The sequence below is a fragment of the Drosophila biarmipes genome, chromosome 3L (genome assembly GCF_025231255.1).
Source record: "Drosophila biarmipes strain raj3 chromosome 3L, RU_DBia_V1.1, whole genome shotgun sequence".
Lineage (NCBI taxonomy): Eukaryota > Metazoa > Arthropoda > Insecta > Diptera > Drosophilidae > Drosophila > Drosophila biarmipes.
In genome coordinates this window covers 25,929,090-26,050,985 of record NC_066613.1, presented here as the reverse complement: position 1 = coordinate 26,050,985, position 121,896 = coordinate 25,929,090, and the positions used below count along the sequence as shown (strand labels likewise).

At 45.7% G+C, this 121,896-nt stretch overlaps 23 protein-coding genes across 33 annotated transcripts; 10 read left to right on the top strand and 13 right to left on the bottom strand.

The window, feature by feature from the left end:
• Positions 1 to 16,641: 16,641 nt before the first annotated feature.
• LOC108028386 (uncharacterized) lies at positions 16,642 to 17,526 on the bottom strand. Its single transcript, XM_017100202.2, has 2 exons — positions 16,975 to 17,526; positions 16,642 to 16,897 (listed from the first exon to the last, which is right to left on the bottom strand). Exons 1-2 carry the CDS (start codon positions 17,502 to 17,504, stop codon positions 16,732 to 16,734), a joined length of 696 nt encoding a protein of 231 aa, XP_016955691.1. The 5' UTR covers positions 17,505 to 17,526; the 3' UTR covers positions 16,642 to 16,731.
• A 230-nt stretch (positions 17,527 to 17,756) lies between these two features.
• Positions 17,757 to 18,534, bottom strand: LOC108027871 (uncharacterized). Its single transcript, XM_044095021.2, has 2 exons — positions 18,022 to 18,534; positions 17,757 to 17,960 (listed from the first exon to the last, which is right to left on the bottom strand). Exons 1-2 carry the CDS (start codon positions 18,480 to 18,482, stop codon positions 17,810 to 17,812), a joined length of 612 nt encoding a protein of 203 aa, XP_043950956.1. The 5' UTR covers positions 18,483 to 18,534; the 3' UTR covers positions 17,757 to 17,809.
• Positions 18,535 to 18,788: 254 nt separating this feature from the next.
• On the bottom strand, positions 18,789 to 19,551 carry LOC108027716 (uncharacterized). The gene is made up of 2 exons (XM_017099271.1): positions 19,007 to 19,551; positions 18,789 to 18,945 (listed from the first exon to the last, which is right to left on the bottom strand). Exons 1-2 carry the CDS (start codon positions 19,549 to 19,551, stop codon positions 18,789 to 18,791), a joined length of 702 nt encoding a protein of 233 aa, XP_016954760.1.
• A 290-nt stretch (positions 19,552 to 19,841) lies between these two features.
• LOC122819009 (uncharacterized) lies at positions 19,842 to 20,634 on the bottom strand. The gene is made up of 2 exons (XM_044094904.2): positions 20,117 to 20,634; positions 19,842 to 20,064 (listed from the first exon to the last, which is right to left on the bottom strand). The coding sequence occupies exons 1-2, from the start codon at positions 20,626 to 20,628 to the stop codon at positions 19,938 to 19,940; spliced, it is 639 nt and encodes a 212-aa protein (XP_043950839.1). The 5' UTR covers positions 20,629 to 20,634; the 3' UTR covers positions 19,842 to 19,937.
• Positions 20,635 to 21,115: 481 nt separating this feature from the next.
• On the top strand, positions 21,116 to 22,539 carry LOC108028514 (uncharacterized). Its single transcript, XM_017100399.1, has 2 exons — positions 21,116 to 21,565; positions 21,955 to 22,539. Exons 1-2 carry the CDS (start codon positions 21,125 to 21,127, stop codon positions 22,537 to 22,539), a joined length of 1,026 nt encoding a protein of 341 aa, XP_016955888.1. The 5' UTR covers positions 21,116 to 21,124.
• Positions 22,540 to 22,585: 46 nt separating this feature from the next.
• LOC108027881 (serine-rich adhesin for platelets) lies at positions 22,586 to 23,805 on the bottom strand. Its single transcript, XM_017099502.3, has 5 exons — positions 23,741 to 23,805; positions 23,586 to 23,649; positions 23,424 to 23,529; positions 22,791 to 23,364; positions 22,586 to 22,724 (listed from the first exon to the last, which is right to left on the bottom strand). The coding sequence occupies exons 1-5, from the start codon at positions 23,803 to 23,805 to the stop codon at positions 22,592 to 22,594; spliced, it is 942 nt and encodes a 313-aa protein (XP_016954991.2). The 3' UTR covers positions 22,586 to 22,591.
• Positions 23,806 to 24,268: 463 nt separating this feature from the next.
• LOC108028149 (uncharacterized) lies at positions 24,269 to 24,919 on the top strand. The gene is made up of 2 exons (XM_017099810.3): positions 24,269 to 24,342; positions 24,398 to 24,919. Exons 1-2 carry the CDS (start codon positions 24,313 to 24,315, stop codon positions 24,842 to 24,844), a joined length of 477 nt encoding a protein of 158 aa, XP_016955299.1. The 5' UTR covers positions 24,269 to 24,312; the 3' UTR covers positions 24,845 to 24,919.
• Positions 24,920 to 24,930: 11 nt separating this feature from the next.
• On the bottom strand, positions 24,931 to 25,992 carry LOC108028139 (uncharacterized). The gene is made up of 3 exons (XM_017099799.3): positions 25,863 to 25,992; positions 25,190 to 25,805; positions 24,931 to 25,129 (listed from the first exon to the last, which is right to left on the bottom strand). The coding sequence occupies exons 1-3, from the start codon at positions 25,990 to 25,992 to the stop codon at positions 24,988 to 24,990; spliced, it is 888 nt and encodes a 295-aa protein (XP_016955288.1). The 3' UTR covers positions 24,931 to 24,987.
• Positions 25,993 to 26,291: 299 nt separating this feature from the next.
• LOC108028447 (uncharacterized) lies at positions 26,292 to 26,907 on the top strand. The gene is made up of 2 exons (XM_017100288.2): positions 26,292 to 26,343; positions 26,401 to 26,907. The coding sequence occupies exons 1-2, from the start codon at positions 26,314 to 26,316 to the stop codon at positions 26,833 to 26,835; spliced, it is 465 nt and encodes a 154-aa protein (XP_016955777.1). The 5' UTR covers positions 26,292 to 26,313; the 3' UTR covers positions 26,836 to 26,907.
• Positions 26,908 to 28,163: 1,256 nt separating this feature from the next.
• On the top strand, positions 28,164 to 30,532 carry LOC108029357 (uncharacterized). The gene is made up of 5 exons (XM_017101584.3): positions 28,164 to 28,311; positions 28,382 to 28,534; positions 28,596 to 28,859; positions 29,260 to 29,781; positions 30,036 to 30,532. Exons 1-5 carry the CDS (start codon positions 28,164 to 28,166, stop codon positions 30,152 to 30,154), a joined length of 1,206 nt encoding a protein of 401 aa, XP_016957073.1. The 3' UTR covers positions 30,155 to 30,532.
• LOC108029333 (FH1/FH2 domain-containing protein 3) lies at positions 30,283 to 71,664 on the bottom strand. 8 transcript variants are annotated; one of them, XR_001768437.3, is made up of 20 exons: positions 70,811 to 71,662; positions 65,106 to 65,156; positions 61,597 to 65,048; positions 61,120 to 61,189; positions 41,373 to 41,482; positions 38,666 to 38,724; positions 38,416 to 38,600; positions 38,101 to 38,324; positions 37,805 to 38,026; positions 37,487 to 37,746; positions 37,287 to 37,424; positions 36,345 to 37,106; positions 35,966 to 36,167; positions 34,265 to 34,631; positions 34,061 to 34,207; positions 33,092 to 33,430; positions 32,316 to 33,031; positions 31,730 to 31,956; positions 31,123 to 31,270; positions 30,283 to 30,831 (listed from the first exon to the last, which is right to left on the bottom strand). XR_001768437.3 is itself a non-coding variant. In XM_017101529.3 (19 exons), the coding sequence occupies exons 1-19, from the start codon at positions 70,829 to 70,831 to the stop codon at positions 30,758 to 30,760; spliced, it is 7,626 nt and encodes a 2,541-aa protein (XP_016957018.1). In that variant the 5' UTR covers positions 70,832 to 71,662; the 3' UTR covers positions 30,283 to 30,757. The 8 variants fall into 8 exon arrangements, 6 of the variants coding, with proteins under 6 accessions (XP_016957018.1, XP_016957032.1, XP_016957042.1 ...); XM_017101529.3 differs by lacking the exon at positions 31,123 to 31,270; XM_050886760.1 differs by lacking the exon at positions 30,283 to 30,831 and having other exon boundaries at positions 31,134 to 31,609; positions 33,092 to 33,432; positions 34,060 to 34,207; positions 70,811 to 71,664.
• LOC108029376 (acyl-CoA-binding protein) lies at positions 35,065 to 35,485 on the top strand. The gene is made up of 2 exons (XM_017101607.2): positions 35,065 to 35,124; positions 35,188 to 35,485. The coding sequence occupies exons 1-2, from the start codon at positions 35,116 to 35,118 to the stop codon at positions 35,425 to 35,427; spliced, it is 249 nt and encodes an 82-aa protein (XP_016957096.1). The 5' UTR covers positions 35,065 to 35,115; the 3' UTR covers positions 35,428 to 35,485.
• LOC108029365 (uncharacterized) lies at positions 67,302 to 68,496 on the bottom strand. The gene has a single exon (XM_017101596.3). The coding sequence runs from the start codon at positions 68,254 to 68,256 to the stop codon at positions 67,465 to 67,467; it is 792 nt and encodes a 263-aa protein (XP_016957085.1). The 5' UTR covers positions 68,257 to 68,496; the 3' UTR covers positions 67,302 to 67,464.
• Positions 71,665 to 75,778: 4,114 nt separating the features above from the next.
• Positions 75,779 to 76,349, top strand: LOC108028626 (uncharacterized). 3 transcript variants are annotated; one of them, XM_044094989.1, is made up of 2 exons: positions 75,779 to 75,892; positions 75,948 to 76,349. In XM_044094989.1, the coding sequence occupies exon 2, from the start codon at positions 75,966 to 75,968 to the stop codon at positions 76,248 to 76,250; it is 285 nt and encodes a 94-aa protein (XP_043950924.1). In that variant the 5' UTR covers positions 75,779 to 75,892; positions 75,948 to 75,965; the 3' UTR covers positions 76,251 to 76,349. The 3 variants fall into 3 exon arrangements, with proteins under 3 accessions (XP_043950924.1, XP_043950925.1, XP_043950926.1); XM_044094990.1 differs by having other exon boundaries at positions 75,945 to 76,349; XM_044094991.1 differs by having other exon boundaries at positions 75,879 to 75,892; positions 75,935 to 76,349.
• A 3,945-nt stretch (positions 76,350 to 80,294) lies between these two features.
• LOC122818985 (paramyosin, long form) lies at positions 80,295 to 92,750 on the top strand. 2 transcript variants are annotated; one of them, XM_044094768.2, is made up of 9 exons: positions 80,295 to 80,651; positions 81,260 to 81,316; positions 83,134 to 83,220; positions 83,285 to 83,451; positions 85,121 to 85,992; positions 86,202 to 86,329; positions 86,400 to 86,512; positions 90,733 to 91,348; positions 91,539 to 92,750. In XM_044094768.2, exons 1-9 carry the CDS (start codon positions 80,529 to 80,531, stop codon positions 92,013 to 92,015), a joined length of 2,640 nt encoding a protein of 879 aa, XP_043950703.1. In that variant the 5' UTR covers positions 80,295 to 80,528; the 3' UTR covers positions 92,016 to 92,750. The 2 variants fall into 2 exon arrangements, with proteins under 2 accessions (XP_043950703.1, XP_043950704.1); XM_044094769.2 differs by lacking the exons at positions 80,295 to 80,651; positions 81,260 to 81,316; positions 83,134 to 83,220; ... (2 more) ...; positions 86,202 to 86,329; positions 86,400 to 86,512 and adding exons at positions 86,735 to 86,857; positions 86,926 to 87,033; positions 87,643 to 88,708.
• Positions 92,751 to 93,046: 296 nt separating this feature from the next.
• LOC122818986 (chorion protein S16) lies at positions 93,047 to 93,763 on the bottom strand. The gene is made up of 2 exons (XM_044094770.2): positions 93,332 to 93,763; positions 93,047 to 93,188 (listed from the first exon to the last, which is right to left on the bottom strand). Exons 1-2 carry the CDS (start codon positions 93,678 to 93,680, stop codon positions 93,103 to 93,105), a joined length of 435 nt encoding a protein of 144 aa, XP_043950705.1. The 5' UTR covers positions 93,681 to 93,763; the 3' UTR covers positions 93,047 to 93,102.
• A 1,440-nt stretch (positions 93,764 to 95,203) lies between these two features.
• LOC122819033 (chorion protein S19) lies at positions 95,204 to 96,078 on the bottom strand. The gene is made up of 2 exons (XM_044095057.2): positions 95,913 to 96,078; positions 95,204 to 95,819 (listed from the first exon to the last, which is right to left on the bottom strand). Exons 1-2 carry the CDS (start codon positions 95,925 to 95,927, stop codon positions 95,295 to 95,297), a joined length of 540 nt encoding a protein of 179 aa, XP_043950992.1. The 5' UTR covers positions 95,928 to 96,078; the 3' UTR covers positions 95,204 to 95,294.
• Positions 96,079 to 96,776: 698 nt separating this feature from the next.
• Positions 96,777 to 97,465, bottom strand: LOC122819032 (chorion protein S15). Its single transcript, XM_044095049.2, has 2 exons — positions 97,304 to 97,465; positions 96,777 to 97,235 (listed from the first exon to the last, which is right to left on the bottom strand). Exons 1-2 carry the CDS (start codon positions 97,313 to 97,315, stop codon positions 96,891 to 96,893), a joined length of 357 nt encoding a protein of 118 aa, XP_043950984.1. The 5' UTR covers positions 97,316 to 97,465; the 3' UTR covers positions 96,777 to 96,890.
• A 761-nt stretch (positions 97,466 to 98,226) lies between these two features.
• On the bottom strand, positions 98,227 to 99,106 carry LOC122818998 (chorion protein S18). Its single transcript, XM_044094824.2, has 2 exons — positions 98,946 to 99,106; positions 98,227 to 98,829 (listed from the first exon to the last, which is right to left on the bottom strand). The coding sequence occupies exons 1-2, from the start codon at positions 98,958 to 98,960 to the stop codon at positions 98,311 to 98,313; spliced, it is 534 nt and encodes a 177-aa protein (XP_043950759.1). The 5' UTR covers positions 98,961 to 99,106; the 3' UTR covers positions 98,227 to 98,310.
• An 845-nt stretch (positions 99,107 to 99,951) lies between these two features.
• Positions 99,952 to 100,275, top strand: LOC122818999 (uncharacterized). Its single transcript, XM_044094825.2, has 2 exons — positions 99,952 to 100,077; positions 100,140 to 100,275. Exons 1-2 carry the CDS (start codon positions 100,057 to 100,059, stop codon positions 100,233 to 100,235), a joined length of 117 nt encoding a protein of 38 aa, XP_043950760.1. The 5' UTR covers positions 99,952 to 100,056; the 3' UTR covers positions 100,236 to 100,275.
• Positions 100,269 to 104,483, bottom strand: LOC122818997 (erythroid differentiation-related factor 1). The gene is made up of 6 exons (XM_044094823.2): positions 104,219 to 104,483; positions 101,704 to 104,167; positions 101,394 to 101,643; positions 101,021 to 101,332; positions 100,765 to 100,958; positions 100,269 to 100,700 (listed from the first exon to the last, which is right to left on the bottom strand). Exons 1-6 carry the CDS (start codon positions 104,237 to 104,239, stop codon positions 100,333 to 100,335), a joined length of 3,609 nt encoding a protein of 1,202 aa, XP_043950758.1. The 5' UTR covers positions 104,240 to 104,483; the 3' UTR covers positions 100,269 to 100,332.
• A 69-nt stretch (positions 104,484 to 104,552) lies between these two features.
• Positions 104,553 to 105,433, top strand: LOC108035592 (guided entry of tail-anchored proteins factor 1). Its single transcript, XM_017111263.3, has 2 exons — positions 104,553 to 104,735; positions 104,791 to 105,433. Exons 1-2 carry the CDS (start codon positions 104,664 to 104,666, stop codon positions 105,253 to 105,255), a joined length of 537 nt encoding a protein of 178 aa, XP_016966752.1. The 5' UTR covers positions 104,553 to 104,663; the 3' UTR covers positions 105,256 to 105,433.
• Positions 105,434 to 105,501: 68 nt separating this feature from the next.
• Positions 105,502 to 106,873, top strand: LOC108035591 (signal recognition particle receptor subunit beta). Its single transcript, XM_017111261.3, has 3 exons — positions 105,502 to 105,679; positions 105,759 to 106,065; positions 106,123 to 106,873. The coding sequence occupies exons 1-3, from the start codon at positions 105,574 to 105,576 to the stop codon at positions 106,442 to 106,444; spliced, it is 735 nt and encodes a 244-aa protein (XP_016966750.1). The 5' UTR covers positions 105,502 to 105,573; the 3' UTR covers positions 106,445 to 106,873.
• The last annotated feature ends 15,023 nt before the right edge of the window (positions 106,874 to 121,896 follow it).

Here is a 121,896-nt window from a genome sequence, read left to right as displayed (position 1 = left end):
TGTATCTTCTCCCCGAGATACTTTTCCCTTTTTGCAATTTGCGAAAACGAAGCGATTGTCTGAGGCTGCAGCGGTGAGGCAGACAATGCACGACCCGGCGACTCTCTTCTGACTTTCACTCGTCACCCCCGCGGGCACCGACCTCGATCTTAAATACCTCGGCGTCTCGGGGCGTCTGTGCTCGGTATCTATTTCTTCATTAACAAGATACCATGTACCATGTACCATGCACCATGTACCCTATAGCCTATAGCCTATAGCCGAGGAGCGGACTTCATGGTGGTCAGTGTGCCGGGCGTCCAGCTGGGCGCAAACGCCCTCCCACCCCCCATGGTTGGGTTCCGTTCCCAGTGATATGTTCATCACGAAATGGAATCCTATTCAAATTAGTGTGCGATAAAGACGGACCTCCCAAAAAAGTACAAGACAAGAGGGAAAAAATAAGGGGCCGCGGGCCAACGGCGAGAAGTGAGTCATGCGAGGCGGAAACAGTTCTCCAATGAAACGAATCCACATCAGAAACCACCAAGAAGATGACGATGATGACGCTGGGCTGGCGAAACGGCAACAAAAAACAAGACGAGCTGGAAAAGGTGAGGTCGAAAATTAAACACCACCACATCGTTTAGATAAAGTTATAAATTATAATGTGCGCTACGGAACGATCGATGAGAGCGAAGGTCCCAAGGAAACCGAAACCGAACCGAAACCCTTTTACCTCTCGCTCCCTGGGTGTATCTTTGTTTTTTACCTGTACCAACGCATGGGCATGTGTGTTATTTAGGTGCATGGGTGGGGTCGGGGGGGAATTAAACGAATTTAGTCAAACGGCATCTATAAATTATGGGGCTTCTTTTTGGCGATTTGGCGATCGGGAAAATATGAGCGCTCTGCTCTGCTCCGCTCGAATTTCGTTTAAACGCTTGATTTAGTGCAGCGCAGTACGGCCAAATGCTGGGCTATCTATGCAGTTGTATCTGTGTGTGCGCATTCCACAAGCGACAGCGTTTTACACTTGAAATCCTCCGGAGCGGGCCGAAAAGAGATGGGCATACGTGGTACGACCCGGCCGCCTTTTATCCTGGCCCAAACACGTTGGTGGCATTCTGTGTGTGTCTGTGTGCGACTGGTCCAACAGGTTCCACGGAGATTCTACTCCAGCACCGCTCCCTGCTTCCCGAAGGGGCTGGCATGCAGCATTTCTCGTTCTCGGTCTCGTTTTGCACATTTTTGAATTTTATTTTAATTTCTTTTTATTATATTTTAGCCGCGAAGCCAAACCGTCCCGTCCCGGCCCCTTCCTTGGGTCCAGGCTGCCTAGCCAAGCCCCAGCCCCCTGGTTTTCTTGTACTTCGCTTCGGGTTTCTTCAGCTTCTCTCGGAGCTGTGTGTGCAACTTTTGGGTTTGTTGATTTTCATTCACCAAAAACTGGTTCGACGTTTGAGTTCTTCGCCACTTGGCCTGGGCAGGGGTTTTCAAGGAAGTTCTTCTGCCTCTCTCGCTGAGGAATGTGTGAAGTCATCGAGCTGGGGGCAGAGATTTGAATGCCAGCCTTGTCTTCTTACACTTTTAAAGACCTGGGCGGCACTTGCCCCCGCGCCAGGGCCTCGAATTCCACATGGACCCGCACACCAACGCATTATGCTCGACACACAGATACTCTCACTTACACAGATACTCACGCACACACCTGCCGGCGCTCGAGGGCTGCTCGTTTTTCCATCGAATCTGGGAATCAGTCAAACGAAACAGACATCGATAGCACTTCATCATGTAACAATCAATGCAGGGCCTACACTGCGAGAAAAGTCACGCAGCACGCCTGGCACGGTCACCGCTTCAGTCGCTGACTCGCGTCAATTATTTTGGCAAGCCAAAATTATTAGTAGCTTTGGCCGGCGCCAAATCGAGTTGTGTGCACCGTGTAATTGTATTTCATTGCAGGATATTGGATTTTTGTGCTTGATTTGGCACATTGTGATGCGAACGCCCCCTGGGCGTGGCAAGGGGTTCCAGCCCAGTTACTTGTGTCAAAAAGTGGTCCTGATGCTCGCAGGTTCGTTCAGCTCGCTCGTGTTTCCCCCTTGACCCTTCCGCCTGACAGCTACTTGTCAATGGCCGTGATGAGTGTGCGCCAGCCTCCCCTGCCACCCACCACCGCAGCACTCCCCCAGCAGCCGGAAGCCTACACAGAAAAAAATAATTTCCAATTCCAAAGCTTTCTATAAGTTCCAAATTCCAGACGTTTAAAAAGCTTGCAAGATAATACTATACAACATTTAATTTTAAAGATCAATTTTATTGAATAATTTTTTTATAGATTTTTAAAATATTAAAAAAAACATATATAAAATAAATAAAATATATATATATATATGAGATCTTAACAAAATGTCTACAATCTTCTATTACTAAAGCGCAGTTCGACAGTGTGCAATAAAGTTTCTTAAACTATTTTATTTATTAATATAAGAAACATTATGTTTTTGTTCTATTAAAAGAGCAATATGATTCCCCAAACTTCTTTTTCTCAGTGCATAGTCCCCTGTACAGGTGCTAGTAGTTCGAATGGCACAGCTTTGGGCCAGGGTCTGTCAGTGGCAGGGATATTGCTAGAGGAACCGAAGCGGGCAGAGTGGATCTGGGGGCTTGGTGGATCTCCCCTCCGGAATGGGGTGAAGCGAAGGTGCAGGGGTGGCAGGCGAGCATCGAGAACGTGTCATTGACAGATTTCAACGCAATTGCGTATGAATGAAATCGATTTTTTTGCCTTTGTTCTTGCTCTTGGTGATTGGGTCTAGGTTGCCGATAGCTCTAGTCCACGTTGATGATGATGATTGCTGCGATGATAGTAATGACATGGCTTTGGAAGAGGTGCACGGGTGGCAGTAATATGAGTCGGTCGTTGAAGTCTGCGTTGGGTAATATTCTGAATGTCTGGGATATGTATAAATAATTATAGCTTTGATGAGTGAGAACTTCATTAAGTAAGAAAATTACTAGGTATTCATTGACTAAGGATAAGCTGTGAAAATGAAAAAATCGGATTATCCTGGAGACTGAAAGTTTACATTATATAGTTTTTAGTTGTATTTCTCATCTCCTCGTTAAACTTATTTTCAAATTTCCCTTCTGTATATTTGGTAATGCCCGTTTGAGCCCACTTACAGCTATAAATAGAACGTTTACCAACCCTTTTTTCGTATGCACCCACTCCCACTGAAGTCACGAAGTGCAGAGCCCCGAGAACCCCAGACACTTTCCCACCGATGGCCCACTCACTTTTTATGGTCCCATCATATTTGTATTATCACTTTCGCATCTCGACCGGCGGCTGTGGAGTTCCCACTGCACTCAACGGCCCCAGTCTCCTGACCGGGCCCATAAACTAGCCCTCGGCGGCCGATATCACATCGGATGGACGGACGGACGGGCGGACGGACCGGTGGACTGACTGCACTTGGCAACAGTGCAGCAGTGCCGGGGCCTCAAGAACTCTGCCATAAATAAATACAAGTATATACAGATGCGGCGTATAAATACGGGCAAAGGGATATTTATATTTGCCCTACCCATGGCGAGTCGAACCCAATGCCCATTCCGAGCCCCCTCCGCCATACCATCCCCCGACCATCCCGATCCGGGGCCTTGGCCAAGGTAGGAATTAAGCGTCCCACCGCGAGTTTACACATCATCATCATTATAGTTGCCATTGCCTTTGAGACCGGGTCGCGTTGCTGCTGCTGCTGTTGCTCATGTGTTGCTGCTGCTGCTGTTGCTGTTGCTGCTGCAGTTGCAGTCGTGCCTCGCAGTAAGGCATCTCGAAGCGGGGCTCGCAACGTGTGCGAATGTGTTGCACAATAAATAAAAATATTTATACATGAAACCTTAAATAAAGCATGAGCGACAAAGATGCGAACCAAGTCATCGCTTTGCGGCTCTGGCTGCTGCACGGTGGATGGGATGGCGGAGCGGCTCCCATCGGCCAAGTGGCAAAAATAATGTCGTGGCATCTGCATTTGTGCAGCCAGCAACAACTGCAGGCAGCAGCCAGCAGCCAGCAGCTTTTGCCTACACGAATCTTCAAATTGTTCTTGCCGTGCCCCAATGCCGCGCGGCTTTCCCTGCCTCTTCCCCGGTCTTTGTACTCCTCCGATATTTTTTGGGGGTTGATGTTTTCTTTAAAAAGCCTGAGAAGGTACTTTAATAATAAAATTCTATTAAAATATTGTATTAAATGTAAATAAGCTTACATTGCTTCAATGCTAGGACATTGCTTATTAAATTGGTCAAGTTGTATTGATTATACTAGTCTGTCTATCCATAGAAGTCAAAGTGCTTTGTAGGTGCTAATTTTATGTATTTTATAGAATAATATATCTTTTTTATAAACCTGAAACACTTTAAATTGCTTAATGAAATTAAATTTCATTATAAATATAAAGGGTATTTCTGTATTCTTCGAGCCGGCGAGGATTTCCCTCTCTGCCTTTCTGGACTTCTTTTTGTCTTGCCTGTTGTATTGACTGAGGCTGGCAGATGTAGATGGTGATGATGCTGGTGGCGGGGGGAAAGGGTTAGCGGAGCAGGATCGGGGGCTGTGCCTCGTCATCGTTGTCAGGCGTCGCAGGCCAGCATCAAGATCAAAGCGAAGCCAAGCGAGCCCACTAACTACATCGGTCGAGGAGAACCGACTGAGTAGTGGATCTGACACCGAAGCTGCAGATGCACAGCGAACAAAAAGCATCCAAATTGGTTAACATTTAAGTTTTTGATGCATTTTAAGAAATTTCAAAAAGATTTTAATTGATTTATATAAACAAAGTTATAGTACTTACGAACTAACTATTCTTTTTTTAAAAAACAATTATTTTATGGCCTTTGAGTCTCAGATAGATTTATTATCGAGTTCAGTTTATAGAGATTTTGAGCTAAGGAACTTGAACAGTGTTTTCAAATTTCATTCGATTTTTAAGCTCGAAACTTTACCTTATTTTCCGAAAAATTTGTTTCAGAGTATCTTAACAAAATAAAACCCCCCGAAACTGTTTCATGAGTATTTCCCCCAGTGTAGTCCTGAACGCGAAGCCCAGTTCGAGGCTCAGAAGCCGCTGCCGTGACTGCCTCCGTTGTGGTCTCTGCTGCTGCTGCTGCTGCTGCTGCTGCATAGTCAAAGTAAAATAAGAAATAAATCAGTAAATTGGATTGCTTTCTGCTTTTTGCCCGGCTCGCAGTGTGCAGCTTGCAGTTCGCAGTTCGCCACTCGCCGTCCGATTTCGCAATGCCAACTCGAGTCGCAACTGCAGTCGAGCTTCCTTCGGCCGGGGCCTTATTTTGCTTTGGCTGGTCCCGCTTTTTGTTGGTCGGCGGACCGTGTGTGTGCGGGTATGCTGGAATTTCTATGCTTATCATCGGCCCGATCTCACCTGTTCAATTCATTATTTTCTATAAATAAACGACAGGCGTCCGGGCAATTTACATTGCTGCCCGGCTCGCCCGTAATTAAGTTGAGCAGCCTGCGCTCGCATTCGCTTCGGTTGTTTAATAACTCAGCGGGCTCAGCGAACTCAGCGAACCCGGCGATCTGGGGGCAAAGGGTTTCGTTTTTGGGGAAAGGTCAGCCCCTGGCCATGGCAATCCATGAAATTCAATATGTATCCCGAGATCCGTGGCTCCCGGTGAATCTGCTGCGGCTGCTGCTGCTGCGGTGGCCAATTTCGCGAATTCGTGCAACTTCTGCCTGCGCGTCTGCGCTTGAAGAGCTGCCCCAACACAGTCGCATCCGCATCTGTATCTGTGGCTGGGGCTGTGCGAATGTATCTGAGCCTGGGCGGCGGCCTCTTTGGCCTGGAATTTCTGTGGCTCGTTTTCTTTCATTTTGGTACCTAAACATTTTTCCCCCCCGGCTTTTTTTAAATACGAGTTTTGCGTTCTTCTTGCGCGGCATCGCAGCTCCTGCCCTCGGGATCCTGCACAAATATGGGCCTATGATAACATTGTCTTCGAGGGGAACGCGTGAAAGTTGATGTGGCCGAAAAGGGTTCCAGCCAAAAGTCCTCACTTTCCACTCTCTGTGTGTGTAGTAGCTCAAACCTTATCCGCAAGACACAAATCTTTGGGGCTTTATTTATGCCGATTCGGAGTCCTGGCATTGCCATTGTCGTGTGTCGCTGGCTCTTATCGCGGAACCCATCGTCTTTGACTTCGCAGGAGGCTGGCCTGCTCAAAATTTGTTGAACCACATTATGTTGATGGAATATTTGTACACCCGATCGGAATCTTATCCCCCCAAAGTGTTGTTGCCGAAGATAAAGGCTGGTATGTCATACAAATTTATAAATCGCTTTTATCGGATGCCACATATCATTGTTTGGTCGCTGACAATAGCCACAGGAAAAATATGATCATATATTGAGCTCAAAACAACAGTTTATTGAGGCAAATATAAGGCAACTCCGTTATTGTCCTACTACCCCAAAAACTGTACCAAACTTTGGATTAACTTTCGCTTAGAAAAAGCGAAAATCCTTCAGAGTTTTCACTACGTCTGTCGAAGCTGCCGAAAAAGATACGAATAACTTTCAGCTGTAACTTTGCTGGTAAAGTTTGTGATCCCTTCGAAGAGAGAGCCATAAATTCTATGAAATTCCTCGTCTGCCCCAGCTCTTTTTTGCAGAAAAAGCAGGAAACAAGTTTAATAGTTGCCATCATCGGTGGCAGCCAAAGGGGGCTCTGGGCTTAACAAGATTTTTGCGTACTGGGCTCCAGCTGGGGGAAGAATGCCGAGCTGATAATGGCCAGTGAAGTTTGTCACGAAGAGATTGGCATGCGTGGCTGGAAAATGCGAAAAGTTTTCGGGGCCGGCCAACTGGCTAACGACCCTAGCCTGATTACGTATACGCCCCGTTGTTCTAGCTTTTTCCTGCGGCGTGGGAATCCGCGAGATTCGCGACACTGAAAAGCCGAGGCCAAAGTAAAATAAAGCGAGGCAAAACAAAGACGGCCAAATCGGACGCTGTTGAGTCTGGTGGTTGGTGCATGAATCACCGCGCCTGCATCGAAATGGAAGTCGGGGATTGGGGAGAGGATGTGGCCGAGGCCGAGGATGAGGATGAGGAGGGCAAACTGGTTCTGCTGGAATGCAGATAACTTCTGGCCCAGCTCGGCTACAGACTCCTAACTCCAGCGACCAGCCCAGGCAGCCTCAAGTGCGGCAATTTCATGCCCGTCCGCATCGGAGCTCTGCATATTAAATATTTAAGGCAATGGCAAACGGCAACGGCATCGGCATCGGCCACAGTCAGATCCCAAAACCAGAACCAAAAGCCGAGCCAAGTCCGCACTAATTTAGTGAAATTCGCACACCCAGCCAACGGCATGCATGCGGCAACCACAAATTTTAATTAACCGAAACAATGGCGGTGTTGTAACATCAAAGGCAACAACATAATCAGAACGCAAATGCCGAAGCCGATGCCGATTCCCACTGCCCTCCTCAGATGCGGGGGATGCAACCGCAATCCTCTGGCGGTCCATCGAACACCAGCTAAATGACCACGAAATTACAGATCCAGATGAACAGGGCCAGTAAAGGAATCCGATTTGCCGGGCAGCTCCGGCAGCCCACAGAGGAACGGAATTTTGACATTATTCCGGACGGTTTCACAGGGTACCTTTGGTGGCACTTGCAGATCTAGGGTTCCTTAATAGAAGTCATCTAAAGAAAATAGATAATCAATGAGACTATCTTGTAAATTTTTCGGGTATATCACATATCAAATGCGTAATCATCTTAAATAATGGATATTTTAATGTATTCTAATAACGATTCATTGTTTCAATCATTCTTTCATTTTTAAAACCATTTAAAAGACAGAGGTTCTATCATATTTTATAGGAGGTTCTATACATATTTATTTAATACTTCATGAAGTTAGGAAATTTAAAGAAAATTAAATGTTTTCCTTCCCTATTCCAATGATTTCCTCATGAAGTGAGTCACCCGAACCGACGACCTTGATCCGCTTTAGCTTTGGGCCACAGTCACCTAGGAGATTGGTGCCCTGAAAAATGCATTACGCAGCTTCAATCGATATTTGGCACTGTCGCCCAGTTTGCTGCCGCTCGGGGCAAGGTCGTCTAAACGGGGGCTGACAAATGGGTGGCGGTGGCGGTGCAGCCCGAAAACGGTGACCAAATGGCTGGCGCACAACCTTGGGACTCCACTGGCGCCGACCGAGTGCAACTGCAGCTGCGTCACTGCGAAAGAGGATTCCCAAATGCTGGCCATGACGTCAGTCACTGCGATTGAGTCGACAAACGGCGACAATCAACTGCCTCAATCCCAATGGGGGACATAGACATATAGCAGCGATGCAAGGCAAGTGATAAATGATTGAGGCCAAGTGGAAAGCATCCCAGATACTTGGATGCTTAATTTATGACCTGGCAGATGAGTCGCGCTACAAATTGCATTTAATTGCCTCACGTTATGCAAAGCGAATGCTGTTCATGACTGGCGTTTGTAAGCCTGACAGGTGTTGTACTCTTGTAAACTATTAAAGCCCTAGAATCGTAATATTAATTTCAGATGCAACAGCATAATAGAAACTTAAAACAACATAACCTAGTTATAGGTGTACTTATTTATTATATAATATTCCTCTCAATTACGAATAACAGCGTCCAATAAAGCGGTTAAAATTATGATTTCCTCTCTTTAAATAACCAAATAAACAAATGACGAATTCATTAAATTAAAACAACAGTCCATTAAAATATGCCGCATGATGCCGAAAATCTTTTTTACTCCACATATTCGCATAAAAAAGCGAATATTACATTTTAAATTAATTGCCATACGAGGACTGTTTGCTCTCCCACTTCGGCGCAAATATTAACCTGCACCAGTGTATTTATTACGTATGCCCCACGACAATAATAGTCATTAAACGAGGCGCCACCGCCATCAGAGGAGGCGACAGTCGGTCGATTGAGTGGAAATGGCGGGGAGGCGGGGCAAATGCCATTTACATTGATTAAATATTTTGCCGGCCAATAGGTATTTGACCGTCTCTGATTGAGTGCTCGGAAAACAAACAAATGCTGATCAAAAATGGAGAGAAGCGAAACAAATTATATATATTTGCGGTGCGACGGCGTTTTAATTTAATTCGTGCTCATTGCATTGCAATTTTCGCAGCAAATTGCAATTAGCGGCAATTTAAGCGTATTTCCTACGCACGCAGCATAAAATTAAATGGGAGTCCGCATCGGCGGATGGAGAGGTTACCGACTGGGTGACCGAGTAACCGGGTAACAGAGCTTCCGAGTAACTGAGTATCTGAGTAACTGAGTGACCCACTGGCCAGCAGGCGGAACTCCGAGCAGGCCAATTGGCCGCCCTCAAGAGCGTCTGAGTGCCCGGCTAATTGACTAATGAAAGTATCGCAGTGAACGGCGAAAGTAGCCCACTCTCACAGGCCACTTAATGGCTCTATTTGCCGGCGGCAAGTGACCCACCCCGCCCACTTGCCGACCAGCCGCCACCCCAGAAAGGCGGTGGTGCAATGGAAAGCTGCAGAGCTGCGAATTATTGCAGTGGGGACACCAGCGAACGCTGCCCACTCTCAGCCATTGCCACATGATTTATCAACTGAAATCCACTCGCGAATAGAATTTATGTAAACTGCTTGGGATACACGGAGAACAGTCTTCTACAAGATGTTTCATTGATCATGTTTAATTCCTTAATACAATGAGTCCAATCGAGAAATTTAGTTAGGTCTTTCAAAAGATGGAAAACCGAACATGAAAAAGTGTTAAAATATTAACCCTGGCTTAAAATATAAATTTGAATATAGAATATCAGAGAATTCAACCACAAGTTCATGGTGGTATTCCACATTTAAATCGGGATCAAATTACGCAAGTTATGGAATCTAGAAGTCCAGTTTTGGGCTCCCACTACGAAAGCCATTGGATTTACAGAAAAACCGAGCATGAAAGTGGGCTAAAATTTTGACCCTCGTTAAAAAGGAAAATTTAAATGCAGAATATCAGAGAATTCAACCACAAATTTATAGAGGTATCCCACGTCCAAATCGGAATCCAACTACGTAAGTTATGGAATCTAGAAGTCCAGTTTTGGGCTCCCACTTCGAAAAATCGAACATGAAAATGGGCTAAAATTTTGACCCTCGTAAAAAGGAGAAAGTTAAATGCAGAATATCAGAGAATTTCACCACAAAATCATAGAGGTATCCCACATTTAAATCGGGATCAAATTACGCAAGTTATGGAATCTGGAGTCCAGTTTTTGGGCTCCCATTATGAAAATCGATGGAATTACGGAAAAATCTAACATGAAAATGGGTTAAAATTTCGACCTTAAATAAAAATAAAAATTTAAATCCAGAATATCAGAGAATTCAACCACAAATTCATAGAGGTATCCCACGTCCAAATCGGAATCCAATTACGCAAGTTATGGAATCTTGAAGTCCAGTTTTTGGGCTCCCATTATGAAAGCCATTCGAATTACAGGAAAATCGAACATGAAAATGGGCTAAAATTTTGACCTTTAATAAAAATAAAAATTTAAATGCAGAATATCAGAGAATTCAACCACAAATTCATAGAGGTATCCCACGTCCAAATCGGGACCCAACTACTCAAGTTATAGAACATAGAGGTCCAGTTTTGGGCTCCCACTATGAAGCCATTGGAATTACGGAAAAATCGAACATGAAAGTGGGCTAAAATTTTTACCCTCGTAAAAAGGAGAAAGTTAAATGCAGAGTATCAGAGAATTCAACCACAAATTCATAGAGGTATCCCACGTCCAAATCGGACTCCAATTACGCAAGTTATGGAATCTTGAAGTCCGGTTTTTGGGCTCCCATTATGAAAGCCATTGGAATTACAGAAAAATCGAACATGAAAATGGGCTAAAATTTTGACCTTTAATAAAAATAAAAATTTAAATGCAAAATATCAGAGAATTCAACCACAAATTCATAGAGGTATCCCACGTCCAAATCGGGACCCAACTACTCAAGTTATAGAACATAGAAGTCCAGTTTTTGGCTCTATTCTAAAAGCCATTGGAAATGGAACACCAATAATGGTTTAACTACACACATATTTTTTTTCTCTGCACAAAAAGTTAGAAGTGGCAAAAGGGGTTATAGATAGACCCACGTTTCTGCCACAGATTTGGCGTTGTGTGGGCCCAGCCGAGTCGGCCCAACAGATAAGACTTATATATCGGATAAGTGCTCGCTTCGATAGCGGCCGTCACAATGTTTGACTTTTATAAAATAATTTACTTACAATTTGCACATGTCAATCGGCAATTGGCTGCGACAATTGTCGTTGCCGGCGGCAATTAGCGATGGATGAGCATCCATTTTGTTCCCACACCGCTCGGCTGATTTATGGATACTCATAGGCTCTGTCGGCCATCTGGGTTCCGCATTCTTCAAACGACTATCGTGCGTTATTAATGCCCGCCTGCCATTGAGCTTTGACTGGTTGGAAGGCCATGCAAGGAGGAGACTCTATCGGCTGGAGCAGCCAACTCCGCCGGGTAAATTACAGTCATTTGCATGGGCCACTGCAATCTATTTTAATTGATGTTGGGATGGATGTTTCGGTGGAAGAGAAGATCACTTACAATGTGCACTTTACTCAAATGAATGCTTGTTAAATGCTTTCTACGTGAAAATGAGTACGATTGGGCTATTCAATTAATTTGTTTAAATTTATAGTTTTCCCTATCAGGAAACTAATTAACTGTTGCTCAGGTGAGGTTTCACTAGAAAATTCAAATTATTCAACATGGCAACTATGAAAAACTTTGAATGGCCACCAAATCTGTTCATAAAAAGCAACACAAATTGCAAGCAAATGAATTTGCATCAAACAACACATTAAAGGCATAAAGAACTAATGGACTTGAATAATTAAGAGCTGACCTGCATTTGTTGGCTAATCACAGCCACGCGCATTTTATTTGGTCATTTGTGACAATCACCAAAAAAGAACTAAATAACGATATTGCTAATGGCGATTAACACAAGCACTTTAATGATATCATACAAGTAGGTTTGCAAATTAGGTTTTTTACAAATACTCCCAGTTGTCTTTAAAGAACCACATGTGAGTAAAAAACGCACATATATTGAACATGTCGCGGATTATAAAATTACACTTCAACCAGCTACTTTTATGTGGCTAAGATATCTTAATTCCAACCCTCAGTTAAATTACGCAAATGTTTCGATTAACCGTTGACAATATTTTAAAACGCTTTTAAAGCAGATTAAAGTTTTTCGCCACCATAAACAGAATATGCTGCTTACCGCTGACAATCAAACTTAACATCGGCTGTATTTACATTTCATTTGCAAAGTGAAAATCCATCAGTTAAACGTATTTCAATAAAGCCATTTTTAAGGGATTTACTGAAATTTGCATTAAATGTTTATGAATGTGTTGGCAAGTTCATAAATGAAGGCCCACACGGTGGGGGCCCTGACAGTTCGGGACAGGTCAAAAGAGACGACTCTGGCCGTCTGTCATCCTGGCTGCTGACAGTTCCTTTTGCCGGCACATAGTTCACAGCTCACGGCATGTGACGCATTTGCCACTGCGCTTCATTATGCAGGTCTTCCGCCGCCCACCTCCCCGAGTCCCGGGCTTGCCCTACACCTATCCTACCAATCCATCCTTCCTGCACAACGCCACATGCCAGGCATTCTGGCAGGCGTCCTTCGCAGCACCAGTGTTGCCACACCAGGTTGTGTACTTGGTAGGTACTAACCTCTGGTTAAAATTAGAGATGGCTTTTTACTGGACCTTCTTCCCTATTTAGTAGTTTGATAAACATATTTTTGTTAGGATTAAATATATGGCATGATGTGATACAAGTTTTAAAGGGAATAAATATAATCTTCCCATTAAAACTGAAGAAAGATACATATTATCTAATCCTTTTAACCAAAACGACTCCATCATTCATAGTTTATTAAACATTAGAAATTTCTTTTATGGGATCCTATTGTGACCTGAATTTTGCCATCATCTCGTCCCTTGCCATCACTGATTTCCACCCAACACCGCCCGTTCATCTAGTTCTCCGGCATTGTTGTGGGTGGCAACATCTGCGGTCGGGTCGCTGCAGTGCCGCATTATATAATAATGCACGGGCGTGTGGGCTGCGGCCCTGTTGACCTCATCGCATGGCTGTGTCAAAATTGTTCGACAAGCCCGTGTACTTGAACTGTCAACCTGTGTGGGCTGTATGGGTTGGGGGGCCCGACATGTTGTTGTTTTCGTGTTTACGTGCTCTTGTTATTCCTGTTTTCGGCGGGACAGGATTAACTATCGAGCGGTTTTGCGCACTTTTGCATATTTATAATTGCGAGTCACGTTTAGGGGCCAAGTTTGGTGCGGTTTTAACGGTTCTGTGAACTTGAAGCGATTTTAAAATAATTTGGGGGAACTTAATCTGCAGGTGATACCGAAAAAGTTTTATGAAGTTTGAACATAAGAAATTTAGGGGGTAACTACTTAAAGGCATTGCTGGGTTTTCTCATACTTTAAAGTACAGGCAGTGAAGGTCTGAAATTAAACATAGATTAGACGGGAAAATGTTATAAAAATCATTCGTTGTTTTTAGGGAAGATATATTATTAAAACAAGAAGCCTTCAAGGCTACCTATTACCAAGAATTCTTTTTTTAGAACTAGCATAATTTCAGAGAGAACCAATACTGCCGGGAGCTTTCCAAAAACATTACATTTTTCTAGAGTTTCTCATCCGTCGAAGGCAAAATAAACAAAACTAGAGTTCGATGTATTTGGCAGTAGAGCCAATTAACCCGAAATTAATGGATAAACAAGTAATAGGCAAGCTGCTCAGCAGAACTGAGAAACGAAATAAATTAATTGCAGTCGCCAGCGGCATCGCCGCAGGTGGGCGGTACTATCTGTGGGCTGGGTGGTGCTTGGGTGGCGTTTGGGTGGTGCTTGGCTGGTGGTGGGGTGGTGCCTGGCGCTCGGCGGTTGGCAGGGGGCATAGGCCTCAGAGGCGCCATGCTGCAGTTTCGGCCGACGAGCCGAAACAACAGATGGAAATAGAACTTTAATTAAAAGCCCAGAGAGCCAGCGGCAGCAGCAGAAACAGCGCTGCGAGGGAAATATAAAATAAGCCAACATTCTAATAAGGAAAATAGTTGTTCAAACGCACACACAGAGGCTCACAAGATGAAATACAAATACGTGAACACTCAGAGAAAATGGGGCAATAGATACCTTAAGAAAATATATTTAAAGTCCGGCCATAAAAATTAGAAATTTAAAAACTCTTTTGAAAATGATATGATTTAGTCACATATTCTAAAAAATTTAAAATTGAAATAAAATGTTTTATTCTGTTATAAATTTTCACAAAACAATGAATATTTATGAATATGAAATGGTGCCCTTAAATATTTATTATTTATATTTTCCCGTGTAAACTTTTTTCAGTGCCCTCGCAGATATGAGCACGAACAGGGCAAACAGCGGGTGCTCTCTGCTATTTAAAGCCCATTTGCAGTTGGCCTTATTTCTGGATGGTGGATGGCTCTGTGGTACAGGACGTATCTGCGTATCTGGCGCTTTAAGCCGTACGGGGAACCGCATTCAGATGCGGTGATATGTCGCCGTCGCCTAAGCACGCTCCAGATGCCTCGAAGGCGGTTCGAGGCCTCGCTTCGCCAACTTGGCTGCATTAAAGCCCGCTTTTGAACCCGGCTAAAACCGAATCGCGGCGAGCTGCGGCATCGGGCTGCTTGGCAAACACAAAGCCGGCGACAGGTGAAAGGACGCCTCGAGTGGCTGCCACTCAAGACTTACCCAACAGGGCTTTAAGTTCGAGCCGTGCATTCAGCGCAATTCGGCGCACCACGGTTTCAGGGCCTTGTCCGTCCTCCGCCCATACAATTTAATTAGTCTAGTAAGACTTCCTCGTTTTCTCGTTCTATTAGGGAAAATAATTAATGAATTCATCTGGCCTAAGTGCAGTTCCATTATACTTGACGCCGGCGTGGATAGCCATGAGCAGATGGGCAGGGGCGATGGTGACGTCGCCGGGTCTGTGGACTCCTGACGTTGACGAGTCGCAAGAACAACAAAAGTTATCTCGCGGTTGGAAAATATGGGCTCTGCTTGATGTGGCACATATGCCAACGGAAAGTGAGCACTATGATTACATAGCTGTTGAAATATGCATTATCTGAGGTTCTGGGGCAAACGTTTTCGGCGAAAATAAAAGTTGGTACCTAACTGAAAGCCCCCGAAACCCTGTATTTGCCTAGGAAAGTTTTAAGGGGCTTAGAGGAGGTTGAATAAACGAATAATGAAGCAAACTATTTATTTTAAAAGATCTTTCTTAGAATGGTATAAGACATCAGTTACTATTAATTTTAATTTTTCTCTTCGTGAAACAAGTGATGATCGCATACAAAAATAATACCGTGCCCATTTGAGGTCCACCAATTCCGCAGAAAAATATTGTTTTCCAAAGCTATTCATAATCTCAAGTCATCGCGGCTTTTGCTTAAGTGATTCTATAATTTGCGTATGTATCTAGGCACATATATGCGCCCTAGCGTCATAAATCTAAATGAAAGCGTTTAGCAGCGAAAATCCAACGCCTACAGCGAGATTATCACCCTGGCCAGAGATATATGGCAGATATAGCTGCGCGGCTAGGCCTAAAATAAAATACACCTCTCGAAATTTCACTAAGTGTGCGGTTTTGCTTCTGAGGAACCCCAGGGAAGTGCCTTAGTGGACCGCAGAAATTTGCGGCCACCGTGTCCATCAAAGTGGCAAGTCACCTCCACATATGGCCCCGGAATTCCTGCACATCTCCCGGCAATCAATTGCACATTGTGCACGTAGCCACAGCAGGAGCTATGTGCGTGTTTTGGTTGAATTTCGGGCTGGGGAAAGGGAAAGGACAGGGTCGGGATGGGATGGGGGCCGGGCTTAGGGCATGTGAAATCGAAACCATTGAAACCGAAAACACTGAATGAAAACTTTTGTGGCCCAGCCTTGGGATCGAATTGAATTTTCGGTGGCATGCCACCAGGCCACAAACTTTTGCGACCCATGTGGCCCTGTAACTGACCCACATCAAACCGTCGGAAACGTGGAGGGACGGGGACCGAAAAAATTCAGCGAATGTCTAGCAAAGATTTTTTATGGCATGAGCTGTGGGAAAAACTCTGAAAAGTTTCGACGTTAGAGCTACTGGGCACACTTCATAATTGTATGCGAGCTCTCTGCAAAACCCGTGACGCAGGCCAGGAAAAGTTTCAAGGTGCAAGTGCCAACGTGGCGTATACGTCATGAAAGCCACAGACCACCGTGTGCCCCGTGTATGGGGATTGGATGTGAAGGGTCGGCAGGAAAAAATACGCGCAAATTGAATGGCGGGAAAAATCGATTTAAGTTGCACTTTGTTCATTAGGCCACCTCCTGTTGATGAAGTGCAAATGGGGGGATTTTATAGTGGATTTTGCTAGTCTGCAGTTTGTGGTTTTCATTTAGGTAGTCTAGATAGTATTTTAAATAATAATATTTACCATTTGCTTTTGTAATGCACCTCTTTTATTTGTAGGTTCCCTCCCCCCTGTGACAATATAACAAAGATAATCTATCCCTTAACATCTTAGCTTTAGATCAACAATCTGCTGTTCAGAGACAAACAAGATACAGTATCCGAGCACCTGGCCTGCGTTTGGGTGGTGCAAAGGTGGGAGGTACTGTCAAAGTAAGTGTGTCCAGGGCAGGTGTACACGTTTCCATAATATATGCCAGCGGAAATATAACAGTTTACATACCTGGGAAGAAAAGTATAAAGTATAAAGTATAAGGAATATTAAAGGTATAAAAAGTCATATGTATATGCAGTACTCACTGCCTGCAGGTGGTGGAGGTAACCCTGCCGTAGGGAAATTTCCCCGTCTGCTTGATGGATTCACAAAATTCGGTGGCATTTGAAATGGTCGTGGATCCACAGGTTCCCGAATCCGATCCGGAACAGGTCACTGTATTTGTGGCGGGACTGCCGCATATGTTTGCGTTGCTCAAGCTGCACACCAAATCCGTACCGCAACTTCCTCCGATCGATGTGCTGGGGGTGGGTTGCCCCAGACACAAGGCGAAAGTATTTCGGCTGGTGCAGGCAAAGCGGTTGTCAGTGCTACAAGTATTGCAACCTGGACAAGTTACAGAGGACTCCAAGGAGCTGCAAACAGGTGTGCCCGCTGAGCAGTAGTATCCGGAGGGGCAGGTGTACACGTCTCCGATGGGCAGCGGAGTGGTTCCGGTGGAGCAGAACTGGAACTCGGTCCGCGAGATGCAGGACACATAGTTCGAATTGCAGGTATTGCACTCTGTCCGGCAGCCCAGGATACTCACTGCCAGGAAGATCAGCAGACGCAGCATCTTTAAACGGAACTGAGGGAGCAGAAAGCCTGCATCCGCATTTATCCAGTCGGTCTTATCTTATCCCAGTGCAGTTCTGTCTGATTGCTAATCTGGCGAAAGTACATTCTAAAAAAGTTTCCAGCTCTCTATGCACGTGATCAAGATACAGGTTATCAAAATAAGGTAGTAATTCTATCTACCTGTAAGGTCTAAGAAAAGTTTTGTTTTCCTTGAAATATAATTTCCTTATGACAGTAGTTGTAAGGTATATAATTTTCCAAATAACGCAACTACTTTATTTTATATATATAACATCTTCCTGTTCACAGTAGTAATTTGTCGTTTAAAATAGCATATGATGTGGGATCCTTTTGGGTGGTGCAAGATTGGGTAGAGCTATCGAAGAAGGTCGATCCGGGGCATGAGTATACCTTGCCGTAGTATTGCTTTCCGGAAAAATAACAATAAACATATCTGAGAAGAAAGCGTAAGTTTAATATTTAGCTATATATTTTTAAAATTTTCTTTATCATACCTTTTAAGGGAGACAGATGACTCCTCCACATAAGGATACCTCCCAGATCGTCTTATAGAGCGACAATATTCCGTTGAACTATCGACAGTTGCACAGGTTTCTGTATCCCCTCCATTGCAGGATGCTTTCCACAACCAAGGACTTCCGCAAATATTTGGGTTTTCAAGATTACACACGTAATCACCAAAACAAGTTCCGCAAATCGAGGAAATAGGAGTTTCGCTTTCCATGCACACGGAGTAAGTATTTCGACTGGTGCAGGCGAAGCGATGGTCAGAGCTGCACCTATTGCATCCTGTACATGCGGCAAAGGTTGCATTTTTGCTACAAGTAACGGGGTTGGCTGTGCAGTAGTATCCCTTGGGACAGGAGAACACAGATCCCATGGGCACGGCTGCGGAGGAGCAGAATCGGAACTCTCTCAGGGACTCGTAGGCCACTCCGGAGAACGTGGAGCACATTTTACAGTCCGCATGGCAGCCGAGGACTCCGATTCCCAGAAAGATCAGTAAACGGAGCATTTTTGAATGACACTGAGTTAAGTGCATCCCTGCAACCAAACTTATCGGGTCTGGCTTATCTTATCCAAATGCAGTATCTACATTAAGCTATTTGCCAATCTCTTGAAATTAGGGTTTATTTAAGGCTATTAAAGTAATGTAAGGCATATTACGGATAGTGGGATAGGAGATACCTATTGAAATCATAAAAATTCTGTTAAAATTAGCTCTTTTATTTATGTGAATTGCTAATGTGAATTGCTGAATCTATGGAAGACTCAGTCTCAAAGTGGTTACTCCATAAGTGCACCTGGCCGGAACTTCAGTGCCACAGTACTGCGTTGAGCTGTCGAAATACGTTTGACCAGGACAGTAGTAGAGGCCTCCCCTCCATAAAGTTGCGTTTAGAAAGCAGTAAATGTATCTGCACATTGTTAATATATTTCTAGAATGTAGAAAATGTATAGATAGTAAAAGACACTTACTGCCTACAGGTAGTGTTGAGATCGATGCCGTAGGGAAATCTTCCGCGCTGCTGGACGAGGGAGCAGTAGGTGGTGGGTGTCATCCCCGTGGGATCCAACCCAGTTCCACTAGTATCACCCGGACAAGTGGCCTGGGACCCCAGCGACACATTGCCACAGATATTCGGGTTGTTGAAATCGCAAACGTAACTCAATCCACAACTTCCCACTATCTGGGAGGGGGTGGTTGTCCCCAGGCACAAGGCAAATGTCCTTGCGGTGAGGCAGGCGAAGGTGTTATCACTATTACAGGTGCCGCAATCCACGCAGGATCTAAAATCAACGTTTGTATTGCAAGTAACTGCATTGGCCGTGCAATAATATCCCGTGGGGCAAGTGTAAACTGGGCCAAAAGGCAGTGCGCTTGTCGAGCAGAACTGGTAGGAAGTGTTCGAAACGCAGGCCACATTGCTCTCGGAGGAGCACACATTGCAGTCCGCCTGGGTACCCAGAATGTAGATCCCCAGCAGAACTCCGGTGGCCAGCAAGATCAGAAAGCGCAGCATCTTGAACAGAAACTGGAGCTATTGGTGTCAAGTGTCTGGCTTTATGCCCTCGGAGTTATCTTATCACTCGCAGAAACTAGAACTTCCAACACGGAGTTTTAGCTGCAAGGGGATTAGATCTTGCGGGCGAATTCAGGTCGGTTTGTCTAATGGATGGGGAGATACATGAATATAAAATGCCATTCGGATTTGCTAGACTCTGAAAAATAAATGGGGGAGCAGGGATCCTGTTTTCAACCAGTTGTTATTTTTATATAATCCTCATCTTAAAAGATCAAAGATATTCTAGGTATTTTCAAATGATTGATCAAAATATTTGATCAAAATATAACTAAACTAAAAATAATTTTAATAATCAAATGAATATTCTTTCTCTGACAGAGATATTATACACAAGTTGAAGGTTTTGTTTTGACACAGGTAAAAGTTGCTGCACTGAAATAAGGTTTTGATGAGGGGCACGGCCAGGTATTTCCAGTCCAAGTTGAGTTCTTACGGAAGCAATAAATGTATCTAAAGTACAAAATATTTTAAGCATAAGATCGTAAGTATTTGAATAACTCACGTAAGACAGCTGGAATCATCAGGATACGGATAGCGACCTGTAGAGGCCTTCAGAGTGCAGAGGTCCCCGATCACATTGGTGGCATTATAGTATGAGCAAGTGGCTCCAGTTCCATTTAAAGACGGCGCACAAGGACTCCCGATGTTGGCAATACACACCTCCCCTGTTGCACAGGGGTACTCTACCTTTCCAACTATATTTGCACCATCGCACAGCCCGAAAGTGCTGGGACCTGTGCAGGTGTAAGATGCAGTTCCGTCACACTTGTTGCAATCATTACAGGAGGCCAAGGCCGGATTAGCAGTGCAGCCACCCGTCGATCCCGTACAGTTGGTATAGGTTGGGCAGGTGTAGACTGGTCCACTCGGAATCCCATCCGCCGTGCAGTTTTGGTACTGATTGTTGGAAACGCAGGCTGCGTTATTCTCCACTGAGCAGACATTGCACTCGGCCTGGCCAAATCCCACCAGGATGGCCAACAATATTCCGAAACAGAGCAGCTGGCGTAGCATCTTCGAGAGCAACTGGAATTGTGAAAAGAACTGCATGCGGCTATAGGTGTTAGCCTTATCCGGAAAGCTAGCGGAGATTAAGGTATTTGTTGAACAAAACAGGTAAGTTAAATAATTTTCATTGCCATCAAAGTTGCACTCGCATTTTTTTTTAGGTCGCATTTTAATGAAATGTTGTTTACTATTTCTATAAAAATTATATATAATTTTCTAATTTTTTTATAATTAATAATAACTTAAAATGAGTAAGTAAAACATAGCTTTCCCTGCCCTGCTAAACAGTCAGTCGCCGAAAAGTATGCTAGCCTTTTCATTTCCTTGAAAACCCTATGAGCTTATCTAAATTGGAGCAGTAGCCCCAAGGTCCCGCCACCCGAGGTCTTTGCGGATTAAGAGCAATCTGCACGCTCTGGAAATAGCTGCCAAAAAACGGCGCTCTATTTAAGCCCTCCGTCTGCTGGCCACAGCACCAGTTGAAAAACAATTGCAGCCAGAAATGTCGCCCCACCGTATTTGCTCGCCTCTTAGCCCGGTGATCCGGCTGCTCCTGCTCGTCGGCTGTCTGGCGGCCTCGACCCGCGGCACCTGCAACGTCTGCAACGCCGTCAACAACCTGACCTGCTACTCCTCGACCCAGATGCAGGCCTGCCAGGCGGACGTAGTGTCCACGGCCACGCCCGCCGACTGCCCCAGCGGCTATGTCTGCGTCAGCGGAGCGAGCGGAGTGCTCTGCCAGGAGGCGGCTTCCGGCAGCCAGGCGGCGGACTGCCAGGAGTGCAACAAGTGCGACGCCAGTCACACATTCGCCTGCACCGGCACCCAGAGTTTCGCCCTCTGCCTGGGCACGGACTCCGTCCAGGACTCAATCGGAACCTGTGCCTCCGGCTATGTGTGCAACATCAACGACACCCAGATATGCGGTCTGCCGGCGGATGGGGTGAGTTTGCCTTGTCTCGAAGTTTTGGCTTCGGTTGTCTGGGAGAAGGCGGATGTTTGAAAGGGAGGAGGTGCATCAGGAAGTTGGGACACGTCAAAAAGGAAATTAAACTAGCAAGAAATTATATTCACTTAGATATCAAGCACAATGGCGGCGGTATAGAAAGCATTTTGCTGGTTAGTTGATATACGATTTTCTCGAAGAGACTGCCTGTATAATTTATAATGATGATGATATATAAGTGTGTACTTTAATTAAACACCTTTAATGAGGTTGTCTGACACAAAGAATTCAGTTAAGAAATATTTTGAAAGGTTTTTGCAAAAAACACTCGGAATAAAATATTTTCCTTGGCTGAAAGAGTAAAATAAATGTGCTCCTCCCACCAGGTGATGCCGACCTGTTCCTATGCCGATGACACCACCAGCACCACCAGCAGCACCACCACCCCCACCACGGCGGCGACACCTTCCACGGCCGACGCAGCCACCTACTGTGCGGCGGTCCAGTCGCAGGGAAAATACGCCGTGGGCTACAACTCGCTTACGACCTGTCGCCAGTACATCTACTGCACGCTGAATGGCGGCAGCTGGGTGGGGCAGAAGTACACATGCCCGGGATCCACGTACTTCGACAGCTCCTCCAAGATGTGTGTGGTCAACATGCCGTCCACCTGCTCCTCCAGCGCCCCCACCCCGACCACCACGACTGCTGCGCCCACGACCAGTAACCCGCAGGCATACTGCCAGGCGATGCAATCCGCGGGATACTATCCGGTGGGCACGGATGCCAGCACCACGTGTCACCAGTACATCGACTGCTTCCTAAACGGCGGCTCCTGGTATGGCAATATGTACACCTGCCCCGGAAGCCTCTACTACGACAGTGCCGCCAAGACCTGTGTTTCCTCCCTACCGTCCACCTGCTCCACCACCGTGGCCAGTTTAAGCCTCAAGGGAGTCACTTTGGATTAAAAGATACATCTCTGCTTGAAGAGTATTTGAGGGTTTATTAATTTGGGTGGGCTTAACTTGAAAGACAGTTGCCTGGATTGTAGTAGTCACAGCTCTGGAGCTGGGAAACGAAGTAGGAATCCGAAGAACATTTGTATTCCGCTGATTTGATAAGCACGTTGTTCTTGAAGTAGCAACTAATGTAGCTGTAAAGATAAGGGTTTAAATAGCATGAATGATGTGGAAAATTTGGCGGATTTCAGAGCACGCACCGCTGACAATAGGGATCCTCGGGAATGGTGGTGAAAAGTCCGGTGGCATTTTTCTGACTGCACATCTGCGCGGGTGTTAGAGGACTCACTGTAGTGGTTGCTTCAGTGGTGCTACTGACCACTGTGGTTTCAGTGGTGCTTTCAGTGGTGCTTTCAGTGGTGCTTTCAGTGGTGGTCTCAGTGGTGCTTTGAGTGGTGCTTTCAGTGGTGCTCTCAGAGGTAGTAACTGACGCTGCCGTGGTGGTGTCCACGAGCTCATCATTTAAGTCACAGGTCAGAGTCTGTCCCTCGACCTCGGGCACGCAGATGGAAGTGCTGGTGGCATCGCAAACGGTTCCCGAGGGGCAGTAGCCGAATTTTCCCGTGGGTCTAGTGGCCCCGTAGCACATCTGGAAAATTCCCCGACTCTGGCAGGCAAACAGATAGTTGCGATTGGCATTGCACTGGCCACATTGCGAGGTGTCCCCACAACTTGGAGGACGCTGGCTGCTCTTCTGAACACAAATCGCCGTGAGATTGGTGCAGTCGAAGCCTTCTAGGCAGTGGTACAGCTGGTCACGATGAGGGGTTCCATCTGAGGGTCGGTCAGGGGATGATTTTTGAATATTTCACAAGGTTTATCCTCGAACTTACCGCCAAAGCACAAATAAAATGAGGAAGAGTTGACACAAGCCACTTGATTCGATTGACAGACATTGCAATCCGAAAGGGTTTGAGCTACCAGAAAGGCCAGAAAGACCTGGGAGGAATTTCTAGGGTAAGTTTTGATAATTAAATTTCACAAAACACTATTACCACCACTAGTCCTTTGACTAAGTTTACGTGCGACATTTTTCGTTCCCCAAACTGCTTCCGCTCACTGTCAAGGTTCTGCCTGTACTAAAGCTGGCTTATTATAGCCACTCGTCTGGTCGGCTATGTCTGGTCTCCAATGTTTATCTACTCTTTACTTTTCTCCGCTAATTGTTTTATTTGGCTTGGCTTTCCACATGATTGCGGTCTTATGTGCCCTCATGATTCTTATGATGGGAATGTTCCTAGTGGTTCTGATTGATATGTGGGTGCGGACGGTGAGCAAAAGCTGAGAACCTCCTAATGCCAGGCTCCAAATAGGTGGAACGGCTCGCGCGAAGAAAGTGTTTACTAATTAGTTAGTATGTTTCTGACTCTTATTATTGCGATTTGCTATTAAGGCATACCAGAACCAAAAAAATCTGCTTAAGCTGATAAATATTTATTCCCAGGTTATTGACCGCCATCTGTATAAGACCTTTAATTGAGCTTCTGAACTTATAGTGTCGTTTTTAAAAACAAATAAAGCTTATCTTCGCAAGAAAAATGAGTATCTTTATCTACAGTGTGATGTCATTTAGTGCACTTACCAGATACTGCATAATGATGGTCATATATTTAGTAATAAGACCCCATAAAAGCAACTGCAACTATTTGCATGATGCACTTACTTAAGAAGCGCATGAGACTAAGCGTAGTTAGTCTGTGGGGAATATTCAGAAGCCCAGTAATGCAGTCCCACGGGTCCCTAAAAAATTTGGTAACTTATTATCCAACTCGCAAAGGATCCTTTTATAACACAAATTTTTCCGTAGTGCTTCGTCGCGATTATATCCTCCGTGGCAGTTTTCGTCCTTGGTGAAACATTCTGCAATAAGTGCCAATCAACTGATGTCAAGTGTTTGAACGAGACCCACTTTAGTCTCTGCACGGAAAGTGTGGCTCCAGATCAGGTGATTTCCTGCCCCGATGGCCAGATCTGCACCGGTCTCAAGAAGATCTGTATGCCCAGAGGATCGACAGAACCTTCCTGCCCCACGGATGCTGACGTTACTTGCCCCTCCTGCAATGGATCAACCTTGTTCGTCTGTACAAGCCGCACAACCTTCCAAATGTGCAACGGGGATAAGCTCACCAGCCAAGTTACCAAGTGCAAGGATAACACCTACTGTGCCATAAGTGGTAAGAAGTTCTGTGTGGACCGCTGTGAAGCGTTAAAGAGCGGCATTCAGTGCAACAGGGAGTCACCTTTGGAATTATAATTCATATAAAGTTATCCACAAAATTTATTCACTGCATTTTAAAAAAAAATATATAATTGTTGCCAAAATAAAGTATCGATTTTGCATTTTTCTTCATTAAATAAGAATATGATTTTATTAGAAAGGTAGTATATAATATGGATTTAGACTAAATTGGTGCATCCCGCATAGGCTGGCTTTACTGTGCCACAATTGTAGATATCAGCGTCGAAATAGGGCTTCGTCGTGGGGCAATTGTAGAGCAATCCCGTCCAGCTGCCACTCCTGAGAACGCAGTAGATAAAGCTGGAAAACAGAAACCATTAGCTTTTGGCTCTTTATGAATGGCGATATCTGGGAGTATACCTTGTACAAACTGTATCACTGGGTATGGGATAGCGACCCGTTGAGTTGATTCCCTGGCAGTATTCGATTTCGTTGAAGGCTGGAGTGGTTCCAGTGCTCGCGGTGGTGCTATCACTGCCTGTCACAGTGCCCTCCGTGGTGACATCCGACGAGGTCTCCGAGGAGGTTGCGGAAGAAGACCCAGTGGAGCTATCACCAGCAGTGGTTCCGGTGGAAGACTCCGTGCTTACCGATGAAGAATCGGTAGAAGGGCTAGCAGTGGTTCCGGTTGAAGGAGTGGTGCTCACTACATCATCGGTTTCCAAAACCCTGTCGCAGATATCCGATTCCGTCGAGTCGCATCGGGAAACGCAGGGACTTCCACTGGCGGCACCCTTCACACTGCAGACGTTGTCGTCGGCACAGGTGAGCTGGTTGCCGGAGACCGCTCCATTGTCGCAAATGGCAAATGTGGTCAGAGAAGTGCAGGCAAAGGTTCCGGTGCAAACATCGCAGCTCGAGACATCCCCACAGGCACGCTGAGTGTCCGTTCCATTGGCCAGGCAAATGATATCGTAGACCGTGCAAATGGGTCGGTCTTCAGGGCAGGTGTAGTTGACGGTCTGATCCCGGACACCTGGTAGGAATCATCCATAAAGTTCTGTTTCTTCCAAGTCATGCTATAGCAGCTTACCATCGTAGCATATCTGGAAGACTGATTCTCCGATGCAGCTGTGCGAGTCCGTGCACGTGCCACATGAGGCATTCACAATAGATGGCCCCAGTAGAGCCACCAGCACTACGATCAGTATGAACACTTTCATTTTAGGTCTACGAATAATTCCCAAAGGAGCCACCTCCCAGCTTTATAAGCCCCGGACCGGGGACATATCTTTACGATGGTCTCGGGGCCATAACATTTATCTTTCAATGCCGAGCGCGGCCATAAAGCTGCTCTTCCTAGTAAGGTAATCTCCGAGTAGCACGGGAGCCCTTCTTTGCAAACAGCATCATATATTTTTAGATCTTTAGCATAGCTAATCCTGAGTGTAAATCGCCGGAGCTATCTGCTGTCTGTTCTTATAAAAGGCAAGTACTGGTGGGCTGCTTCAGTTAGTCCGTTAGCCACAGTCAAAAACAGCATAATGCAACCATCCCAGGTCCTGAGAAGTTTGGTAATTACTTGTGGCTTAAGCTTGGGGAAACATCTTTTAATCACTCCCCATGTTTAGTGCCTCTTTGCGGCTCTCAGCTCCATGGCAGTTGTGGTCCTTGGACTGTGCGATAGCTGCCAGACGAACAATGTGGCCTGCCTGAATGAGACGCACTACAGGTTCTGCGCCGACAACGTGGCGCCCAACCAGGTGGCCGAGTGTCCCACCGGTCAGGTCTGCACCAACCTGGCCATCATCTGCATGGACAAGGGCTCCTATGACGCCTCCTGCTCGGCCGACGCTGCGGATGGATCCTGCCCCAGCTGCGACGGCACCAGCATGTTCGTCTGCACCAGCCGCACCACCTTCCAGCAGTGCAATGGCACCAGTCTGCTGAGCCAGGTCACCAAGTGCAAGGACAACAAGATCTGCTCGATCAGCTCTGGCAAATACTGCGTGGACCTCTGCGAGGCGGGAGACTCCATTGAGTGTGACAGGGAGGCCCCTCTATAATCACATACCTACACTTGTCCTTGAAAAAATTAATCTTTAAAATAAAAACATATTTTTTAATTTAAATCTTAATGATACTGTGTTATTCTGTTTTTGTCCAGTAATATACGATTTCTCTCTTCAAAAAATAACTTAAAATTTGTAGAAGTGAAAGCGCTGGGATAACAATTGTTTATCTTATCTTTTAAGTCTTATCTGCTACATCTAAATTCTTATATCTTCAAACAACATTTACAAAAAGCAATTCAAATTATTTAATATAAAGTTTTATTTTAGACATTCTTTCAGTAGGTTGTTTTTAGAAATATTTAAAGTGTTCACTATTGAAGTAGAATTTTTTGTTGATAAATATTAAGTTATCCCACATCAGTTTAATAATTAAAATTTGACGGAACGTACTATTTTTTTCCTAATTAAATCTCTTATATTTTTTTTTTTAATCATAAAGGCAACTATCTAAATATTTACTTTTCAAATAGAGTTCATAAACTTTTGTTGGCCCTCAACGTTATGTTATCCTGATTTATTGCTTGTATATAGTTGAATAAAAACATAATTCCCAAGAATTCCTACCGTAAAACACTTTTACCAGCCTTCAACTAAAAGCTTATCGTTGTTTTGGCCATCTCGGGTTGTCAGGGCCAAAAGCATCGCAAATTCTGTTGCGAAGGTCAGTTCCTTGGCCACAAAAAATAAAAATAAACTGTGGGTAGCCCACAAAAATACTTTTATTTACCTCAAATGTTATCTAATTGAATTAAGCAATTTAATTGACATTGACCCAATTGCGCTGGTGTTCCGCAATGCGTAATCAAATTAGACATATGAAGCAATGACGTCAAAGTAGTGTAAAATTGCTATATACTATAACATTTGCCTATAATGAGTGTGGGGCCGTAAACAAATTGTTCGGCACTTTCATGCTCCGATTTTCGGCCTGCGGTGCAGTTGCTCCACATTTAATTGGGCGCCCAGAGGTGTGGAAAACAAATTCGCAACAGGAAACAAACGGTGGAAAGCGAGAGCACAGAGATGGGACCACCTCCCATGGAAGCCGTCGAAAACCATCCAAAGCCCCCGACATTCCGGCGTTGGTGGCGCATCTAATTGTTGTGACTGTTGCGTTTTGTTATTGTAATTAATATTCAGCTAAACTCAGCTGGGTTTGACTAAAACTAAAAAGCGAAAAGCGCTGAACAAATTGCGGTCATTAAACTTTTTGCCGCGCCGAAAGAAATAAATTGTCGCCCCGCCATGGCTGGCTTTCATAACAAAGTCACAAATCAACGCGAGCGGATCTCCGATTTTCCACTGGATTACTATCAACCATGTTGCACCTGCAACTCGCCGTGGTCTCCTGCCTCTTGGTCCTGGCCACCTGTAAGGTGCACAAACAGTCGCCCTCGAACAGTTGGCGGGACATGCTCTTCGGCAGCAAGTGGCTAACTCCCGCTCCCCGTTGGCGGGAGTCCAAATGTGGGTTCCACAGAGCTGTAAGCAGTGTCGCAGGAAAAACTAAATTGAATCTCGTGTGATTTCCCACCAGTTTTGCCCATCTTTGCCCTGGTTCCCATCGGCCCTGGCAGCTGTTCAGCGCCCTCCGGCGAACAGGGAAACTGCATTCCCAGCAAGGACTGTGTGCTGAGGAATGGCATTCCAGCGGGTCCCTGTGGCGGTGGCTACGGCGTCTGCTGCATCTGTGAGTGCTCACCTGGGAGTGGCGAACCGGGAGAAATGTGTTACCTAATCCCTTCGTTCAGTTCTCCAGACCTGCGGCGGTGTGATACGCGAGAACTCCACCTACTTTGTGAACCCCAATCATCCGGATGTGTACGATGGCACCGGAAGCTGCCAGGTGACCGTCCAGAAACTCCATCCGGACATTTGCCAGCTGCGCCTGGACCTGGACATGTTTTCGATAGCCCCTCCGGAGGCAGCCAATCACCTGTGCAACCAGGATCAGCTGCTCATATCGGGCGGCAGTCCCACGCCCACCATTTGTGGCAGTTCAACCGGAGATCACAGTGAGTTTTCACAATAGTTTCTGGAAAATACTATATTTCCTGAAAAATAATAGAGAAAATGCATTCCGTTTCAAAGATACTAATAATTTACAAATACTGAAGGGCCTTTACAAAGGGTATTTCATTATTTTCTATTTTAAAGTATGCCCTTATTTCAACTTTCAACGTTTATTCTAAAATATAAACTTTTATTTAAGTATGTATTAAAGATAAAACACGGCCTTGAAAAATACTGGCTCGTGATTTAATTCAGAATCCCAAGTATTTACCTATGTTTAATACAACATAGCACTTCCAAAACGAGTCTAGAACTAGTAAATACAATGACTACGCACAATACGATTAGCAGTGTAAACACCGCACCGTCTGACATCTCAATGCCAACCGTGTGTTTTCGCAGTGTACATTGACGCGGGTCTGGGCCAGAGCAACCCGATTGTTCTATCGGTCATCACCAGCGGCAGTTTCCCGCGTCTGTGGCGCATCCGCGTCACCCAGATCCACTGTGGCAGCATTAGTCGCGCGGACCAGGGCTGCCTGCAGTACTACACGGCCATCAGTGGGCGCGTGCGCAGCTTCAACTACAACACGATGGCCGGCAGGCAGCTGTCCAACCAGGACTACAGCATCTGCATCCGGAACGAGCGCAACTTCTGCGGCATCCAGTACAACGCCTGTCCGGACCTGGAGAACAACAGATCCAGGGCATTCACCCTCACGGGAAACTCCAACAATCCGGTGCCCACAATGGTGGGTGGCGGCGGTTCCGCGCTGCCCAATGCCAACGGCTGTGTCAGCGATTGGCTGCTCATTGGGTGTATAAGGTCGGCGGACAGGATTCCCCCGCTGCCAGGATGCGAGGATCGCGTTTGTGGAGGGACCTTCAGCGCAGAGGCGGGCATGCTGGCCAAAACAGTGCAGTGTGAGTATAAACTCTTAATTGCTCTAGATAAGTTTAAATTCATTTGCGTAAACAACTGCTGAATTTTATATCCCATTTTCAAAACTTGATACAAAATTTTAGATGTTCAGATCCTTTAAAAACTTTGATTGATTACCATCTATATATTAACAATTATTATAGTATTGGCCCAATGACTGTAGGCTTAGTTTGTTAGTTAATGTATCTCTTTTGGAGTCCCTTGAATTTCTAATATTTTGAAAATATTCTTGCAGCTAGCGTTCGTCCTTTCCGGCTGTATTTCCACACGGACGGAGTAGAGGCCCCGAATGACATAGACAATAGAGGCTTTTGCCTTGATTACGTTCAGCAGCCATGCACAAATGGTTTTTAGCCAACCCAAAATGTATGCAATACTCTCCAACCAAAGCCACCCCAGACACCCAAGACACGAACCACGCGACTAAAATCGCTGGGAAATTGTGATCGGCGCTGCAAAAGTCGCACGCAAATCGCGCTCCGTTTTCGTATGTAATAAATATGTTTTATTTATTGATTTTCGTAATTAAGTTAGGACATAACATTAAGATTTAATTTAGAAAGCACAATTCGTGTCGTATTTTGGTACAAATTTTAATGACGTGGCTAGGGATGTCGAAATTTCATAAAATCGTTTCCAACTACTAATACAGGTTTATTGAATTACGTTTAATTAATAATACTTAGCTGAAGCAAAAACAAAAATTAAATAACAGAAAAACACGATGAAAAACGCTTTTGTTTAAGGACATTTTCTCGTTGCAGCCGTGGCATAAATTAAAAGATTAATCCAGTACTGATGATGCGCACGTTGTCGTATAGAAGGGTTTTCTGGGTTCGCTTGCTCGCCTGAGATCGCCAATTTCAGTCTGTGCGCGTAGTGCCCGACTTGTGACGTCACTGGGGATGGGAGTATCTCGGATGTGATGCGGGTATCTACGATAGTGGTATGCTAATCCTAATAGGTTTGTATCAAGGCAGCCACGTGCTGTTTCTCCTCCTCGGTCAGACCGTTTTTCAGCGTGCGACGTACTGTAAAATATTTATACAAGCCATTAAAAAACAAAAGAATAAATTTTATTTTATGTTTTAGTTATGCGACGGCTGTCATGCTGGGTTAGTCTATATGTCATGCTGGTTAGTGGCCTGTGTTTTTGAAAATCCGTTAAGCCACATGCAAATGCATTTCATATTTACAAATTGGTTATCAGGCCGGGGCGTATATAGCCCAGATCTTCAACAAAAAACAAAGCTGAATTCAAGTTTCAGCCATAAAAATCTTAAGAAAACGGTGTAAAACTCAACGCAATTCAATTCACTAACCAAAAAGGTAAAACCTAAAAAACAGTGGGCTGTTCTTTGGGCAACGGTTACGGAATCGGTTAACAGTAACGGTTCGGTATCGGTTTCGGTTTCTACGGCGATGGTGCTCTTTCAACTGTGAATCCTTCGCGCGTGCGGCTGCGCTTCACTTCGATAGTCAATATTTCAGATTGGTTGGGTTCGGTTTTGTTTATTTTATTTTTTATTGATTTGTTGGATTGGTGCGTTAATGGTGAAAGAACGAAAAGGAAAAAAATTAAAACCCAATATAGGCAACAGATTCGTAAGCTGGCAAAACTAAGGGGATAAAGAAGCTGCGAAATGGGGATATTATGTTGTAAATGGGGTACAAAACTGCAGAGAATTTTGTGTGAATTTGGAATTTTGTGTAGGAATTATAAATATATAGTTTCTCTTTGGAATTGCTGGTGGTTTGGTATGTGTATCTGGTAGGAAGTATCCAGCTAGAGGTTATAGACATAGCGCGCTGTGTGTGATTCGAAAAGATATAGACCAACACCTTTTCATTAAAACGTGTTCTCACTGTCGGAGTTTTGAACGTAGGTCCGGATCGTATAAAATTTGGGAGTGGAAGCGGTCAACTTACATGATTTGCGATCCGCGTGTCGCGTGCGCTTCCGTTCCCTGGGCGTTGTCCGGGTTCCTGGCGCCTTGGTGGCGGTCTTGACCAGGGATTCCAGGATCTCATCATCCCCGTCGGTGAACTGCTCCTCACTCTGGCGGGCTATTGGCGACCGGAGCTGCTCCGCCCGTCTTCTTCGCCAGGTGAGCGTGCCATCGGCCTGGTCGGCACTGGAGGTGTCCAGCAGTTTTCTGGAATAATAAAATAAGTAAGTCTTAAGAAAAAGCATTGACTCCAAGTATTTTAAAATCTGTAGCTGTAGTATCAGCATGATATTCAAATAATTGAAATCATATTTTTAGGGCCAACGAACTGGGGAAACCTTAACAGCCCTGATAAACTACTTCGTATCTTACAACTGTAAATCACTTTCTCATAAAATTCTCAGAAATTCAGGTCACTTCCACAGCGATAAGCTTTCCTCGCTGTTTGATTTATCATTTCACGGGTGCTTAACACATATCAAAATGCGTACTACAGTCATGTTACTATTAGTAGATAAATCTTTTCAAGATAAGAAGGCACTACTCAAACTCAAACCGAAACTCACTTCAGCTCGTCATCGGCCACGTCATCTTTGGTCTTGAACTTGGCCATGTCGATGATCAGCTTGCCGCGCGTCTTGTTCCGCTCGCGGTGGTTGGCCTTCTTCTCCAGCTGCTGGAGCACCCGTTCCCGGGTGGTGCGGTACTCCAGGGCGAACTCGGAGAGCGTCCTGCAGAACTCATTGGGCCGCGACTCCGCCACACTGTGCTGCGGCATCCCGAGCCACAGGAGGAACTTCCGGTAGCGGTTCATCACCCGCCGGTGGACGATCTGCAGGATGATGATGCGCTCCGCGCAGTCCGCGAGGAAGTCCACCAGCTTCTGCTTCAACGGCGGTGGGCAATCGTGTTTGGCAATTAGCTTCAGGCGATCCCAACAGGCCTTGCACTCCGCCTCCAGCTGATTGAGATTGTGGGCCAAGTCCGTGAAGTCCGCCTTGGAGGCCCGGGTGATGGGTCCAATCTCGGAGTAGAGATCACTCGTGTCGCTGCTCGACTCCATGACCATGTGGCAGAGGTGGTGCAGCAGCGAGTGCTTGTGCACCGTGTCCTTGACCTCCGGCACCTTGGCCAGGTACTCGATCTGGAATCCCTTGACGGGAGCTCCGTTCAGGAAGATGCCCACGGACAGCAGCGTTGAGAGGATGCTGCGGAAGGTGCGATTCTGACGCAGGATCTCAATGCCTTGCTTGAGGTCCATCAGGGGTTCCGCAATCTCTTTCTGTGGGTTAATAGGGGTAGATGAATATTTTCATACTGCTTCTAAGGAGTGGCAGCTTACCTCGCTGTTGTCAAAGTCCAGACGAAAGGCCCAGAGCTTCAGGCGCGCCTCCAGCTCCGAAATGGAGGCCAGGGTCAGCAGGAACTGCTCGGCACTGCCCAGGGGCAGCTCCGGGTTAGACAGCTGGGCCTCCTGGATCTTGCCCCGCTCCTCGTCGGTGGGCAGCATGTTCAGCAGCTTGTCGATGCCCTCCCGCGTGACCACCGTGGCGTCCATCTTGAGGATGGCCGTCTTGATGGCCCTCGGCGGAGGCAGCTTGGTGATCGCAATGTTGATGGCATTGGAGCGCTTGTGGTCGAGCACGATGATCTCTTTGCTCTTGTTCAGCTCTTGTTGTTTCTGCAAGGTCAGCGGAAGAGTTAATACCTTTCGATCAGACGGCGATCGGTCAGAGATAAAAACACAGTGGTGCAAAGAGAAAACGAGAGTGTGGAGGGTGCAAAGTTCTAAGTGCGGACTTGGACAGGAGTTTCTGTGCTGTTCTGATCGTTTCTTCGAGTGTACGTTAGAGTGTAGAGAAAGAGTGATATTAACCAACACCAAAACACAAAACAAAATGGTCAACAGATCGTGAGTTATGGTAGATATTTTCATAGAGAGTGATAGAGAGACAAAGAGACAAACAAATTTAATAACATTTCGATTGGCACTCACCTCCTAGAGACATTGGAAAACATTTGAATATTTGAGAATTATTTGCATATTGGTTTTGAGTTTAGCACAACATTTATGTAGATATATCCGCAAACAGACCGTTCGACATTTAGGTATTAAGAGTTATACAAGATATCCATAAGTAGAGGGGAAAGAAGAATACAAAAATCATTCGCAATTGGTTATCGCAACATACACTTAAAGAAGAGCCTATGACTAATTTAATCACACTTATCGTCTAGAGTCGTTGAATTTCGAGAACCTTTGACCAATTGGGGTAATATGGGGTACTAAGGGCATGGCTTAGATACGAACCTTGGTCATCAAGTCTTTGGCCCGGGACTCAAAGAGATGTTCGAGCTTCTGGGTGTCGACATTGGCATCGGGCAACTCGTCCCAAATGGTCTTGCCCACCACCTGCGGTATCATGTCCTCGCGCACTTCCTTCCAGAAGAGCTTGACCTATGGAGGGATCAGGAATGTAACAATACGTATGACATGATGTGATCCCCAACTCACCGTCTTCTTGTTCTTTTTGATGGTGTTATTGCCGTTCACCAGCTCCCCGTTTATGGATCCATTCAGCGAGTTAACACTGTTGGTTAGGCTGCCGCCATATCCAAACATGGGCGGTGGTGCCAGGCTTGGCGGCATCATGGGGGGCGGGGCAATGGCACCTCCCAGGGGCGGAGGCGGCGGGGGTATGCCAGCACCCAGACTTCGCGGTGCCAACACATCCTTCTCGTCATCATCCCGCAGATCCGTGAAGTCCAAATCGCAGAGATTCAGGGGCCTGGTCATATTCCTCACCAGCTCCTCCCAGTGAAGCTCGTTTTCCGACTTCTTGGGCTCAGACTTCTTCAGCTCCTGATCCACACTAGAAGATCTGAGAACGATAGAAAGTTTTTTGTCATCGTTACTATATCGTTACTTTATCTTCCTTTCTCCGCGTCAAGAAATTCTAAAGGGGTCTCATAAATGATTGGACTGACCTTATCGTTGAGAGACGCACGCCTAGCAGCAGTACATATGATATATAGGTACGATAAGGAATCAGAAATCAGGCGACGAGGGGTGGGGCCCACCACTTTCTAGAGATCCGAGAAAGCCGATGACGAAGGGTGATAGGACCCTGAATTTTGGGCTCTGTAGACTGGTCAAAAACCTGAACTCTTACGAAACTCCCACATAAAGCTAATCTAGCAAAATTTGCACAATGGACTCTCTTACTATCGGCCTGCATTGGTAACTGTTATCGATTTCCAAAACACAGATTAGCTTTGTTCACTATAATTCCCCGATTTCTGGACGGTATAAAGGCGGTGCACTGGGAGGCACAAGCCACATTTGTCAAGCATACCCCAAGCAACATGGCTGATGTAAGTTGATCCTCGGTGAGATCTGTATATAGGACAATCTCTAACTTCCTCTGCCCTCTGCAGTTCAACGCAATCCTCGAGAAGACCAAGGCCTTCAGCAAGAAGCCCCCCACGGAGGTGTACCTGGAGTTCTACGGCCTGTACAAGCAGATCCACGAGGGCGACATCGCCATCGAGAAGCCCGCCGACGCCGAGGGAGCTGCCAAGTACGATGCCTGGCTGAGCCGCAAGGGACTGTCCGTCGATGACGCCAAGGCCGCCTACATCGCCCTGTACGAGAAGTACAACCCCATCTACGGATAAGCTATCTCTAAAGACTCTATGCGACACCCCAATAAATCTTGACCACCTGTGAACTAAACGATTGTCTTGTTGGTTTTGGGATTATGGTTGAAAGCCCTGGCCCACTTGCTTTTAAATGACCGGATGGCATGACACAGCTTATCGTATCTGGCTATGCCGGAACTCTTATCTTCAGCTATTGGCGCCATATATTCTCGTAAATCTTCGCCACAAACATTGTAAATAGAAAACTTATGACTCTCGAAAACTCAAGTCAACAAGTGAAAAGCTCAAAAGTGATTAAGGTTCAGTGGCAATCCACTGTGAGGTAAAGGTTTTTGAACTACTTATATTGATTGATTAATACTTTCCTGGATACTGTACTGTATGTCACTATAATAAGAAATATTCAAGATATATGGTCCTAAAGAAAACTTTAACCGAAATATCTTTAGATAAGCTAAGTGGTGTTCTTAGAAATTTGAAAAGGTAATATATGTGGTGCTGACACTCTAAGCAACTATAGGCTCACCCTATTAAATCTAAGCCCAAACCTTACCTGGATATCTCCCCCTTGCTCTTGCTCTTGGCCAGACCCTCCTTGGCCTTCGATATGAGGCCGGACATGTCGCCGACGAGGGCGCGGTTCGCGGGGTCCTGCGTGGGACTCATGGGCAGGTTGCTCAGCTTCTGGGTGAGATCCTTGACGGTGTGGTCCCTCTTCAGCTGCAGCAGCAGCTGCTTGTCCTCGCTGTCCACATCTGTGATATACATAAAGATCATAAAGTCAAACCCATACTCAAAGTATCTCAGCCCTCGAAAGTATGCAGTGGCAGGTGCGCAATGCAATGTGGATGTTTTGGCGGCGCTCGAGAGTATGCAACACAAAGGTGAGGGTTAAGGTTATGGTTTAGCCTGAGTTCGAGATCGAGACCCACCTGAAGGATCCACAGGATGCGGCAGCTCTGGGTTAGTACTGGTTAGGGTTCGAGGAGCTGGAGGAGCTGCGGCTGGCGGGCTGCTGTAGATGGGGGCGTGCCACCAGCCGGGGGGCGGCGGTGGCGGCGGCGGCGGAGGAGGCGGTGGTGGGTCTGCCACCGGTTTCCCAACCGGACGCAGTGGCTCCGCCTCCGGCTGGACATCACACTTAACCGGGGTGGAACTCGGGGGAGCGGGCGTAAAGTCAAACCCAGAGGCGTTCAGCGTTTTCTTGGGACTCAAAAGGACCTCCGGCGTGGGCTGAATGGGCTGGTGGATCTGGTTGATCTGATGGTTCTGGGGGATCTGGTGCTTGGGCGACTGGCTGTAGTAGTTGTTCAGCCGGTTCGCCTCGTTCTCGTACTTCTTGTAGGCACTATCGGTTTGCTGGATATTCTTCATAATACCACTGATCACAGTTGAATTGCGTTCCCGAAACAGATTCTTCTTGGTTAGGAACTCGCTCTGGTTGTTGTTGCTCGCCTTGTCGAAGCTGTTGTTGATGATGGAGATGCTGTGGCTGCCGGTAAGCAGTTGCTTGCTGGGACTCATCAGCAGCAGGCTGTTGTTCGGCGTGTCATTGCAGCTGAGGTTGCTCACATTGTTGTTGCTCAGGTTGCCGATGCCGCTGAGGTTGTTGCACGGCGGCAGCTCGTGCTGCAGCGACTCGGGCGGACTGTCGCCCACTTGGATGGTGGCGGGTATGGCGGTTACAATTTGCCCTGTTTGTGGCATGAATGGTGTTTTTTTTTGGTTGTGGTTAGCATGATCAGCGGGTGAACAGCGGGACAATAATACACACAGTGATTAGCGTTTCGGTGGGAGAGAGAATCACAAGTTAGTTAGTCGCTCGAGTCATAAGCAGCTTGTTTTGGTTAGGGATTTGGGGATCCAGAACTTACCCAGACCTTCGCGCTGCTCCAGGGCGGCAAAGATGCCGTTGGCCGCCGCCTCCTGCTGCTCCTTCAGGAAGCTCTTGTGCCGCTCCGCCCGCTCTCTTCGTCTCCGGAGGCCCGGGGTCACGCCTGCTCCATCGCGAGCTGAAGGATAATAATTTATATTTTCATTCAATTTTCTGGTAGTTTCACTTCTGAGCACTTACGTTTCTTTTCATTGAACAGTCCTCCGCTGAACTCCGTAGAGTTGGTGGATCCCGAACTATCCTCATCCACGGTGGCCTGGGTGGGCGTCATCCGGAGCACAGTGGTGGGCAGGACCTTTGTGAGGGGGGCGGGGCTGTTGTCCGTACTGTGTCTTCGGGACTTGCGTCTCTCCGCGGTGTTAGTCCCCGGACGATAACGCTGCGTCTTACGCATTGAATTCTGCGGTAGGCGCTGGCCATCCGACTCACCATCCTCAAACCTAATTAATAAGATGCATTAGTGATCCCTAATCACCATTTAAATGCCAGAAAACTCACTTCAGCACAGCCTCGTAGAGCTGCAGCTGATCGAGCAGGTCCAGGTCGGTGCCCGGCTTGGACATGTATCGCTGGATCACAGTCTCCATGCCCTGCTGCTCCAGGAGATCGCTCTCATCGTAGAAACTGTCCTGATCGTTGAGGCCCGCCAGGGTTTTGTTGATCAGCGAAGTGGCGTAGATGACCAGCTCGGCATCGGCATTGTCGTAGTCCTTAAGCAGTCTGGGTAATAAGATTCCAATATATATACAACTCTTTCTATAGCATTTCCCAGCTATCCCAAAAGTAGACTCTACCTCATGATATTCGACCAGGGCAGCGTGCCCTGGGAGGCGTCCACCGCGTGAATCGCACTGACCAGCACATAGCAGTTGGACTCGGCGTACTCCACGAAGACCAGCAACAGCTTGAGGGCGGTCTTCACCACGGACCGGTAATTGGAGGCAATCAGCGAGTAGAGCCACTGCATCGTCGGCTCATGCTTCATCACGCCGTTCATCCCGTCCACATAGAGCATGACCTGCCGCCGCCGCATCCAATGACATAATTAGCCCAGGGTTCGCAATGCCAGATTGCCATCCGTCCACGGATGGACGAGATGGAGGACTCACCTGACCGAGGGCCCGCAGAATGTAATTCTGATAGTTCTGATCCGCACAATTGCCCACGCGCACCAGGCAATTGAGGCCGCCGAGGGCCACGAAGGCGTGCACCAGATCCTTATCCTCCTGGAACACCTGCTTCAGCGAGAAGAGGGCGCGCCGCAGGTCACTGCCCTCCGCGGACAGCAGTTTCTCTGTAGAATCAAAATGGGTCGGTTGCACGGGGCGTATGCGCAATAATATCATTTCGTTGTCTTACCAATAATTGCGTGCACGCGCACATTTAGCTGCGTTCGCACCACCAGGGAGTTCTTGCGGCTGTGGGTTAAAAATACATATTAATTTAATGATGAAAAAAAAGTTTAAGGGTATAAAGAGAGATTTTGTTGTAATTGAAATATTTAGGGAATTCTCCTTAAAGACTTCAGCACGTTTCAAGACTTTAAAGCTTTATAGCGACCTTTTAGCAGTAAGGCTTTTTCTCTCTCTACGCTCTAATGAAATGTTAGTTAATAAAGGCCGCGCTGTGAACCACTTTGGCCCACCTGAAGTGCCAAAACACAAGATTAGGGCACAATGGGGCGCTGGCACCTACAGCCCCGACTCCTGACGAAGCCCAAGCCCGGTTCGTTGACCAGCTAAGAACATTGATTACCCGCTGGTGCTTCACCCCGGTGCCAGCTGGTCATAATAAAAGTAATAACAAACGACGCAGATAATTGAAAATGGACTATGGGGCGGCAGGCAGCACACCACACACCACACACCACATAGCACATATTCTTTATAGACAAGAGGTGAGTGTCTGAGCCAAGACCATGTGTCTCTCCCTTTCTGCAGATTGACGGGCACCTTCTGCGGAATTTTGATGCGAATTGAAGCGCATGATTTGCATGCGAACTCGCGCTGCCATGACTAATGCGATAAGCATGATTAGTGGCCATCGGACTGGGCCAGGTTCCCAGTCGGCAGTTACCAGTTCCCATTCCGGCCGTTCTGGGCATTTCTGCCTCGGCTAGAGGGAACCACTCCACTGCCTGTGGCGCCACACCACTCGTAAACAGAGTGGGGACGATTGTGAGCCGCAAAGTGGCGGCAATTTGCGCAGACGCGGCGACATTTGCGTTATAATTTCAAAGACTGCACTTACGGCTTAGATGGCCGCTCCAGCCCGCCCCGCCCCACTGATGACTGATGATCATGGGGCTGCATCTGTGCAGATGGAGAAGTGAAAGTCAGAAATAGACCAGAAATCCATCCATTTCGCCGGCCCAGGGTTAAGCAACTCCAGAACATTGACTTTGAACCTGGCTTCTGGGGCCTTCTTTGCGGCTCCCCTCTCTTTGACACTTGTGCCCCGTCGCGTACATCATTTTTCTTTGTGCCCTGAAGTTTTCTGTTGTGGAGCTGTCTTAGCGCCTGGCCAAGCCATGACATCACGTTCCTGGCCGCGAAAAATAAATAAAAACTACGAAGTGGAGAATCAAGAACTAGAAACGACTAAGGGGTACTTTTTAAGCCCCTTACTGTAGCGAATTTCAACCAAAACTAAAAATGTTCTTCGACCTGAAACCACATAATTCCTATAGTAGCTATATGATATCTTAAAAGATGGTTTACTTATGAAGTACATAGTTACGTGATATTGCTATAGATCCGCTATGGCTGTCATCACTACTGTAGCTTAGTTTTTATAAGTAAGCTTACAGTGTACAAATAAATAAATAAATATTGCTATAGATTTTATTTTGATAAAAAACATTTAAAATATTTCCCTACATATATATATTTTTGAAAACCACAGCTAGATTTTAGACCAATCTCCTTGAAGTACGCGAAAACCCATCCCATCTGTGGGGTATTTGGATGCACTTATGCATGAGTAACATGCCTGCCAGTTATGAGAATGGAGCACAAAAAATGTAAATATAACAACTGCAGAGCTGCGACAACGACGACTCAAAAGTGACGTGGCGAGCGTTTTTACTTTGTCTCTGGTTTTCTTTTTCTGCGGCTGTGCGGATTAAATGCAAATTAACTGCAGACTGCGGCGGCAGCAACAAGTTGCACGTAGCAATGTCGTGGCATGCAAATGTCTTCAAAAACCCGGTGAGTGCCGGCCAGAGTGGCAGGCGGCTAAGCAGGTGAGCAGCCAGCCAGGTAGGCAGATAGCCAACTCAGTTTCCTGTGCCACAGATAGCGACAGTTTTTTATGGCCCGGCCAAATAACTTTATTAGCGAGCGGAGATGGCGATACGACGCCGAGATGCCGGGATGCCGGGATGCCGATGCAGGCGGTCCGCCATGGCGTATGTGCAATATGTTGCATTTCGGTGAAAGGCTGACAGAGCCACCCACGATCGGCTGCCCCAATAACCCAGAGGGGATCGACTGGCCTGGGTTTTCCTGATTGCCGCGACTAACTGGAGATAAGGGGAGCGGCTTTATCGAGATCCAGTCCCCACATCTTAATCGATTATAATTAATAAAAAATATCACTTTCACTATAAATTTAAAATCTTATAAATATGTTAATATATATCTATTGGATCTATTAGATTTTTTTAAAATACATCTTTTCTAAAAACCTTTTCTTTATACTGTTTTTCTTTATACTTTAAAATCGTACTCTATTTTATAATGATATTTATTAAATATGAGAAATTAAGAAACTTGGTAGTTGTATTTATTAGCAACATCCTGAAGTATCTTTAAAATACCCGAACTGTCAACACCGTTCCCGAAAATGGGAAAATGGGTTCAAGGTAAGCAGCAGCACCAGCAGTAGCGCGAGTTGCAAAAGTGAAATCCCCTGACAAATGCTTGCGAGTGGGTGAAGTGCACCAGGTGTGCCGGCCCCATGTGGGCTGGCAATTCTTTTCTGTCCGAGCTCATTAGCCGGCGTTTCGGGTCAGGTGTTGGCGTGGGAGGTGCTCCCCCCAAATCGTTATCTCCGGCACACTCACCTGAGGTTGAGTCCCTCGATTTCCTCGCTCTGCTCGGCCAGCGACGACTCCAGATCCAGGTAGGCTCCGTAGTCGCCATCCTTGTACACCTGGATGGCCGCATCATCGATCTGCAAGGGAGGGGGGAGAGGAGAGGCTTAGTTTCGCTGGTAATTATAATTAAAGTCTGGCTAAAAGTAAATGGCAACGCCGATCTCGCCACTACCGCACTACGCAGTAAAAGTTGTTTATGGTCTCGGCTCAAGAAAAGAGAAAGATGCTGATGGAGCTGGAGATGGCGATGGGGTTTGAGGTTGAGGTTGAGCTGCAGTTGCGAGGTTGATGTGCTGCTGCGGCGTAGAACGTTTTGGTGCACTCAGAGAAATTTTGTTAATGTTTATTACATTTTAACGAAAAGAAATTACATTTTTTAAGGGAAATTATTACACGTAGCCATTATATTTAAAACTTAGCCCAAGGTAACTCCATAATTGGACAAATTTTTATGAAACCAGAGAGTCCTTCAGTTTCAAGCTTCTTCAAATTGCAAAAAGAAAATCCCCAAAAGGATGTAAACAATGGTAATTTCAGTAAAATATATATCCTTCAAGCTGATAACTTTCAAGCTCTCATGTTGGTAAATGGTAATGATATATAAAAGCAAAAAAAAAGGAAAATGTGACAGGCACTTGCGATATTTCTGTGCTAAAATTATGAGGCCTTTGTTTTTCTCAGTGCGCAGTGGCGGACGCTGCATTGAAAGTCCGCAGACGATTTCGTTTAGGCGCACATTGGGGCCGCCGCTTGATTGCTGGCCAAGACCAAGATGACGCGTCGTCGCCGGCTGGTCACCTACTTTTCTCCGCTTTCGGTTTTCGGTCTTCAGACTGCAGACGGCGGACTCCGGACTGCAGTTTTCCGTTTTCCAGCCGCTGATTGATCAGCCTCCTGCTGCGTGTGCACAAATGCGCTGATTGACGGCGGTCGCAGCCGTTGCTTGTGTTTTATTGGCGCATTGAAAGTAATTATTTCTGCATTTACAGAACAATTACCGGGCAGCATGGAATTATCTGTGTCGACGACGCTGGCTTAATGTGTGAAAAAATTTAAACAGAACGCTGGAGAAAAGAAATACTGCCCGTCATCCGGGTGGAGGATTACACATACGCCCCTTGGCACACGCCCCACCATTAGCAGAAAAAGCTAGAGTTTGGGTTTGGTAAGAGTCCTTTGTCTGGCTTCTGGCCAAGACACACCCCTAAAAAAGAATTTCTCGCACGTCCTGGGGGACTTCTTCCAGACAAGAGCATTTGCTAAATTAAAGTATTGACCGCCTGTTGGTCAGTGACTTTTCTAGGAACTATTAAATAACTTTTCCATAAACACTTCAACCAGCTCAGCTGTGTGATCAATTTATTACTGCATGACGACAAGCCAATTCAAGATTTCCTAGGTAAATGACTCGCCGACACTCCACTAAATAAAGCAGAAAAAATATTTTCCAAAGTACCACGCTGTCTGGCGAGTCACGATTTCTTATCAAAAAGAGAGCTCTCGACTTTCCGGGTCAAAACTTCCGCATGTTGATTCAGCATTTAGGCAGAGAAAAACTTTCTAGACCAAGTTGGTCCGTCATTTGGGCAAACAAGGCTGAAAATGCACATTCAAATTATGTGTCAAATGCGTGCTTAGTCGGTATTTATAAACCGCCTCTTTACATAAGCCAACGGGCAATTAAAATCAAAGCAAACATTGGCCAAAACCAAATCCATTCCGGCTCGCTTTTATGATTTATTTATGTTCCCCCTCGTGGCTCACACTCGTATTCATTCATTCATTCGCAGCTCTATGCAAATTCGGTATCGGTGGCTTTTTTGATTTTTTCCTCTTTGACTGAAGCATGACAAGATTTTTAATCAAAGTGATTTTTGCCAAACACATAAATGTGGCTATTGACACAGTTAAGGCGACGAGCATAAAATTCGACGAGGAGAAAATGCAAAAAAGCAAAGCAAAATCTAGCGAAAAATCAAATATGGTGGGGCGGAGAAATATATATTTTCAGATTATTGACAGCTGGCTAAGCGTCGCTGAAATAAATTATTGATGGACATGACAAATTCCAAATTAATTTTAATTAATTTATCACATTTCCACAACCACAAAAGGGGAGTCAAATTACACAGGAATTTTAATTGGATTCGCGAGCTAAGTATATAAAACGTATATAAAATAATGAAGGTAATTTATAATCAGCAATGACTGCCTGACACATTTTTACTATCTATATCTCCGGAGTTTATAACTATTTGATAAATTAATCAGCGTGTCATTTAGTTGATAGGATCAGGGGTCGCTGGCAATCTAAAAACAATTTAAGAGGGAACCACAAACGCCTGACCTTGTTTTGTGTGCTGATTCAGGTGACTAACACTCTTGCTTTCACATCAATCAAAGTTGATTGACCCTCGGCTGACCGCAAATCTGATGGACGGCTCTGCTAATTGAACTTAAAAACTTCACAGAAGAGCGGACGTCTTGTGCGAATTATATTTGCAAATAGCCAGAGATGCGTAAGTGTCAACGTGGCTCAAATATTTGATCAACGTGGGTAAATTGCAAAATGGATAGTGGAAAATTCCCCGGCTCAGCCAAGCGGACAAGCTGACCCCAGCTAATTTGATTGGCTCTGAATTTAGACATTGCCGGTCGTGTGAGTGACACATGTAAGTGACGCAATGCCGTAAACAAAACGATTACTACAATTAATTAAATTAGTTTTTGTTACAATTTCAATTTGATTGCTGTGGCTTTTCACTTTGCTTTTTTTTTAACTTTTATCTGCCTTTGTTTGGTTTCAATTGATTGGAAGTTCGCCCTGTATGCTTATCTAATTCAACGAGGATTGTGTTTTTTATTTTTATTTGGCTGAGGTGCCCCATGCGAAAGCAAAGCTACAAAAATAATTGGCAAAAAGAATAACATTCAAATGGAAATCAAAACAAAGTGGAGCAAAGTATCTGCTGGATTGCCGAACGGTTCATGCTCTACAACTGCAAATATTGTAAGTTAAGTACAGTAATCAAATATTTCCTAACAACAAACTAAGATATCTTCACATCAGACAGGATATCTTATGGATATATTATAAACACCAACTTAGGTGAATAAGATCTTATAAAAACACAACTTTGGGTCACTTTTTCTTCGCATAACTCGTATACCCTGTGGAGCTATATTGAGTCTCGCGTCGTTTTATTAGCCGGCAATGATTATTTATATTTTTAACTTGGCTGGCTCTCAATCTGCCTGGTCCGCTGGCCTGATGTCTGATGTCATCGAGACGTCGACGATTGGCATTGGAGATTAGTGATCGGCGCGGCGAAAATTTATGAATCTATTGTAATGCGCTAAATTTAACAAGTTGCAGGGGAGCAGAAGCCCAGTTCAGTGCGCTGACTAATTGGACAAATGGCATTTACAGCTGCCACTGGTCTGCGGCCTGGTCCGCCGGCCTGCCACATCTGCAACTGCCTGCCACATAAATCTGGCCTCGACGACAACATCCTGGGCCGGGGTAGAACTTCCTTTTGCGATTTGCTCATTAGAATTTATAGCCGCCGCTTGTCAAGATTTACGTATCCTTGCGGCTCCACCGACTGCGCACTCCCGACTCCCCACTTTCCACTCCCGACTGGATGACAGATGACAGGACAGGCAGGGAATGGGGCTGTTCGATGCTCCTTAGTGGCTCTTTGCTTTTTTGCAAATTAGTCAAAGTCAGGCCCAAACAATGGCAGGCTTAGATAATTGCTGGCTAGCCGACTAGCTGGCCCTGGCTTTCACAATGCGCTCCAAGAAGTTGCAGTTCTTCGCTCCAACTTCCTATTAGTTGCCACAGATTGTGCGATAGCAATAAGTTAGCCCGGCCCCGGGGCCAGAGCTCTTCCCCCAGAGTGGATCTAGTGGATCGAGTGGGGCCGGATCCCGGCTTAGCCCACCGAAGCCAAGCCCTCGCCAGAGCCCAGAGCCTCCGGTTCCGAGCTGCATCTGCCATTGTCTTCTGGCTGGACGCTCCCGGAGAGAGGAGCAGCAGAAGGGTCATTGCCTTGGCATGCATCATTTGCTCAAATCGCTTGGCAGACAATAAAATATTGTAATAGTACTATCTACTATGTGGAATGGCCAAGAACATGCTAAACACTCTGCTTTAGTTTCCTGGAAACTTTCCCCCCCATTATTGACCAATTACAATTTACCATCCGAAAACTTTCCATCTATTTGTTTCACTTGTGGCTTTTCCAACTCAACGCTCACTCAGCTGGCCGCAAATAAAACTTATTCCGTTTCAATTGACTTATTTCCTGCCCTTGCCAACCCTTTTGACCAATTTTTGGTTCTTTTTCCTCTCCGTTTTGTGGCAAAAGTTAAATCTTTGGCTTTCATGCGAAATTTTCTCAAATAAATCAATTGTGGATTCTGTTTACTTTTTCGTGTTTTTTGCCTGGGGAGAATGGCTCATTTTTGCTCGTGTTGAACGATTTGTGATTCTTTTATTCGTTTATTTTATGGGAAATGTGGAAGCGATATAGAACGATAAATGCGTCTAAACACGCTATGCAAATTGTTGAGTGGAGCCGCAAAAACCTCACTAAAATATGCGAAATTTAAATTATACTTTTGGTTTATATAGAATAAATATAAAATGAGCACTATAAAATTCGCCTAATTTTTAAGGGGAGAAACAGCAACAATATACAAAATATAAAATGTATTTATAAATACAAAAAACCTCTTTAATAATATAACAATACAGAATGCCAGTTAGCACTTTTTTAGCCAACTGTTAGCAGTTTGAACTAATCAAAAGTTGTATCAGTAGTTTGCTGATTGCCAAGAGTTGTCGTCATGACATAAAAATACATTTTTAATTTCGCAAAATCTTCAACATCTTTGTAGAATATAAAAACTACCTAAATACAAATCTTGATCGTGATAATGCTGCTATCCACCTCTTAATGTATACAAAAAGTATCTCGTTAATGCGCAGTAAAAGAGTTAATGCCTTTTCATATTTGTATGCGTATGGCTTGGTTAATTCTGCAAAACAAAAGATTTTTCGGCTGAAAGATTTAGTCAGTGATAAGCGGCCAAAAGATAAGCTAAGCCAGTTAATACCGAGAAAGAAAGGGGTTAAAAACGTTATTTGGTTGACCGGTTAATGTAGAAAGTCAAGAGTGGAAGATACATTGCCTTGCGGGATAAATGAGATAGTGTTTAATAATAAATTATACTACTTTAAGATTCTAATTTATAGTACCTAGAATACTTTTCTTTAAAAATTAGAGGCCACTCTTAGGATCCCAAATTAATTAATAATATTTATTATAGATGATATATATAGTAGAGCATATAGATATATTTTATACTTATTAGCTAACAGAATAAATTACTTATATTATTATGAACTATTTTTTCAGTGTACAAATGGAATGTCTTACGCTTTGGGGTGCATTGAGCAGCCGCAGGATGGTGCCCAGCTGGTTGGCCAGCGGCATGGTGGTGGCGAAGGCGTAGGTGGGCGCCCGCACCGGGATCGGGAAGGCAGTGCAGGCCGAGAGCGGATCGCTATCCACCAGATACTGCACACGGAACGTGATCAGCTCGTCGGGCTCCATTTTCACAATCATTTTGGACGCGGCTTTCAATCACTTTTGCACATTTGTCTCACTTAATTCGGGTCTATTTACTCTGCGCGATTTTCTCCAGCTTATTTATTTACATTTTCACTTGAGCCGAAAAACTGAAATGGATTTTTGGCATGTTGGATTTGGCTTGCGGTTTGTATTGCTCTTTCAGTTTGCTTGCAATTTGCCTTAATTTTGATTTTTATGGCTCCGCGGGCCAAGCCCCAGAGCGGATGAAAAAATTGTTGCATAATTGTACACACGCATGTTGCGCAACTTTATGCTAAATATTGCAAATTGTCGGCATGCCACGCCCACTGGTAACCCATTCCCCTGCCCCCTGTCCCCCAGATAGCGATAGCATAATTGCTATGCCGAACCGGATCGCATCGCCCGCTTTTCTCCTCATTTGTGTAAATATTTGTCTTTGGGTTTCTGGTTGGACGACAGAAAACAAGCCTTGGATATGACGGCTCTTTGGCGCGGGGCTGTTGTGTAACTTTCAATTCAATGTCAGTTGAAAAAGCCGAATCAACATGCAGGGCACTGCCTCGAATCGAAACGAAATCAAGCCACAAATATCAAGAAGGCGACGTCTTGGGCCCGCTATGCCTATTTCCCCGAGGTACCGCTAAATGCCAGACGTTATGTGCGCTGTTTATGCAAATATGCAGGGGAGCAGGGGCCCTGCGGTCTGGGTTTATGGTCGGGAGGGTCTGTTAACGAGGTTCTCGAGTGGTCGGTAGCCAGAGCCGTGGTTCTGCCCCCCAGCCCCCGCCGAAAGCAGCGCATAATTGCTCATAACGTGACTCAAATGGACTCCGTTGGCCGCCGGAGCTGCTCTTGAAGTCGGACTTGGACTTGGAACTTGGTCTTGAAGACTCGGCTCGAACACTTGTCGCACACTGACTGACATTGAACTCGCCGGAGGTCCGAAGAGCGCCGGGAAATGGCTCGAAACGAGATGAGATGGCCGCACTTTAGAAAGTACTTTAATGAGTGCGCGGAAGAGAAAAACAATTATCTCGCAATTAGTTGGATTCATAGCCTACTCATTAGATAAAGTTCAGTTTTTACACTCTTTGGAATACGAATGAATGCATTTTTATGGGGGAAAATACTACTCTTATAACCGCTAGAGAGGGCCTTTACCTAACACCATTTCATCTTTTAGGTTTCCTTTGCCCTGGGACCAATTAATAAATACCACTCCGATCATTTTTCACTTAACAGATTCTCGGGGGCTGCCATTTGGCAATAAGTTACTTTGCAATTTGTAGCACACAACATGTAATTATTTGGTATTTTAGCAACTAACTCAACACATTTTTCACAGATGCCCGAAGTGGCGGCTTTTAAAAAGCCACAAAAAGCGCGCTTAATTGCAATAATTCATTGCGAAGCCACGGCGAACGGCAATTCCAAGTGAATACAGAGAAGAAAAAAACCAAATAACAAAAACACAAAACGAAAGCCATAAAAAGGCTAATAAAAGCGGTTAACAAAGGGAAAACAAAAGGCCAGAATATTGTGTAAACGCAAACAGCTGTTCCAAAGACCGGGGCTCGAATGCCCGATTCTACGGAATGCGAGATGAAATGAAGTCGAGTCATTAAGCGTTCGAGCGAGGTGTTTTCAGGTGGGTTCCCGAAAGGAAGTTGCCAACAAAGAGCTGGGGCTTAATTGAAAGGCAGGGGCCTGGAAGAAAGACGGACCTTGCCGGGCTTCCTTTTTCGCCTCGGCAGCCGGCAGGTGTGTCGAAATACAGGAAAGAACCGGCCAAACCTGGGAACGAAAAGGAAAAAAGCCAAACTACCCATAATACCAACCAACCGGCAACAACTTGTTCTCAACATGCCAAAGTCCAGAGGTGGGCGCCTTTTGGTTTCATTTTTGAAACTTAAAATGAAGTGCGGCCGCCGGAGAAAAGATTTTACTTTCACGCATACGAAACGTATTCCTGTCGGCCAAAAAAGGGTTTCGGCCATGTCGAAAAGCTAAGCGGCCATCAGCTCGTCTATGGCTTCCTCATTGCCGGCGACGTGCAGAAAATTAATGAAATTAAATAAATATTATGGAAAACTAGGAGCCATTGTAAGCGCTGGCTGGCTGGCCAACAGCGGCATATTTAGTTACAAATTACGACAATGGCGCCCCGGACGGCCAATGTTGGCCATATTAACGTGTAAATAATTTATGCAAATGCTGCAGTCAGTCGCGCAATTTGGCAGCCGCGGCACCCCCAACGAAACACAAAGAAAACCAAAAAAACCAGGCAACAAAAGTCAGCTACAGTAACAACTGGCAGGTAATGAAACCCGCCCGCTGGCTCAAGGAAACTCTTTTAAGCTGGCGCGCTGGTCTCCTCTTTACTTTTTCTTGGTTTTTTTCTTGGCTCTACTCGCCTTGACTTGCTTAAATGAACTTTCACTTTTTACTGCCTTGTGGTCGTTTACTGGCTGCACCCCCACTGCCACCCCTCGGATGCCCCGACTGCCCATGCCCATGCTGCAACAGCTCGAGGAGCCGCTGCTTCTTCACTTTTTATTCCATCAATTATGCAAATTTTCCTTGCCACGATGGCTAATAACTTAACAATTTCCCAAAGACGCCTAATTGACAGCTACTGTGCAGTAGTCGAACCCACGGCAGTTTCCCCATGATCCACTAAATAGCGCCAGATGATCACGACGATCCCAGCGGAGCATTGACATTGATGCGGTGCAGGTCTTAAGGAAGCTAAAAAATAAAAATAGCTCTTAAAAATTGTAAGGTAGAACTATTGATTTCATTGTCAAGAAACACATACTATTGAATGTAAAGATGTATTATTGAGAACAAAATACTCTTAAATGCAATATATGTATATAATTCTTCTGTAAACGAGTCATTCGACTTCCTAATAAGAACTGGTCTGACTGGTCTGAAAAAACCCAAATATTTTCATTTCCTAAGAAATTATGAAATTGGCTCAACCATTTATCGTTAAATGTATCTTTTAAGAAGCTACCCTTCATGAGAAATTCAAGAAGTCGTTCTGTTTTTTCCAGACTTATTATTTAACCCTCTTAAATATTGCACTACCATCTAGATATGTTACACGTGACACTTGATCGATTTCAAGTTCACTCTTAGCCAAACAATTCAATTTAGTGAGCTTGTAGCTTTAGCGGTTAGTCAACTTATCAGCTAGTCAACATCGAACTGAACAATCCGAATGCCTGTTTCGGTCACCCCTGAAGTGCGTATCAACTAGGCACTCGCGATACTTATCGCTTACTTAATAAAGACATAAACCCAGATAGGTTCAATGGGTTCGCAGAATGCGCAAAAAAGAGGAAGCCAGCTGAAGAAGCTTCCCACTTTGGCGGTGGCCATGCCTCGCTGAGCAGCAAATATTTGGCCACACAAATTCAAGAAAATAAAGGAATACATGTGGTATATGCCCATGTGAGAATGGGCTTATGGAAACAGTTCCACATTCCAAGACGATTTGTCACGCCGGGAACGGAGTGCCGGAGAAAACGAATCCAAATGCGTTTTCCAAGACCCCAGAGCAAGTAAACAATTAATTTGAGCGTGGCTTCGGAAAGGTTGGGGTTCCCCGGCAATCATCAGAAAAGTTGTTTGACCCCTTGACTGAATGACTGAGTGACTGACAGGCGGACTGGCTAACAGACTGCAACACATAAAATTGTTAAGCGACTGCATTTAAAAATAATTTCAGCTGCCAATAAAAAACTCGGCAAACAACGAAGATTGGCCTGGGCACAGGGACTGAGACTGGGAATGGATTTCAAACTGAACTGCAGAGCTAAACTGAACACTGATCAGCACGAAATATCTAATAGTTAAAATTACTTATCAAGAACTTGTTTTAATATATTTTGTTGTACTCTTTTCCTTACCTAAAAGCCTCTTAACTTTCAAATAAATTATACTGTTGAAGAACAAAGTCTGTAGTTGTTGGGAAAATAATATGCATTTCTGTCATATGATTTTGCCTTAAGATAAATTTTGTTCAGCAAGCACCTTAAACTATAAAAACTCTGAAAAATTCCCTTAAAAATTCCTACAACCTTGTAGCCCAGTGTAATAGGTCCCGAAACAAGTTTGAGCCGCACAGAGACAGAAAATTGTGTCACGTTTGTGCTGGAAACGGTTAAATGTTTGAGGAAAACACTGGAGCACATTAGGAGGGTCGAGAAGAAAGACTGGCGGCCAGAACGAGCCCGAGATCGGGGGCTATGGTGCCCAATCCCAAATACCATAGATCGGCGGACGGCAGACTCACGTGCATACCGCGCTACAATGTGCGTGTGCGCTTGATTTATTGAATTCTTAGGCTGGACACTGGCCAGAAGCCCAGCTTATTTCGTATGCAACGGCTGGCCGCCGAGGCCCAAGTCGAAAGAATGCCAACTCATTATGGAAGGTGGTGCTTCACAGTTAATTATAACAATGCCGGCAAATCGCCTTTGGCCGCCTGTAATTGTCGTAAGCCCCGCAGAACGGAAATGGAGAGGCGACACTACTAAGACCAGGAAATCGCCCGTGGCGTGTTCATCTGGAAAATTCCCAGCTTACCATCTGGAGCCGTGCCATTCGTAAGTGTCAATATGTTAATTGCCCATGGCAAAGAGTTGGAAAAAGCCGGGATCGGGGTCAACTCAGAAGTGGTCGAGTGTGCTGGGAAAATGCACCGAAACGGTAGCCACTCGACGGAGGAAAGTGATTTAAGGAAAATAAATACAAGAAATTTAAATTATGCCTGTGCGCTGCGCAAGAGAAAAGAAGATGAAAGTGTCAGAGAAAGATTTATGGAAACGGGTCAGGCCCAATAATAGAGTGGAAGCCAAAGAATAAATTGGAAAAACATTCTCACAGATTGGAAAATGTTGTAGGTCATTTGTGGGATTATCTAGATCTACGTATTACTAACCAAAATCTGCATTTTATTAATTGGTCAAGCCTCCTGTACACATAACACCTGCCTCCAATTAACACTCCCTTTCTGGGGATCAGAAGAAAACATCTTAGAAATTAGCATTGTAAACTCCAGATAACTGCCTAGATAAAGGCCCCACTCCTGCGAACGTAATGTGAGCTGTTTTATAATTTATGTGCCTCATTTAGTCAGATAAGTGTTCCATGTGTTACGTGGGAAAGTCGCTGAGAGACCTCTCTTGCCCAAATTACGCGCTATCGAAGGCATCTTCTGATCTACCTGAAAGGAATGCATCTCGAACGTGAGTTTTCCCTGCGCTCTGACGCAACAAATGACAGAATCCTCGTGTTGAACATTCTGTCAGTTTGACAGATCACCCTTATCGGGTCCCTTACACGCGCATGTGTCATATAGCGATGTGGCCCGGTTCACAGGTCCATTTCCATCTTGCGGTTATTTTCGAAATGCAGGCGACATGAATTCTTACAAAATATCTGCAGACCGAAATACACACAATACTCCTCAGATATATTTATACAGATAGATCGTACATATATCTTTTATGTGGATTTTCATTTGCTCTACTAATTTGCTGGTCTGTGTGAGTGCGTGACTAATATTTTGAGTGCAGCGAAGCCACTTGGCCACGATTTTGATGGTTATGCAATGCGAATGACAACAAATGGCAACAACAATCATAATAATAATAAAGTTAAAATACTTTTTGGCCAAAAGGGAGAGAGGAACCGAGAGCTGTGCAGAGTGTAAGTGGCCCAGTTTCGGCGTCCTCTGCTCTCGGCTGCGACAATTTTCGGCTCGAATCCGGGTCAAACACTTAAAAAATTTCGATATTTCTATGTTATTTTTATGTTGACTTTAGAGTCGAAATGAATTTTTGGAATCTTTCGCTTCTACATTTGATTTAACACGAGCTAAAGCTGATGCATTGGAATTTTAAGAGAATTTCGATGGGTTTCGTAAGATGAGCTAATTAATTTGTTGGACCAGATAGGGTTCGGGGAATCGAAGGCCCAGTTCCAGAGATTTATGCCATGACAAAACCGAAGCCCCGCTGAAACGTTAATCATACGCCCCGTGCGACGGATGTTTGCCCTGATGTTCTGCCCAGCTGATGATGAATGGAGGCAAATAGCCGCGGCTGTGTGCCCAACGTGTTTAGTCATGGCTTGTGCCCAATTTTCTTTACGAGCGCTTTTCACTCAACAGCTCAGCCCATTTGAATAACAATATTAAAGCGACAGCTCCGGCTCCTATTTGATTTCTCGTCATTTCTCGGCCTAATGAGCGACGCCAAGCCTCGTCTCAGCCATCATTTTATAGTCTAATAAACAATGCGCTTTATCTCGGCATCTTCTTCTTCGTCTTCGGACGTGTTTTCACTTTAGCCATGATAAATTGCTTACACACAAATTTTTGTATTTGAACATACGTATTTTTTATTTTGGGTTTTTTCATTTGCTTGCCGATTGCATCTGCCAAGACAGGTAGACGAGGAGCCTTGCATTTTCCAGCGTAAATCACATTGACCACTCACGTTGCAGGCGAGTATAAATTTATCGAAAAGGAGGAGTGAAAAATCAACAGTCCCCGCATTAATTTTATGCAGATTTTATGCAGCCATCCCGTTTAAATGTTGCACACGCTTGATAAATGATGGTTTTTCGGTTATCTTGGGGTTTTGGGGGAGTGCCCGCCTGCCGTTCCAGGCCCAAACTTAGTTTGAGTGTTAAATTATGGGGCTTGTGGCGACGGGGCAAGGTCAAGTTGGGGTTGATTGATTCGAAATGCAATTTCAAATGCCGCCTTATTATGGTTTGGCTGGAATAAATGTACAAAGAGCTGAGGTCCGCCTCCCGCAACTTACAACACAATCTCCATCAAGGTCGTTATATTTCCCAATAACCTGAACGCGGTGCTGCAATCACTGTTTTATTTATAAACATTCTGCGAGATACAAAACCGCAAATTGCTTCCCCGCAACCTGCAGCCAAAGCAAATCAATTCAAGGCAAAACGATCCCTTACAAAAGACCCCTGATCCAGAGGCAGAAAATCGGACTTACACGAGTCCAGCTTGTTTCTGTTAATTGCTTTTATAGACATTTTTCTTGCCGTAAACTTTTTATGAGCGCACAATCAAACCACTTTGCATTTTATGAACCCTTCGGATGCCATGCCACACGGGTGCACCAGCCGCGAACGAACATTGGATTTTATGGGCACCATTCAGAGCCATTGAGATGGGTCTTGAGCCAGTGATAAAAATCACTGAAAATTTGTTGAACCTCGCTGATAAGCCCGCCCAACGAAAAGTTATCACTTCATTAGAGCTGGGGAAATGCTACGGGGGCGAAAAGCAATTGAGTTGGGTCCTAAAAGCAAAGGGAAAATGCAGTGTTTGATTTACATGGGAACGTTGGTTTAGTGCAGCTAAAACTGACAGCTTTTTAATGGAAAGAGAAGGTCTGATGGCTGCTAGCGATAGGTAACTCCTTAGTTTTATCTTCTCAATGTATTAAAAAATATTCAGTTGTAATTTGTGAAAAAAAGAAAATTTCGAAACCTTAAAAATAATGTTACCTATTTCATTTGCTATTTCTGTTACTTTAATGGTTTGTTACATGGCCTTTTATTCCTAGACAAAAGCATTGAAAAAACTTTGTTAGTAATGGGGCCTTTAATCATTTTTCGCTCTTCTTGTTCCCTAGAATTATCCATATAATGCCAATGTTTTGCAGCCCTTGACCCAGAAACGAGCCATCAAGTTTGAGTGCAAATATGTTGAGTGCAATATGTCAATGCTAGAGAACACTGGCTTTGCGAAGAATATTCAGTCGAAATCTATGTCAATGAAAGTGAGAAGAAAAACCGAGGCAGGGTGGCAAATAAATCAATAAAGTTTAGTTCGGCTCGGACCTTCGTGCTAATGGGTTGTTTATTTTCCAGGCTGAACGCGATGCGCATGTAACTGCGGAGGCCTGTGTGTTTGGCGAGTGCTTTGCCTTTGGTGGCGTGTACTAAGCAACTGACCTCAATAGCATTTAGCAAGAGCCAAAGAAACCGACAGCCAGCAACACTTTTTACCACTTTTCGGGGTGCGGTTGCAGCGGCAGCAACACTTTCCTTGTTTGGCCAACGCTTTATCGGCCAACCAAACAACACCCATCTATCGCACATATTCGTGTGCACAATGGAGGGGAAAATGCCAAAAATAAATGGGAATTACTCACTAATGCGCTTTGTCTGCAGACTCGATTGTTAGTTAATGAGCCGAAAGAGTTTTTCAACAGCCAGGGCTTTTTACATAAGCCCGCAGACCAGTTTCCCACGCAATTGGACGCTGGATGTCGGCCAAAGCCGATTACAGATCATATCTGCACGGCGCGTCATCCGACTTAATTTGGCATTAAGTTGAGAATCATAATTAGCTGTCAGTGGCTAAGACAGTGCTCAGGCTAGACACCCCCTCGCCGAGGCAGAAAGGGGCGGAAAACACACCTGAGCTCACCTTGACTTTGCATAGCCACAGCCAACGACTCCGCTCGGTAGCCAGATAAGCGCTGGGAGATAACGCATAAACTAAGCGAAATGCTGGAAAAATAAACCCAGAAGTGGCAGCCGGGCAGAGGGAAGACAGTGGGATATGTAGCTATGATGGCGGGCTTTTCCTGCTGCTTAGGATGGTCTCTTTTCCCTTTTCCCCTGTCTTCAAGACTAAGTGCTGGATGGTGTTCGCTCCCTGCCTCTTGCGGCAGCACAATTAAAAAAATTGGATTAGCGAATGCAGCGCGAAGGGGCGAAAAAAACCAGAGCAAAGAGTGAAAAGTCGCCGAAGATGGAGCAGAAAACCCTGGCTAAAATCTGAAGTGTCTCGCGGTTGGCACGTCAACAGGCGGTCGACTTCGGCTGGCAGATTACGCCGGCAGATAATTAAAATCGTAACTACGTTTACGACGGAGCCGGCACAGTGGGTGCGCCAAGTAAGCCACCGTTCTTGGCAGAAACTACCACTTTACTACCACTCGTATTGTAGAAGAATTCAAAGTGGAGGTTTTCATAGCGAAGCTAGTTTTGTGTATTAAAACAGCTAGGAATGGATGGTATCACCTGGGATAACTCTATAAAGAACATATTATTTTTTTAAAAAATTCATAAAGCATTAAAATATTCCCTGAAATCGCAGCAGTATGCCTTAAGCCCTACTCTACTTTCCTAGCTCTAATCTTCGTTCTAAATTCTCCCACTCCCGTTGCGAGTTTTCGCACGTCTGTTTGCCAAATCAGTCCGCAGAATTTCACAAGGCACTGTAATTTGCCCTGCCTGTGTCTCTAGCTAAGTAGAAGCTCTTGTGTTGTACTTCGTACTTAGCGCACTAACCGCGTTGAAATGGGGCTTGCTCGCCCCCGCCGCCCCTCGCACAGCTGCTCGTTTCCTTTATTTCAGTGTTTTTTGCACAGTAGATAGCTAACCGAATTAACCTATTCTGTTTCGCCATAATACATTCCGTAGCTCTCTTTATTTGCATATTAAAAAGTAAATAATGCTAAACAGAGGAAGGCAGACGTCGGAGCAGAAGAACTGGAGTATGTTTTAGTGCTGGCTGGGTTAGTTATAGTCGAGTTGGTCATGTGCCGGGTTCTACGAGTGTGCTGCACTATAAGGCAATCAGGTCTAGGGCCCTGGTATTTGGAGCACTACGAAGCTAATTTGCTGTCAATAACTTGGGGGTTACCAGGTGACAGATGGCAATGCATTTAATGGGAGTACTTGTGGAGCGTACTCATGGGAAAGGAGAAAGAAAGCTCGATCATTTATCGCCTGTGGGGGCAATTTCCGCTAATGGTCGAAAATAAACAATATTTCGCAGCTCGTAATTTGCCAAAATCTTCGCCGAAGATTTGCTTCCTTGCGGAGAACGAGCCCAGGCAGAAGAAAGAAGCCTGGGACCCCGACTTATATCGAGATTTATTTGCACAATTCCGGTTTTGGGCCCTCTCTCTCGGTATCTCTCTTTTCCTCGTACTTTTTGTTTATTTCAATTTTACTACCACTATTTGCTATGAGCCTGGCCCGTCTCTTCCTCTTGCTCGCAGGGACAGATCCCCAATAGGTGTGAGCTGGTGTTGTCCCTATCCAGGGCCCAGAGGAACCCCAAGGCAGAGGGAGACGGAGCCAAAAGTGTGTGCTATAGGGAGAGACAGCTGTTGGCCGAACTGAAGAACTTTGGCACTGAACCCAGAGCTCCGCCGCGAAGTGGCGCCCACAGTGGGGCCCCAATCAAGACGGATCTCTCGGATTGGGCTGTCCACTGACACTGACACAGTGACACGCCGAAAATCAATAGTCTTTAAGGCAAGCTGCAATCATAGGTGGGCTAGTTGGCTGGCTGGCTGGCTAGCTGGCTGGCTGGCGTATTACTAACGATGTTTCCGCCTCTTTCACAATTCGCTTCGCACAATTATCGCCGCTTCGTTTTCGCTTGGCCTAATCACCGCGGATTTGTTTAGCATTTCCAATTACCGATTGTTGTAGCAACTGCGGCAGTTTAATATTATAAGCGTTGCCCACAACAACAACAGCACAAGCACAGGGAAGCGCGACGCGCGCAGCTGAGCGAAGTTTGCTTTGTATCTCGACGGTGGATTTCACCCGCGGCCAGTTCGAGGCGACTGAACTTGAGCGCGTTCGCAGGGCAACTGAAAAGCCCCAGAAAAGACGGCGGAGCCAGAAGAAGGCAGCGCCAAAGTGCAAGAAGAAGCGGTCGCGCGAGAGAGGGAGACGCGTAAGACCACGCGAGAGAGAGAGCGACTGCTACGTAAGACTAGACGCTCAGGTACAAAAAGCCTAAGCACAGTGGGCCACTCATGGGCTAACTATCTACAAGGGATCCACAATAGGTACTTAGAAGTTATAGTTATAGTAGTAGTTATAGTAAATATACTGAACCAATAGTTTTTCTGGCCAACATGGCGGATGAAAATATTTTAAAACCATATAAACAGGTTCTTAAAATCATACATTGGTGAGATATATATATTACTTAGTCGCATACATTTCCATTAAATAGTCGTAGACATATCCATTAAAATGCCCAGTTCTGAACAAAAAGTTCCTAAGGCCAACATGGCGGATGAAAATGTTTATATTAAGTATATTACTGCTAGACCAGACTATACTTAAGAGGCTTCAAAATAGATTAACAAGATTAGTTTTGTATGTATATATGTAAAATTAAATAAGCTTATTTTATTATTGAATGTGAAATAAATCTTCCTGTCCTGCTAACAGGTATTAAGCAACTCTAAAAAAATATAATATACATAGTTTCTATATTTTTTGTTCTTTCTACTTTTACCACAAACACGAGATCTCGCCCACTGTGGGTTATCTTACTATATCGCGTTGGGGTCTTACGTATCGACTCGTAAGTCACCAAAACGTAAGGCACTTGGGGCAGGTTGCGAGCGTGGTGAGTTTGGTTGTTTTCAGCGGTTACTCGCGTGTGTGAGTGTGGTCAGGTAAGTGTCTGCAACATTGTGGCTACTAGGTGTTTGCCTCTCTAATTGAACATGCACTACAAAAAAAGTGCATGAAGTCCGTTGAGAAAATAGTTTTTCAAACATTCTAGCATGAGGCTAATGGGAAAAGGTCCTCCACAAACACTTTTATTTTAATAGAAAATCTTCAGCTATTCACTCAAACCCTTTTTTTCAGTGCGCCCTGCCACTTGCAAGTGCTCCCCATGCGAGGTCCAAAAATAGCTCGGCGGGCAGCGCGTGTGCCACAATTTGGCGTTATCGTCGATGGAGCGTTAGCCTATCATTAGTGCAGCTCTCCCGCTGCTCCATGGGCGCTGACTTTTGGCGGTGGGTGTGTGGTTGCAAGGCTCCGATTACGGGCAATGAGTTTTGGGTGCAGGCAGCAGATTTACAAGTGCCATTGCGAGGGAATGCGGTGGGGGCGGCGGCCCACTAATAGTGGTACTTAATGGCAAATCGATTGCGGCAAGGAAGTACTAAATATCATAGTTAATAGTTTACTAAATTATTATACTCAAAATTATTGCAGGTAGATATTTAGCGGAGAGTTTAATAGTAATTTACTACTTTGCTGGAAATAATATAAGATATTTTATGATAGGAATTTGGTAAAACACAAAATCACACAATACTTAGGTAGTTTGCGTCCCCAAAATGGAACCCAACCCATATTATTCCTCCACAGCTCCGAATTTCCCCAAGTCCCATAAAAATCGTCAGTCCCTTAGACAATTCCCCTCATTATCAAACGGCGGTTCGAGCTTAAAAGTGAGTAAGCCCCATAAAAACAGTACAAGAACTGATAGTATAGTTGTCTCTGGTCGAAGACACCACGGCTGCCTTGAGAAAAAACCAAGACAGCATCCGGCGGAGGAGGGGTCTTCGAAAACCTGAGTCATCCACAGATCGTCGCAATGTTTTGATGTGTTCATTTGTTTGCTTTTTCGCAGCTGCGATAAATGAAACTAAATGTCTCTTATACTGTAATTTGGGTAATTTCTGCTTGCGCTTTTGCTTTGGTTTCACGCACCATTGCCATTCGCTATTTTTGGTTAGCGACTCATTCGGGTTCAGAGGTGAGAACACACAGCTTTTCTAGGGAATCAGCGTAGGCATTTTTTATGGCGAGTTGAACGGACTTTCGATTTTTAATGTTCGGCGACGCTTTTTACGGCCACATTTGGCAGCACAAAGTCAACAATTGCTTTAATGTACTCTGTACATAAGCAGCGAGATGAGTAAACAAATATTTGCAATCGAAATTTGCCCCTCGCTCGAACATATATGTTTACAGTTATCACTCTGGCAGCGACTTCTTTCCGCCCCGATTTTGGCTTTATGTTCGTGTTAATTGCATTATGACCCATTTAGCCGGGAGTTGTTCTCGTCCCCCGGCCCTTGTTGGTGTTAATACGCGTTGTTACTTTGTTGGCCATCAAACTGGAGCGCGACTCGGGATCTGAGTCTGGATCCGAGTCCGGGGAAGGAAGCCCCAAAGCCGTCGTCTGAATGTAATTAAGATAAAATTTGTGTGCCCATGTTTTTATTCCCCTGGCTGTTCCGCGTTTTCCCCTGACATGGCTGCGCTTTGTCGTATTTGCATTTAGACTCGGTTTACAGGGGTGTTACAGGGGTTTTTTGGGTCTACGGGTAGCACCTGTTACCAACAAATGACTGACTACTAACGAATTTTCTCTAGAAGATACTTTAAATTTAGGCTTACCTAAATTATAACAATTTTTAGATAGAGAAATTTGGTTTACGGAACACGTACTATTTGGTATTTAAAGATCCTTAGTCACATGAAATTTTGAACTATTATATGCATTTAAAAGTCTAGACACTATGGGTATCGCTTAGTCGACTACTCGCAGAAAAAGTTCTTATTGCTTGAGTTTTTTTCTTATTGTCAGAATGCCACAGAGCCTGCGAACCGCGGCTGAGTCACAGACCGGCGACCCCTCGACTGCCCCAACCACTTGAGGGCTGTCACTCAGGACCGAATCTGGCTGGCGATGCCGGAGGTGATAGCTGCACCACCGCACCACCGCGCTCAGGTGGGTGTGGGTGCGCCCCTCGGCTCGCCCTGCCTGGCCCTCTGTCACTCCAGGTATTTAAATCGAACGCCCAGCTGCAGGTAAGCGATACGGGGCGGTGAGTGTTACTTGCTCTGCGATAAGTGAAAGGGCCGAGGGGAGTGGGTCCTTCGGCCTTATCAATGGATCTGCCGATAAGCGAGGTCGCTGGGTAACTGAATCTTGGGGACATACAGTATTTCCTGTAGGAAATGATGGTGTCGCTTTCAGAGAAAGTTTGCTGAGTGATCAAATATAATCTGAATAAGAATCAATAATTAAATACCACTTAATAAGTACCTACTGCCTGGAAAACTAATATGCCCTAAAGAATATATACTCCTCCAACAGAGGGTATCTGTATAAATAAACATAAGAGTGGGCGGCAGTCGATATAACGCAACAAGACGGGCAGGCTGCCAAAACGCTTGCAGTCTATTCTGAAATTAGGGGATTCCAAGGGGCTGGTGGTGGGGTGTTTGGGTGGTTGGACACTTACCCTGCGTTGTTGTTGTTGTTGCTTGGGTGGCTCGTAAAAGCTGCTACCATTCTCCAACCACTCGACGTCGCTGCAAGATCAGAAGACAGAGATTAACAACCACATGTTGAGCAAATTCACCACACAACAAACGGAAAAGCTCTCTCTGAAAGCTGTTTTTCGGCATTAGTTTCCCGATGATGGGATTTTCTAGCTCTAAGCATTCCTCTCAGAAATGAGTGCCAAAAATCTCACCTTAGGGAATGAGTATCTATTTACTTTTGTACAAGGTTAATGATTAAAGATACTTTATATAGATTGACATTTAATTGAATTAAGTTTTCCCATTTACTGAAAACCTATTTCCTTTGCGTGTTTTGGGTGATAATTATTTTACGAATATTATCAGAATACCAATATAACCAATAAGAAATGAAAATTTCATATATGTGTTGTTTATAAATCCGATTCGGATTATCCGATCATATAGGAACCTACCGTTGCATTCGTTGGATTACCGGCAGTTGGGCAGTGCTGTCGTGGATTCGCACCTGGTCGGGGGTCACCTCCTCGAGCAGGAACATGTTCTTGCTGGCCAGGGGGGTCAACTCAGCCTCTGCGGGACCGGAGTTCCCGTAGAAGAGCGGACTGAGGGGACGACAAGCCCCTCCCAGGAGCTCGTCGATGTTCTGGTGCCGCGAGATGAAGAGCTTTTCGCCGGACCGCCGAGTTTGCGGTGAGAAACGCGGCTGCAGGGCAGTCAAAGTGGGAGTGGGTTGTTGCTGGGGAGGTGGCTCCTGCACTTGCGACCTTGGAATGTTGTCGTAGGGCGAGGGGCAGCGCACTGGACTGGCACACTGACCCAGGGGCGGCGGACGCTCGGAGTAGGCATCGAAGTTGAAGGAGGTGCTCAGCTCCTGGGATGCCAGTGTGGATGGTGGTGCCAGTCGCAGATCCACTTCATCCCTGGAGCACACCACCGGCTGCTCCTCGTCCTCACTGCTGGGCTGCTGAGCTGGAGCCTGAGGGCCCTCCGTATCCTCCTGTAGCCACCAGGCCCGCTCTCCGGACTCCCAGTGCTTGATGATTCGTGGTGGTGGAGTGGGTGGCTTCACCGGCGGTGGTTCGTTCTCCTTCTCCTCCGGAGGTGGCTCCTCGGGGGCGTCCTCCTGCCACCAGGCTCTTTCGCCGGACTCCACGCGCTGCACATTGAACATCTTTCTGGCGGGTCCGGATAGCCACCAGGGGTTGGAGCCACCACTCTTGGAATTTGCTGCACTTCTGGAAGCGCTACCCTTGGAACTCCGTTGACTGCCATTGGAGGGCAGTCTCAGGGTCACCTCCACGTGGGGCTCACTATTGTTGTTATTCAGATCGCCATTCTCCCTGGGGGATTCCTGAGCCTCATCCTCTTCCTGCAGCCACCAGGCATCCTTTTCCGGCGTTATCCTGCTCCTTGGCATCAGCTTCACATGGCTGCTGGAGTCCTCCTGATCCTCCTGACTCCACCAGGTGCCCTTGCTCGGCTCCTGGGCATCGTCATCTAGGGTGTTAAGGGTCTCCTCCGCCAGCGTGTCATCATCATCGCCATTCTCATTCTGGCGCAGCCACCAGGCCTGCTCCTCCCCAGAATCGATGTGTCTCAGCCTGTATGAAGGCATCTCTCCTCGATTATTTTGATCCAAAGCAGAGGCCGTGTTTATCTGCAGGCTGGTATCCTGCCACCAACTGGGATCGTCCTGCTCGGAGGTGGTCAAACTGGCGGTGGTGGTGGTGAGACTCGTGTCCTGGGTGGTGCTAACCGTGCTGGTGGGTAATCTAGTTCCCGTTCCCGTGCCCGTTCCCGTAGAGCTTTCTCGTGGACACCGTGTGCTCGAACTCTGGGAATTCGTTTGGGGTGAGGGTTTCGCTTCGCTCGTTGGCGTCGTTCGCGGTTCGTTCGTTCGCAAATCTGTAGTCAGACTGATCCCCGAGATTTTCGAGATCTTCGAGATGGCCGACATGCCCGAGATCACGGGCAGCGAAAGAGCCTCCGGTTCGCCCGAGCTCTCGGAGCTTTCGAGGAAGATCGGCTCGTTATTTGCGTCTTGCTGACGGCTAGCGAAAAAATTTGATACTGCCGATAGCTTCTTCAGTCTTGTCTGTGTCGCTGGCACCACTTCAGCCTCGGCGGAGGGTGATTCAGTGGTGCTGTTTGGCTTGTGGGCGGTGGTGGCGACCTTGCCTGCACCGCCCTCTTTGGTGGTCTTCTTTTTGGCCTGCTTTTTCACGGTCTTGACCCTCTGCTCGCTGTCCGATGCGGAGGCGGTGGATGAGCTGCCAGTGGTGGTCTCACTGCAGGATTTGTGACTCTTTGGCTTCGGACTTCCTGGCACCTTGCCATTGCTCAGCTTGCTAGATTTCTTTGAGGAAGCAGAACCAGATCCAGAGGCCAGACTTCCTTCGGAGCCCGCACTTGGTGATCTCTCGAGGCTGCTGCCATTGGGCAGATCCTCGGACTCCCCACCACTGCTAGGAGTTCGGGATTTCCTAGGTCTATCCGTAGGACCCACATTCAAGGAGGACTTGCGAAAGTCCTTGTTGGGCCACTTGACCGCCGAGCTGCCCGAACTGGAACTGCAGGTCTTGGTGGGTGAGTCCGCCTTGCTGGGTGGTGCAGGTGGTTTGTTCACCAGGTTCTCCACCGACGATTGCCTGGAGTTCAAGCGTATTGCCTTCGGCGGTGATAGCTTGGACTTTGCAGACTTCGAGGAGGATCCATTTGTTCTGGGCGGGGATACGGCTTCTGGGGACTTTGATGATGAGTTTGCAGACCCATTACTTCTGGCTGGAGAGAGAGCCTCACTGGATTTCCCGGAACTCACAGTTCCATTCGACCTTGGCGGTGATAGAGCTTCTGAGGATTTGGCTGAGCTCACAGAGCCAATAGTCCTGGCTGGAGATACAATCTCTGGGATTGACTGAATCTGTTTTCCTTCGCCCAGCGAACTGGACTTTCCCGATCCCGAACTGTTCCAGGGACTGGCACTGTATCGCAGACTACTGATCCTATCCCTATGAGGACTATAAGTGGAGCTTATGCTACTGCCTGCACTATAGCGAAGATACCGTGTAGAGTCATCCAATCGGTCTGATTGAATCTCCTGGTCTGTTGTCTCGCGTCTTTTTGTGGACCTTTGGATGGTCTTCTCAATGGTTTTGGCTGGATCAATGCGACGGGTTCGCTGTACGGTGGTGCTGCCGGGTAAAGTGGGTGAAGTGGCTCTGGTCACCACGGAAATGGTGATGAATGATTCATTGGCTTCTTCATCGTTTGCTGGTTCATCCTCCGCCTGCTTCTCCGGAGTTTTATCCTTGTTATTGGTAACCTCTTTGGGCTTCTCCTCTTCCTGCTCCTTTTCCTTCTCCTTTTCCCGCTCCCTTTCCCTACTCGCTTTGGCTCTGCTGGCAGTTCTGGCATGAAAATCACTGGTGGTCAGGTAGGACAGGGCACTGCCATTTCCCGATATCCGAGAAGCCGCTCCATAGCGACTATTGTAGGCGTTCCTGGTGGCCGAGGAGGATGAACTGGAGGTGGTGGTGTTACCTCCACGGTAGGTGGATCCAAGTTTACTCCTGGTACTATCGATCACGGGACTCGGGTCGCGGGATTTGTTGCGATTCGTGTGCTCCAAGGCCACCGGACTGGGGTCTCGAGATCGACCATACTTCCCCAGGGAACTGGTGGTGGTACCTGTGTACCTCTTCACGGGACTGCTCCTCTCACTCGGAGCTGCTTCCTTGGGCTCTGTCTTTGCATAGCGACTAACGTAGCTCGAAGCTGGAGTTGTGGTAGCTGGTGGTGGAGGATCCCTTTTGAGGCGGTACGTTCCTCCGGAAAACGAGGGTCTGTAGGAGCTTGGCGTGGCCAGTGAGGTGTAGCGCGATGTGGTGTCTCCAGAGGTGCCATACTAAGGGTAAAATATACAAATTAGTCAAGTAATGGGGAAAATATTTGAGGTACCCACCGAAGAGCTGCCCGGCTTATAGGAACTTCCCAAGCTCGTTTTCCAGGGTGTCTAAAAAATATATAGAGTAACAGAACATTTATAAATTGCGAATTTATTGAAAAGCAAACAAAATACATCTAAACCTACATCTAAAATAAGACCAAAATGATTTGGATGATTTAGCAAATCTAAATTTATCTAAAACCCATTCTCTCAGTGAGTCCTACCAACAAATAGTGAGTGAGTGATTTCTTTATAGCTCATTGGGGTCCGTGATGTTTCTGGCAAGACCTGCATGCACTCATTCAAAAGAAATTGAAACTGATGGGCAATCACATGGCTTTGATTGATTGGCGCTCTAAGAGTCCGAAGGCAATTGACTCCAGCAAAACGAGACGAAAACAAAGTGCTGCCCCACATTCCGCCCCCTGCACCGCCTGGTGCAGCACCACCTTCTCCATTTTCTAGGGGAATTTTCTCAATGAGCTGTGCACTCGACAATTATTCGCACGCATTTCATCATCGTCATCGCCAGCCGCAGAGGAACATCATCGCCAGCCTCGGCACATCAGCAGACCCAACAGCACCACCACCGTCGGATGCCAAAGAATCCCAGGGCCCCCGATTCCCCGATGGACTATTTGTGGCCGGGACCGCTGCCTCTTTGAACTCGCCCATTGCATTTTACTCCGATTCGGCTTGGGATTTCTGCTGCGGCTGCTTCTATTTCATTTTCAATTAAATGGCGCTGCTGCACGCGCTTTTCAATTAATTTGGACGTGTAAACAGATTCATTTCGATTATTTCAACATCTGCCTTCTAATCTCGGCCGCGGCGCATTAGACGATTGCCCTCGGCCATCGAGACACGTTGAGTTTTCCCCGGCCATAAAGAAAATTGCGGGGGCCCCGACCACTTTGCCCTATCTCAATTGAGGACCGCAGGGTGGTTCGTGGGGCTGTGGCTGACGGCCTTACCCACCATATCTTTCGGATCCGACACCCATTTGGCGTTGCAAAATTTGTGTCGCCGGCTTAGAGATTTTTGGCAACACCAACGATTTTGGCTAATTATTGCAAATTATCTGTAATGAACAGATGAAATGCTGTTGAACCCGACATTTGTATACCTATCTGCCAAATACTTTTGAGGACATAAACACCTTAAAAATAGTGTTTTAAATATTCTGAATATATAATAATACCTTATATATTGTAAGTAACAATATCGGAATTTAGGTACCATTAAATATTAAAGATCATTGATTGAGTATACAAATATCTTCAACACCTAAACATCTTTGTGACCTTTTGTGAACCCAAATGAGGAATTCACCCTTCAAAATTCCCCTGAGGAATTTCTCTATCTGAAACACTTAAGCGGCGGCCTGTTCCGAGTGGCGCCAATCCCGGGGAACGACAACTATCCGGGAATAAAAATAATATTATTACATTTCCCAGCGCCCGCCCATTGTGAAGAATTGGCGAGCGAGCGAGAGGGAGTGCGGAAGAAAGACAGACAGTCTCGGCTAATTGTTTTCGCTCAGTGAAATGGAATGCCAAACACACAAATAGCCAACAATGTGCAAAGCAAGCAAGCGGAGACACTCAGCCGGAGGAGACTGGATGATCGTGTGGCTGGGTCTATGGGCCTGTGGATCTTCTCTGGAATGGAGTCGCCATGTGTACTTTGTTCGCCGCCGATTCCAGAAAAGTGCTGCTCTTCTGACAGCGTTATTATGCCGACTCAATTAGGAAAGTACGGGGACTGGAGATCGGGCGGCTCGGCGGGATCAGGAGCAGGATGCGCTGTAATGCGCCCGTCTGTCAGTGGCCACGGCCCATAAAGCACGGCCAGGAGAGCCATCCACTCGCAGAGTATTTAGACTGTGACCCCAGATGATTTGAAGTGGCGACTGAACATTCGCGTGCCAGACAAGTGATTTATTTTTAAACGTTTCTCTAGTTTGCTCTGCTCAAAGTGTCGAATAATGCTTTCGCCAAACTAAACTGCACAAAAATCAAAGTTTCTCATTTGCAAGGCAAAATTAATGTGGCATACACAAAAGTTAAAAGTACAATACATTACAAACTTAAAAGAAATATTAAGGCCCCATTTAATAATTTTAAATTATGTTAAGAGGGGGGAACAACCAGTTCCTACTTTATAAGCTTTAAAATAAATCACCTTTTCCCAAATAAGAAATACTTATACTCCTAAGCCGATTCTATATTTAAAGCCAAACGTGTTCTCATATGGAAGGGCTACCAATTCACGAAGATAAACAATTTTACCAAGTCTTAATGGGCCTAACCAACTGCCGCTGCTATCCTAATTGGCCTGGTCCCTTTCATCCTCGGCGTCGCTTCGTATTTCGTTAGCTTTCGTGGTTACTTCCTTGGCTTGCATCCGGATCCTCAGCTTGATCGGTAGGGTTCTGAGGTTCCGTTTTCCTATCCGGTTCGGACTTGAAGCTGCCATCCTGGCCACCCACCAGACCTAGGTCATGGGTTTCTGGCACGAATGGATCCCAGCTCGGGGCCTTGGCCGGATACTTGTCTATCGCATCTCGCATGGCCCGCATGCCCAGCTCGAGGGCGCAGTTCATGGAGTTCCTCTCGGGTGGTTCGCGGGTTAGGGGTCCGTTGAAGTGCACATAGATATCCCCCTGGGCGGTCAAGTCCAGTCCGTAGGTGGTCAGATCCTCGCCGAAGACCAGCTGCGTGGCTGCCGGATCCGTGTGGGTGGTCCTCATGGCCGATAGGAGTCCTATGATCCCAAACCGATCGCTCAGCATGGTGGCCGGTATATTGGTGAATTTCCCATCGGCTGTACTCCGGATTCCTGCTGCATGTGACGTTCTCGGAGAACTGCTCGAATCCGGTCCTTGTAACACCAGACCGTAAGAGGGTTGGCCAAAAATATCCGAAAACGTGGGCACCGGCGGCTGGCGATCATAGAGTTCCGGGAAGAGTTTGTAATCTGACTCGGTTCCAGAATCTGTGCTCGAAGTGGAGGCGATTTCCGGTGGCTCCTCGCTGGGCGGTTCCGGCGGGGGCGGTGGGCGTGGCGGCTCCACTTTCGGCCGATTGGACGTGTTCTCCTGGTTCTTCTTCCTTATCGCTATCGAGGGATTCACCTTGCAACGGGGACGTCGACGCCGCGGCATCTTCAATTTTTTATTTAAAAATATCCTTTCCTTGTGAGTGCTTGAGTGTGGGGGGATGTTGGAGGGCAGTTGGATGTGTATTGTGCTTTTTGAGTGACTGTGGGTGGGTAATCTCAGACTCAGATAACCTGAATTAAAAATCCTGATCTCGGAATCTTTTAAGAAGCGCCTAGCACCGCCTTCCTTTCTGCTACACTACAAAAATTTGGATATACTTTGATAAGTGATTCAACAAAAACTTGATTGTGAAATCAACAGCAAATCGAAAGTGCGTTAAAAATGCTTAAATTAAATGAGACATTAAAACTGGATTTCTAGATTTCATACCTTGAGTGTTTGGATCCCGATTCAAAAGTGGGATACTTCTATGAATTTGTTGTTGAAATCTCGGATATTCTACATCCAAACTTTCCTTTTTGACGAGGGTCAAAATTTTAACCCTTTTTCATGTTCGATTTTTCCGTAATTCCAATACCTTTCATTGTGGGAGCCCGAAACTGGACTTCTAGATTCCATAACTTGAGTAATTGGATTCCGATTTAGACGTGGGATACCTCTATGAATTTGTAGTTGAATTCTCTGATATTCTGCATTTAAATTTTTATTTTTATTGAAGGTCAAAATTTTAACCCATTTTCATGTTCGATTTTTTGCGTAAGTCTATAGCTTTCAGAATGGGAGCCCAAAAATGGACTTCTAGATTCCATAACTTCCGTAATTGGACTCCGATTCAGTAGTGGGATACCTCTATGAATTTGTGGTTGAATTCTCTGATATTCTGCATTTAATTTTTTCCTTTTTACGAGGGTCAAAATTTTAGCCCATTTCCATGTTTAAATTTTTCCGTAATTCCAATGGCTTTCAGAATGGGAGCCCAAAACTGGACTTCTAGATTCCATAACTTCCGTTATTGAGTTCCGATTTAGACGTGGGATACCTCTATGAATTTGTGGTTGAATTCTCTGATATTCTGCATTTAAATTTTCCTTTTTAACGAGGGTCAAAATTTTAACCCTTTTTCATGTTCGATTTTTCCGTAATTCCAATACCTTTCATTGTGGGAGCCCAAAAATGGACTTCTAGATTCCATAACTTGAGTAATTTGATCCCCATTTAGACATGTGATAGCTCTATAAATTGGTGGTTGAATCATCCAAGATTATATTTAAGAACTGTTATTTATTTTATTCATGTATTATTATTATTAATGAACACCCAAGTAATATATTATATTTTTTGTGGATGAAAGATTTATTTAGCTTGATCCTTTTCATAACTCCTGTTTCCTATCCCTTTACTACCCCCCCACTTTCTTCGTCTAAAACAAATTGCATGAAGATTCACACTTTGTTAATTAATTAGGTGGTGCGTGCTCCGCGGCTCTCACCGAAGAACTTTCAACTTTATGCGTGTCATAAATATTTACAACTTCCTCCTGGCCATAAAAATCCTCAACAAAGTACCAACTCCAACGAGAAAACGAAGACTGCGTCAACGTAGAAGAAACAGAAATCATTCCGCTTTACTCCCAACATTTTTAGAAGCATTCTAAATATAATTGTAGAAATGAGTGGGGAGAAGGTGCAGTAGAAAAGTGGTGGGGAGGGGAAACTTGTTGTTTGCCGGCCATAAATTGATCAGTTTATTAGATTCCGAGACCCGAAAAATATTTAATTGATTTATGCCCAATGAGTCAGAAGTCAGGCTGAAGTCATAAACTTGATGACTGGGTACAAAAGGATATAATGGGATGAACACGAAGGAGATTGGGTGAAAAGCGATATAAAGAAGGGGAGTGACAACCAAAATTAGTTGGTTGCCTTGGGTTTATAAGCTGGAAATTAAGTTCCAATAAATTATTATACAACCTGGGGCGTTTATCCCAAAAATTAATATAAATAAATGACTCTGATAAATGCAACAAATAAATCAAAAGATACACATCTTATGGAGTGAATGCCAATATTCAGTAGCAACCATAAAAAATGACAACAAATTTGTCAAATATCTCAAAAAAGATCCTTCAACAATTGTGCATACGCAAGTACCAACATAAATCAAATTAAATACGTATAAAATTCGCCATTTAGTCTGCTTTGCCAAAATAAAAGCCATTTATTCATGCAATTGCTTGCTATTCAAACACTAAATCATTCGTTCATTCAGTAGCCACACCTCAACCATAATTTGAGCACTTTGTATGCATAGGAAAGTAGAACAATCAACTAAGCGAAAATCCAGACCAAAAACCAGACAATGAGCAAATTTGTATTGAAAATGTTTATCAATGGAACTGGAGCTCGCCCAAACGAGAGCAAACTTTCAGATACATTTTATCTGCCATCTAGTGTTGTGTATCTGCATGTATCCGCCAAATACTCGTGCATGAGGTAAGGCAACAAATTAGAAATAAACAAAATCTGTGGATGCGAAGAATTGCGAAAAAGACACACAGCGAAGATACACAGATCGAGATACACACTTGACTCGTATAGTACGAGTACGTGAGTAGATACAGATACGGATAGTTGGCGCTGCATTAACTAGTACTTACATAACTGCGGTAGGACGACATTACGTTGCTTTTGGCAAGCGGTCCTCGTAGAACGTAGACTCAAAATTCGGTCACAATATGTTTTGGCCCCTTCAAAAATAGTGTGTAGGTACAATTTATTTTGGGCCCGGCTGGGTAACCCTATCCGGCAGAGAACCGCGCGAGATCGAAGCGGAGCAACTCGAACCACTGACGACAATTACGAAAACGTATCTGGCGGATGCACTCGGCGAACGCCTCTCAATTGCAATAGATGCAAAATAAATTAGATGCACTTACTGAAATCGCGCGCGTGCGACAAATTTCTACGGATCCCCAACGACACTCTCTGCATTCCCCTATTTTATTTTCATTTTATTCATTTCTTTGGTAAACTTTCATTCCGTTCCCTTTGTTTTTTTCGCGCTCGGCGGTATTCCGAGATCGGGATCGGCCGTGTGCCACTTTACATAATCCGCCGGCACGCACCGGCCAGGTTGGGAATGGGATATATATGCGGGTATGCTGCACTGCAGTGCTATAGCCCGATCTATTTGGGAATGCAGCCGGCAAATGCGACAGAATCGGACGCGAACGCGGCGCTTTATTTATGCGTTGATATTTTTCTTATTTTCCTATTTTCCCATTTTCCATCTACGTTTTCCTCACGACGGCGGACGCATCACTTTTGCTTTTATTTCAATTTACTTTGGGAGCAGGCACAACTTAAGCTGTTATTTATAAATTTAGCAACATTCACACACTCGCTGAAAGATTTTGTCGCATGCGAACGCGATTTTGGTTTTCAGTTCTCGATTTTTTGTTGGCCCACAGGAAAATCGAATCGGATCGAATCGAGTCGGGGCCGTGAAGAAAATCGTGTGCGACTCGGCGCGTTGTCAAAGGAAAACTGTCTGCCGCTGTGAAAATATTTTCGTGCCGAGATTTTTCCTCGCACCGAATTGCGTGAAAAGCTGAGCGGTGGAAAGTCTCCGCCTCTCTCTCAGACTTTGGCTGTGCGTGTATTTTCGGCAAGCGAGAGAATCGCTGAGGAAGCTCTCGGAGATTCTGCCGGCTCTCCTCCGTCGGCGATCGCTGCGTTTTTAAATTGCAATAGGGAAATAAATAAAAGTTCTCAACATACTCTTAAAGGGGGTATACTACTTAAAACAAAAAAAAATCTAAATAGTTTGTCAAATAAACTGCCACCTCTCTCTTGAACGGACAATCTCTCCTTTGGGCGGACAACTGTAAGCATGACCATGTCACTACATAAAAGTAGAACAAAACTATTATGGATACTTAGAGCTGTAAAGTGAACAAGGAAGCGAAGCTATATATTACAAGTAGCATTATCGAAATATTTTGAGATGTAACCATAATTGATGTATAATGTATTGCAAATGTTGTAATTTGACGGACAAAGAAAATAATAACCGTAACAAAGAGCATTTAACTCCACGTCGCATCGTCGAATCATCTTCTCCCATTCCCGTGTGTATCTGGTCGGAATATATATCTGACAGAAATCGGCCAGCCGGCTATATGTGCCAGCATCTTGATTTCAACTACCGCGATGTAAGAAAATGCGTAAAAATTCTTGTAATGCTCATAAAATGCAACTCGACGGTATTTTGCATCTATTTGGGCTGCTTGATTCCATCTCAGATATTCCCCTCTATTTTTAGACGAATAATTTAATTGAAATATTTTTGTCATTGGTGACTAATAGATGAGTGGGCGGGGCGCAGCATATACTGGGGTATCCAGAAAAAGACTTAAAAAAGTGTGTATGATGCATACGATAATTGTCACCTACAGATACAGATGCAGTCTGTCATGTTGCCATGAATGAAAGACAGCGAAAGGGAGGCCACCAGTTGTCGGGGGTCTACAACCTGATGAGGTGTCCCCTCGGATTATACTTTTGACTACGAAGGAAAGGGAAAATTACAATTTGGTTAGATCTATGTGCCAATTCGAGGTCTCACACTTGATGATTGGTGAAATTAAAAATGAATTATCTGTAAAATAGGCCATCCAAGATTGAATTTTCCCAAAGAAAGGTTCAATTAATAAGATGTACTAGAAGTATGATTGTTATGCTTTTACTTATACACAATATTTAACAATATAAGATTCTTATATCACTCGTTTTATATTCCCCCTGATTTATTTTCCCTTATAGCATGGATCCCCCTTACTTACTTACTTACCCTCTGCGCCCAGGCATTATTCGGTTCATTTGTGTATCACAGAAGACCCGAGGAAACTATCACAGATATCATGCAGAAGGCAACGTCACATATCGCATATTTGTTCTGGTTTTAAAAATAAAAATCTGTGTGCCACTTTTGCAGTTGCCGCTGCTGCCGGCAGTCACCGGAAACGTGCGGCTAAAAAGATGACGTCTAAATACGAAATGAAACTGGCACTCGCTGGCTTTAGTGAAAACATTTAAACTAAATATGCGCAAAATGCCAAAAAGCATTCGGGGGAAATGGAATGCTCGCGCTGCCTGCGCCATAAATCAGAGGGAGATGCTAAATTACCAGGGAAATGGGGGGAGGGAAAGCCAAAGGCATCGGCTTCAATGGGCTAATAGCCCCCGGCAAAGTGGCTCGACACTTTGACGAAAGACACGCAGGGGCGGCGTCTTAACCCAATCTGACCGACAGATACAAATAGCTTTCAGCGCTGCATTAAAAAATATAAAAGATCCTCAACAGGCGTGCATTTCGCATGCTTTCCACAAATATTTTCCCAGTGCGTGCTGCCGGCAGAGACGCCAACGCAACCCAGAAAAAACTGAAAACTCAAAACTGAAAAACCCGAAACCCCAAAAACCGAATACCGAATGCAAACAAATCAAGAGGAGCGGCGGTGGAAAACTAGGAACGGATTTTGGGCAGGCAATAAAAAGAAATACACCGACAGCCATAAAAGTCAGACCCGGCAATCCCCGGGAGCAACGGCGAGGTGCACCACGCAGTCGGTCAATCATGCTGCCCCTCGCCACTTGTCTGCAGAGAAAAAATTAATTTCTATTTACATTTATATGCGATTTTAAACCATCTACAAAAATATTATATCAATAGTCCTTACCAATAAAATGATCTTATAAATAGTATACATACATTTATACTAATTTAAATATCTGTTTTTTTTTTTGGTTTTTTAAATGTTTATACTTATAAGGTCAATTAGGAAGACAAGAATATTAAAGAATTCCAAACTATTTAATAAAATGTTGCCACTTTCATTTGTTAGACCATATTTTTCTCAGTGCTCGCCCAGGGCTCCTATGGGATGCGATCTCCTCGCCGAACGCTGCTCCATCTTCATCCGCATCCCAGTGGCCGATCTCTGGGCCTTTCAATCATTTCGTACCATTTTCAAATTGTAATTTACGAGTGTGTCTGCGGCCGTTTTGGGGGCGTGCCTTCAGCGACAGATTATGCAATAAAACGATGCAAACGCTAGTTAATAAACCGAACAGAGTGCGATGTTGCTAGGGGGAGGCATTCAAATCGTGGGGATTCCGGGACCCGGGGGTCAGGGATCTGGTTTTGGGGCGGCGCTACGAGCAGATGCGATTTGTTTGCGTGCACATTAAATACAATAAAAGCCGAGAAAATTGATTTGTGGTCAGAGACTTTTGGGGGAAAGGCCCCATGAAGTAGCTCCCAGATGAAAGATTGTATTCTTTGGGAAAACACAAATTCATCAGGAAACTTAAAGATATCTATAAGTTTTTTTATTTGAAATATTGGTAAATCTGTGCACACACATATATAATCTTTATAAACTTGTTCTATTTTGTACAATGTGAAACTAAGATAAATATCATGTGCCTGCTCCTTAACACATTGCTCTTCTGGAATTTGAAAGAAACAGGTGTTTGCCCAGCCAGTCTATAAAAATCTACACACCAATTTACTTGTATTTAATAATACTATTTATTTAGTATGAAACATTCTTGGGCTTGTTTCTGTTTGAGTTACCATGTCACAGCTAAACACAAAAGGCTCCATTTTGCAGTTAATAGTTTTTGGTTTATGTTTTTTTCTTTTTATTTACATCTCATTTTCCGCTCGGCTGTAGATGGATGGCTGTTGCCACACATTCGTCTCACATTTTCCCCATTTTCCAGGCAGCGATCTGCTCCGATTCGGTGTGCTAATATTTAATTTAAATATTGTATTTTGCCGCGGCCTTTTGCTGTTGTTCTTAACCAACCTCACTGCGTGTTGCAATCTTCAAGCGGATTTGTTTGCTTTTCTCCGTCAAATATGTGGGGATGTGTTGTTGTTTGGGCTGCTCACCCGCCCCAGTGGACTGGGGATTTGATCGCCGTTTCAAGGTTGCCTTGCATGGAGCAGTTGCTAGAAGTGTGTGCCTGGCTCTCAAGTATTTCTTTATGTTCTTTCCATGGGAATATTACGTATACGCATTGCGCATACGCAGAGGCAGGGGCAAAGGCATAGGCGAATTGAATTCTATTTTATTTTATTTAATAGATCTATTATAAAGATAATCTTACTTAAAAAATGAATTTAAATAATAGTTTTCCTTTTAAAACATACATTTTAATACCCCCTTTAGAAGGCGGCCTCTGACCCGATCTATCTTAATCGGATGCAGCCTGTTGATTCTTGAAGATATTTTTTTATGGTAGTGCTTAGAGGTAGCTTATGTCAGAAGCGCTGATAGCTATCTGAAGAGCCTTTTTATGCTCCATTTGAAGTGGTTTATAATTCGATTTGGCAAGCACTGACAATTTCTGTAAGAATTGATTGGAATTTCTTGCAAAACAATATCTTTATAAGCCAAATAAATTCAAAATTGTTCCCGCCAAATATCAAGAGCTTTTTCGATACACCTTTTCAAAAATAGTTTTAAAAACTTTTGGCAAGTGTTGCCAGCCAAAACTTTGTCCCAATTTCTATATATAAATCCACCACAGAGACAGGCGAAAAATGCGACGAAAACAAAACGACAAGGTGGAAAGCAAAGAGCTCGCATAAATGCGAAAATAAATCGAAAGCCACTGGAGTAAATATTTAATTGTGATATCGGGATCAACAGGAAGATTCCCAGGGTGTGAGCTCATTACGGTTGTTTAATTAGTGATGAAAAATTAAGTTGACTTCAGCAGGTCGCCGAAATCATAACAATGGCCCTGCTGCTGGTGCACCTGCGGCGCCTTATTCTGCTGCTGACCGTCGTCTACCTGAGCGGAGCGGTGTTCCGCCGGCTTCTCTCCGAGCGGCACCACGCCCATATCCTGCAGGGGAATGGCTATGTGGCCTTCGGACGTCTTCGAGGAGGCGGTGGGTCCAAGGAGCCCTACCACTTCCAATGGTGGGCCTACATCTACACCTGCTACGCCTACGCCGTGCTGGTCAACTACGTCAGCATGCGCCGCCTGACCAACCTTATTGAGTTATTCTTGAACTGAAAAGTTCTCTTAAACCTTAGAGTGTTTGATTAAAAACTGTTTTGTTTTGCTATGACGATATCCCTGTTAAGTTTCAATTAAATAACTATAATAACTTGTTAGACGATGCTGCCCTTATAAAGTTCAAAGTATCCACATTTACGTTACAAAAAACAAAGGCGCCACCTATATCTTAAGATTATGTACCGCCATCTATGATTGATGTTTATTCGGGTTTGTGTATTGGCTAACAATCTTCTCCGTCAAATGCCATGCTCTATGAGGTATTGAGGTAACAAAGGATACAAGACGCAGGTCCTGAGATGGAACCACCTACGTGCACCTTCCTCAGGGTTTCCCCTGTAGTCCCAAGTGGTGTGAACGGTCTACTTTGCTTCCTTTTATTCATAATAATATCCCAGCTTTTAAGGATTTTTATTCATAACAAAAATAAATACAACATCCCTGAATCCATAACACGTAAACAACCATAAATACCTAATACCGGAATTGATATACATCACTTCATTATTATTACTAATTCATTAAAAACCCAAAGATACAAATATCCGATGACAACGCTGTTAAGAACACTTTCATTAAGCACGACAAATATTTAGCGCAAAACTCACACAACCATTTAATATTAATTAAAACCGTCATGTGTAATTTTTTCACCGGCGACAATAATTAAATTTCGATTGCATTTAGCGTCACGATCTGCAAATATTTTTGATGATTAATCGGCAAGGCAAAAGAAAAAAAACCCGAACAGCGAATATCAAATGCTCTTTAAGGTACAGGGAAACTATGTGACCTAAAATGCTTTAAAAATAACTATAAATGTATAATTGTTTTTGAACTTTACTGAGGGCCTTAGAATCGCCGTTTTATTAGGCTGACAAGTTGCGCATAGCGTTAATGAAACGCTGCCATGGAATATTTCTGTCAACAGCCCATTTCGTTGGTAAGATCAACAGGCAAGGGAAAGGGTAGATGTGTGGATACAAAAATAAAGCTTAGAGTATTGGTAGTAGTAGTTTTATTTTGGGCGCCTATTTTTGAATGCAGAATCTATTCATAAACAGATTACGTTCTTCCTGAAATTCTTCTGTATCACTCAAGGAGGAAGGTGTTTATTATTTATTTAGTTAGTATCAGTATGGTATAGGCAATCCATTATACCTTTTTGAGATCTCTTGCTCTAGATCGGCTCCGAATATTGTAGAATATTTCACGCCTTCGTGCCCATACATCTTGTGCAGAATATATCTCAGCATGTTTGCCGTATTTTTCACCCGAATGAGTCAGATTTGTGCGCCACGTCACAGCCCGATGTCGAAGCTATATAGCATGGCTATAAGGCCAACGGATAGTGGGTGCCATCGGGATGGGGACATGCAAATCCCAGATTTGTCAACGGCACATTTCCACTCGTCCGTACAATGGCTATTGGCATTTTGGGAGCAGCGGCTGTGAATCATCAGCCAGATGATTGGAGGTTGTCAACGCCAAGTGGAAAATTCGCGAAAACTCAAGAACCGGGAAGCAAAGTGGTCGCTTTTCCAGGGAACTGCCTTTGTTCTCGCGCCTCGAACGCATTAGGCTGCTATTTATACCCTCCGATGGCTGGGAGTCTGCACCACCACCCACCTAGAAGTTGGAGCCTGCGATGGCGCCCACTTGAGCCCATCAGGCACTCCTGGGAAAGGCCAAGGAGGAGCACGAGCATCTTGCAGAAAGTGGCTGCTCGTCAAGTAGGCGCACACACTCTATAAAGCTGAAGTCGATCTATATATAACTGCATAGCAGCGGGCCCCGCGATGTGTGCGAGTGTGTATCTGTGATCATAACAATTTTGACCTAATTTTGTGTAGCTGGCACACGAAACATGAAAGGAACAGAAGACACCCAACGGACGCTGAGTGATTTCTGTCTCGAGGTGGCGGTAGGAAAAATGGGATTCGGAGTGCGACTGGGCGTGGGGAACCGGGATCCTGTCCCCATCACTGACCTCAGTGCAGCTGTAAAATGATGGGCAATGGGCCGGAAAACTCTCACAGACACCTGGCAAGCAGGCCTCGACGGGGACTTGCCCATTCCGAGCCCAAAGCGTGATGAGAATGGGACTTATTTTTTGCTTTTTACTTGACTAAAGGTGTCGTTGTCTGGCTTGGTGCTATTTTTGGCCGACTTATTTATCGGCGAACGGCTTGCTACATATTCGCCGGGGTATTTTTAAATTATTACACATTCCAAAATGTGGCAAACACACAAAATGTTAAATATTATTCTACGGCTGCCTGGCGCGCACTTATATATATGTATATACTCAGAGAGTAGCGGCAACATTGTATGTGTGGATGCATAAAATAAATAAAGTTATGGCCAGGCAGAGCTGAGTATCTACGAGAAACCCCTGCGAACGGAGCCAAAAACTGCTCTTATATATAAGGATGGTTAGCCCATCTAGAGCTCTGGGTGTGTGTGTTAGCCTCAGGTGAAATGTGTGTGGAAAATGAACACGATTATGAGCAAGCCGAAAGGAAAGGCAGAAATAACATGAAATTCGGTTGCTAAAAATAAGCGAAAAATCATTTTTAAGTATGCTGAGGCGAGTGTGTTTTTGTGTGTGGAGCACAGGTGGAGGAGATCGCTCGAAAACGAAAATGTTCACTCAAAAGCTTCGGCTGCTTTGGACAAAACGAGCCAAAATCCCACTCGATATGTAAGAACATTATTTACAAAACATACACTTACTAGGGGGGCACATGGAGAGCCCCGTCAGTTGCCAAAACATACTATATGTATTCTAGACAGTCATCTACGAGACCATTGAACAACAATTGTTAGATGACAACGCATTGTCTGTGGCTGAGCAGACTGTTGTCCGCATGGCCAAGGATTCACTCAAAATTGTATATTTTTGTTTGTTTCGCACACTTTTTTCGCTCTCTACACTTATTTATTTATGCTGGCGAATAACACGTTTCGATGCCAAAAGTCAAGTATTTTTAGAAAACACTGCTGTAATCCTAATTGGCTGTTAGCGAATAATTTTAAAAGCATATCATAGAAATTTATGACACTTTTATGATTTTTCAGCAGCTTTAAAAATGTTGTAATACAATCGAGATTTGCATAGCATATATCTGTGGGCCCCATAATTGGCTAGGGATTACATACATATATCTGTTCAATATAAACCAAATATTAAATCAATCGATAAACTCTTCCCCTGTTTATCGATCCACAACAATCTACAAATTTCCTATATGCATTCCTTAGAACTAAATAACTATTCAGGGAACTGCTTAGTTTTAAGCCAAATTTAATAGAGTAAAACAAATGAAAAGATCTTAAAACCCATGGAATGACTAAATGCTCTACTATGTTCTCCGAATCTTGGCACGTTGATTTAACACTATCGTTACCAAAAGTTGTAGTTTTTCCACCCAAAAGTTCCGGAATTGTGGCACAATACCCCTGTTATCGAGGAGTACGTGCTGGAACTCTGGTTTGGCTTTACCAAACAAGCAAACAGAAAGCTATTGCCGAACCCCTGAACTAACAAAGTTGGCCAATAAATATAAATTATGAACTTTATGATCTGCAGATGCCAAATATTTCAACATGACTTATATGTACGGGCGGGAATTGGGAAAATTTATGTGTAGATACATTCTGGCCAGACGCTAGATACACAAAATGAAACGCACAAATGACACAGGCTAATTACAGGTAAGCAAAAGAAAAGAAAAGCTGGCGCACTTCGTGTTTTTGAGTTTATTTTCGTAGGGGGCAAGCTCTTAGCCAAACTAGCGTGAAAATACGTTCGCACAAGCGGCGGCCAAAATGAAAATCAAAGAATTTTCCACACAACCTAGCAATTAACACAACAACACGGCCCGCGTGAAAAGTCACTCGAAGTCCCACTCAGGGGGCTGTATCTATGTATCTCGAGATATATCCCACTCGGATTGGAGGAGAGCCGAGGCCAGCCGAGTGCCGCCGAAGGGAGCCGAGGAAATCGTTGAAATAGACGAATTCACCAGCGACCAGCGGCCAAACCTACGAAATACTCTTTATTCGAACGACAACGGGATCTCTTGTTCAGTAGATCACCAGCCTTACTCCGACGTTTATTACGAATTTTCTCGGTGACTCGGTGACAACTACAAAACTGCGTGCGGTGCTGTAGAGATTTTCGCTTGAGAGGAATCACAAATCATAATATTAGATACGCGAACCGATCGCAGTTAATTTAGAGAACCAGAATCGAAAATCTGACCTAGCAACATGTCGTCATCGCAGGCTGTCCGCTCCTCGAAATACTCCTACCGGGCCACGTCCACCGGCCCCGGTGGCGCCGATGTGAACATCGAGTACATCCAGGACCTGAGCTCGCTCTCCCGCTTGGAGGTAAGGATCGGATCGGCTCGGGATCGGCATAGGAGTCGGCCTGGGAGTCGGGAATCGTTGGGTTCGGGCCCTACTCCACTAGTACCGCCCATTTCTAACCTCCCAAGCCGTTGGAATTCCGACCAGGGAATACGACCGAAATGCGTGTGCGCCAAATTTCCCCAAAATCTACGAGAATTTCTCTCTCTTATTTCGGTGTCTGTGTAGAGACTGAAAAAGAATCAGAAAACAATCAAGACAAATAAGAAAAACAAACTAAAAAACCCAAAAAATTCATCTACACTCTATATCAAATGCACATATATACCGCAGATATATACTGGTGTGTTAAGTTCTCGCCGCGTTCTTGTGTGTGGAAATATAGAAATTCGGTGAAGCAAAATTCTAGATGTCTATATGTACCTATACGTGTCGGTATATACATATGCATTGCTAAAAATTATGTAATGGCCACCTCCGAGCGATACACGTATATACGAAAACATCGAAGAAAAATGTGTGAAGAAATCAATGCTGTGCTTAATAGTGTTTTAATGAAAAGTCCCATCAAATAATATGAATAATGAGCCCCTAAAAGAGTACACTAAATATCCGCCATTTTCTTGCAGGACAAGATCCGTTTGCTCCAAGATGATCTTGAAGTTGAACGTGAGTTGCGTCAAAGGGTGAGTAATCCACTGAACTTATTTATAGTTTTAATTTTTTTTTAGATTTTAAGGGAGTATTCTGAATTTTGCTTAGACTTAGAAACTATTTCAGCGAATCAGTTCCAATTTATAGTCTCTGTAGTTCTATATATTCGGGATGACGAAATAAGCTTTTAGATATGACATATCTGAGGAAGCAAGAATAGATCAACCTGCATTCCCCAAGACGCAACGGACGTCAAAGCGCCAGGGAAAACAATTTTCACTTTCCTGGCTTCGCAAATGTCACCCTAAAAACAGCAAAAATATGTGGAAAACCAAAATAAAATCAAAATAGACCGAAGTAGCAGAAGCGATAGAACCAATAGAAAAGGCAGCAAACAAATGCAGGTCTAAGAATAAACTACCCTTCGCAGAGTTCCGAAAGTGTGAAAGTAAATGATAATGATGTGCATTGAACTTCAATCGCTTTCGCTAGCCGTTTACTTTTTTTGCCTCTCGCGGAGCATTGATAAATGATTTTTCGCCTGACTTTGCAAAGACAGCGGCCGCCGCAAAGACAGCGGAAAAGCCAGAGAAAAGTGGGAAATTCGCAGGCCGAAAGTGCACTTCATTCAGCGCGATCCTCTTGGCGATCTTGGGGCGTTACAAATTTAGAAAATGCGGAGGGCTCTTGCCGGAATGGAATGGCAGGGGCTGGCCAAGAATGTTCTTTATATTTTGTTGGAGATACCATTTAATTACTTTTGCCTTATGGATTAGCACGCACTCGCACACAGATACGCCCCCAACACACACACTCTCACGGTATATGGAACAAAATGGCTAAAATTAGCGCACGACATTCAATACAGAGAAGCGAATGATTAACTTGAAAACAACCAAAATATGAGCAGAGAAGAAAGGAAAATAAAGTAGCCAAGCCGAAAGGCCATCAGAGAGAGTTTCCTCGGTGAGGGAAAATTCGCTCGCTCATTTGGGGAAATCTTCCCATTTATCTGTGGATCCGTGGATCTGCGGCTGTGTGTGTCTGTGGGAAAATTAAATAATTTTCATGCACATTAAAAGCCTTCACACCGCCTGGCACATTTTCTACGTATCCACATATGCATATAGGCGGCAAAAAACATGTATCTACAAGATACATATGGCGCAAATGGATTTACGGCCCGTACTTACGTGGCCTTTGCGGCAATAGGCAACTTTTTGTTACGCCAAATGAACGGACAAACACATGTTCGCCTAGGTATTATGATAAACATAAATGTTTAACATATATTTGGGGGAGATTTGGATAGATTTATCTAGCAAATATATCCTTAAAAAAACATGCAAAGGTATTCGAGTTTAATTCCCTCTGACATTTTCGAATACCAGAAATCTAGCACACAAATCTCGTAAAATTCCATTTAATTGCAATTCCCAAAATTGCCCAAAAACGAGGTCGTCGACAAAAGGCGAATTCGCCAATGTTTAGATTCCGAAAGACGGATGAAAAAATGTTTCTGTTCGAGCGAAAAAATGTTCGAATGCCTTTTTGGAAATGCAACACAGCCGCCCACAAAAGATATATACGTCTACAGGCGCACATATCGTAGATGCAATCGGACTACGGCTACACCTCTGCGTGGAGGATTTCTTGGCAAGATGCCATTGTTATTTTAGGTGTTGCATGTGCATAATTATTTTTGACTGATTAATGTGATTTATAATTTTTATTATGGGCCGTTTGAGTAGCTACAGCCAGCGCAGGTTATTTATAGATATTTCCGAACATATAAAGTCCCTCAGAGAATCCTTAACTAATGTTGCACCTTTTTCTATGAAAATTCCAGATCGAGCGCGAGAAAGCCGACCTCAGCGTTCAGGTCATCCAGATGTCCGAGCGTCTTGAGGAGGCCGAGGGTGGTGCTGAACATCAAGTGAGTACTGCCTGACATCCTACAGATACAGCCATGGATATATATATTTCCCAACCATTCGCAGTTTGAAGCCAACCGCAAGCGCGACGCTGAGCTGCTGAAGCTGCGCAAGCTGCTTGAGGATGTTCATCTTGAGTCGGAGGAGACCACTTTGCTTTTGAAGAAAAAGCACAACGAAATTATCACGGATTTCCAGGAGCAGGTTGAAATCCTAACGAAAAACAAGGCCAGGTAGGCACACCACAGATCTACGCCCCCGATCCATTGACCCAGAAATCATATCCAAAACACAAACATCTCCATCCCGAGCTGTCATGCATCCGCAGAACGTATTTATTTACCCCCGATGATGATGATCAAGTGGCGTCAGCTGGCGTCCGCGGACATTTCAATGTCTCTAGATCTCAAGATCTCGTGCAGTAGTAACACAACAATACCATGGCTAACCTTGCGCTGCCCCGCTGACCCAAAAACAAAGAAATCGAAGCAGATCATAAACAATTCATCAAAATGCCATGACATGCGAAAAGGCATACCGAGAATATAAAAGAAATGAAGAGAAAACATAAACCTGCATGGCTTGCAAGTTCTATTGACACAAATTGCGGCCGAAACGGCATACGTATAGGCCAAATTCGAGAAACTTTCGGTTGCTGGCCGCCTCTCATATTTCCAAATCGAAGCGAGCGATTTCCAAAAATAAACTCCCAGGAATGTTGAAATCGCAGCCAATTCAAGGCTATCCCAAGAGCTATAGTCACATAGTTAGAACTACTTATGTAGTATTCATAGCCCACTGTGAGCCTAAGTCTTGGTTAAAGCTCCAGTTCAAACGTAGGATCCTAAGCGATCCATAAGATTTCCACCTTCAAGATAGGTGCGCCCGAGTTTGCGCACTTCCGTTTCACGACAAAGATGGTCGGAAGATCAAGCAGCCGTCCCGCTCACTCGGAAAAGCTTTGCCCGAAAAGCTCTCGTCGGCGAAACTTTCTTCCATATGTTATGCCCACCCATCCCACACCATATTTTCTTTCTGAGCGGAAAAGTATTTATAGAAATTTTGAAATTTTCATCCACATTCTTGTGCAGAGAGGCTCTTTGTTGCTGTGTTGCCGTTCCGCTCCCACCGACGCCCCAACCCAAATATGTCTTTGATTGAATCATATACAAAATGTGTTGATTGTTTTTGTTGCTGTCCCGCTCCGACCCATCGAGTATTATGGAAATCCGATACGTTTTCTGGCTTTTCAGCCGGTGGGTGGGAAAGGTCGGTTGCACCGATTCGCTCCCCCCGACAGGTGGAAAAGCTGGCAAATGCCGCGGATTGCACATGGAATTTCGATCAATGATCAAAGCGATATGCAATGGGATTTCTGGATCTCAGGTCCAGATACTTGTCAATCAAACATGATTTTCTTGTTCTTAGGCTGATGTATGTGTTTTAATATTTGCTTGTCCTATCATTATGTCAGATCATCAATCAAGTATTGTTGTAAGCTGTTTCCTTAAAAAACATAGAAATCCCTATTATCGATAATATCGATTAAACGCATATTATCTATCGATCGTATAGAAACTCATCGCTGATCTCATTGTTTCTCATTACATATCCTTGATTATCACATCAGTATCTGCACCTTTATTATTTTACCAACCGATTCTCATAGCTTGCTTCCAGGCAGCCCAAACATGATATTAACCCTTGGCCTGCTGAGCCTTCGACCACCGCTCGATAGACCTTCGAACGGTGGCCGAGGACTCGCAGATCCACCCAAGCTTGCTAGCGATTCACAGCCCGGCCGATCTCACAAACCATGCCTAAGTATCGGGAACGCGATCTCAGACCCCCAAAGACTAAACTGGAGCACCCCTCCACCTCTCTTTAACCGAATGCTTGCAGAGCCGAGAAGGACAAGGCTAAATTCCAGACCGAAGTCTACGAGCTGCTCTCCCAGATCGAGTCCTACAACAAGGAGAAGATCGTGTCCGAGAAGCACATCTCCAAGCTGGAGGTCTCGATCTCCGAGCTGAACGTGAAGATCGAGGAGCTCAACCGCACCGTGATCGACATCAGCTCCCACCGATCCCGCCTCTCGCAGGAGAACATTGAGCTGACCAAGGACGTCCAAGATCTGAAGGTCCAGCTGGACACGGTCTCGTTCTCCAAGAGCCAGGTGATCTCCCAGCTGGAGGATGCCCGCCGTCGCTTGGAGGACGAGGACCGTCGTCGCTCGCTGCTCGAATCCTCGCTGCATCAGGTTGAGATCGAATTGGACTCGATTCGTAGTCAACTCGAGGAGGAGTCCGAGGCCCGCATCGACTTGGAACGTCAGTTGGTCAAGGCCAATGCCGATGCCGCCTCCTGGCAGAACAAGTGGAGCGCCGAGGTGGCCGCCCGCGCCGAGGAGGTCGAGGAGATCCGTCGCAAGTACCAGGTGCGCATCACCGAGCTGGAGGAGCACATCGAATCCCTCATCGTCAAGGTCAACAATCTGGAGAAGATGAAGACGCGCCTGGCCAGCGAAGTGGAGGTGCTCATCATCGATCTGGAGAAGTCCAACAACAGCTGCCGGGAGCTGACCAAGTCGGTCAACACCCTCGAGAAGCACAACGTGGAGCTGAAGAGCCGTCTGGATGAGACCATCATCCTGTACGAGACCAGCCAGCGCGACCTCAAGAACAAGCACGCCGACCTCGTCCGCACCGTCCACGAACTGGACAAGGTCAAGGACAACAACAACCAGCTGACCCGCGAGAACAAGAAACTGGGAGGTGGGTTAACTTGCCAAGCCTTTAGAAGCACTCAAAAGTACAGAAGATCGATTTCTCAATGTCAGGTTAACTGTTGTTACCATTATCTGACACATAACAAGCCAGAACCTTAGTAGAAATTGAGATACCGGTCTTCAAAGTAAAGAAAATATATAATTAATATTATGTTTTTCACAATACTTATAATCTGTTATGATCACAAACCCCAGATGATCTCCATGAGGCCAAGGGTGCCATCAACGACCTGAACCGCCGCCTGCACGAGCTGGAACTGGAGCTGCGTCGTCTGGAGAACGAGCGTGATGAGCTTACCGCTGCCTACAAGGAAGCCGAGGCTGTAAGCTCCCAAGAAAACCCTTCTACATACTTTCTAAAACTAAAATATATTATTCATTACATTTTTCCAGGGCCGCAAGGCTGAGGAGCAGCGTGGTCAGCGCCTGGCCGCCGACTTCAACCAGTACCGCCACGACGCCGAGCGTCGTCTGGCCGAGAAGGATGAGGAGATTGAGGCCATTCGGTGAGTGACTGATCAGAAACCCCCTCGCTTGGAAGTAGCCCCACGCCCCTACCTCTCAATTGACAGCGACAACAGACGAAGGCCCACCCATAAGTTGTCGCTTCCCCTGCCAAAGCGGAAGTCCCAAAAAAAACAAACACCCCTCAAGGCCCCCAGGGGAAATCATTCGATTGATTCGCAATCGATTTTCACTGCCAACACAATTGATAGCGATCTGACCCATTTAGCACTTAGCAATCAGTTCGAGTTCTTTAGTCGCACCCAAAGCAACGGCATTAGTTTTCTAATCAGAAGCCAGGCGAAAGATCCTGCTCCCACAAGAGGTTCACAGGCTCAGCTCAGGAAGTGGGTTTCCTTTCAAATGGTTTTCCAAATTTTATGGATTTCTTAAAAACCTTTTGAATATCCCGCAGAAAATTGCGCAGTTGCTGCTATTACACAATCAAAGTGGGTTCGTTATTGAAAACCAAAAGATCTCATTGAAGAAACTTTCGACTTCAAGAGTGGCTCTTCAGCAAGAGGTATGTTTGAGGCGTGATATGAATTATTTTCCAGTTGGTGGTCAGTGCCTGGCGGTGATTGAAAATATGTAAGATCTTTGATATGTTGTTTCTTAAGATTAGTTCCAAGTTTGTATGGTTATCCAGCTTATCTTGGTTTAAACAAAGTTTTCAAGATATTTCCGGTGATTCAGTGATATTGTGAAATGTTTTTGGCACTCAATATAAGTGAGTAAGCATTTCTACAGTGGTCATTGATAAATGGATTTGTGACCTGAATAATTTAATTCATTTTGAAAAACTTTAAAAAGATTTGAAAGAGAATATAAGGTGCATAGCAATCCAGTCTAAGATTTATTTCAGTTAAAGTAACCCTGCAATTTCCTTCTTAGATCTTTTGAGCTCTTTCGCCAATCACTTTCCCCAGATCTTTTGTGCCTTCCACGGCTATTGCATAAAATGCCTGGCTATTATGACATTGTCTGCGAGCTCGTTGCCAAAATGAATCAATCATAGCCGCACATTGACTGCCAACAAATGATGATGATAATGATGATGTTATTGTCGTCATTATGCTCATACCTTGCCCGATGCCAACAGCTGAACGAACGAAATGCAATCTTTTTATAGATTTTCGACAAATTTGAAAAAAAAAAAGAATTATTTGCAAAGCAGCAGCAACTGCTACTGCTGCCAACCGAGGAGAACCCCGCCCAAGAGACCCGAGGCTACAGAGGCGACAAGGCGACACAGAGGCGGCCACAGTTGTAGCTTTAATTAGAGTACTCTTAAGAACACATACCCATTAGAAGAACATACCCCCCACCCAAACCCCTGAAAGGCACCCTTCCTAGTCCCCGAGAATCATGGCTCTGGCCCTGAAACAAAGACCCTCCCGCTTCCGCCCGGCGACCACCACCTACGAGGACAACTATGGGTACACGATGAACTTCTACCAGCCCATGCTGGACTACCTGGACGCGAAGGCCAAGGGTCTGGAGGTGAAGAAGCCCCACCTGCCGTGGGTCAGCGAGAGGGGCCTCAAGCAGTACCGCCCCTCGAACGCGGTGCGACAATACAACGCCGACGAGATCGTCCGCTTGTCGCGCACCTGTGCCGCTCGGGCCGACGAGATCTTGCTTAGCTTTCGGGCCCAGAAACGCTCGCCGTTCAGTGTACAAAAGTTGGTCGACGCAACGCGAGTGACCAAGCACCTTGAACCGGACACAGTTGTCGAACGATCGCGCCAGCGCCGCCGCCGCCGTCAGGAGGAGCTCGAGGATCTGATCAAACGCGACACCCTCAAGATACTGCAGCGCATCCGTAAGATTGAATTGGACAACGAGGTCGATCAAATGTCGGACGACTTTAAGCGCTCGATTCGCGGAAAGTCCGCCAGTGCCATTGCCCAGGCGCTGCTCTCCGAGTCGGAGAGGAACATCAAGACGGCCAAGAAGGAGGAGGAGGACTACATCGCCCAGACCCTGGTCCGCTCGAGCCGGGCCGTTTCGCGGGCCCGTTCGCGCTCCTCCTCCCCCCTCGACGGCCAGCTGCGCGCCCATGCGCTCCACATCGAGCTCATGGACGACCGGCTGGTGGACAAGCTGGACCACCGCGTCTCCTCGTCGCTCCACAACGTGAAGCGCCAGCTGTCGACCCTCAATCAGCGGACGGTCGAGTTCTACGCGGACAGCAGGTGCGGTATAGAGGATAAGTGCTGGATCTGTCGCAAGGTCCTGCGCACCCATCCCAAGCTCAAGGACTATAGCTACGTGTACTGGAAGCACTAGGTCGGAGGTCCCTAGTCCTAACCCTGTCCCAATGCCTATCCCAGTTCCCATCCCAGCTCGCTCTCATCTTCATTTGACATATTAGATTTCAAGCACTGGATCTTTTTAATACTTTTGAGGATCCAAAGCGTTCAACAAACGAGATAGGAAGTCCCTTTGAAAATCAAATATATGATTTTTAAAAGCTCATATTTTTGGTAATTTCTCCTTAATACAAAGTGCATCGGAATTTCCATCTCGATAAGACCCACATTCAGATCATATCAAGTGGATCGCTCTGTTTAGTTCCGTTCCCATCCGGGCGATTTGAATAAATGCGAACATTTTTGAATTGCAGCTCAATTTCTGCCTGCGCATCCTAGAGTCTCCTCCCCCGACCCAGCAATTTGCCATTTCAATTTGTCTATTTGTCGTTCCTCGTCTGGCACAAAATGTATTTTTGTTTCAAGAGTTTTCGCGAACTGCGGTCTTGTTTTGGCCGCTTCTCCCATTGTGTCTGCTGGGCAGTCTTCTGTGAATTATTTATGCAGAATTATGCGCGGCATATTTGACCACGGCTAATTGCAGAAAACCGCCAGCAATTCGGCTATTAATTATAAACTTTCTAAGGAAAAATATCTAGCTTTGACAAGTCTTAGATATTCATGATAGTTATAGGGAAATCTTAGAAGTCAGAGAAATGGTTAGATTTTGTTTATTTTATATGTGATATCAAATAATGTGATGAATTGTGTTATCAAAGATAGAACCCAGTTTGGCCTTCACTTTCCCCTGCAATATCGCCTTTTACCCCAACCTATCATATTTCGCACCCGCACCTCAGAAATTTCGAGGCTGTCAATCCGATTTGCGCGTAGATGGTCCGACCAACTATTATTTTGAGTTTGTCCTTCAGTTCGAGATTTATTTTATTTTCATCCGAGGAAAAGTGATGCGCATGACAGCAAAAACAATCAGAGGAAAAGGCGGCTAAAGAAGAACATAGGAACAACATAAGACCCAGCGAATATTTTTGCGTAAACATTGAAAACAATGGCGGGGAAAAATTAAAATCTAAATGGGAATACTTAAGTTTTCTAGCTAAGACATACCAAATACCTTGGCAAGGCGACAGCGATGAGCACACACACGATATTCAGATTAAGTAACCCACACAGGGGCTTCTATAAGAAAGCATAGTATCCACTAAACAAATAGATCATAGGAATTAGAAAATTTGGGCTGATAGGTGTCAACCTCGTTAACATTTTATAAGATATTACTGGACAGGAAAGCTAACGATGATGATAGGATTACTTAAAAAATGCAGTGAGAACTATATCAAGATACCTTTAGAAATGACTAGTTCCCAATTACATTGTTATAATTACCACACCAAAATAGATCTACATAGTCAGTGATTAAAACAAATGGTACCTGTTGTTAGAATCAAATTAGAAAGTGAATCAGGTAGGGTATCAGGAAAACGAGCACCGCTCAAATTTACTTGGCATCAAAAGCACCTAGGCCCAAGAATAGACGCATGATGCACTTACCCCAAAAACAAATGAATCTCAGGGGTGGGCGCGGAGAAGGAACTCTTCTCGCGAATACTTTGGCATGTAAGCCCTAGCTATTTGTGACAAGTTCGATGTCTTTATCATGCGTAAAAATACACAGAAATTCGCGAATGCAGCGGCAGCGGAACAATGAAGCATTTTGACAATGCCAGAGCACCTGAGCTGAGTGGTTGAGTGCTGCTGAGTGGTGCGAAAATGCGCAAATTGTGGGTCAGCCATTGGGGCCAAAAATAGAGCCAGCAAAGCGAAACATCGGAGGGTCATTGAGAGGTAACTGGTGCTTTTCAGATGGGGCTACTTCTTGGTATCAATAACCGCACTATTGGAATCCGTTCTAACCCCAATGCTAATGCCAATCTTTGAACCCTCAGCAAGCAGACCTCGATCGAGATCGAGCAGCTCAATGCCCGCGTCATCGAGGCGGAGACCCGTCTGAAGACCGAGGTGACCCGCATCAAGAAGAAGCTGCAGATCCAGATCACCGAGCTGGAGATGTCCCTGGACGTGGCCAACAAGACCAACATCGACCTGCAGAAGGTGATCAAGAAGCAGTCGCTGCAGCTGACCGAGCTGCAGGCCCACTACGAGGATGTCCAGCGCCAGCTGCAGGCCACCCTGGACCAGTACGCCGTCGCCCAGCGTCGTCTGGCCGGTCTGAACGGAGAGCTGGAGGAGGTCCGCTCCCACCTGGACAGCGCCAACCGTGCCAAGCGCACCGTGGAGCTGCAGTACGAGGAGGCCGCCTCCCGCATCAACGAGCTGACCACCGTCAACGTCAACCTCGTCTCCGTCAAGTCCAAGCTGGAGCAGGAGCTCTCTGTGGTGGCCTCCGACTACGAGGAGGTGTCCAAGGAGCTGCGCATCAGCGACGAGCGCTACCAGAAGGTCCAGGTGGAGCTCAAGCACGTCGTCGAGCAGGTGCATGAGGAGCAGGAGCGCATCGTTAAGCTGGAGACCATCAAGAAGTCCTTGGAAGTCGAAGTCAAGGTGGGTTTTTGTGCATTTATTGGCAATTTCGGAGGGCAAAATATCAGATCTTTGGAAAGATTACTGACTCACTTAAAAATGATAGTATTATAAGATAAAAAGTTACAGTGTCTTTAATATATTATTTTGGATCATAACTTTTTCATCATATATTTAATCAATCTAATTGTGATTCCTCATACCTCCCCAGAACTTGTCCATCCGCTTGGAGGAGGTCGAGCTGAACGCCGTCGCCGGCAGCAAGCGCATCATCAGCAAGCTGGAGGCCCGCATCCGCGACCTGGAGCTGGAGCTGGAGGAGGAGAAGCGCCGCCACGCCGAGACCATCAAGATCCTGCGCAAGAAGGAGCGCACCGTCAAGGAGGTGATCGTGCAGTGCGAGGAGGACCAGAAGAACCTCATCCTGCTGCAGGACGCGCTGGACAAGGCCACTGCCAAGATCAACATCTACCGCCGCCAGCTGTCCGAGCAGGAGGGTGTTTCCCAGCAGACCACCACCCGGGTGCGCCGCTTCCAGCGCGAGCTGGAGGCCGCCGAGGACCGTGCCGACACCGCCGAGTCCAGCCTGAATATCATCCGCGCCAAGCACCGCACGTTCGTGACCACCTCGACGGTGCCCGGATCCCAGGTCTACATCCAGGAGACCACAAGGACGATCGCCGAATAGAGCGCCGCGCAACGCTCCGCACCGATATCATTTCATTATCAAACCGAACCGAATGCGGACCAAACCGAACTGGAGAAGATCATCAGGTGGAGAGGTCAGAGTGCAGGAACAGAACGAGAATTGCGTGAGAAAGTTTTTATAATTTAAATTTTTTTGTCAATCCCCAACGCCGGGGCAGCGACCAAGAACCCAGTGGACCTCGGCGGGGCTCGTATAGGCTACACACTATAAATACATAACACTACACATCCTATCTATATAATAATAATACTATTTTGAAGTTCATGTAATTTAATTAAAATAATGAACCTGAAAAACCTAAAAACAAAATAAAAACAAATCAACGAAAACTTGGCAGAGTTTTGCTAGCGATACGATATACTTATGCGTAGAACAGAGAGAGAAACCGAGAGTTGGCCGAACAATAACGTTTGATGGAGCCGTTTGAAAGTACACCATGATATAATACCAGAACACGAAATGGAAATGATAATCGTCACCAAGATCCCACTAAGCACGCTACCGCAGCATCGAGTTAACCGAGTTACAACCGCTTCTACTATTTGTTTTTAGTTCACTTTATGTTTAGTAGGTAAATTTCTGTGTGCTCGTAACGAATTTGAATTTTACATTAAATCAACATCAACAAAACTGAGCAAATTTCACATTTTTTACTTTGTATCTTGCAATAAAAACGAAATTCTATTCATAATAATAACAAATAAGAAACTAAGAGTGAAGATCGACTTTACTAATGGGGAGAGCGGCGTAACGGGGCAAAATGAGAAATGTATAAGTCTTTGAGATAGGATTTAATAGCTATGAGAAATGATTTAGTTTATTCAGTTCACCAGGCTTGGTAGTCAGAATTCTTCTACTGATTTTTATAGGCTTCACATGAAATAAAAGAGCTTCGTTTATTGTAAAGCTTATGGCATAAACTCCATGATTTCAATGGAGTGCGATTACACTTTCCACTTCGGCCCAATTACTGATTCCCCAACCCATAAAATGCATTTTCAACCGTGTACTTCGCTTTAAGCTATCACTATTTATTCACACTTTTGGAGCTATACAATCCAAGCTCTTAGATGGCAACCACTCCCAGTTTGGACTCCGTGTTCAGAATCGCCTTCTCGCCGTAAGCTCCGCCGTATTGGCTCTTCTTGAAGACTGTAAAATAAAGGTGGAAAAAACAGTAAGTATGGGGGACTTAAAGGTGGAATAATATATATAATAATATGATGAGAGTTACTCAATGGAGTTAGCCCCAATGTTAGGAACCCTATCTAATGTGATGTATAGAGTTAACCCACCTGGATCGATCTCGGCCACGAACGAGCGCGGTGGCAGGGCGGCGGCGTAGAGCTTGTCCAGGGGACCGTAGGGCTTGACCAGCAGCGGCTTGCCCTGCTCCCATCCGTATCGGTTGAGGGCATACCAGTCGGCGCCGTCCAACTTGGCGGCGGAGGCAGCTGCTCCGGCGGCGTTGGTCAGGGCGGAGGCCTGGGCCTCGGCGGTCTCGGCGGCCTTGACCACATCTCCGTAGCTGGGAGATCCGTAGCTGGGAGATCCGTATCCGGATGCGCCGTACTGGGGCCGGTTGGCCACGGCCAGCGCAACGCAGCAGGCCATCAGGCAGAGAAGGCGCAGGGAGGCGGACATTTTGATTTTTTCGGTGATCTTGGATTGGGTATTTGGCAGTGGTGCGAGGAACGGACCGTTTCGAAAACTAATTAACCAGAGCGTGTGTCCAAATTGCTTTTATAGCAACACCATTTGAGCTGCTCCGCGATTTGTGAGCTCACCAGACGTGACCAAACCCGCTCGATGACCAGTCACTTTCGGGGGGCCGCCAGCGCCAGCATCTCCCAGCCCCTCCGCCTCTCTCCCAGGGCGATAAGGCCCCGGGATCGTCTCCAATTTCTATGCTCATTGAAATTGCGCGCCAAATTGCGGTGCTGCCAGAGACCCCGGGAACCCCGGGCACCCCGAGAAGCTGCTCCATTGATAGCGACTTCCCCCTGCTCGGCACGCTCCGTTCGCTTCTGGTGTGTGCGGTATCGGGGCTTTGGCCGTACTCCACTGCGATCCGGCCCATGCACGCATCGGAAATCGGGCCGAGGTGGGTTAAGCCAGTGGTCAATGAACATGAACCGGAACCTGCGAGGGCGCCGAGTCGCTGGGCTGTGCGAAGTTCCCTCGGTACCTCTGTTAACTATCATTCTCTAAATGGTCTATAAGTTAAGATCCCAGTTCATCATCAAGGTACACATTTTAACGGGAAGAACTTCCATTTATCCAATTTAAAGTTCCTACCCATATATCATTGCTTTTATACAGTAAAATTTATTGTAAAGATCTCAGATCTGTAGTTGGTACCAGCATTTAGAAACGTCTGATTCTTGAGGTAGCTTAGTCTTTATATGATCATTCTTATATTTTATAAAATTTAGTTATTTCATGATAACTTCTTTAAGGTCTTATAACTTTTCAGACCAACACAATAATTAAGCTTGGGTTATTCATAAAATAATTAAAATGAACTGTCTATGAACAAACTTAAGAAATAAATTATTTTATGTTTTATTAAATATCTTTGAAAAAGAAAACATATGATAAGTAAGGTATGTTAAATTAGTTTTGACATTTCTTCACAGCTTGACAAGCAATTTCCGTCCAAATATTCTTCTTAATAATGCCGCTACCCAGTGAACCAATTTTAGAGCCAGCTTTTCCCGCGAACTGTGCCGCAGCCGAGCCAAGAATTCTCGCCGTGATTCACCGCTCGACTCGAATGTCAAGCGAGGGCCAGCAGCATTGAAGCGCTTGACCAAGAGCTCGGCCCCAAACAACTCAGCAGATGTGTTTGCTTACCAGCCAGAAAATCGAATCGGCGACCCAACTGCGGCGCTTTGCAGCCCCCAGATTATTGACTGACTGGCACAATAGGTATTGAATCGAATGTTTATGCCGCTGCCAGAGGGGTGAGTGATTTGCGAGTGCAAATCCGGAGCAAGCAAATCCGGAGCACGTTTCCGCCGAGCCACTCAAACACATTCCCGGTGGGAGCTGCAATCAAACGAATATGTTCCCCCAGCCGCTCTGCCCAGCTGCTGCAGCTGCCGAAAATGTGTGTTTCTTCAGATATAAGAACTAATGCAGCCCGAAAAACAAGTCAAAAGTGGTATGATTTTCTATCCTCTGGTTTATTATGTACACTGATCAGGCTGAGATCGAGTATCCGCCCTGTGGGCGGGCTCGAGATCAAGTATGCGCCTAGTAGCCGCTGCTGCGGGGTCCAGCGTTCTGGCTGCCGTACTGGCTGCCGTACTGGCTGCCATACTGGTTCTCGGGGATATACAGCTTGGCCACGGGAGCGGCGGGGCGGATGGGCAGGATCACCTTGCTGTACTCCGGGGGCGAGACGTAGGCCTTGTAGTTGTTCTGGCCGGGATAGAGGAGCGTGGCGCCGGCGGGCTGGACGGTCCAGCGGGGTCCATAGCCAGCGCGACGGTAGTTGCCGCCATTGTAGCCACGACGCTCGCCGCCGTATCCACCGCTAACCTGGATGGGACGCAGGATCTCGGCTCCATAGCCGCCACGGGGTCCTCCGGCAATGATCTCCACAGGGCGCTCATAGCCCCTCTGCTGACCCTCGTTTCCGGAAGCAGCCGCCGCGCTGGCAGCCGAGGCAGCGGAGCTATCCTGACCATAGGAGCTGCGGGATCCGTAGCTCTCCTGGCCACCGTAGCTGGCGTAACAGCTGCCCACGATGCAGGCGCAGAAGATGACCGCGAAAGTCTAGAAGAGCAGGGATAATCCACTATAAGCCTTGGTTCGGAAACGGAATTGGAAGTGGAGGCAGCGGTCTTCAGGGACACCATCAATACTTACAGCAAACTTGTTCATGGCTATGATGGTTTTGGCACAGTTGGCAGAATTAACATGTTAAATGGCCAAGCACACTTCTTTATATAAGCAAAATTATTGTTGCACTCGAAACGTGATCGCGCCCGGAAATTTATCACGGCTCAAGAGCTGGTTTCGCCGTCTCTTCTCGGCCAGCTCGCTGGGGAACTTTCTGCGGATTTCTAGCTTTTCCTAGCCAGATATCGGGGCTCCACTGAGCTCCGCGCTCAGCTCGCCTCGGCTTGAGCAGGTTGCTCGTATCGCCCACATTCGGCGGCCGACCTTCGTTGGGGGTGCCAGATGCAGATGGTCCAACCGGGGGCCCAAAATAATGCCGGATTGCGGGTGCGTGAGTGAACGCAGGCGGATTAGGGGGATAGCTGGGGCAACCAACGTGCCTATAAAGAAAGTGGCTTTGCTTTTCGTAATTGATCTTAACTGAAGTATGAAACCTCTACTTTTTTAAGACCTGCTCTTAAAGATCTATTTATTAACTAAATGATGAAATTCTTTTTTATAAGACCCCAACTTTTAGACGTTTAATAACTCTTTAAGGTCCATAACTCCAAGCAAGAGATATAATGGAATGTAAATGGGAAAACGATGGGATAATTGTATTTCCTAGTTCTTCAAAGTTAGGAACTAGCATAGTTTGTGAAATGGATTCAATAGTATCCCTAAAGATTATTATATCATCATCATATAAACATCATATCATATATTTTAGTAATACTGTTGTTTCAGCCCGACTTCCAAGCTGAGCTCAGGTGCCTGGAATTATACGAGTAACCCAACCCAGTCTTCAGCCCCACTGCGCTAAAAAGTATGTGACAATAAAAAAGATATAGATTTCGGTTCGATATTTTCCATTGCGTTCAAGTCGTTTTTATTGGTCGGTTCTCGGAGTTTCGCTGGGACAGCCACTCGAGGATCTGCACAAGGAGTCGATAGTTTGAGCGGGACTTAGTATCCTCCGTGTCCGTAGCCACGGCCGTACTGGATGCCGCGTCCGCCGTCGAGCTCGTAGGAGGGCACGGCGTACTGGCTGTAGCTGCCGGGGTTCACGGCAGCGGCGGCGGCGGCGGCGGCAGCGGCGGCACGGCCTCCGTTGCCCTCGGAGCGCAGGCTGCGGGGGTTGCTGTTGTAGCCACGGGGGGCGTAGGAGGGCACCTCCTCGTAGACGACGCGCTGAATACCACCATAGCCGCCACCATAGCTGCCACCGTAGTTGCCGCCGTATCCTCCTTGGTTGCCGTACACCGGGCTGGCGTTCAGGTAGGCGAACAGGGCGAAGGTAACACAGACGATCTGGGGATTGGAGGAATCGCAGGGATTAGCTGGCTGCCACTTCCTTGCTGCGGGCTCCCACAACTTACCAGGTACTTCATGGTGAGTGCTTAGTTTTGTTGCTTTGGGGTAATCAATCAAACTATGATTTTACCACCAGAAAGCCCCGCTTTTATACGCGAAAACTAGCCTGGATATTTACGTGACCTATATACACGAGTGGCTCTGTTTCAGTCCAGAAGCCGCATTTCATAATTGCCCCGGCCTGGAATATACTCACATTTGATTTATGTACTTCCATGTACTCGTTGTCGGGCCATTATAAAATCGCTTGGTTACGCGATGTGCCATTCTGCCGGACCTGAGTTGAGTTTGGGTCGAGATAGCTCCACAAACAAGCGACTCTCTCAATGGGCACCACGAACGCGTCCATTTCGAATGTTCTCCAAAATTTGTTTGTAATAACTTTCTGTTTTTCACATTCTTGGGGGTAATGGCTTACAGGGCGGATGTGCCCGGAAAGAGCTTAGACGAGGTTCGAATTCTTCAAGAACTGGTTTGAGCCGGATCTCTCTTAAAAATATTTTACCGGGTCTATTATAAAATATCATGAAAGAAAACTAAAACCTTATTAACCAAGTTTCCTATAAAACCATTACATTAAGTGTATTATTACATTATCATTTAATATTATTATAATCAAGGCAAATAATGCAGTCTAGCTACTTTACTTTATAGTATTCGTATTACATAACGAATCATTATGGGTTCTAATATCATACAAAAAGTATTTTAGCATTTTAGCTTCTCCACTTCAATCTTAAAGCCGCATTTTCTTCAAGTCTGCTGCCAGCTTTTTCATTTAGCTCTCAACCAATAAATTTTTGCTGGCTCAAAGTATCTTATGGCATTGCACAAAACTTAAGTCAGTGCCGATTCAGCCAAGATTTTCAGAGCCAAGCTCTTGACCACAAGTTTACACACCCAACAAGAATAAAAATACAGTCTGGAATTTAAGTCTCGATGGTTTCAGTTTTTATTATGGCCTAGTTCCTTATCGATAGGTAGTTTCTGATTCACTGTTCATGGTTGCCGCTTAGTAGCTGGGCTTCTTGTAGCCCTTCTGGCCGGCGGCCACGGAGCTGGCAGCAGCCGCTGCGGAACCGCCCTTGACCTTCTCGCTGTGTCCGTACTGCTGGGGTCCGTAGCTGACGGGTGGGTAGACGGGCTGGGCGTAGCGGGGAGCCTCCTTCCAGAGCAGAGGACCGCCGGCGCTGGGCGCGGCCAGGGCGAGCTTGGCCAGGGCAATGGCCTGGGCGTCGACTGGCGGAGCACCACCGTAGCCGGAGCCGGAGTAGGAATGTCCAGCCTCAGCACCGCTGTAGACCGGGGCCAAAGGAGCCGCCTGGTAGGCACCGCCATAGCCTCCCTGCTGTCCACCGTATCCACCGTATCCACCGCCGTACGAGGGAACGATGGCCTTGACGGTCAGGGCGGGCTGCACCTGGTAGGCATAGCCACCCACTGGGGCGCCACCGTATCCACCGCCGTATCCACCACGGGAACGTCCGTAGGAGTTGGCCGAAACAGCGGCGATGGCGCAGAGGCAGATGCACTGAGGGATCAAAAAATAATAATAGTGAGTTGTGATATAGGGCTTAATGAAGCTATGTTTCCAGGATAAAACTGAGTGTTGTACTCAAGTATCAGATATATTATTAGAGGACTCACCATGAACTTCATCATTCTGAGGCTGAGTTGGTTAGTTGATCGGTGCGAAGGTAACTAATGTCTTATTCCGGCTCACTGTTTTGTTTTTATACCACATCCAGGCGCCAGACGCCAAACGCTTACGTGACGAATATGATGCAAGTTTCGGCTCTCGGGGCTCCCATTCCCGGAGACGCAGCTCCAGCTCGCGGCTCTTTGTCCGGCAATCTGGAGACGCCGCCGGAGACGTGCAGCCAGGCAGAAATCCACTCTGGCCAAAAAGCTGGCTCTCAATTCGGCCCCCGGTCCAGATAGCAGGCGTCTGTGCTTACGCCATCGTCTGCCGGAGACGAGACCCCTTTACGTAAGACTCCCCAGAGCATGACTCTTCGTGCTCCATATCCACATAGTTTCTACAGCCATTCCAGCCAATTTGCCCCACGGTGCCAAGAGCTTGACACCGATTTTCAGTGACACACTGAACCCAAGGCAATGGCCTGTACTTTCTGCTGCGTTGGTAGAATTTATATACAAAAGCAAAAAAAATGGAGATAAAATTACAATAAAATTATAAACACTTAGCCGTTCGACTTTTCAAATTGCCGCGCTAAGCTTTTAATAATATTCAACTGGCGCTAGGCTACACACATTGTGAATGGCTTGTGGGCGGGCGCAAACGTTTAATAGTGAATTATGAATTATTTAGATGTGGGCCAGGTTCAGGGCCCCAGCAGCCAGCAGCCAGAAGACATGAGACGGATGAAAACGATCTTTCTCCGGATGCATTTTCTCTTTAAGATTGCTTTATTGGTCTTTAAGCTAGTGGCTTTGCTCTTAGGAATTAAGTAAAAATGCTATAATAAGACGGGGAACTGAAACTAGCAAACGACACGATAAATATTAAATAGTAACAGCATTCGCCGTGTAATGCAGAAGTGAGTCGGCCGAAACCTCAAGCCAAGAGCGACGGATCTGAACATCCATCGAAAGTCCGATACAGCTAGCTTGTTGAACAAGATATTTAACTGGGTCTAATCTAGATAAACGACACGTCTGGCCAGGGCCCTCAGACTTTATAAGAGCCCAGCTGCCGAAGACCAGCTCAGAAACACTGGCTCCAAACGCTTACAAAATGAGTAGTCTGCGCTGCAAGGTGAGATGTGCTGATAATGGGTTCGTCGCGATGGTTGCATTAACGCTTTTAACTGTCTGCAGATCCTGCAATTGACGGTGCTGCTGGTGCTGGCTGCTTTGCAGATGGGAGTAGATCACTTGGACAGCGATGAATGCGGCTGCGGGCGGCGGGGTTAAGATGAGACATCAATAAACAAGCCAAGAGCAATGCATGCAATTCGAACGGTTGTGGGTTGTGGGCTCTGGGGTTGAACCCGTCAGAAGACACGTACGTCTAGTCGCGAGCCAGCTGGGTGTCGCACATGGCCCGCAGCCGGGCGAGCAGCACGTGCAAATGCTTTAAGCAAGCTGTCGGCGATTGCTGGGCCCCTAGACCATGTTTCCCAGTCAAGGTTTCCATATACATGCGCTTGTACAGCTTTGACAACTGCTTGGGATCCTTGCCGGTCAGCGTGAGCTTCGTCAGCGTCTTCAGAGCGTTCTGCAAGCGGCTCTCAAAGAGCGTCAAATGGCCGGCGAACTCGTCATCGGCCACTTGGCCACTGTTAGTATCGATGACGTGGGCAAATATGAGTTGACACTGTAAGCAAATGTCCAACGCCGCTTGCATTTGCTTGATCTTCTGAGCGGTGTGGGTGGAAACTGTAGGAAAATGGGGTAAAATGTAAGACTCAACAGTTGGTAAACCTTATGTTTTTCTACTCACGTTCAGCCAGAAATTCGTGCAGGGAAATCCTTTCCAGCTGCACTGTCAGCAGGTCACCCACTTCCTTGAGACCTTCCAGTATTTGTGTGGCCTTCTCGTAGTGATACTTGCAAAGTTGTAGAGAAGACTTGGGCAGCTGAGAAAAGTCACAGGAGCCGTGAGAACGCAGCTGCGAGTAATGGAAGGAGGCAATCCTGGAGAAGCCGAGGATTATTTAATAATATAGATTGTTTGAAAGTCCATATTCTGATCCTACCTCTTGTGTATCAGCCCCGATCGAAAACTGTAGAGTACTTGGCGGGCGCCAGCGTGCTCCACGTCACAAAGACGCAGGGATTTCTGAAGCAATTCCAGCACTTCCTTGGAGGCGTCAACCAGGCTTGATGTGTCAGCGGCACTGTAGTCCTGAAGTTGTTTGGCTAACGTAAAGGTGGCAGTGGATAATTCCCAGTGGACGAGGTCCCACAGTTCAGCATTGGCTTTACGAGTGTCCAAGCAGTCTTTGGCCTTCTCGTAATAATTGAAAGCTTCGCTATAAAAAGCCTTTTGGCTGTCTAAGGTAATGGCGCTGAATAAAAAAGAAACTTAATAAGTACATAATCGGAGACAGACACCAGAATATATCTTACCTTTCATTGGGCATGGTAAGATGGGCGCGCAGTCGCATAAACCGACCCATATTGCAATATAAAAAGGCCAGGTTGACATTATCTTCTACGGCAGTGAAGGCTTCTATGCCCCGGCGCAGGCAATCATAAGAATTGACTGTGAGTTTGACGTAAAGCGGCTCGGCAGGATCCTCTTTTTTGTTGTCCTCCGGTTGATCATCTCCAGCAGCTTTGCTGGACTCCTTCTTCTTCATCAACTCGCTGTATTCCTCTGAAACAAGTATTGAAGATTAGTTTATTGGTGTTTATGTCAGTACAGTACATTACTCACCCTGAGCCCAGTACATATACTTCAGTCCCAGCTCGTTTCGCACATTTCCCAGCCGGCGAAGCAGTTCATTGCTCTCCGTTTTCTGGGCATGTTCCAATGCCTTTTCGTAGCACTTGCAGCTGTGCAGCATTACCTGCTCCAAATTGTTGACCGGTGCCAAGGAGGGCAGTTCCTCCTCCTCTCCCTCCAGTTCCTGGGCCAACTCGTCGCCAATAACGCCCATCGACGCATCCTGCTCTTCATACTGCTGCACATACTCCTCAATGGCTGCCCAGTGTTTTGACATCTGGAAGAAGCAGTCACCTGCCCGGCCCAGCAAACAGCTGTGCTGGGAAACCACATTGGCCATGTACTTGTTGAGTACCTGTTGACAACGACAAGCCAGCTCGATGGAGCGTAGCGTGGATCCATATCGCCGGGATTCATAATAGTGCTCTGCTAGAGTTGCAAATGTCAAGCAAGCCTTCTCAAGCAGCAAAAGCTTAAGGTGCACGTTCCAGGAGCCAAAGTTCTGAGTGTTGAACTTTGCACTCATCTGCTGATTGCTGGCATTAGCGGACTTTGACTTGACAGTGGTGGCGAGTTCCTTGGACTTGCTCCTTTTGGCCTTGGAGTTCGGCTTCTTCACCACCTGCGCGGGCTGCTGGCTAAGTTTAAGCTGCTCATAGGGCAGTGGGATGGCACTGAAGGGCTTGGCCATGTTGGGATTCTGCTCCTCATGCAGGATGCGTTGTTTCTCCTCCTGCTTGGCAATCGTTTCCGACTCCTTGAGCTTCTCCTCTTGACTCCCATTGAAATACTGCAGGCAGGAGAGACCAGCACTGATGTGCTCCAAAGATATGCTACACCGCTCAGCAGTTGTGGCTAAGAGTGGAGCCGGCTTGGCCTTCTTGGCATGAGATTTAAAGTCTCTGAGAGCGTCACAAATGTGGCGCACAGCAACATTGGCCCTGCCGCCGCCCTGCTCGCTGCTTTGGTAGCTCTTCTCGCTTGGGTAGTCCAGGAGTTCATCTTCATAGTCCTCCTCGTCCTCCTCTTCATCATCGTCATACAGCGACTGATCATCAGAGTCCACTTCCTCGAACTTGGGTGCCTTTGGATCAATGCCAGCGGGGACATGCAGATCCGAGAGTATGTAGTGTGAGGAACTCACGATCTGGGGATACTGCTCCTTGGGCAGTAGCTTAATGCAGTTGTCCAGCAGAGCTCGAATGTTGCCCGCTGCCTTGGGACTGATGTGCGGCAGTGTGTTCTTCATGTTTCGAGCCACCGAGTAGAGCAGCATTCCCACCGGGACGGTAAAGGGATTAACCTGCTGCTGGGGTTCACCCTCAGACTTCTTAGCTTCCTGACTCTGGCACAAAGTGGTTAGATCATACAGCTTGACCACGTCATCGTTACGGCCCTTGAATAGCCAGTAGGTATGACCCGCCTTCGTGGCATTGGCCTTAAGAAAGGCCAAAATGTTCTGGGCCACGTTGCGAACCACCTGAGGCGAAAACTGTGAGTTCTCCAGGTAGGGCAGGTCCTCAGTCTTGATGATCTCGTACTTCTGCACAATGCCGTCCAGATGATAGCACATCACCACCTCGGGAACATTGCACATGAGGTTGTCCAACCAGTAATCGATGCCAGTTAGCACGTTTATGGGCTGGGCCGCATCCCTCAAACGCAGGCTGATGCACGGCCTGTTGGGTCCTCCAAAGATGGGCATATCTGTGCCTATGAGCATGCGTATGTCCTCAAACGTCCATACCACATTCCTGTTGAAGGCATGGCTGGACTTGGGGTCCGGTACGTTCTCCTCTATCTTGGGCTCTGGAAGAACTGGACCGGTGATGGGTAGGCCCTGTCGGCTGCTGGTCAACGGACTGGGCGTAGTGGGCGCTTCATCGTCCAACTCTTCGCCAGTCTGTTTGAGACTGTGATACAGGAACTTCGACAGAAGATTCTTGGTTTGCAGGGCCTCGCGGGATCGCTCCTTCAGGCAGTAGTTGTGCTGTGTGTCGCCGTAGGTCAAGATGTGCTCCAGGATGAAGGATCTCAGCCACTTCCAGTCGTCGTCGGCCTTTCGCAGCAGATACTTCTGGATGTCGAACTCGTCCAGGAGCAGCGTGTTGCCCACCTTGTGCACCACCATGCTGATGGCGCTCTGGGCGCTGTAGGGCAGCTTGAGCAGCTGCTTGATGTTCTCCGCATCACTGACCACATCCACCTCGCCCACGCAGTCGGGAAACATCTGGCCCAGTCGGAAGCTGGCGAATCCGGCACTCTGGTACAGGGCCTGGTGCAATCCATGGCTGCTGTGCGAGGTGGTCAGCCAGTTCAGGGGCGGAAGATTCAGGTTCGTGTTGCACTCCAGCCGCTTGAAGTGGGCGGGCAGCTGCACGGGCGATAACTTGATCACCGCCTGGCTCTTCACCACGTCCAGTTCGTGTGGCCCGATGCTCCGGCATGGCTCAATCTGTGGGGGATCCAGGGTTACTTACGCCGTCTCCACAGGAAACTCTCTCACCTCTTCATTCCTGTCTTCCATGATCGTGGTGGCTCATCGGTAACTTGCGAATTTCACCCAAGCCCGTAGAAAATTCAAGAAACTTCGAGCAGATGTGGTTTGTTTTGCCGGCACAGCTGAGAGCTGTCAGCGTTGCCCAACACTGCCCAATGTGGCACTGTCAACTTGTTGGGAATTTGGAAAATAATTTTAGGCTATCCCCAAAGAGGAAAATAAATTAACGTTAACATTATAATTAAAATATGAAAAGTGTCTTAAATATTATTCAATTAGGGTTATGAAAACCCCACCGCTTCTACGCCCCTGCCCGCAATTAATCAGCTGACTTTCCGCTTTTCGTTTTTCAACACTGCAAGGTTACTTTGTTTTTTAATTAATATTAACACGACTAAGCACAGACTGGTATAAAAATTCCCGAGGTTGGTCACAAAACTGACTTAAAACCATGACGCTGTTTGCCCTCATCGCGCTGCTCAGCCTGCTGAACACAATCCTGCCAGACTTCATAAAGAACTACGTGAGTAGCGCCGGAAAGAGCCCATCCCGGTTCTAAAGTTTACCCCGACCCGCAGCTCAAGGTGTCGCGATTGTGGGGCGCGAGGAACTCCGGGGAAATCCGGCAGTTGCAGAAGGAGGTGGACGCCGCCCGGCAGGAAGTGGAGGTGGTGCGCAATGCGGAGCACTCGGGGGAGTACGCCAGGACCATTAAAATCATGCGTGCCGAGCGCAAAGTGACGGAGGCGGTGGCCAAACTGAAGTCCGCGCGCGGAGTGGAGAACCTGATGCGGATGGGCATCGACACGGCCGTGTTCTACGGCTCCAAGGTGCTGCTCTCGCTGATCATGGTCATCGTCAGCGTCCGGAATCGCGGCACCCCCGTAATGATCATCGACGAGGGCATCAGCCTGGCCCCTTTCACCGGTCTGCTCAGCTTTCCCACCGGCGTGGCCAATGCGATTTCCGTGCCCGCCTGGGCCTTCTCCTGCAACCTGACGTTCCGGCTCATCTACGGCCTGGTGAAAAACCGCCGTGCGTGATTCTATTTGGACGAAATCCCTCCATTTAGTTTAGCTGTTAGAAAGCGCTCGAAACTATGTACTTACTTACCTACTGTTATTGTTTGCTAAGTTTCATCACACGCATTAACACTCTAATGAAAAGGCCCAATCTTTTGTAAACTACGTGAACGCAAGAAATATATGTATTTTCACAGAATAGGGATTTTCAAATTGCGCGCCCTGGCTGCGCAGGACTTCCCAGCACTGCTCGCTGAAGCAGTGTTGTACAGCGCGCTGCCTACATGAGTGCGTGTCATTTTCCCCGTCCAAATTGTTTGGTGTTTTTGTTAGCCGAAAATGGACAAACTAAATGAGAATGCGCGGGAGCGAAAGCAAATCAAGCTGGGCGAGATCGACACGGGTCCCATTCTGGTGGCTCTGCTGCTGGGCTTTATTGCAGTGGGTGAGTGCGCCACGTGGTGGTGTTGGCCTTTTGTCCCCGGGAGTCTCACCTGAAACCTGGAATCCCTCTTCTCCTCTAGCCATCTTTGTGATCCTGCGAAGACGCTCAACCGGTCGCAAGGACTTCCTGCTCACCGGCCTCAGTGAATCCGGCAAGAGTGCCATCTTCATGCAGCTACTCCATGGCAAATTCCCCGTCACTTTCACGTCAATCAAGGAGAATGTGGGTGACTACCAGGCGGGCAGTTCGTCCGTCAGGCTGGTGGACATTCCCGGCCACTACAGGGTGCGCGACAAGTGCCTGGAGCTGTACAAACACCGCGCCAAGGGCATAGTCTTTGTGGTGGACTCGGTTACGGCTCAAAAGGACATCCGTGATGTGGCTGAGTGAGTTTAAAGGCTTTATATCACCTGGATGCCAAGCTAACCCCCTTGTGCTTACAGTTTCCTGTACACCATCCTGTCAGACAGTGCCACCCAGCCCTGTTCCGTGTTGGTCCTTTGCAACAAACAGGATCTAACCACCGCCAAGAGCGCACAGGTCATCAAAACCCTGCTGGAAAAGGAACTCCACACAGTCCGAGACACCAGGAGCCGTAAGCTGCAGTCCGTGGGCGACGAGGATGCCAACAAACCCATCACATTGGGCAAGCCAGGTCGCGACTTCGAGTTCTCACACATCGCACAGAATATCCAGTTTGTGGAGGCCTCCGCCAAGGATCAGGAACTGAGTCCCCTCACCGACTGGCTGGCTCGCCTGCTGTGAAGTGGTCACACAAAGCCCTCCGACTGGGAAAACATTGAAGTCCTAAACGAACGAATGCGGAACACAAGTCAGAATATTGATATTTATTTTACCGTTCACAAACCTCCATATCGTATACATGCCATGCCCATATATCGCTGTTAGAGTATGAATCCGAGCATTGTTATATACCCTTCTCCCATTTGGCTCCTTCCATTCTTCCCGTTTAATTTTAGCTTATGAAATTTTTTATACCTTAGCGTTAATTTTTCGGTAGGTATTTGAATAAGAATCATGGGTCGACCGATTTATAAAAACAATTGAGCAAGAGGTGTGCATTTATAAACGCTGATACTTAAAAATATAAAAACGGGTTATCAAGAAAATTAATTTTTTAAATAATTTGTAACTCAGAAGAAAACAATAACAAATAAACAGACAAAAACCCTATATTTTCGCTAGATCGTTGTTTTTACCCAAAAAATACCGCCAACATTCAAATTTAAATATCAGTTGAGATCATAACAGACTTATCGATACTTTGCAGTCGGTATTTTGAGTTGGTTAGTTCCCTTTTCGGACAAGGTATTGAAGTGGCGCCACAAGCTCCTATGTAAAAATAATTATTATGTAAAGTAAAATGATCTCAGATATTTTCCATTTAAAATAAAATTATAAATTTTGACTTTTTCAACTAAATTGCTTAAATAAATTATATAAAAATGATATTAGTATTCTACGTTAAAATTTCTATCGTATTAAAGATAAATATAAAATATCAAAAAATTTGATTGATTTGCTGGATTTGCTTCGTCATGTAAAAACTTTAAAAGCCTTGTTTTTAAAAAGTCTTTAAAAAATGGTATTTCCTTCTCATATACATATATAAATTTCTAATATGTTTTAGTTTTTGTAGATTTTTGTAAGTTAGTTGAACTTAGTTAACTTGTGTCAACATGTGTCAACAGCTGTGTTCTATGTGATGATCGCAGTCGAAGATGATACATATAGGCAAAAAGGTATTTGGCCAGCTGGTGGAACTCGTGTTTGTCTTGGATTTAAACGAACCCAGACCGCCCTCAACTACTTGGCAGTTGGCAACCAGTTCCAGGCAAAGCCTTGTTCTCGGCCAACTGTCCCAGAGACGGGCATTATCATTAGATCGCTGAGCAAACGTTTGGCGCATGCGCAAGCTTTCAAACCTTTTTCGCGATTGGAGATTTGAGACCTTTTCCGAACCAGGTGAAGCAGCTGTCGATGAGCCCGGGCAGTCCATCAATCCATCGATCCGCCGCGCCGGCCGAAGATCAAAAGCCGCCTCGAAAATCAATGAGCTCGCCTGCCCTCGCCTGCCGGCTCCACTGACTAGATAGAGTTTCTAGGCTGGCGGATTTCTAAGAATCGGGAGCTTTTATGATTTGCCGATGGTTTTGGGGAAGTGAGCTGGGCGAATGTCCCTGGCCGCGATCCTGATGCCCATCCCCATCCTTGTGCTCTGCTGGCAGCTGCCCATCTTCGTTGGTGGCTTTCGCAGCGGATTGATGATGGACAAAGCTGCGAATTTCGGGGAAAAGTGCGATTAAAACAAAGGCGGGTCGGTTTGGGGCCTTATGAGTGCTCAATGGGCTTGCCTAACCCGGAGGTTGTGACTGGGTTCTGGTTTAACCCGGCATGGTGAATGTGCCCCACTTCCTCCTCGGGATTTTCTTTACTATGCTGCAATCACTAGAGGCTTATGATTTCCAAGAATCATTGTGAATAGGAAATTTCCAAGCATAATGCTTTGGGGCTTACCCAGATGAGAACATTTGTAGAAATTGGGGTTTTCGGAATGAAATCATTATAAAAAATTAAAATCAAACACATTTTTTTTTTAGTAAGAGGCGGATAAACCAACTTCTTTTCTGCAAACTAAAATTGCATGATATATAATAAAATAGCTACTTCATTTTTAGTTGCCTTGTTAGTAATGTCATAAAAGATAGTGAAATTTTTCTGAGAAATATGGAATTCCAGTGATGTATTCCATATTTTAAAGGGCTTTCATGCTTTCCTAGAAGCCCCCCAAAGCAGTACCGACTCTCCCCCTGCAACTGACTCCTCCACTTCCTGTCCAGACGCCTGGTCCCGAAAATCTGACTCTGATTCGGTGTCATGTGCATTGAAGCACGTGCTACACCCGAAAAAAGAACAGGAGGCGCAAAAAGCGTACGAGAAATGCAAAGTGCAGCCAGAGCCAGACTTTTTACAGCTGCGGAGGACGGGCTTCAGGGAGTCGGCAGTCGGAGGAGGGAGCCATATGTTGCAGACACGCTTTAGCCAAGCGGAAGGAGTGGTGCCCCCCGATCCCCCAGAGAAATGCCGGGGCGTACACAGTAGCTGCAAATTATTCACGACTGATTAGGCAGAAAAACGCAACAGGCAAGTCGCAAAAAATACATACGATATCCTCGAACGGCTCCGATTACCACAAATTCAGAAATTCTGAAATTCAGAAATCCTTTTGGGGCCAGAGGTGAGGCAGAATTCACTGGAAGGAGGCAGACAGACATTTTTGAGGTTAGACGGGGCGGGATATTGAATTTCGATCGCCTCGCCGACCGTTAGCTGGCCGAAAAATGTGCAAAAATAAATAAAGCCGAACTCGACTGGGCAATAAATCTGCGATTTTAGAAAGTCCCTATGCGATTTATGGGCGGGCACACGCCTCCGACTCCCCCTCCCAGCACACCCTGATATTTTAATAAGCCCGCTCGCAATTACATCGTGGGGCGCAATAAGGTGGGGTGGCCAGATGCGATGGGGTATACCTATGGGTACAGGCATCTCGGCAGATGCGGCAGGCGCCCATTAAATTTTTATGTACACAGGGGCGACGTTTTGTGGGTTTTCACGGGCTGCCAGAACGGCGCGAGAAGAGAGAGTGCGCAGCGGCCGCTCGCCGGCCGCATATGCAATTTATTTTAACACATCGTTAAAGCTCAAAAAATAAATCTTGACGCGCCGGACACTGCAATTATCACCTCTGCATAATCAGCACTGCCGGACAACCGGACAGCTGGACACGGGGACGGCCGGCCTGGTCAACGAGGTGAGCACATCGAACAAGGAGAGCAACGCATGCCCCCGGGTGGGGCAGCTCCTCCGACAGCTGGTTGCAGCCCGGTTAGCTTTCCTTTTTCGGTAACAGGAGCAGCCCCGGTGCACTGAGACAAAACTTTGTAAGATATTACCATACCTATATAGAAACCTTTACAAACCCATAAAAAATATATGGTAGGTAAAAGGACTTTGTGAATGCTTTCCCTAGGATAATGAATCTATAGATACACAAATAAAAGCCTTAGCTTAGAATCTAGTGATATTATACAAACAAAAAGTCTTAGCTTTTATCATAATACATTTTAAAAACTCTATAATATAATGCTTAACAATTTCTTAACTGAAATAAGGTTAGACAACTTTAAAGAAAAGTCTTCAATCTGTCATTATACACTAAATACATTGGTATATATATTTTTATATGAAAGGGAATGTTTTAAATGAATGTATATTTTATATCATAATTAGGCATAAAAATGTTGGAAGCTATAGGGAGTTAGGGATAATATAGTTGCTGATTAGTTCCAAAAATTAATCTTGTAACCCAGAAGTTAGGAAGATTCTTAGGAAGTTCTTCTACACAGTAGAATGTATTCAAATACCAATTCTTATTTTCGAACTCCCCGCACTTCAATGATATTTTCTCCCTGTGTGGTGCATCCGTCCAGCCCACGCGGCCCAACTCCTTGACGGCAGCATAATGGCAGCCCATTTAGCACCTTGTTGACGCGGCATCTAATTAAATGGTGCGAGACAAGAGGACCTGCCCAACGAAACCAAAGCCAGCCCATCTCCGGAATCGGGTTCGGGTTGCCGGATGGGATGGGATGGGCAAGGGTCTGGGTATGGGACCGCTTTCAGCTAATATCGAGTGCAATTTCCATGTAATGCCAAATTGTTGCGCCTTGTTGTTTGGGCTATCACGATGCTGTGCTGATGATGATGACGGTGATAATGGCGCACACTTGACGCTCGCAGAGTTGGCTGTCATCACCGGGAATCGGCCGGCTCTGGGCAATGCTTTCAACAACTGCAACACTTTCCCACCACACCTCGGGCAGAGGCATTGATGATTATTTTTGATTTCTGTGCATACATTTCTTGATTAATTATAATGCCCACCGATCCCAGGGGGACCCACCGGCGGCAGCTGCGAAATCAGCCAGGCAAATTGGAGCTCTTGCCGTGCCATAAACGTTCCTTCTCATGACACGACGCCGGGACTCATGGATAATTATGGGTTTACTCACCCATTTCCCGGGCTTCAAGCTCCAAGCTCCAAGCTCCAAGCTCCCAACTCCAGATTCAGATTCAGATTCGGTTTTAGTGGCAGGTTCGGATTCAGTGCGTGCAGCCGGTAGCCGATGGAGTCTGTGGGGCAAGTTGTTTGCATTGCCCCTGTGTGTACATATCCACTCCGTAAGCCCGGGATCCCATCGCTTCGGAGCTCTTCGTGTCAATTGCACATCACGCGCTGTTTCATTAAGTTTATTTTTAAAGGAAATTATTTTTAAACGCAATAATTTGTTGCGCCGGCGTTTGGGGAGCTACCAAAATGAACGTGTTTAAAGGAATTTCTGTTCGGCCCCCCATACTTTCAGCGCGATGGGGCACTGTCCAGTGCGGTAAATTTAGACATTTCAAGGTTGGTATTATCCGCAATGAAAAAGAAAGTTGCTGCAGCTGGATAATTGCTGCTCTTGGCAGGGAACAGGAATCTCTGGAGGCTTAGGGGTGCCTCATGCACGACAGAGCAATTGATTTTTGGCCTATATACCGGGTAATTGCTACATAATATATAGGTGTTTTAAAGAATATTTTTTGAATTTGTTCGAAAACTGGTATGCATCCAATATGACATCCAAAATATATGATACCTAATTGACAACACTTGACATTTTTGTACTCTCCCAACTCAACATCATCGAAAGTGTCCGACCGCATTCTACCAGCCAAGTGTTGGCCATAAACAAGTGCGGCCTCACTCATCTAAATGCAAATGCGCAACAAATGCACCTAAAGGCGAAGGACGGACTCCCGAAGGGGGTGGCGAGGTGGTTCTCGGCCAAAACTGAGCTTGTGGCTTGGACTCAGCGTTGCGGCACGCTACTGCTATCAAAGTATTTTGCCTTTGGCAAATTAATCACTGAGACAGGGCCGAAAGGGGTACTCAAGACGAGGTTACGTTCGGCTGTCCAAAGCGCCGGCTAAAATATACATAATAGCTGGATGACCAGTGGCGGGGTAAAGGGGGTTCTTTATTGGTGAACTTACTTTGGTTCTAAGGAACTTTTTTTTATATTTGTCCCACAAATATCTGACACATAATATGGTTAAGTAATCTATAGAGATTAGAAAAAGTTTTAATTTCTAAACCGAATGAAACAAATTTTCTGATCAATATATAATATTTTCTAACATCTTTTTAAATACTTTAACAACGATATTACTTAGTATAAGACACCTAAGATGTACTGGTAAGATTGTAACGTCCTATGATCGTTTGATCATCTTTTCCGATCTTCATATTAGCCTTATTCCGATTATCCCCTTAGAACCCCCTCACCAAATCTTGCCACACCCCTGGCCAAGTTCTGCTTGGGTTTGTGCAGCGGTCACACTTTTGGTTTTCTATAATTTTAGTTTTGAAACGAGGCTTGGTCGGTGTGCTGGCTGCGATCTATAAGCCCTACCTCCTATGAGAGCCCCTTTTCGGCTGTGCCGCCAGTCGAAAAAAACATGCGCGGTCAGTCGTGTGCGGCGTAAGGCAACCAAATGTATCGAAATGCAACCGACCGATATAATTGCGTTTTTTCGTGAATGTATATAGTATAGCACAGTGTATTCACTGGAATACTCGTATCGCACATTCGAGTGTATTCACATCGACTCACTCACATGGTTGGCCGAGCGACACGCGCAGCGGCCTTTTCATATGTAAAGCACATGATTTTCCAATTGGAAAATTAGTCGTGTGTGCCGGGTGGATCGCGGGGTGGGGGGGCGGTGCGGCAGCGGTTCAGGGGTGCCGGGTGCCGGGTGTTGGGTGGGGGGTGGTGGTGCTCCATTCGGTAGCGCACGCGTGGGCAAGGCAGCCAGCCCAGCATAAAGGAGGCCGGCTAGCGAGGCGCAACCGAAAACCAAGCCATGGAAACGGGCTTAATGCCTCAGTAATTATAGACAGCCATTCGCCGAAATTGGCAAAGCTCGCCAAAAAAAGAGTTTAAGGCCGAACCCTAAGAACCCCGTTTCAGCTGCTGCCCCAAAAAGGACCACACACACCGAGAGTCCTAGGCCTTGGCTAATCGCCTCTTGGAGCTGGCTAATTGGGGGCTGTGGTTGGCTCTTTACGTTGCCCAGGTCCTTTGGCCCTTCGCATGATTAATGCCACCGCAGCGACGTGTGAGTTCTTCCCTCGTACACTGAGAGAAATTGTCCAGAAATATTTACATTATAGTGTTAGTCTAGTTGAGCCCATATAAAGAATATAGGTAACAATATTTTTGTGGCTTGAAGTTTTATGGGCCCTACTCACTCTTTTCTCTCCGTGCAGAAAAGACATCAAACGTACAACTGAAAACGAAATTCATGCCCACCCAGGTGGTCGCGGTATAACAGAGGGATGAGGTACCGAGCAGGTCGCACGCCAGATACAGATACAGATACGCAGACTCGGATACAAATACACTTGCAGATACAGATACTGCGCACGATTGATGGACTTCACACGTTGGCCAAGAGCGAGCGAGATGATGGCTATCTTGGCTCGCACATAATCATCGGACATCGCGGCGCTGTGTGGGTCGCTCATCACTCAAATTGGCCTTTGCAGTCCCCCGGCAAGACATTGTCCACGATGATGTCTCGAAAAGGTCCGAAATAACGAACTAAACGTCACGAGGTTGCGCAAGATATCTGAATTATCATCAGGGCTGGAAAGGACTTAAAGTGATTAAGTCATTTTAGTCAGGGATTGTCAATATTATAATGCACTTTAATGGATTCAACACATTAGATAAGACTGAGGCGCTTAGAAAATGCTATTAAAAAACAACATGAAATTACTTTTTAGGGGAGTCAAAATGTTATCCAATTTTGACGTTGGGTTTTCCCTATATCCCTTGGACTTCAAAATGGGGTCCCGAAACCGCTCCTTTAAATTCCATTTCTAAAGTAATTAAATCTCGATTTAGGCATGGGATACCACTTTGAATTTGTGGTTTGATTTTTCCGTAATTCCAAAGGTTTCATAGTGGGAGCCCAAAACTGGACTTCTAGATTCCATAATTTACTTAATTGGGTTCCGATTTAGACGTGGGATACCTTTATGAATTTATGGTTGAATTCTCTGATATTCTGCATCTATTTTTTTCCTTTTAACGAGGGTCAAAATTTTAACCCATTTTTATGTCCGATTTTTCCGTAACTCCAATGGCTTTCAGAATGGGAGCCCAAAACTGGACTTCAAGATTCCATAACTTGCGTAATCGGGTTCCGATTTAGACGTGGGATACCTCTTTAAATTTGTGGTTGAATTCTCTGATATTCTACATTGAAAATGTTCTCTTTAACGAGGGTCAAAATTTCAGCCCATTTTCATGTTCGATTTTTCGGAAATTCCAATAGCTTTCAGTATGGGAGCCCGAATTTGGACTTCTATACTCTATAACTTCAGTAACTGGATCCTGATTTAGACGTGGGATACCTCTTTGAACTTGTTGTTGAATTCTTTGATAGTCTGCATTTAAATTTTTTAAATTTGTCGTTAAATTTTCCAATATTCTTTATTGAAATTTTTCTTTTTAACGAAGGTTAAAATTTTAGCCTGGGATCTCAATACCCATTACAAAATGTTATATTTGGTTGATTTAAAAAAAGTAATGATCAACAAATTGCCATAATGTGGGAAGCTGTGTATAATAATCATCTTAATATAAAGTTGATTTAGTGTACGAATTTAAAACAATAAATGGGAAGTATACAATCAATGCTACAGCTACCCACCCCTGGTGCCTGACAGACGGGTATTCTGGCACTTGAACAAATTGTGTGGAAGTCGGCATCAGCATTTCAGAATTTCGGCATCCGACATTGGCGTCCTGCCGATTTCCGTTTGTTTCGGCTTGAGTGCAACATGACACTAATTAAGTTCTGCGGTCTGTGAGCCATTCAAGACCCCCTCTATGGAGAGGGATCCCCAGATTCCCAAAAAAAAAAACGCAGTGGCTTGCGCGTGATTTGTTTGTTTGGCGTTGGGGGTTTGCCTTTGAAAGTTTGCCGACTCCGCGAATGCAGTTTTTCGGGGCTCTTCTGAGGGCATATTTGTTCGGTTAATATGTAAAAATCTGCCCGATATGGACTGTGCATCTGGGTTGGGGCCTTTTCGGGCTTTTTTGTTTGCCATTTGCCGCCACGGCATACTCACTCGGTTGCAACTGGCTGTGCTGTGAGCGGCAAGTCTGACAGACCTTAATTCCTTTTTACGGTCATTTTAATATCCATCAAATCGCATCGCTGCCTCGCCGCTCCTCTACGCTAGCTGCCTTTTCGTTCCTGACTCCGATTTTCCGCCTCCCCACCCGTTTTCCTCCCAGTTTCCACAGTGTTGCATCGAGTGTTTTAGCATTTCGCTCACTCGCTCACACTTTTAATGCTGTCGATTTTTCATTCTGCCGATTTGTATGTGCCCGATGCGTGTTTTGCGGCTGTCAGTGGAGCGTTAATAGTGGCACGATGTATGTACTTAACTTGTACTTTCGGCACTGAAAGCGAACTGACTGCCGGCCAGGGCTTACGTAAGACCCGCGATCTGCAAATGGAGACGGAGCTAGACTGGCTAATGATATGGATCTCGGGCTACACGATCTGACTGACTTGGCACGCCTAAGAAGCATGAAGCCGTGGACGAGGGCGCACTCTATCATCAATCATTCAACCTCTGGGACCTGCCTTCGGTGAGAACTGAAGGCACTTGGACGATTGAATGGGGTTCTGCAATTTGTAAGCCTTAGTTTATTAAATGGCTGGCAATTTGAGCCAGCGTTGTAGACGACAAAGGCCAGGTATTTTTTAATTGATTAAATCGATTCTCAAATATCTAAGTGGGTAGGGTAATACATTAAATTACAATATATGGGTAACTATTTTTAGGACCTAAGCATTAAATTTATTTTTAACTGATTTGTTGTACTGTGTTGTTAATAATTAAAGCCCTTTATCGTAAACATTTCTGTATCTTTTATGATTTTAAGTCCATTAAAAAGTTCTGTAGATCGTCTCACTTTCTGCTTGTTGAGCTGCCCCCAAAAAGTATGCTACGAATTCCAGAAACTACTTCATTCTTAAGAATTTCTTCGGGAAGTTCTCAATGAAAAAAGGCCCTCATTCATGGTCTTACTTTTAATTGTATTTTCTTATATGTAGGACTATCTTCCCCCTGCGGTTTTCTGTAATACTCTTGCGTGTCACATTTGTAATTCATATCTTTAAATGAAAAAGACTCTGGGATCGTTGGCTTAGTGGTCAGTGACTAGTTTTCCGACCCCTTCCCATGGCTTCCCAGCTTCATGATACTCACTTCGTAGTAAAAACAAAATTCCTGAGCCAAGTAAGCCTCGTTTATTTACCGCATTTAACACGAGCTTTGAGTGCCTGAGTGTTGTTTTGGCCACGACTGAGTGCCGGCGAGTACGAGTGCCCAAATGGCAGCCGAGCGTGAAGGACGTACGCGCCACAAATTTGGTGGCCCAAAGCCGCAAATCGCCCAAATCGGTACACATAAAAGTCGGTACACCTATATCGTGCGTTTGGTCAATGGCTTATTCGGCATTAAGGTCTCCAGTTCACCAGAAGTATGACTAATGAATATTGATGAGCTGGCAGTGATAAAATGTGGACAATTTAGATATGGGTTTTACCTACTTGTTAGGTTGTTATAGATTTGATTCAGCAGTCATTAAGCAGTTTAATGTGGCTTTTGTTGACTTATCAGATAGATATTATAATTCTAAAAATGTTTGTTAATTAGTGAAGTTTGCTAATCTGAGTAAATCAAAATGAGTTAATAAAATGGGCTTATACATATAATTTTGTATGGCCAAAATCCAGTTTCCCCTTTAAGATTAATAAATAACACACTTTTGTTAACTAAAGGCCCATAAACCATCAATTTACTCCTCAGATCTTTGGATTTTTTATGACTGACAATTGGCAATTTTTTCTCGAGTCCCAGAAACCCAACAAAGTTGCGGCATTCCAAGCCGGTGGTCATTCCCACACAGCACACAGCACAGCAGAAATATTCCACCGCCAAAATGCAGAATCCGAAACGGCGGCGGATGATAATGAATGGAGCGAAGCCAAGCGAGAAACCAACAGAAATTAGCTACGACTTGTGAAAATCGCTACAAATGCACTTGCGGTTTGGCATTTACGAGCTTGGCGGGCCTCAAAGGACCGGACTCCGACCCTCTCCGGCCGAGAGGCCCTCCGAGGGGCCCCGAGCGTGTGTCCAGAGTTATTTCGCAACATTGCTGGCGGGGATCCAGGCGATATGGCCACGTCTGGCTGCCATGTGCAGAGGCGAAGTGTATGCAAATGAATGGAAAAACCGCGTCAAAGCAAACTCGCCGACAAACCGCGCGGATGACGAGATGACGCCGTCGCCAAAAAGCAAAAAAACGTTGAAAACCCTAAGAAAAAGCCAGCAACATCCCAAAAAAGTGGTTGCAAAAAGCGCTGCGCATGCGTAGCGAACAACTCTATAAGGTCCGGGCCCTCGTCTTTGTTTTTGGCGAGGCTGCGGCGTGAGCGGCTTGTTAGCTGATTAGTTGCGGCTGCCGCCGCCTCTAACAAGTACTATACATTCCACATAACGCCGACTGCCAGATATCCCAGAGCCGCAATCGCGGACCCTGCCTTTTGGCATTAATTAATAACATCCGGCGCCCCAATCGAATCGGAGGAAGATTAAGAGCACTCTTCGAGGAGCCGAAGCCCGAATGCTCTGAAAAGGCTTTTATGGCAGGGGCTTAGTGGATATATTTCATCGTTTGGTTGTTACAAATCACCTATATTCATATGGCAAAGAGAGACTACTAATTAATTTACTCACCTTTAATCTCGAGTACGTGAGCACTTAAATGCTCTGATATCGTTGGCAAAAAAACAAACATTTTTCAAAGGCGTCAAGCAGCTCGCTTTATCATAATTTAGCCGTAAAAAAGCCCCATTTAAACTTTATGATACTCCACTCAGATTCCGATTAGATTTTGGAAATATCATTCAATCATCATAAACAAATTAAGCCGAAAAAGGGGGTGCGTTTCAAGTGGACTTCAAAACAACTGCGGAATTTGGTCACTTTATAAAGAACTATGGTAAATCCTAAAAATATATTATTTTTTGCAGAAGCTGATCCTAGTTGCCATACCCTTTCCCTTAAGGGCAAACCGAAAATTTCTTAAGCCTTTTTCGGAGATAACTGAATCAGTTTGTTTGTTTTTCGGGACCTGTTTAATTACCCGCCTGAGAGCGTCCAAAATCTGGATCTCGACGGCGAGTGGTGCCACACACACGGTGGTCCCTCCACTCAGATCCAGATTTGGATGCCGGGCTCTTGGGAGTCGGATGCGGATGCCGCAGGAACAAACAGTTTATCGCTGGAATAACATAATTTCGCTTTTGCCGGCGACGAGTCCGCAACTGGAACTTCGGCGGGAGACTGGGGCTGGGGGTCTAGATGGTTGGATGGTTGGAGGGCCGAACGACTGGCAGGCAGGCCAACCGCAAATCTGCGCCCAAAAATTGAGCAATTTGAAATTCAATCAGTAGCCAGAAGACGTCTACTCTCTACTCTCCACTCGCCGGGCATGCAGGCAAATTATAGTAATTGAGTGAGCGGCCTCAGACTGCAACTGCCACAGTGCGGCACATGAATGGGCCTCAGATGCACTGGGGAAAGTAGAAATACCTATTATAAGAAAAATCTTTAAAATATGTAAATCTCCTAAAAAATATATACATCTACAAAATAATCAAGAGATTGTTAATAGCTAATTTTCTAGAACAGAACTGTAAAACAATTTTAAGCCGTTTATCATTTGAGTTCTGACTAAAACAAGAATGCAAAAAACATATAGATCTTTTTTAATTTATATATATTATTAAGGGCTTCAATAACCATCGGTGTTGATTTTTCTCTGTGCAGTCTTGGGACCGCACTGTGGGACCCTGTGGGGTCGTGACTGTTGGCGGTCGCCTCACACGAGGACCAGCGACGAGGAGTCCATGTCGAGGATGGAGGTCCAGGGCCCGTGCAGCTGGTCGAAATATGGAAATGAGCTGCGGCTCAAAGCGAAAGCTCACGTAAGTGACGGCCCACCGAGGGTGAGCTATGTACCCCCGGCTCCGCATCTGAATCTCAATCGGGATCTGGACCTGTGGCTGCACGCGATCGGATCCCCCAGGTGCGATCCCATCAGAGTGCGTTATTTATGGCCCCCAGTGTCTTTGGGTCTTATCACCGGGCAGAAACTTAGAACTGGGTCAAGTTTATCGAGCACCCTGCGGCGGTGGCATTTATCTGTTACCAAACAGTGCCGACTCTACTTTATGGCCGTGTTTATCGTTTATCAGCTTTTGCCTATGATAATTCCGGCCTTGTGGCTGCGCGTGGCATCAAAGTAATTGCGGAATTTCCCCCACTGGCAATTGCTCCATTTGGTCGGACTCGCGCCTTCCATATTCCAATTCGCTTTTTACTTTGGGAAATTTTCGTAATCATTTTTCTCGTTAGTGACTTGTTTTTATTTGGGTTATTCTGCCGGCCTGACTTTTGTGCATATATATTTTAGTTATGCACGAACGGCGAGTCTATGGCCGAGTCTTGCCCTCCGCACGCACTCGGCGAATTTGTTTGTTCGCCTTACTAAAACAGCAGAGTCTAGGGGAGTTTACTGCCGAGTGGAATTTTTTGGGAGAGATGTATAAATGGGAATGGAGACAGTAAATATAAATAGGGAGGTTGAAAATAGACGTATGCACAAAAGGTTGAAGTACACAGCCCACCCATTGGCACAGCAGTCAAACACAACACTCTATTTATAATCAAGAAAAGTATTTTAGTCTCATTCCTGGCAAATATATTTTTTTTTAGATATTTCAAGTCAAATACTAGAATTGTTTAAGTTTTCCAAGCGTTTAGCATGATATATTTCCAATATCTTGAGTTAGGGATGACACACTTGAGAACCTTGTTTACAATTCCAATGCCACAGGCTATCTATTGATAGATCTTCCTTGTTCGATAAGATTGTGTGCCCTATGATATATTTCCTATTTAATCGATCTAAGAAGCGACAGGGCACAGTGACATCAATCGGTATCAGCGACCTTGGGAGGAAGTCGCTCCGAAGGCCCTATGTATGATATGTGGGACCTCTTCCATCCACCGACGTCATAAGCAATAACCATCAAGCAGGCCATTTGCCGTTAAGCGACCCTCAGAGTTATCAACACCACTTCACACCCGGCGAAAAGTGAAAAACAGCAGAAAAGTTAATGGAAACTAAGGGAACCTGGCAGCTGGGAGCTGGGAGCCGGGGAGGTTGTTTAAACTTATATTTCGGGGCGTTAAAATTGACAACGTAAATTGCGAAAAACACAAGGCACAGCGGCAGAGCAGGGATCCTCCTTGAAGAGCGGCGAACGTGCAGCGACTTCACACTTTCAAAGTAATTTTAACACATTTCAATTAAAAAGGAACCCCTCCGACGCCGCCGCCTCGGGACTTGTAAAATTTAATTAAAAACCCTTTAAGGATAAGCGACCCGGAGTGAGGGCACGTAACGCCCGGTTATTTGGCGTGGCAGCCTTAATTGAAGGTGCCACGGTACCTCCCGGGTCCCCCGATCGCCGCTGACCATCGATTCGGCAATGGAAACGCCATTAAGGGGCTGTCATAAGCGGACTCTCGGAACACCAGGACAGGAGTGTTATTGTTTTCGATTTACGACGACCATAAATCAATAGCTTAATTGATAACTTGACGCTATTTACGATGACACAAATTAGAATTTGTGCGGACAGTTTACGACACGAAGATAGTCGCTGGCCCAGTCGATGGGGCTGGGAAACGGGTGTTAATGGAGCCGACTTTCCACAAGAGGCCCACGGCGTGCACGGGCCGGAATTTTTCCACACTCGTGGAAGCTTTCCAGCCACCCCGATCTTTCTTCGGGGCCCCGGTCACGTTTTCGAACAAAAAGCTACGGAAGATTTTCAGCGCACATCTCCCCGAACGTCATCACAATCAGCGGCGCGTTGCCAAGCAATCAGCACACTCACACAGCGCCGCCAGGAGGCCCATTTGCCGTCGTAAATTGGCTTTATCAAAGATTTAACACCCACAAAGGCCGCCCCCCCAGTACCCCCCAGCACTCCCCCCGCAAGCGAAACTCGGCCGACTTGTGATCACGACGCGATCGCCTGCAACACGTGAAACCGCTGAAGGTCGCGTGACAATAACAAGAAGTGCTCAAAGGGTGTGTGTGTGTGTGGCATGGTGTGTGGTGTGTGGTGTGCGGTGTGTGGACTCGGCCAGTCATCGCTTGATAGTGATAGACGCAGCGGCGATAAGGCCGGCGGGCGAAAACAAACTGGCACAACAGCAGCGAGGCTTTTTATAGAGACCAATCGGCAATCAGCGGTCCCCACTTGCGAGCGGCGTGCGCGGCGATAAGGCCGGCAGCGGACCCAAAACAGGGGGCCATCGAGGGTGCTCCGCATACTCTGACCTGGAAGGGGTCGGTCGACGGGCCGCCAGATAGAGGCCCAGCTGGAATCCGTAGTGCCGTGATTTATTGGCTCCTACTTCACTCGATTCGGGGCCTCGAGTGCCCTTACCCCATCGCGCCAGGCGCAATCTGTGAATATGTTTTTGTCAAAGTCCTATAATCTCGTTCCTCACAGATGTCAATACGTCAGCCAAATTTGGGCTCAAGAAAGTTCTCGATGATGTAGTACCTATACTTACTTACAAATATGTGAAATATACATTTTAGGTGGTGCAAAGTTCAAAATATTTTTATTTTGATATAGGTAATGTAAGAGATACATTTGAAATTCTAAACTCAAGTTCGAACCTTTAAAATTCTATTATAATTCGTATTTGAGGCCACCAACCTATGTCGATTCCTCAATACGTTATTGGCAATAAAATGCCAACCCTAAATAATTGTATACTTTTTATTGTTTTTTGTTATAGATAGATATGAGAAAGTAGCAGATAAAGATATACAGATAGGTATATAAGATATAGAAATGGTCCTTCAAGTTATGAAATGTCTTCTGAATTCGTTATATTGTCTTTA

Coding starts and splice junctions, on each gene's coding strand:
- LOC108028447 (XM_017100288.2), top strand. CDS start 26,314: ATGCAACCATCCCAGGTCCTGAGAAGTTTG. Junction 26,344..26,400: donor CCCAGGTCCTGAGAAGTTTG/GTAATTACTTGT, acceptor CCCCATGTTTAG/TGCCTCTTTGCGGCTCTCAG.
- LOC108027716 (XM_017099271.1), bottom strand. CDS start 19,551: ATGCTGCGCTTTCTGATCTTGCTGGCCACCGGAGTTCTGCTGGGGATC. Junction 18,946..19,006: donor CTCAACACTACCTGTAGGCA/GTAAGTGTCTTT, acceptor AACAATGTGCAG/ATACATTTACTGCTTTCTAA.
- LOC108027871 (XM_044095021.2), bottom strand. CDS start 18,482: ATGTGCTCCACGTTCTCCGGAGTGGCCTACGAGTCCCTGAGAGAGTTC. Junction 17,961..18,021: donor TCATCTGTCTCCCTTAAAAG/GTATGATAAAGA, acceptor CTTTCTTCTCAG/ATATGTTTATTGTTATTTTT.
- LOC122819009 (XM_044094904.2), bottom strand. CDS start 20,628: ATGCTACGCCAGCTGCTCTGTTTCGGAATATTGTTGGCCATCCTGGTG. Junction 20,065..20,116: donor GATGATTCCAGCTGTCTTAC/GTGAGTTATTCA, acceptor TTTGTACTTTAG/ATACATTTATTGCTTCCGTA.
- LOC108029365 (XM_017101596.3), bottom strand. CDS start 68,256: ATGCCGCGGCGTCGACGTCCCCGTTGCAAGGTGAATCCCTCGATAGCG.
- LOC108029333 (XM_017101529.3), bottom strand. CDS start 70,831: ATGTCGTCCTACCGCAGTTAT. Junction 61,190..61,596: donor GTAATCCAACGAATGCAACG/GTAGGTTCCTAT, acceptor CTGATCTTGCAG/CGACGTCGAGTGGTTGGAGA. Junction 33,032..33,091: donor TGGACTTTGACAACAGCGAG/GTAAGCTGCCAC, acceptor ATTAACCCACAG/AAAGAGATTGCGGAACCCCT.
- LOC108028626 (XM_044094989.1), top strand. CDS start 75,966: ATGGCCCTGCTGCTGGTGCACCTGCGGCGCCTTATTCTGCTGCTGACC.
- LOC108028149 (XM_017099810.3), top strand. CDS start 24,313: ATGCAGTCCCACGGGTCCCTAAAAAATTTG. Junction 24,343..24,397: donor ACGGGTCCCTAAAAAATTTG/GTAACTTATTAT, acceptor ATTTTTCCGTAG/TGCTTCGTCGCGATTATATC.
- LOC108035591 (XM_017111261.3), top strand. CDS start 105,574: ATGGACAAACTAAATGAGAATGCGCGGGAGCGAAAGCAAATCAAGCTG. Junction 105,680..105,758: donor GCTGGGCTTTATTGCAGTGG/GTGAGTGCGCCA, acceptor CTTCTCCTCTAG/CCATCTTTGTGATCCTGCGA. Junction 106,066..106,122: donor GACATCCGTGATGTGGCTGA/GTGAGTTTAAAG, acceptor TTGTGCTTACAG/TTTCCTGTACACCATCCTGT.
- LOC122818997 (XM_044094823.2), bottom strand. CDS start 104,239: ATGGAAGACAGGAATGAAGAG. Junction 100,959..101,020: donor TCGGGGCTGATACACAAGAG/GTAGGATCAGAA, acceptor CGGCTTCTCCAG/GATTGCCTCCTTCCATTACT. Junction 100,701..100,764: donor GCACGAATTTCTGGCTGAAC/GTGAGTAGAAAA, acceptor ATTTTCCTACAG/TTTCCACCCACACCGCTCAG.
- LOC108035592 (XM_017111263.3), top strand. CDS start 104,664: ATGACGCTGTTTGCCCTCATCGCGCTGCTCAGCCTGCTGAACACAATC. Junction 104,736..104,790: donor CAGACTTCATAAAGAACTAC/GTGAGTAGCGCC, acceptor CCCGACCCGCAG/CTCAAGGTGTCGCGATTGTG.
- LOC122818999 (XM_044094825.2), top strand. CDS start 100,057: ATGAGTAGTCTGCGCTGCAAG. Junction 100,078..100,139: donor TGAGTAGTCTGCGCTGCAAG/GTGAGATGTGCT, acceptor AACTGTCTGCAG/ATCCTGCAATTGACGGTGCT.
- LOC108028139 (XM_017099799.3), bottom strand. CDS start 25,992: ATGAAAGTGTTCATACTGATCGTAGTGCTGGTGGCTCTACTGGGGCCA. Junction 25,806..25,862: donor CTTCCAGATATGCTACGATG/GTAAGCTGCTAT, acceptor GATTCCTACCAG/GTGTCCGGGATCAGACCGTC. Junction 25,130..25,189: donor AGTGATACAGTTTGTACAAG/GTATACTCCCAG, acceptor TCTGTTTTCCAG/CTTTATCTACTGCGTTCTCA.
- LOC108027881 (XM_017099502.3), bottom strand. CDS start 23,805: ATGAGGGCACATAAGACCGCAATCATGTGGAAAGCCAAGCCAAATAAA. Junction 23,650..23,740: donor AAAACAATTAGCGGAGAAAA/GTAAAGAGTAGA, acceptor GAACCTTGACAG/TGAGCGGAAGCAGTTTGGGG. Junction 22,725..22,790: donor GAGGATCCCTATTGTCAGCG/GTGCGTGCTCTG, acceptor TTATCTTTACAG/CTACATTAGTTGCTACTTCA.
- LOC122818986 (XM_044094770.2), bottom strand. CDS start 93,680: ATGTCCGCCTCCCTGCGCCTTCTCTGCCTGATGGCCTGCTGCGTTGCG. Junction 93,189..93,331: donor CGTGGCCGAGATCGATCCAG/GTGGGTTAACTC, acceptor TTTATTTTACAG/TCTTCAAGAAGAGCCAATAC.
- LOC108028514 (XM_017100399.1), top strand. CDS start 21,125: ATGTCGCCCCACCGTATTTGCTCGCCTCTTAGCCCGGTGATCCGGCTG. Junction 21,566..21,954: donor GCGGTCTGCCGGCGGATGGG/GTGAGTTTGCCT, acceptor TCCTCCCACCAG/GTGATGCCGACCTGTTCCTA.
- LOC122818985 (XM_044094768.2), top strand. CDS start 80,529: ATGTCGTCATCGCAGGCTGTCCGCTCCTCGAAATACTCCTACCGGGCC. Junction 83,221..83,284: donor AGGGTGGTGCTGAACATCAA/GTGAGTACTGCC, acceptor AACCATTCGCAG/TTTGAAGCCAACCGCAAGCG. Junction 83,452..85,120: donor CTAACGAAAAACAAGGCCAG/GTAGGCACACCA, acceptor GAATGCTTGCAG/AGCCGAGAAGGACAAGGCTA.
- LOC108028386 (XM_017100202.2), bottom strand. CDS start 17,504: ATGCTGCGTCTGCTGATCTTCCTGGCAGTGAGTATCCTGGGCTGCCGG. Junction 16,898..16,974: donor ACCTCCACCACCTGCAGGCA/GTGAGTACTGCA, acceptor TTTTCTTCCCAG/GTATGTAAACTGTTATATTT.
- LOC108029357 (XM_017101584.3), top strand. CDS start 28,164: ATGTTGCACCTGCAACTCGCCGTGGTCTCCTGCCTCTTGGTCCTGGCC. Junction 28,535..28,595: donor CTACGGCGTCTGCTGCATCT/GTGAGTGCTCAC, acceptor CCCTTCGTTCAG/TTCTCCAGACCTGCGGCGGT. Junction 29,782..30,035: donor GCTGGCCAAAACAGTGCAGT/GTGAGTATAAAC, acceptor ATATTCTTGCAG/CTAGCGTTCGTCCTTTCCGG.